This window comes from Nyctereutes procyonoides, unplaced genomic scaffold, assembly GCF_905146905.1.
Source record: "Nyctereutes procyonoides isolate TBG_1078 unplaced genomic scaffold, NYPRO_anot_genome, whole genome shotgun sequence".
Lineage (NCBI taxonomy): Eukaryota > Metazoa > Chordata > Mammalia > Carnivora > Canidae > Nyctereutes > Nyctereutes procyonoides.
Genome location: NW_026575146.1, coordinates 35031653 through 35175831, shown reverse-complemented (window position 1 = coordinate 35175831; position 144179 = coordinate 35031653). Strand labels below are relative to the sequence as shown.

General features: G+C 46.9%; 1 protein-coding gene across 2 annotated transcripts; it reads right to left on the bottom strand.

Annotated features, from left to right (window-relative positions):
- Positions 1 to 85665: 85665 nt before the first annotated feature.
- On the bottom strand, positions 85666 to 143837 carry TMEM200A (transmembrane protein 200A). 2 transcript variants are annotated; one of them, XR_008662437.1, is made up of 3 exons: positions 143757 to 143837; positions 122863 to 122974; positions 122289 to 122437 (listed from the first exon to the last, which is right to left on the bottom strand). XR_008662437.1 is itself a non-coding variant. In XM_055309538.1 (2 exons), exon 2 carries the CDS (start codon positions 88861 to 88863, stop codon positions 87388 to 87390), a length of 1476 nt encoding a protein of 491 aa, XP_055165513.1. In that variant the 5' UTR covers positions 88864 to 88879; positions 143757 to 143837; the 3' UTR covers positions 85666 to 87387. The 2 variants fall into 2 exon arrangements, 1 of the variants encoding a protein (XP_055165513.1); XM_055309538.1 differs by lacking the exons at positions 122289 to 122437; positions 122863 to 122974 and adding an exon at positions 85666 to 88879.
- Positions 143838 to 144179: the final 342 nt, after the last annotated feature.

Here is a 144179-nt window from a genome sequence, read left to right as displayed (position 1 = left end):
CTGCTCTGTGTGTGTTTGTCTAGACCTCAGGTCTTAAAAAAAGAGTCAGGCCCTTCCCAATTGCCCAAAGTATACATGGTGTAGACCCTTTGCTTGCCCAAATCTTAGAACTTATCAGTTAAAATTACTCATCCATATCCTCCAGTAGTCTTGTTCTGGACAAGTCGGTCACAGCCGTTCATGCCCATGGTGCCTTTTGATTCATTCATTTAAACATTTATCTGACAAATATGAATTGAGCACTTACTATGTGCGAAGTATTGTTGTAGGTACTGGGATATGAGAGTAGACCAAATCAATAAGTTCCTTGCCATCATGGAGTTTAAATTCTAGTGGGGAAGGCAGCCAGTAAACCAAGAAGTAGATATACAATGCATACAAGGAGGTCAAGGTGATAGGGATAGGACGAAGGGTCATAATTTAAGTAGAAGTTCTGAGAAAAGCCCTGAGTAAGGAAGTAAGGGAGATGGCACATTGATGTCTGAGAGAGGAACATGTCGGAGAAAGAGAGGGAAGGGCCCTGAGCAGGGAGGGGGCTTGGCGGCCAGCGGCTGGTATGGCTGGAACAGAGTTGGGGAGGGGCAGAGTGAGGAAGTGTTCGGGGAGTAGAGGTGGAGTCCCGCAGACGAGGGAGGAGAACCACGGAAGGGGAGGCAGGAATGAAGTGGGTGGAAGTATCCCCGACAGCACGGAGTAGGCCCCAGGCACTGAGCGGCTATGGCAGAGGCAAGCTGCCGAGGTCTCTGGAGAAGCTGTGGGTGCTGAGTGGACTTTGAGTTCCAGTCCGTGGGACCCACAGTTCGACTCTTGTTATCAGGAATCCTGTTTTTCTCCTGTTATCTGCTCTTATTGTAGCCTTACTATAAACCTCGAGTAAAAGAAAAATACTCGTGTGACCCTAAGCTCCTTGCATCTGAGCAGAGGATTCTGGGTTGCACGTCACCACCTCTCAGGGTCTGCGGGATGGCTGGCATTTGGCTGTGGCCTTAGAATGGATTTGCTCCAGTCTAGCTCTCACCAGGATGCCAAGAGCCATATCTGTCACGGCAACTGGAGTTTTGCCTGTGATTTCAAACGTGCCCAAAACACGTCCCCTTTGAAGCCAGTACTCTCTGTGATTGGTTGCTGCTGTGTTTCAGAAACGTCAAGGGGCTCAGAAATGTACGGACAAAGGAGTTGGACGGTCGCTCCTCTCGGTGTTAGGTGCCTTCAAAAGCAAAATGTCAAGCTCTGTCCTGGGTTGCTCACATAATGGCAGATAAGGAAACAAAGCACCATTACGTGACCGTTGCGAGATGCATTTTCTGTCTGCGTCCATATCCAAGGCTAAGAGCCTGCTGACTATTATGTTCAGAAAACGGTTTTCTGCAATGAGGAAATGAAGCATCAAACACATTCTCTCTCTTGACTATTTGTGAGCTAAGAAATAGTCATATTGTTGGTTGCAGGAGCAGAAGCAGAAAAGATGCACTGGGGAGGGTCATGCTTAGATAAATTTCTGGAAGAAACTATGAGCAACTAGAATCAAAGAGCCAGAGGCGACAGGATGCTCTACTGGTGAGAAGTGAAATTAGAGTAGAAACAAGAGGAATAAAAGTCCCGTCACCACAGTGGTTGGAGGCGCAGTGAACATTTTGTGCTGAGGGACGAAGCGACACTGTGGTCTGTAACCTGTGCTGGATTCCTCTAGTCCCCAGACAACATTCCCATCATGTCAAACCTGCCTGTTCAGATCTACTGAGCGCCCAGCTTGGTTCAGCATGCTCTGGTACCGGGAAGGCGTATACCTCCTGGGTCGCTCTCAGACTCGTGGTAGGGGGGATATGAGACAGTTTTAACTGTCAATTACAAAGTGATTTCACATCTGTTTTTCAACTGATACAAGAATCCTCATGGAGCTGTTAGAGAGGCATGTCATAGTTCAGCTGGGTTTCCTTTGAGGAGGTGACACAGCCAGCGGGTAATATGACTTACGCAAGTCCCATGTGTTGGCCACTATTTCAAGGAAGTACACAGCTTTCCAGTGAACAGTGGAGACCATTTTGGCTCGAGGCTGAATTTGTGGATCATTAGTCATTGTATCTTAATTTCAGTTAGTTGGAACTCAGTTCTCTAGATTTCAAGATCTTAGGTGCCTGGTGATTAATAACAGATATTGTCTGTTTTTCCTTTGGTTGACAAGTTCCATTAACAAGGTCAGAAGGTCATGAGTTTGCCACTGGTGATCTACAATAAAGCAGGGGGCTCTTTGGTGCTCTAAACTCCTCTGTTTTAGAGACTGCTTATATTCAATGACCCTCAACAAATATGATAGGCACTAATATTCGGAAAATAGCATTCATATTTTAGGAAGACGACAAAACACATTTTCTTTTTTTTAGCTTTGTATTTTATTTTTTATTTTATTATTATTATTATTATTTTATATATTTATTTGTTATTGGTGTTCAATTTGCCAACATATAGAATAACGCCCACTGCTTATCCCGCCAAGTGCCCCCCTCAGTGCCTGTCACCGAGTCACCCCCACCCTCCACCCACCTCCCCCTCCATCACCCCTAGTTCGTTTCTCAGAGTTAGGAGTCTTTCATTTTCTTTTTAGAAATTTCAAACCCAGACGCAGAAGAGCAGTAAAAATGACCCCAAAATAAGGTTTTCAATAAACTGACTTGTATTTATTCCATGCTCAATGCCAAATCACCTTCTAACATTGTTGTCTATAAACTACAAGGAGTAACAAAGGCCTGTTACATACAATACCCTTTCCCTCCTCGCTGGTATGATGACTGACTCAGTAAAGGGATGTCTAATTTGTGAGATTTATTTTAGTTTGTGTAGAATTATAGATTTTTCAATTCTGGCAGAAACTGGAGCACTAATCTGGTCCTTCCACCTGTCTCCAGTCTATTTATAGAATATTGTAGCAATTCTGCTGTTTGCAAAGAGTAAATTCTTGTTTTCTGACATTGTATTTCTGGAAATTTCTAGAAAGTGTGGCTAGATAAACCAACGTTCAAAACAAAACAGAATAACATAACAAATAAACAACACCTCACAATGATAATAATTGGAAGGCACTGCGTTTGAGATCCCCTCGCCCAAGAAGAGGCCTTTGTGGTTGATGAATACGATGTTGCCACATGAACTCCATTATATCCAGGCCTCATGACTTCAATAGACATAAAGTCTCTGCTCTCTAGTACCAGAAAGTAACACACAGGAAGAATCGGTGTTTATAGAGCGGGGACCTAGGGTACACCCTTTTTTTTTTCTTCTTCTGGTAAAATCCTCAGTAAATCTAGATAGAGGGATGTGAAGCCGCACCAGCAATTTAACAAGACTGAATGATAGCTTCAATAAAAGATTGACATGTTGAGTGCTGGGAATCCAGGAAGGTCTTCCTGTCGGGATATTCTAATAATCTTCTTTGAGGCATTCTTAATCAGCTGCACCATCTCTTCAAACACAGGATTTTAATGAGACACAGAGATGTTGTCCTCATCCTTCAAGTCAGTTCAAGTTATTGCAGAAATAACCGTGTCACACATTGCATATAACTGCCACGGAGCTGCGATTGTTTCAATGAAGCACGCGGGAAGAAAGGAGGTCAAGTAGAGGCCACATGTACCTCACTCGAAAATCTATATTAAAAACCACAACACTGTACTTTCTCTCAATCATTGAGAAATGTGTATTTGAAATGTTGCATCATCAAATTTCTGGAATAGCATGGAAATATCTCCATCAAGCATATTTCTCTGTAAGTAGGCAAAACGTGTTGACAACACGTGAACTAAAAAATTCAGTTGTGACAGGTGAGAAATCCGAGATAATGGGGCAATGCTAACCATGCATAGCGTTTAACCAATTAAAACTATTTCCATGTACACTTTCCACTTTTGTGGCCCTCACAAAAACCCAGCTGAGGCTCAGAGATAGTGAATAATTTAGTCAAGTTCACAGAAGTAATGAGACCCAAAGCCATGATTTGCAAATAGCTTTTATATTGGTCAACCCTTACCACCTGTATTTAGGTCAAAAAAGAGGCCATTATGACATCAAACCATATCTAATGCTGCTCTTTCAATTTACACAATTAATGTTTCTTAGTAACTCCAGACAGCAGGTTCAAGTGTAAGAGAAGTCCCCAGTGGACAAATACTTGTGATTTAAAGATAGGATGCTAAAAAAAAAAAATAGGATGTTCTGATTTCAAAATAGTAGGCTGAGCACACACTGAACTCTGACACGCCGCAACAAACTCCAGAAACGAAAGCTTGTGTGTGTGCATGTTTGTGTATATATGTGTATGTATAATATAGGTTACATCTTAATAATCACTTACACATTTTACTTAAATATATATGTAAGCAAATACATAACTACAGTCACCCCAATAAAAGAAGAAACATTTTCAAAAGTTGTGATGGATTCCCTAAATTACTTAAAACAGATGGTTTCTGATTTTAAAGAGATAAGCAGTAGTCCCAAATATGTGCAGAAGTCCAAGGGACAGTGACACCATGGAAATGAGAGTAATACCTCATATGCTTCAAGCTCATAAGTGGTGGAAACCAGACGCCAGAAGAGGCCAAGGGCATTCAAGATGATGTTTGTTGGTATTAAAAACAACTTGGCTGATGAACTCTTAGAAACTCACGTACACACATGCATGCACACTCAATTTTAGGGCCAGGAAGCCCCATAACAGGAGTATGTTTCCTTGGGACACAAAACCACACCCTTAGTGACTTGGGGAACAGAGGTCTCTTAAGCCCAGACCAGGTGCCAAGATGTCCTACCAGGGGCGTCCCGCCTTCCTCCTAACTTGTTTAAAAGCCTTATGGAGCCCAGTCTGCACAGCGGACTCTGCTCTTCCCTCTAGAGAGGCATCGTATACAGAGGCAGCTGACCACTTGCATGAATCACAGTAGAGAGATAAGCTCAAAGAATGAGAGACCAAGAAAGTAAAATAAATAAATAAACAACAGAGAAGCAAAACACAGGTGTTAGTCTGAAAAAGCAGATCTGGTAAAGCATTAAGAACAGGATGTGTAAAATGAATTTAACACTATCATGGAAAGGTTAGGGAAAGTATTACAACCAGGAAACAAATTACAGTTAAAGAAATGATCAGAGATTCAAAATCCCATACCCATCCATGATTAACACACATGCACACACACAATTAATAGTTAACTTGGTATAGGAAAACCTTTCCTTAGCCTGGTGAAAGTTACTGTAAATATCCAGCAAAGATTATAATTAATGGTGAAACATTTCCAGAATTGGAAGTAAAATCAGAAGTGTGATGAGGATGCTGGCTGTCGTGGCTAACATTCCAATCGTATCAAAAACAAGATGTATAATAATCAAAAAGCAGTGCAATTGCTGGGTCGTAGGGCAGGTCTATTTTTAACTCTTTGAGGAACCTCCACACAGTTTTCCAGAGTGGCTGTACCAGTTCACATTCCCACCAACAGTGTAAGAGGGTTCCCTTTTCTCCGCATCCTCTCCAGCAGTTGTGGTTTCCTGCCTTGTTAATTTTCCCCATTCTCACTGGTGTGAGGTGGTATCTCATTGTGGTTTTGATTTGTATTTCCCTGATGGCCAGTGATGCAGAGCATTTTCTCATGTGCGTGTTGGTCATGTCTATGTCTTCCTCTGTGAGATTTCTGTTCATGTCTTTTGCCCATTTCATGATTGGATTGTTTGTTTCTTTGCTGTTGAGTTTAATAAGTTATTATAGATCTTGGAAACTAGCCCTTTATCTGATAGGTCATTTGCAAATATCTTCTCCCATTCTGTAGGTTGTCTTTTAGTTTTGTTGACTGTATCCTTTGCTGTGCAAAAGCTTCTTACCTTGATGAAGTCCCAATTTACCCCATTTACCCCAAAGATGCAGATGCAATGAAACGCCGGGACACCTGCACCCCGATGTTTATAGCAATAGCCAAACTTCCACAATAGCCAAACTGTGGAAGGAGCCTCGGTGTCCATCGAAAGATGAATGGATAAAGAAGATGTGGTTTATGTATACAATGGAATATTCCTCAGCCATTAGAAATGACAAATACCCACCATTTGCTTCAACGTGGATGGAACTGGAGGGTGTTATGCTGAGTGAAATGAGTCAATCGGAGAAGGACAAACATTATATGTTCTCATTCATTTGGGGAATATAAATAATAGTGAAAGGGAATAGAAGGGAAGGGAGAAGAGATGGGTAGGAAATATCAGAAAGGGAGACAGAACATGAAAGACTCCTAACTCTGGGAAATGAACTAGGGGTGGGGGAAGGGGAGGAGGGCGGGGGTGGGGGTGAATGGGTGACGGGCACTGAGGGGGGCACTTGATGGGATGAACACTGGGTGTTATTCTGTATGCTGGCAAATTGAACACCAATAAAAAATAAATTTATTATTAAAAAATAATTAAAAAGCAAAGAAAACTATGGTTGTTTACAGACAATATAATTGTTTACCTGGAGAACACAAGATAATGAATGGTAAGCTGTTGGAAGGACATGAATTAGTCTACAAATGAGTCCAATATGATATGAGCCATCAGGAAACGATGGCTTCCAGATACCTGAGAAATTATCACTTAGCAAATCCAACTCCAATAGCAATAAAGACAAGGAACTGATGGAGTAAGTTTAACAAAAAACGTAGAATACATTTAGAGGGGAAGTTGAAATGCTATTGAAAGATAGCAAATAAGACCTTAATAAATGGCGAGACACCGTGGTCATCGACCAGAAAACACATGATCATAACGATGTTGCTCTTTCCCAAATTAATACGTAAAGCAAATGCAGTCCCAATCAATATCCCCAACAGACTCTTCATAGACATCGCCAAGCTGAATCTATAACTTGCATGGAATATGAAATATGCAAAACTAAAATAATTCTGAAAGGAACTCAAATGAACTGTACTTGCTCTATCAGAGATCAAAGTTGATTACAGAGCTAAGAGGAATTATGTGATATTGATGCAGGAATAGACAAACGGATTAATGAGCTAAACAAAGCCCAGGGACACAGTGAGATGCATGCGGATACTTGGCTTATAACAATGGAGGGAAGAAAGGATGGACTACTCAGCCAATAATTTCATGACAACTGCCTTCATATGTGGAAAAACCAATTGGATCCCTGCAAAAAGTGAATCTAGCTATATTACAGACCTAAAGGGAAAGGAAAATTTAAACTACTCAAGAGTGTACAAAATATCTTTGTAATTGCCAGTAAGAAAGTATTTATCATCTCCCCCCCAAAAAAAATCAAGAAACAGTTTGCAAATGTGCCCACCTCAGAATATAAAATCTTCTAATCCACAAAGACTTCATTAAAAAGTGAAAAGATAAGTGACTGACATGGATTTGCCACCTAGATAGCAAAGTATTCATATCTAGATCATATAGGAAAAGGCTAAGAGAACATATTTTTCATTAACCAGTCTTGCAAAAATTTAAACATTAGATAAGGGGCATCTGGGTGCCCAGTGGGTTGTCGGCCTTCAGCTGGGGTCACGATACCAGGGTCCTGGGATGGAGCCCCATGTCCGGCTCCCTGCTTCTCCCTCCGCCTCTGCCTGCCACTCCCCCTGTTCGTGCTCATTCTCTCTCTCTCTGTCAAATAAATAAATAAATCTTTAAAAAATTGTTTTTCTTAATTAGTACCAAATTTGGTGAGGTCTTAGCAACAATTTTTTTTGGATTTGACCCCAAAAGCAAAGGTGAGGAAAGCGAAACTAAACAAGTGGGATCACATTAAAATGGTAAAGCTGCCCAGAGAAGGAAACCATCAACAAAAGGAGCAGACAAGCTGGCGATGGGCTGAGGAATCAGGTCTTATAAATCGTAGACGCAAATATCAATTGCTACGATCACGTTTGGGAGCAATTTGCCAATAGCCAGTAAAATTAAAAATATTTATACCTACGCCTCTGGCATGTTTCCTTGACAAAATTTTACACTTGTGCCAAGTTTGTTCATAACATTATTTTTCATAGTGAATCACTGGAAGGGATCTAAAAATGAAGACGTATCCATCCAGGATAGATAAATAAAATGTGGTATGTTCACCAATTGGAGTGCCCCCCATAAAACAGTCTACAAACATATACTAAATTTAAGCAGAATGACCTGGTCTGATATCAAAACAATGCTGAATAAAGCAGACAAAATCACTACTAGCATGGAACCTGTAGTATCCTAGCGTTTAATGACTGATGTCACATTTTTCTACAAACTTAAGAACCTTATATACTTTTATGTACATTTATGTTTATTTTTTATTTCTTTTACATTTATGTTTAAATTAAAAAAAAAATCTCATGATACTGATGGCCTCTTAGGAGGTAGGAGAGAAAACAGAGTTAATTGGGGGTCGTAGAGAGTGAGCAAAGTAATTACTTCATCTCTAATATTCTAATTTTTTTCTAATATTCTATGTTTTTAAGGGAGAATGTATTCTATTAACTTGTGCAGTTGGAATTCATTTTTCCAACTCACTGTATAAACACATGTAGTAGCTGCGAGCATATGCCCATATTCCTTCACTCAGTGCCATTCTTTTCATGACTTATAGTCCATTCTTGTAATAAAATTAATAGGTACTGTTTGGTGGTCCCCTACTGCAGGCTAGGAACCGCACCAGGAGCTTGGTACGCGCAGCATTAATCCTGCTCCTCATCCTGGTAGTCAGGTATTCTCACAGCGTCAAGGGTGGACGGAGCTGATCCTCCAAGAGGTCAAGCGCCGGGTCTGCTACTCGGTCAGAACAAAGCTTGTAGGATCAGGGTTTAGACTCACTTTTGTAGGGGCGCCTGGGTGGCCGCCCTAGGCCTGGTCATGATCCCAGGGCCCTAGGGTCCAGCCCCACATTGGCTTCCCTGCTCCATGAGGAGTCGGCCTCTCTCTCTGCCTTTCCCCTGCTCAGGCTCTCTCTCTCTCAAATAAGTAATTATACACATATACTCACTCTGGTAAGACCCTAAAGGCCCTGCAGTTCCCACCGCCGACTGTTTAACCGTGTCCTCTACTGACGACAAGTGACACTTGCCTTGGCTATAAGGCAAAGAGCAGGAGCACAGCGACATCCGCGGCACCTCCGTCGCGGTTGCCCCCCTCGGGTGGGAGCCCCGGGCTCCACTTGCTCCTGCAGCTCCCAGCACTTGGTACTCGGGAATTCTCAGCGTTCGGGACGGACTCAGCTGGACTGAGGGCTCGTTAGGATAGCAGCCAGGTCTGCGGCCCTAAGAGCCAGCCCAGGGCGGGATGCGGCAGCCTGGAGAGCGCGAGCGATGAAGGAGGCTTCCGTGGGCCCGAGCAGGCTGCGACCGTGTGCTCAGTAGCCCTGGGACCATGGGGTGTCCGTGGCTTGGGCGTGGGCATCTTGGCCACACTTCACAGAGCTATGGGCACAGATATACTAGATTGACGCATGTTAATGGGGCCCAGACAGTGCTGGTGACGCTTTTAGGAAGTCACTCATGTAAACATTAACATCTGCGACTCTGAAAGTGCTCTACCGGGTGTAGGGGATGGATCCGGCGGCCGTCTCGGGCTAGGGTGAGACCACTGTGTCCAGGGTGCCGAGTTGCAGAGGGGCCTAGTCACAGTGAATTGGAATTGGATGGTGGCGTGGGGTCAGGCAGTGCCCCCTCTGGGCGGCCCCCCGCGGGGGTCCTGTGCTCTGTCCTCGCTATGCTGGCTTCCTCAGGGCCCCTGAGGACCAGGCCCTGCTTGGCCCTATCGGTGCCTACATGTGGCCTCTTCTTAAATCTGCATCGTCTAGTGCCGTGGCCAACAGCTCTGAACATCGATCGGCCTTTGTCACAATGGGTGCTCTGCTTATTCACGGTAAAAGCACACATGTGAAGTCCTGTCCTCACGTTTCCCAAGTCACCACGTGGATGATCACCCAGATGAGTGCAACCTTTCATTCTTACCTTTAAAATCCACAGGGATACATTGGATGTATAGCCAATAATTGAGTTGCTAATACAATAATTATTTTATATCTTCTCTACTCTTAATCAATCCCAAAGCTTCTATCTCACACTTGTATCATAGTCGTGAAAAACAAGGGCCGTACCCCGCATGGTTAGCTCAAATTGTCAAGGTAGCCGTCAGAGAATCATGGCGTGGCGGCTTGGGGAGGGATGCGCTCCTGGTTCCTGGGTAACCGCAAGCTCCCCTCGGTCTGGGGAGAGCCCCAGCTGGCAGATCGTATCTTTCCGGGGCTGTTGGCAAGTCCCATCTTAATGGGCAGATTGTTGCTGAGCACATTCGGATGCTGCGAACTGAAGCATAAGTGACGGGAAACAGGCGCCTCATCACGTCACCGGACAGCGCTGGTGACACTTCTAGGAAGTCACTCGTGTAAACATTAGCACGTGGTCGTCATAATGAACAGCCCGGACTTGAAGGCCAGGGGGTACCTGACGTTCTGAAAATTGTCCTCAGGACACTGATTTCAACCCCATGGATTTTCCTTCCTATTGTGAGTCATAGATGCTCAAAAAGTCCGCTGGAGAAAATACTAAGAAGATAAAGGAAGCCCAGGGAGCATGAGGCGACAGTGGCCGTCCAGGCGCCTTCACCACGAAGGCCACACGACTCACCTTGGGTGGGCTGACCTCCCGGATGGACGGACCGACGGACGGAGGCCCAGCGGTGCACCTGCCCGGCAGCCACCAACAGGACAGCCAAGTGGGGCACCACGTGGCTCACATGTCCCTTGCACGTGGCGGAGGAAGGCCGAGCGGTGCCCAGGCCTTCCTCTGAGGGCCCTGTCTGGGGTCCCCGCATCCAGGACCACGGGCTGGCGGTTCAGCAGAGCTTCTCGGGGTTGGCCCCTCGCAGATGGTGAGGGCCGGGCCGGCCAGGGAGCTGCGGCCGAGGCGGGAGGCCCGGAAGCAGGTGGGTGCACCTGCCGGAGGCGGCCCAGCAAGGAGTCCACTCGGCGCTCTCGGCTTCCCTCTTGGCTGAGGACGTGGGACTAGGCCGGTGGGCCCAGGCTTGGCTGCAGGGCAGCGTGAGCAGACTTCGGGGACATTCCTGGCAGGTGTGTGGATGTGGGCCACCTGCCCTCCCCCCCTTTGGCTCCAGGCCCTTGGGTCCACGCAGGTGGCTGCTCTGAGCCGCTCCTGGGCCCCGCTGAATGAGGGATCGCACTCCTGGGCCGGGGCGGCAGTCCCAGCTGTTTTATGGTATCGATCCCTGGGGACACACCGCAGCTAATCGCTAAGATGGGACGGCGCTTTCATGTCTCACTGAATCCAAACACCCCGTGAAACAAATAAACAAGCCCCATTTTATAGATGGGAAGAGAGCTGTGGCTTATCCCCAAATCACGCGGCTTGTAAATGATGCATTTGAGAGGCACACCTGGCCTCGCTGACGGCAAATCCTGGTTTGTTTAGCTGTGACTTACGGTTCAACATTTAAGTGGTTTTTTGAACTACTTTTCTTTTTATTTTTAAAAATATTTATTTATTCATGAGAGACACAAGAGAGGGAGAGGCAGAGACACAGGCAGAGGGAGAAGCAGGCTCCATGCCGGGAGCCCGACGTGGGACTGGAACCCAGGACCCCGGGATCACGCCCTGGGCTGAAGGCGGCGCTAAACCCATGAGTCACCCAGGCATCCCCTGAACTACTTTTCAAATGATCTTCTTTTGAACAGATAAATCAATTTTTTACTATCACAATAATAAAAACAAGTAAGATCTTTTTCCTATTTTTTTAAACTTTCTTTCAGATTGGAAAGTGGGGTGCACTAACACTCGGATTTTCCAAACTGAACCAAATGAGCTATTTTGTTTTAAACAGCTTTTCTATAATTTTACCAACTGTAAAATATAGCAAATTTCCAAAAATAAATATTTTTGCATTCCGTTGAGATTTCTCTCTAAATATAAAAGAGTGAGGTAAAAGGATAAGGTGACATAAAGAGCATAGGGCGCCTGGGGTGCTCATTCCGTTAAGGGTCCGGCTCTTGATTTTGGCTCAGCTCATGATCTCAGGGTCCTGGGATCCAGTCCCTCGTTGGGCTCCCTGCTCAGCGGGGACTCTGCTTGAGGACTCTCTCTTTCCCTCTCCCTCCACCCTTCCCCCTGCGCCCCCCCTTCTGAAATAAATAAATAAATCTTTTCTAAAAAAAAAGAAAAATGAATTGCTATCCATCTGTCAAGCATCTACCATATGCAACAAACCATGTGTGAAGGTTATATATCCTATTGCTAGTCCTTATCAGAATCCTGTAAGGCACGTTTTACTGACCTCATTTTACAGATGAGAAAACTAAAGTTCCGAGAGTGAACCAAGGAGAGCAGGGGTCCATGCTCCTCTTTTTACACTGTAATCAGTGTGAATTTAGATGAGGAAATAACCTGGAATACTTGGAAACAGCGAGAACGAGGATGCTAGAAGTCAATGGGGAGTGAGTCCCCTTCTCATGTAGGCCCCTTTCTAGCTGAGAGACAGCTGCTTTTTTCTGATGATAGGAGAAGAGGGGGGACACATTATTGGAGAACTGAGACCCAATTCTGGCAGGAAGATATGATCCTGTTCACCAGATAGACCTCAAGGCAATTAATTTCCACTTGAACAAGCATATGAAGTTAGGAGCCCCAGCAGCCAGCTGGGGAAAGTGTTTCTCCTTCCTCCTATGATACAGGAAAAATAGACAAGCCACCTGCAATATGCACATATCGGACATCTTTAAAGAAGAACAGGATAGTGGAATACAATAAATATTTAAAGATATAATTCAAGAGAATTTTCCTGAAATAAGATTTTTTTAAAACTTGTATATTAAAATGCTATGTAGAGAAAGTTGACCCAGTTCAGTCAACACAAAAGTACCTCTTAGTAAAGTAATTAGACTCTAAAGTGACAATAACTAGGGCACCTGGTGACTCAGTCTGTTAGGCACCGGACTCTTGATTTTGGCTCAGGTCATAATCTCAGGGTCCTGCGATCGAGCCCCACACTGGGAGTCTCCTTGTCCCTCTTCCTTCCCCTCTGACCCTGACTCCACTTGCACGTAGCCTCTCTCTCTCTCTCTTCAATCAATCAATCAATCAATCAATCAAATCTTTAAAAAAATAAAGTAACAACATGTACTGCAACCAGTCTTTGGTCAACCTTTGGTGAACCAGGTGAAGAACACCATCTTCTTTTTTTTTAAGGGTGATTTATTTATTTTAGTGAGGGCTAGGGGAGAGAATCTTCAAGCAGACTCCCTTCTGACCACGCAGCCCACTCAAGGCTCAATCTCATGACCCACGAGATCATGGGCAGCCTGAGCTGAGACCAAGAGGTCATCGCTTAACTGACTGTGCCACCCAGAAACCCCAAGACCATCTTTTCTTAAGAAGAAAAAGGAAATCAGCTGGCTTCCCACAGCTACATTTAGTGTCAGAGGATAATAGAGCCATTTCTACAAAGTGTTCATCAAGGATTTTATCTTCTTTTTTTTTTTTTAAAGATTTTATTTATTCATGAGATACACAGAGAAAGGGAGAGAAAGACAGAGGGAGAAGCAGGCTCCATGCTGGGAGCCTGACACGGGACTCAATCCCGTGTCTCCAGGATCACACCCTGGGCCAAAGGCAGACGCTCAACCACTGAGCCACCCAGGGATCCCAGGATTTTGTCTTTGAACGAAATGTCCTTCCAGCATGAAGGTTACATAAAAATAGTTTTTTTAATGCCAGGGCTCAGGGATATTGTTCCTATGAATGCTTTGTAAGGAATCTGCTTGGAAGAAATATCAACTAACCAAGAAATGCCTGGGAAAACCATAGTGAAATGTTTGGCAGTGAACGTTGAAAATATTCAACTGCAATACTTGGTCCAAGCAAATGTGAGAATCGGGGTCTCAGAACAGAATGTCAATATTATTTACAACGTAGAAATAAGATGAAGGGAAAGAGCAAAAGAAGAAGGCAGGTGAACAAAGTCCTATAGCGGGGATTTAAAGGTTATCTTTTTTTGAAACTTTATTTGACAATGACTTCAAATTTATAAAAAGTTGCAAAAATAAAAATAGTGCAAAGTACACCTTTATGTAGATTTACCAGCTGTAAACATTTTACCCCACTTGAGTTATCATTAGTTCTCCTTTCCTGCACACACACACACACACACACACACACACACACACACACACACTCACTCCACAGTGGCCCTTTATCCTTAAATAAGTGAATGTATATTTTCTAAGAATAGGGATATTGACTTGCATTACAGTACGGTTACCAACTACATAAACCTATATCGATGCAATTTATTACCTAATCTATCATCTATATCCAGGTTTTGTCAGCGAACCTAGGAAGATCATTACAGCATATTTTCCCCTCTAAAACAAGATGTGGGGCAGCCCTGGTGCCTCAGCGGTTTGGTGCTGCCTTCAGCCCAGGGCGTGATCCTGGAGTCCCGGAGTTGAGTCCCACGTCGGGCTCCCTGCATGGAGCCTGCTTCTCCTTTTGCCTGTGTCTGTGCCTCTCTCTCTCTCTCTCTCTCTCTCTCTCTCTCTCTCTCTGTGTGTCATGAATGGATAAATAAAATCTTAAAAAAAATAAAAATAAAACAAGATGTGGTGAAGGGTCAGGTTTTACAATTAACTGTCAGGCTCTTTAGGTTCCTTTAATCTGTAATATTCCACTGCCTTTGTCTTCTGTGACATTGACATTTTTGAAGAATGCAGTCCCCACCCCCCCACCACCACGCTTTCTTTCTTCTTTTTCTTTTTTTAGCAGAGCGTTCTTCACTTGTGTTTGCCTGATGTTTCCTCACCCTTGGATCTAGGCTATGCATTTCCAGCCAGAATGCTACCAAGGCAATGTTGTGTTTTCAGGACATCAGATCTGGAGGTGTGTGAAGCTCATCTGGCCCTCACATGTGATGGTAATTTTGATCATCTGGTCAAAATGTTCATTTTCTTCTCTTAAAATTCCTCTTTAAGAAGAAGTCCAATGGAACAATCCACAGAAACAGGGACTGAATAGGTATCATGATGACATATAATCACTGTTTTGCTTTGTTTATCCTCCCTTGCCACAAATAAGCAGTCTGTAGAGGGGATGCTTCAGGATTATGCAAATCATCTCATCCTTACCCAAAGTGTATCTTTTAAAATCATCAAATCAAGTAATAGAAGTGTGAGCATATTCAACAGTACAAAATTAAGCATTAAGAAAGATGATATAATTGGCTAACATAGAATGGAGGAAGGGCGACGGGAGAGAAAGGAAAAAGGAACTATTGCTGACAGTAGCAGAAAGTGTATAAAGCATAAAGCTAGTACATCAAATGATCATCATTAATGAAATCACTAGAAGCAAAACATGTCTTTCAATATATCAGAACTGCTTTTTGAAATTAAATCTAAGCTAAGCACATAATGAAATACTTTGATAGGGTTGTATAAACAAACAAAAAATGGCAAAATGAAGACAATACATAGCTGTCATGCCTCTATGTAAAAAAAAAAAAAAGCCTCTTTCACCTACGAAAAGACAGATTTTCAGAGGGAGCCACAAAACAATATCTAGCTTTCTGTTTTATGTAAGGGGTACTTAAGACACGTGGGAGATATTTAAAACAGGTTGATTCAGAAAAATTGAATAATTTTAGATGGACAAATATATGTGAGGAAAATGCAAACCCAATAAAACCCAATAAATCTCAAATCAAGGAACAGAAGTGTGAAGTATGTAACAGTACAAAGATAAATACTGAGCAAGGTAATATCAATGACTAAAATGGGGAGAGAAGAGGAGGAATGAGAGAAGAGAGAAGAAATATCAGGTCACAATCCTCGTATTGGACAGACTGGAATTCAGCCCAAAGACCTGAGCCGAAGGCAGACGCTTAATGAACTGAGCCACTCAGGTGCCCCTAGATAATCTTGAAAAAATTGGTAATTTCAAAAACAAAAAACAAAACAAAACAAAAAACAACCCAAAACAGAAATAGCATTTTTCTAGCAGAATGCAATAAAATCAAATGAATGGCAAAAGCATTAAAAAGGACCTTTTAATTTGGAAAAGAAAAATTCCACAAATTACCTAGAAGAAATTATTATGAGAACACTAGAGGTATGTCAGGCCTAAGGAATATATCTAAATAAGGGATCAGAGGAATAAGTATTGGCTTGCATATTCATATTAATACAAGTGAAGGAACAGAAAGAAAGAAATCGAGCGTCTGACTAAAAGAATTGACAAACGTAAAGCAAAGCAAGCTGAGCAAACCAGAAGGAAAGGATTCTTTTTTTTTTTTTTTTTTTTTTTTTTAAGAAGGAAAGAACTCTTAAAAGTAAAAGCAAAAATACAGGAGTTAGAAAACAGGAAAACAGTTGGACCAGCAAGCAAATCCAAAGCTGCTCCTTTGGGGGGAAGAAAGTAAACATTAAGTCACATAAACCGCTGGCTAAGCCAGCTAAGAAGAGGAGGAGAGCAGCCAAGGCTGCGGATAAGGCGGGTTAGGAGGCTCCTGCTGAAGCCCTTGAGCCCGCACCTACGCGGGAGTAGCAATTCCATGACTTCCTCCCTTTCTTTTATTCGAATCATTGTGTTTGGGCTTTTTTGTTTCTGCTGTGGTTATCTTTGGCAAATAGAACATTTCTAGAGAATTACCCGCTGTACCAAGGTGTCCAGACTGATTCATGTCAGTTTGAGGAAAGCAGCCTTCCGGGTCCTCTCGGTGGAGGAGGTTCACGCCACATTGTCCGAAAGAAGGAGGGCAGCCCCAGAGCTTCCAGAAGCATCTACTGGCTGCCCGGTGGCTCTGGTCTGACCCTGTTTCATTTCCAGGCGCAGAGGGGAAGGTACAGCGAGCCCCACATCAGCACCAGCCCGGCCTCGGCGTCAACAGGAATCTCCAGATACTTGGGGGGTCCTCGCTTGGGAGTCGTCAGCCTCGAGAGGGATGCAGGCTCTCCCCTGCAGTAGGAGAACCCCGAGAAGGTGGCTTTAGCACAGGGCTGCACTTGGGCCACGGCACACAACCGGCATTTGACCTCGTGCTGCTCGGGCCTCTGTGCTCCCAGGATCAGGAGAAGGGAATGTCCCTCACCGTGGGCGTGCAGGGATGCACCGTGGGTGCGTGGGGATGCACCGATGCACCGTGGGTGGGCAGAGATGCACCATGGGCACGCGGGGACACTGCAGGCAGTGACCAGCTGTGGCCGTCTAGCCAAGAGCCTCTCAGGGTCGCAGGCCACCAGGGCCCAGGGGAGCTGCCTGGTGGGAAGGGGCAGGCCCTCTGTCGTGCCAGAGAGCAATGCAGAACCCGGCAGGACCGGATCACCGGCTGCTGGCGCAGCTCCTAGCAGAAGCTGGGGAGCGGCCACGCACCCACTTCACCGCAGGTCCCCAGGCGGAGGCCGGCAGGGCCCGGCCCGCAGGTGCTGGATGTTAAGCTGCAGTGAGGTTTCGAATCCGCTGAACGAGTGGACCTTTTGTCTGAAAATGACAGAGAAGCTATGGCTCCAGGAGGACATGTCCTTAAGGGGCAAGAAGGGGAGCTGCCCGAAGCTGGTTTGGGTGCAGTGATTGGAAAGGAAAATAAAGCAAGGTTTTGGGGAACTCACCCGAGTTCAGGCTGTTTCAGGACGTGTGAGAACTAGGATCTAGAGGCCGTTCCTGTGCTCATGGACGCTCTCGGCCTCTTGCTCCTAGAGCCTGTTGGATTCAGTCTGACGGCTTCTGGCTTGGCATGAGCTAGTCTAGATTTTAACATCTGCAGGGAAGGGACATATTAATGGGATTAACCTAAAACATGGCTCCTTATGACATTCTTTCGCCTTGAAGTAGGTGGAATCCACAATCAGCAAATCCTCCTTGACCTAATCGACAAATGTATGTATTTAGGACGAGCAAATGCGACATCTGAGGATCTCAAGACCATATTTTCTACGTATGAGGTTTTTTTTTTCCTTTCAAATACAGGCTGCACGTTTGTCCTAGAAAGGAACTTAAAGCATCTGTCTCTCTATCTGCCGGTCGCGTGTTCCTGTAGCAATAGCTGCCGTGACACGTGAGTTGCACAGATGTGTCCCCGCTGGGCCGTCTCACTGGTGGGGGGGAATCCCAGAACTGGACTCTGATAATCCATAACCCGAGCTCCCAGCGACCGCTGCCTCTGCCATTACCCCAGGTGTAATCACTGCTTCCCCTCGAGAGAGAAGCTTCAGGCCCAAGCTCACAGGCGCCGAGCGGGAACCTCCGCCCCCTCCTTGGTGAACCCGCTTCAGGAGAGCCCACGGAAGCTGCCATCTACCTGCTGGAGCTAAAACCAACGCGGCTGAGGTTACCCGTGACTCGAGCCTTCGAGGCACAGGTGAAGTAAGGCAGCCTTCGTGCAGGTGAGATGGGGGCAGCGGCAGCAGGTGCGGGGAGCGGTTCCCCCCCCCCACCGGTGCCTGGTGCTCCTGCTGGGGGGGCAGGTCACAGCCTTGGTAGGAGGAGCGAGACCCCAGCACCCACTGGGTGTGACCTGGAGCAGCCTCGCTGCCACTTCCTGGGGGGGGGTACAGATGATGGGGGAGAGGAGGGATGTGGGGGAGGGATGGGGCAGAGCAGGAGCCCCAGGAGGCCCAGCAGGAAGCCGTGTTCTACAGGAGGCTGGGAGCGGACCGGGGGAGCCAGTGGGGGGGACAGATGATGGGGGGGAGGAGAGATGGGGGGGCAGGAGGCCCCAGAGGCCCCAGTAGGTATGAAGCCATGTTCTACAGGAGGTAGAGAGCGGACTGGGGAGCTGGTGGGGTGGGGGACTACTGCTGCCCCCCGACATCCAATGCCCAGCTTCCGTGTGGTTGCAGGGACCCAGCAGGCGGCGGTGAGAAGGAAGGAGCCAGGTGCCCAGGCGCACCCCGGATTCCGTGCAGGTCCTGCCCTTAGGGACCTGGGATCAAGCCCCGAGCGTGGACTCTGCTTCGTCCTCTGCCCCTCCCCCGCTCGTACTCTCTCTCTCTCTCTCTCTAAACAGATAGAGACACAGAGATAAATGCAATCCTTTAAATAAAAAGGCAGGTGATGGGAGCGGTGGGCAGTGGCCCCGTGGGCACTGATGGTGAGCCGAGGGAACGGAGCTTCACAACAGCGCCGTGGGCCTCCTCCCTGGGCCTCCTCCCCAGGCCTCCTCCCCGGGCCTCCTCTCTGGGCCTCCTTGCTGGGCCTCCTCATGGGGCCTCCCCTCCTCCTCCTTGTCCTTCAGGGAGACAGGACGGGGAAGCGGCCGTGCAGCCTTTGATGGCTTCTGCCTTCCAAAGTTTGGGTCCTCGGCAGAATGGGGACCAAGTGTTAGCAAACCCTGGGATTCGTGGGTAGGAGCTGAGGAGCAGGGAGCTGGACGGAGGCACCTGCCGCCCGTGCCCGCGGGCCGATCCCAGGGTCTGCGCTTCCCGGGCGAGGGGCCTGCTGGCCTGCTCCGGGGTGCAGTCCCGGGTGGCAGCACTCAGCGCAGAGGCGGAGTCGCAGGTGAGTAGGGACTCCCTGAGCTCTCCCGTCCCCCCACGGGGCTGACCTGTAGCTCAGGGACCGAGACCCCGAAGGGACAGGCAGGCGGACAGGGACAATCCTTCAGGAGCGACGAGCCCCTGGATTCGGGTGAAGAGCTTTTGAAGTGGAGGCTGCAGGGAGGGAGCCTGGGGGACTGCGCGGGTCACGTCAGGGTCACATGTCAGGGTGCTCACGAGCAATCCATTACTGGGGGCCCGGCTAGATGGCGGGATTTTCCGGGACACCCGTTCCCACGGCCGGCAGCCTCTGCAGCCGGGCCCAGCGGGTCAGCCCCTCACACACCCTGTGGTTGCCTCGCTCGTAGGCCCGCGGGCTCGGGGTGACAACTCTTGCTGTGTCGCTCCCGCGGGCAGGTGTTCTCGGACTCAGGGGCCTGCCCATGAACCCCGTGTGGGGCCAGAGAACGGAGTCAGCGCGGAGGACCCGGCGTAGAGAAAACCAGGGCCCGGTGACACCATTTGGACCCTGGAGTCAGACGGTACCTAAAACCGGTTCTATCCCTGGGCTCCCCAGTCCTTCGGCCTCAACATTCCTTGGGTTAACAGTCTGTTCCTGTTGGGTTTTCCGCCGCTGGTACCCTGGCGAGTCCGACCCACACGACTCACTGTTCTCCCCAGTGATTCACTGCCCCGTGTGACCGGGGTCAGTTACTCAAGCTCTGAGGATGAAACGAGGTAACCTGTGTTACCTCACAGGTTGAGGGTAACCTGTGTTACCCTCAATTCTTGGGGTTCTAACAAAAGCTAATTCCTTATAGAGGTATCGAGAAGACACCGGCTGCTCGGCAGGCTCAGGGTTTGAGCCGAGCCCGGGGCTCTAAGCCTCATCCCTTCACTCCTGAGCTGCGTGCTAGGGTAGGAGCTTGTCCTCTCGGGGCCGCAGGTGCCTCACAACCGCGGAAGAGCCCTGGCGTCTGCCTCAGGGGTCTGTCCTGGGGACTCAAGCAGTTCATTCTTGCTCAAGGCTATGAGGTGCCAGGTACACGGTCGGGACTCACAAGCACGTTGGCTCTGGCTGCATGTGGCAGCGAGGGGACCCTGATGCGGCTGGCGCCCTCGAGGTCATTGCTGCGCCAACTGGTTAGAATGTCCCGATACAGTGACTGTGGCACCAGAGCCGCGGTTGGAACTTGGCTCTGGCCCCCACTCTGCCACTTCCCCTTTTAGGAGTCGTTTCAATGATCCGGGCCTCAGAGATCCAAGCTGCTATTGCTCCTCCCTTTTATTTATTTATTTATTTATTTATTTATTTATTTATTTATTTAAAGATTTATTTATTTATTCATGAGAGACACAGACTGAGAGAGAGGCAGAGACACAGGCAGAGGGAGAAGCAAGCTCCATGCAGGGAGCTGATGCAGGACTCGATCCTGGATCCTGGGATCATGACCGAAACCGAAGGCAGGTGCTCAACCGCTGAGCCCCCCGGGGTGTCCCTGCTCCGCCCTTTTAATATGAGTTGTCTTCTTTGGAAAATTCAGCTTTTTGTCTCTAGATCTGGATCCCAAGCTCTTGACAGAAGCGTTATGAAATGGGCTCATTTTAGAACTACCTATAAAGCAGCAGTGGCTGAACGGGCGGATCTTCAGAACCACAGGTGGAGTGTCTCTAACCGCAGATCCCGGGGCGCAGGCCGAAGATGCTTGTTGAGCTGGCAGGCAGTGGGCCGGGAGCCGGGGTTTAAAACAATCTCCCAGCTAACACTGATTACCATGTAGGGTTGGAGACGATCGTACAAAGGGGCTTGGTGATGGTGAGCCTGAGTTCACGAAAGGCTCCTTAAATTAAAAATATTAATGTAAAAAAATAAAATTAAAAAATTAAAAAAAATAAAAATATTAACGTAAAGAGAAGCACCTCAGATAAACGTTGTTAGCAAACGTGGTAGCCGAGACCCCGCTGGCTCTGGAAGGAGGCGGAGACTAGGGAGTGTAGCCCATTTATGCACGAATCCTATATCGTTCTCATGCCTGAAGTTTCCAGGTTTCGGAGGTTTGCCCAAAGCCCTACCTTCTGTAAAACAGCTGGAGCTAGGAACCAGGTCCTGACTCCCTTTTCCCTTCCCCGCACCACCTCATAACAGGATGTGCACGCGACACGCACCTGCCTCAAGAAAGAAAAGGCAAGATTTCAATCCCAGTTTCGGGAATGCTGTTCTCAGTTCCCTGGGTGCAGCAAAGTGGCAGAGAGGAGTGTCGCCTCTGTCTCCCGCCTATATTCTTCTCTAAGCTCACGTCTGAGCTGCTAGTCTGGGGCGGGAAGGGGGCCAAGATGTCCCGAATGCGGGTTCTCTCCTCTCGGATGTAACATCTGCGGGTACAGACAGCCGCGGGCCTCTGAGCCCCTTAGAAAGATCCTGCTAGAACAGCCCAGAGGACTTCGCTGAAGGTTCCTCTGCTGGTTATCAGCCTTCAGAAACTGCCTTGCACTATTTTCTTTTTTTTTTTAAGATTTTATCCATCTATTCATGAGAGACACAGAGAGAGAGGCAGAGACCCAGGCAGAGGGAGAAGCAGGCTCCATGCAGGGAGCCGGATGCGGGACTCGATCCCAAGACCCCGGGGTCATGCCCCGGGCCGAAGGCAGATGCACCACTGCTGAGTCACCGGGGTGCCCCATGCCAAGTGCTATTTTTGCACCCATTTCACTCTTCCTGGGGGCAGGAAATGGGTGGATAATCACTCTTCTGATGGGTCGGTAATCTTCTAACGTCCTCAGCCCTCACCTTATTAATTCAAATACCAAATTTGTTTTCCTAACAAAAAAATTGTATGTATTTTAAAAATTTTATTATTTTTATTATTATTATTTTTATTTCATTTTATTACTTTATTTATTTATTAAAATGTTTTATTTTGTTTATTTAATTTTTTATTTTTTAATATTTATTTTTAAATTGTATTTAAATTTATTTTCAAATTGCATTTTTATTTAAAAATAACTTCATAAGGTCTTTTGGGAATGTACACACAGGATTCCTACGATACTCTCACTCATCAGTCATGACTCTAATGAGCCTATATTTAAGAATCATCCTCAAGCTAACCTGTTATTACTAAAAGCCTCCTGATATCTCATACGGGCTGTCTGAAAAAACGCTCCGCCTAGACACAGTGTATTTCATCTATATCTTTGCATTTGGTTTTAGTCGTAATTATGAAAGCTGCCATCTGATTCCATATATTGTTTTTGTTTCTGCAATAAGGAAGCCGACTTCACTCGGAGAACAGTGGCAACGTTAATAACCTCTGCGGGAAATATTAATCAGCATAACACACATATGAATCTAAATAAAATCGTTTGGTAATTTTCAAGGATAATTTGGTTTTATGAAAGGAATCCGAGAAGATTATGTGCCCACAGGGCATTCTTGTCTTGCACAAATAAAGGACTAAATGTAACGCTTTTGATACAACATTTTATGCAGACTTTTTCTTGAAACAGTAGAGTTGTGAAAAGAAAATGGAAGGGATAAGAGCAAAGTTAATGTCCACTTATAACGAGCTGAGCTTTCTAAAACCAATTAACCTCTTTGGAACTCAGTTTCATCAGTTTTTTTTTTTTTAATAAGGGGAGAAATGATCATGCGTATCTTAATGCCAGTGTAAGGATTAAGTGGCATAATTGATGTGAAAGTCCTCGAGTAAAACTGTACAAATGTTTACGATCATAATCGCTCTGTGGAGTTTCATGAGCCATTTTGGTCTGAGGGAAGTTAAGGGATTTCTCACCTTCCTGCAACAATCATTATTATCCCAATAATGATTTGATCCATTGTACTTTTTGCAATCCCAAAGTTGGTTCATGATACTTTCTTGATTGTACCTTTAGTTTGCTCATCTGTCTGATAGGGTGCGTTTTACTTTTCCTTATTTTGTAAAAGAAGAGACAAAACGCAACATTTAGTTAAGCAACAGTTTTATCTTCTCCATTAAAGGCCAAGCCAAGCCTTAGGCCTCGCCGTCCTGTGCTCTCTTGCAGAGATCTCCCGTCTGGGGAGCGAGCAGGCCTTTGCTATCATCCTCCTCTGTGCGGAATTAAGAAAAAAGGCAAAGTGAGGCTGACTCTTTCTTTGCTTTCTGGATGTGCAGAAATGTCTTAGGACGTAGAGTAGCCAGAGGCAGGAGGACAAGCTGGCAGTGCTCGGGGCTGCTGTCACCTGCGCCCGGTGAGTCTGAGGCATTACTGGAGCGGCCAGATCTGAGAGAGCCTGGAGTCTTCACTGCGTGGAGTTATCGTGCATATTTTTCTGAAGTAGTGATATAAGGCAGGTAAAAAGGAATTTGCAGCAGTACGTGATGTTGCTTCCTCCATCTGACTCGTGTGTCACGGGGTCACCAGTAGCAGCACACGGCTATTACTCACTTTGAGGGGTCCCCGGAAGTTGAGAGTTCTAAAGTGGCTTCTACCCCTGCTCAGGTGCAGGACCAAAAAAGATTCATGGACTTTGATCTTGGCTTTGGACGCTTCAGTCATGCTGCTGCAGAGTTAAAGAAAGGCAGAGGGTTAAGGGTAATGTCGCTAGAGGAAGAAGTGAGTATCTAGGTCAGCACTGAGTCCAGAAAGAGGCCAGAAGTCCCAGTATTTCTGAGGGAAGGGTTTTATGTTAATGTCCTTGAGAGAAACAAAACCAATCAGATACAGATGAGGAGACCCACGCGGGGGTGGCTCATTGGGTACGGAGGCTGAGGGGTCTCATGATCTGCCGTCTGCAAGCTGGAGAACCAGGGAAGCCAGTGGCGTAATTCAATCCCAATCCGAAGGGCCGAGAACCAGGAGTTCTGATGGCCAAGGGCAGGAAGAGGAGAGAGGAGAGGAGGAAGAGAGAAAGAAAGGAAGAGAGGAGAAAAAGAATGTGCCCTCTGCTCTGTCTTGGGTTTGTACCTCGAAACTGAAGAAAGCAATTGGGTTTTTAACCAAGTACTATGGCCGGGAGCTTCTAGAAGCACATGGTAAAATTCATCCCGGAAGCTCCCCACCGGGGAACACGTCCATCCTTTCTACCACCTCACACAGATACAGTGTTTTCCTTCCCTGGATTGCGGAAGGAATGGCCTTCCCCTTGTCACTCTTCAACGGCGCTCTATTCCGTTGGATTTTCATGTGGCACACGGTTTGTCAGCTGTGTGGAGGACAATGGCTGATACCCCAGGGAAAGGCGGTCTCGAGGACCAGCTGCATATACGGAGGAATGTATAGACCTTTAATCCACCTTAATACGGTCTTCAAAACCGTTAGGCGTTCAGAGCTGTACCGCTGTTTCGTGTCAAGGCTAAGTAGCTCCCAGCCATGGGATACATTCTTTTTCTTTCTTAAGATTTTATTTATTTATTTGAGAGAGAAAGACTGTGAGAGAGTGAGCATGAGTGGGGGTAGGGAGGGGGAAGCAGGCTCCCCACCGAGCAGGGAGCCCGATGTGAGGCTCCATCCCAGGACACTGGGATCATGACCTGAGCCAAAGGCAGACACCCAACCCGGACTGAGCCCCCCAGGTGCCCCATGAGACAGTCTCTTTCCTAATAAGCTGTAGACAAGACTCAGTGGTTCTCTGTAGATACTTTGGCCGTAACCTTCTAGGTCTACCCTTCCTGGAGGCCCCCTTTTAGCTACCTACACACAGATGTCCTCTGTGATTCATTAGTTCCTTTTTATATAAACAGCATTCTCTCTCTCTCTCTCTCTCTCTCTTTTTATCATCCTTGCTGTCCTCATATCTCAAAATAGCAACTCTTACTAACCAAGGATAAACCCACCTTAAAGATGAGGAAACTGGATCCTAGAGTGTGACTATTACACCTGCTTCTCATTGCTCATGACTCACCGTTCAGGGCTTTCTCCACCACCCATACTGACTGTCACGAGCTTCCCATCTCATGTGAGCTCTGACACTTTTCTGAAATCTTTGCCTGTGTTAGTCATTCTCTCTAAAGAGAGAAAGAAGTCAAAATCCACGGTAAAATCAGAAGTAAAATGTGACTAGCACTACCAGATATCAAGGGATTTATTAACTACAGAAATCATGACAGCATGGTATTAAATCGGAGATAAGCAAATAAACAAATAGAGTTGGTTATGTAAGGGACAGAATCATATAAATATGGCTTAAAGCAGTGAAAGGGCCCTGGAAACAGCCCTGTAAAAATTAGATTCCATTTGAACAGAATGTAAACATTCGAAGCAGATTTAAAGATCTTAATGTGAAAAGTGAAAAATTTATTTTTTAAATTTTTTAAAAGTGAAAAATTCATTTTTAATTTTTTTTTATTTTTTAAAAGTGAAAAATTTCTTTTTCTATTTTTTTATTTTTTAAAAGTGAAAAATTTATTATTTTTATTTTTTTTTATTTTTTAAAAGTGAAAATTTTAAATTGACAAGTGTTGGAGAGATCTCCGTGGCCTTAGGCTGGGGAAGGAGTTTTTTTAAAAATATACAAACATAAAGACTAATACAAATATTAAAATTTAAAACTTCTTTATCGCAAAAAAGATAAAGAAGTTTATCTTGGACACTGCTCCAAGATAAACCATAAATTAGCAGAAGATGTTTCCACACATTGACCCCATAAAGGTTTAGTATCAGACTATATGTTTTTTTGAAACTCTTTAAAATGAATATGAAATTATACAAGCCAATAGAAAAATGAGCCAAATATGTGAACGACCGATTCATAAAAAAGGATGTCCAATGAGCCCATGAAAAGATAACCAATGACTCTATTAAGTGAGGAGGTAAGCGCACATTAAAACCACAGTAAGACAACATCTCCCACCCTTCAGAGGACTGGAAGCTTTAAAGCCCGACGGTCCCAAGAGGTGGCAGGGGTGTGGAGCCCCGGGATGAGAGTCTGAACCGTGATGCGGACCCCAAGGAGCAGTTCAACAGTGTCCAGTTCAGCAGAAGATGCACATGGCCTCCGCTCAACAACGCCCTCCGTTCCTCATCCATGAGGCTGTGACGCTTGCATGCGTCACGAAGAGACGCTTGCATGCGCACACAGGACAGGCGCCATGTGGACAGCAGCACGATTTGTATGGCTAAGGTTGGAAATATCCTATAAAAAAGACTCTTAACAGAAGATCGGGTCTTCACAGACCGCCACAGTGTGGAGCAATGAAAACCAATTAGTAAAGTGGAGGTGATTCACATAATATAACAACAAACTCTCTCACTATCACGTTGAGCCAATAAAGGATAATTCTATCTATATGGTTTAAAATATGTACGATAATGAGATACAATGCCTCTGAGATATGCATATATGGTCATAAAGAAGTGGTAAAATCATTAAAATCATTAAAAATGCTGAAATACGAAATATCCAAATTAAAGATTACCTGGTGGAAGACGGGTGTTGCATGAAGGGATTTCAACAATGTTGGTAGCACTTTTTTCTTTGCTATGATTTATGAATATGTTGAAATATTTCATAATAACTTCTTTAGTAGGAGGGAAGAAACGTGAGTACAAATTAACTTTTCCCAGGTACGTCGTAAGTGCCAGGTAACGTGCTGTGATCACGGGTATCATTTCATTCCACTCTCATGGCACTTTCTCGCATAAACTCACGACTCTGTTTCCATTCCGAAACACGTTCCACGTTGCCAGCGTAGGAATGAAATACCCAGGTCGTGGGCAGTAGAGTTGCGGGCTCCAGTCCCGCCCTCGACACTGTCTACTCTGTGGCCTTAAGCAAGTTACTTCCCCTCTCTGGGACTGTCTCCTCATGAATAGGGAGTCGGCCTCGATGTATACTTAAGCCTCCCCCCACCCCAGAATTGCTTTGTGAATTAAGTAATTGATGTTAATAATCGTGTTCGCTCCCAGAAATGTTTTATTAAAACAAACCAAAGAGAAAAGGCTCTACAGAAAATGTTCAGGTCAGGGTAGTAACTTGCAAAGACCAGATGACTGGCCTGAGTCCTAGACTGAGTGCATAATCTGTTAAAATGTGCCTATTGTAAAATACGTTTAAAAAAAAGACTCAAATACAGAGTAGAAAACCTATTCCCACTTGGATTCTCATTAAGCAGATTTGGTGGTGGCAGATTCTTTTTACTGCACCCTGGTATTGGACAGGAGAATGGCATTAATTAGCACTATTATTCAAGAGCTTGTCAGGATGGTTATCCTACCAGTTTTAAAGAGAAGCGGAATTTAAAAGAGCTTAATTCACGTGACCGCATTGCCACAACACAGGCGACCTCTAGAATGTCCTGAAAAGCAGGCAGCTGTCTGCCCAGCAAGTTCCAGCTCCTGACACGGGTGTGGGGCATCGCCGACCTCGGCTCTCGGAGACGTCCCCGAGGGACAGAGCGAGGGACAGAGCCGCAAGGTCTCACCTGCAGACAAACGCCAGCATCCTGGCCACCACGGGTGGCATGGGGCAGGACGGGCTGGGCGGGCAGGCCCTGGCTCGACGGCTCTGACTCCTCGGTCTCCTGGGCTCCCGGTCTCTGCAGACGGGGCTGTCTTAGCTCATCGCCCCAGGTGGGCCTGCGACATGGGTCGGCCCGCTCTGACCAGCGTGTTGCTCGTGCAAACACCGTCCCTGGCGGGCTCTGGGAAGGGAGCCAGGCTAGTGTCCCTGGAGCCGGCGCCGTGCACGACGGAACACACGCTCCTAGTGTCCCACGTGCAGCCCGCTCCCCGCGGCCGGGAGGGAGCCCCAGAGCAGCTCAGGAGCCAGAGCCAATACCTACCATGAATCAGCAGAGGCTCTTACAATAAATGGAGGAGTGCTCGCAACAAATGGGGTCCGTGAAAACAAACGAGAATCGGAGGAGCGACCCTCGGTACCAGCCGGAGAGCGCGGAGCCCCCGAGCCCTGACGGCGCCACCCAAGGGCGCCAGGCTCCTGCGGCGAAGGTGGCAGGTGCACGGCCCAAGCTCCGGGAAGAGGGTCTCCGCGAAACCCAAACAGTGACACGGATCTAACCACCTCTTGCAGAATCTGACGACTCATGTAGCCCAAGCCATGTCAGCTTTGGGAGAATTTGGATAAATTTACTCAAATGAACATAATCAGCACGAAGGTGTTTACAGCGTTTCATGTCCTACAAGCAGGGCTGCACGGTGCGCCTGGGCCACGGCTGCCGTGTCAGTCACATGCTGACCCTGAGAGAAAACCTCAGTGCGTTTAAGGCAGAGATTCTAGAAGAATGTTCCCTGATGGACTGTGGTGACACAATCGATCGGTCAATCAGCAAAATAAAAAGGAGAAATGTAAAATATGACAGAAATATAAGAACTAACACCTGGGGAGAAAAATTAAAAAGATAATAATTTATCTTCTAGGATCCACTAAAAGGATAAAAGTCTTATAAATAGGTGTCAAGAAGTGAAAACTCAAATTCCCTCGGGGGCCGTGTGGAGAGATGAGGGGTGAAGCTTGTGAGACGGTGGAGAAGAGATGCCCAGCTCTAGGATGCAACCCTTCAAGGGAAAATAAGATAAGACATGAAAGTAAGAGGGAGGGAGGGAGGGAGGGAGGGAGGAGGACGAGGAGGGGAAGGAGAGATTGAGAGAAGGAAATGTGAACCAAACAAAATGTATTTGTGGTTAATTTTTAACGCCTGTTCTATTAAATATAAATGAGAATAAAAATAAGAGACATCGTTTGAAGCATCGAGGTTCAGAGCTGAGGGCCGAGAGAATCCTCGAGATGTCTTTGATACAGAAAGGTGGTTTTGTCAAGGTAGGGGGGCGGGGGGCAGGACAGGGGCAGGATGGGGGTAGGAAGGGGGAGCAAGCTGGGGGCAGGACAGGGGGCAAGATGGGGGAAGGATGGGGGGCAGAATAGGGGCAGGAAGGGGGAGCAAGCTGGGGAGGCAGGACGGGGGCAGGATTGGGGACAAGATGAAGGGGCAGGATGGGGGCAGGATTGGGAGGCAGACTGGGGGGCAGGACAGGGCCAGGACGGGGGGCAGGATGGAGGCAGGAAGGGGAGCAAGAGGGGGGCAGGATGGGGGCAGGCCGGGGGGCAAGAGGGGGGGCAGGACGGGGCCAGAAGAGGAGGCAGGCCAGGGGCAGGCTGGTGGGCAAGACAGGGGGGCAGGATGGGGGCAGGATGGGGGCCAGGATGGGGGCCAGGACAGGGACAGGCTGGGGTAGGGACTCATGAGTCTCTAAGGAGTTAGGGCATCAGGTTCCCAGGACCCCGAGGGGCCAGGCTGTGGCCAGTGGGGTCCCTGACTCGTAGTGAGGCCTCCGTCATGAGACGGTGGGGGGACCCCGGGGTGATCGCCAGCGTCCACCTTGTGGGAGGAGGACAGGGAAGTGTCCAAAGCGGGTTTTCATGTTCCCGGAGGCTGCCGGGCGGTGACAGGGAGCTGGGGACCCTGTTCCCCGGGCAGAGCAGCGGCGGCCTGCATGACGAAGGGCCATGGACTCTTCCTTTGCCTTTGTTCCCACATCATAGAGAAAGTAGCGTGATACGCTCAGCAAATATCGCCGGACCGGTTTGGGAGAAAATAAATCCGGGGCTCCACCTGACACTGCAAATAAAGTAATTTCCCCAGAATCAACTGCACGTAGAATAAATTCATACAAGCAGTGAAAAAAATGGCAGAATATCAACAGCCCAGGTCAGGTGCGACTCTCCATGGACCAAAAGGAAACATGTTGATAGGTTTTTCTCTGTAGATATCTGCAGGTCCTTGTGGTAAAAGATTGAGTGGGAAAGAGCAAAATATAAAACTAAGTACAGAATAAAAAAGAAGACGATTCGGAAGAGGAATCGCAAATTAACAATCAGTGTATTACGAATGCTTTTGCCCAATTGGAAGTCAGGGAAACATAAATCTCAGAAATGCCACATGGTTCATGGGCCATCGGATCGGCAAAAAGGAAACGGACAGACGGCATGAGGCTCGGCCAGGGTGTCGGGACAGCAGGCCTTCTCTTTTGTGCTTAGTGAGATTTTTAATTTGTGCAGAGCGTTTTTTGGAAAATACGTCTCTTTTTGCTATGGTGAGCGGGGACTTAAACATTTTTGTACACACGTTACTATATATTCCTGCTTTATTTCCATCAGAAATCATCCCAGAAATGGCTCGGCCATCACGCACATTCCAGTTCTAACAGATCACGCAGGACTGCTTTCTTCCACTTCGGAGCCGGTGGAAAAGCTGGGCCCGGCGCGTGGACTGTGGCTGCCCCAGCTTCTCGTTTCGGCATCTCTGGACTCTGCAGCTCGAGAGGCTAGATGCCTTCCTGCATCCTGGGCCTGCAGTTCCTCCTGGGGCTGGAGTCCTGTGGGCTGCGGTGTCCAGGACGCGCTTGTGTCCTGACCTGGCCCAGAGTGCGGGGCAGCTTGGAGGAGGGGAGACAGGTGCTGCTTAGGGCCACTGGGGCCTGGGGAGCAGCAGGAGCCAGGCCTCAGGGCAGGATAGGAACCTGGGGGTGGCAAACGAGGACGTGATGTCACAGGCCCCAGCACCTGGAAAGCATCCCCTCTGCGCCCCTCCCCCCCGGAGCAGTGCCAGGCCACAAGGGTCTGTAGGCCTCCTTGTCCCCGGAAAAGACCGAGGAGTCCTCAGTCTGCTTCTAGGAAAAGCACCCTGTAAAGGGAAAATCCAAAGGAAGGAAGGGTGTGGCCCTGAGGCCACAGGTGACTTGGCCGAGGGCAACTGCAGGTGACGCCGACGGCTCCAGGCTGGCGGGTGAGCAGCTTTTTCAGGGGTTTCCAGGGCCGAGGAGCCCTCCCACGCTCCCACCGGGGAGGACCTGTGTCCTGGAGGCTCCAGGCTGGGCGCCGGGCCAGCCTCTGCCCTCGGGCATGTGGCGGGTGGACACTCTGAGCTCAATGCGGCTCCCCGAGCGCGGGCCATGAGCAGGGAGGCAACTATTTGAGAATCTGCTCATTTCGTTTTATGAGAAGTTTTGGTCACGTCTGTGCTAGGAAGCTGTGAAATGGGGTCACAGCAATAGCGACCTGGGAGCGATCTGAGGGCCGTATGAAAGTCATCTACCACCGCAGTCTCTGGGATGCAGTAAATGCTCAATAAACACTAGTCACTATTTGTATTTTTTGTGTTATTTGTGTTTTACTAGCCTTTTTTTTTCTGTTTATAGAAGATAGTCTTAAGAAAAATACGAAAATCTCTAAAGAAGAAAATAAAACCCTATAATCAAAGGAAATCTGATTTTCTTCTCCTGTATTTACAAATACATGGATTGGAATTATTATATAGAGAGTTTTATCCCATTCTCTTAATTACATAACAAGCATATTCCTATATTTATTAAAAATTATATGAAAAAAGCCTTTAATATCTGTGTGATGTAATGATATTCATGTACAATAATCTATTAGCTATTCTCCTACTGATAGATTTTGGGGTTGTTTTCACTTTTTCATCATCATCATTGTTTTTTCAAAGTGTGAACATCTCTGTGTTTTGCCTCAATCTCTTATTTCCTCAGGAAAAAAAAAATTCCCGTAACTAGAATTACTGAGCCAAAGATGATCATCATTTTTAAGTCTGATACATTGCTTTTTAAGACAGTTCAGCTGCTGTCAATTTTTGATTTTCACAGCCAAGTTTTGTGAGAGATTTATGCTCTCACCGGGAATTCATCTGACCCTACTTTCCCATATAATGGAGAACCGATTACATTTTTCTTTCTTCTTTTCAAGCGTTATGTAATGGTCACTCATTTTAATTGACATTTCTTTGATTTGTAGTGAATTTGAAACCTTTTCCTAGTCATTCCTAGTTTTTATGTAATAAATTACTTATTTGTGTCCTGGACTGATTTTCTACTTGGGATTTTAGTGGTACCTTGGAATACTTTGTATATTAAGGATGGCAGCTCATATCCTAATGCAACACAGACCTTTTTCCCTTCCGTACACACTTTTTTTTTTTTTTTTGCCTTTTAGGTTGATGACAGTTTTTGACATCAGGTTATTAACTTTTAGGTAGATGAACCTATTGACCTTCTCTTCATGAATCTTTTAAATGTTCTATACATTGCAAAAGCAGATAAATATTCACTTAAATTTTCTTCGTTTTATGTTTTTTCTTTTTGAAATTCAACCCTTTTAAATCATCTGGAATGTACTGAGGGCTTTGATAGGAATAAGGATCTGATGTGATGTTTTCTTCCAAATGGCCATTTTCTCCAAGATCGTCTATTGACTAAGGCAATTGCTCCTGATTGATTGACAATGTCTTTCTTTATTTTAAAGTTTTTCTAAATATTAGGACTTGTTTCCGTTTTATTTTATTCCATGGCTGAGATGTTTTTATATCTTGGTTCTGTCACAGGGCCTCCACGCTAGCTTTCCCAGTGCTGCTTCAGAACCTTATTAGCTAAACATGCATTTTGTCATCCAAGGAAAATGTCTAATAAGGCAAAACCACATGGCATAACATCAGAAACCTCACTGCAGTTGGACAGGAATCCATTTATCCATGCTTTTTGGACAAAGGCCTTTCATCAGATAAAAATTCCTTTGCTTCATGTGCTTCTCTGATTATAACAGCTTTGTTAAATACCCATTACTGACTGCATAAGTATGTATCGAGCCAGGCCCTGTGCCAAAATGAAAGCACCCTGTAAATAATGAGTTTCTCTCAAACAGCAATCTAAAAATTCTTACACAGCTGTCAAGTATTTGTGATAATTTATGCATATTATTATGACTTTCCTTTTTAAAGGCCTATTTTCTGATTATAAATGGATATTAATAGCTAATATTTTTTAGTTTATAGACATATGTGATATATAGGGAAATGTGAAAAAATAAAATTATAACCTCAGTACTTTGAGAGAGGAAAACAACTATTGCAATATTTGGGTATATTTTCATTTCAGGCTTTTGTATATAAGTTATATACTTTTTTAAGTTATATACATTTTAAAATAATGTTCATTTTTCTGATTATGACAGTAGGACATGTTGTCTGTAGGAAATACTTAAAGCATAAAGAGAAAAAAAATCATCCCAAAACTCATGACACAATTTTTTCCCTGCTTTTATTAATTAGCTATTCTAGTATGTACATTCGAATATTTTTCTACATTAAGAAAAAACTATAAATATCACACTGGTATGTATTATATATTTAATAATCTCTCCACTGTTAAACATTTAAGGTCCTCAAAGTTTCTAGTTTTAAACAATGTACAATGAATATGTTTGAACATAGTGGGTTTTCATTAGTTTCTTTCAATTCATATTATTTCCTTAGGATAATTTCTTAGAAATGGATTGCTAGTATCATCCCCCCAAAAAACATGTTTATTGCTAAATTGCTTTCCAGAAACATCGTATCCTCTCCTTTCTATAAGTTCATAAAATATCATTATTATATGTTTTTTGGAATGTACATTTCTTGGGAAACAGAGACACTTACCCATCTCTGGGCTTCTGTATTCTCGAAAGATTTCACTTTTATTTATTCTTTTTCAAAGATTTTTTAACTACTCATGAGAGACAGAGAGGCAGAGACACAGGCAGAGGGAGAAGCAGGCTCCATGCAGGAGCCCGATGTGGGACTCGATCCCGGGTCCCCAGGATCATGACCTGGGCTGAAGGCGGCGCTAAACCGCTGAGCCACGCGGGCTGCCCAAAATTTTACTTTTAAGCAACCACAGTTATAAGTTCTTTTATTTCATTAGGGTCTAAAGACTTCAACTGACTAATGGTTCTAAAAATAGGAATCACCTGGGGATCTTGTTAAAATGCAGATCCTAATTCAAGAAATCTAGGGCGGAGCCAAGAGTCTGTTTCTGAAAAGCTTCCAGGGGACATGCCGGGGTGATTGGTCTCTAGGTCACAGCAAAGAACCCAGATGTCTTGTTACTTTCTTATCAAATCTGGGGCTTCACTTCCTTCCTATGTTTATCTTATCTTTGAAGTTTGAAAATTATTCTTCTTGATGGAGACCTAAGCAAAAGAGAGGGTGGGTGGGGTGGGAGGAAGAGAGTGTGCGGAGCATGCTATTTTCTAGGTTAAAATTATGCCACATGACCCAGGATGTCTCCTGTCCATGGTCTCAACACATCTTTATATTCTTAGTATCCTAGGACCGCAGCTCATGTTAAGATTGGATCTCACTAACCTAATGACCATTTGTCCCCTTTTGTTCTCATCCTTGTTTTTGTTGTTGTTGTTGTTTGTTTGTTTGTTTGCCATATTTCTGAGTGTGTCCATTACTGTGAGCAGTCACTTGGGTTTCTAAAAGCCCTCACATCCCCTTCCTCATTGTGATCATTGCACCATCAGAATTTTAGAACCTCCCCCCCCCTCGCCAAACACACACACAATGTCTTGAGTTACCTTATTGTTTCACACTATGCAAGTCCTCTCGCCTTCCAGTCTGCTCTGAGTTTTTGGAAATCCACTTTTTCAAGCTCCAGCAAAACAGGATTTTTTACCCACACTTCCCCTTCTTTGGCTACTGCAACCTGTAGGATGGGATAGCCACCTTCTCCCAAATGTCGGTCTTTTCCTCAGTTCTTCCCTATTGAGATTGGTCAAAATTGAGAAGAAACCTTGTGAATATGTATGTGAAGGAGATTGCCTTGCAAAATGTAGCACCCTTGAGGCTTGTACCGTATCCTTCTCAGAGTGAGTCATTCCCCCGGTTCCTTCCTTAATCTTGGACTTCTCAGCAAAGCAAGTAAAAATTATTAGTCTGCTTATAACGGAAGAGATTTTCCTAAGCCAAGTAGTTGGAATCCCTTCCTGTGCAACGTCTCACGTCCACATCAGGTCTGTGGTCTGTGTTAGGAAGGCGTACATCTTTGCTCTATCACTTCTGTTTCTAACTTCATGCATGTGTCTCTCTACCTATAAAAAAAGATGTGAATTATTTTTTCACGGACAGTGCTAAATGTCCTTGTTAACAAGTCTGTTTATTTAGAAAGTCATAAAATTCTCTTGTCATATTTATGGAATGGACGCTAGCCAATGGGTCCATATTCAGATAGACTTACACTTTACTCCGTGTTGGTGTTTCTGGTTCACTGTGTTATCCACACATAGTGTACAGACTGTGCTTAAAGACTATTCCCACCGACTTCAGAAAATTACTTCAAAGCACTGGGTCAGAAACTGCAAAGACAATCTAAGGATGGCGATGTGCAAATTACATTATGCCACATATCAGGATTTTTGAAAAGCAGCCTAAAAAAGTGATACACAAATTAAAAAAATAAATAAAAATTAAAAGATAAAAAAGCGACACACAAGAACGGCATTCAGATTCATGTGAAAACCCCGGCAGTCAACCTGCTTTTGGAAACTAAACCCATCTCTTTTAAAGGGTCAAGAGAAACATCGTATACTTGAATTTTTCATTCCAGATCTAAAACATTCATGTGAGATGGTAGGTTTGTGAAGAATTATAGAGTTCTATTGAATCACTTGTGCATCAGTTTACTAGCAATGTTGAGATTTTATATGCATCAAGATGCTCTTGAAGTGTAAACATTATAAGTAAACTGGTCACAAAATTCCTATTGCTTCCCTCAAAAACAGCATGGATACAGTTCTGGTCATTAAGGAGATTGAGGTGTCAACCTAAATAAACTTGCTCTGTTTGGCCCCCCACAGACTTAAAGCTGGAGGAGCACAGAATTTGCTATCTTTGCTGATTGTTGAGAATTGTCCCCTTAATCAATCTCTGGGTAAACGGTAGCTTTCATGTTGTTGCCTGAGAATGCCTGAGGGTGGACTGAGAACACAGACCAGAACAGCTGGTGACTATCTCAGAAGATTAATTCATAACATTTGTAAAATAGGAAAAAAATAGTTGAGTTACAGGGGCGGGATCTGCACAGATGGATTCTAAGGTCATATCCGTAACTGAAGAGTCAGAAGGTGAAAAACATCAGTATCCCCCCAAATGTAAAGTTTATGTAATGGTTTTTAATCATGTGTGGGGACGCTTTTGCAGTGTCTGGAGACATTTCTGATCATCCTAACTAACTTGGCGGGCGGTACTGCTCCCGGCGTGGAGCAAGCAGAGGCCAGGGATGCTGCTAAACATTGTACAGTGCACGAGACAGAATTATCTGGCCCAAAATATCGATGGTGCTGATACTGAGAGACCATCATCAACAAGGTATTTTTTCAAAGGAGCTTTATGTCTTAATTCTTGTGTTTTTATTGATTTGGTCATAGAGATAAAGCCAGTAGGGAAAAGGGGAATTATTATTATTGTTATTATTTGTTAAACTTGTTTATCATTGTAGATGATGTGGAGCCCATGTCATAGAAAAATGTGCTCTGTTTCCGGCCCTGCTTTTTTTTTTTTTAATTGAATGGTGCTTACTTCATGCTGTGGCAAACTAATCAGGTAGAAATAAATGTATATAGAATAATAAAACATTACGAGTGCCTCAATATCACGCAGGACAAAATGGAATCTGGCCATGATATAGTGAATGTGATTAATATGGAAAATAAGCAAGATGGTTCAGGGCCCCAGGGGAACATTTGTCCTGAATTATCTGGGTTGACTGTCCCCTCTTTTTATGAGAACTGAAAAAATCGCCAAGTCTTCTCTCCATGCAAGGCAGGCATGAGCTAGATGATGCAGTGGGCCAGGGTGTAGGCAGGGGAGATAATTAGTTAGAGGTATTGTTGTTCTTGGCTAAGGATGTAACTGGAAATAAAAGAACTGAGCAGGGAAACATGACAACACTCCATGTATTACTGTGGCTGACCGATGATACTTTGCACAACTAGCATTTCATTTCCCCCAATTCTCCTCCGCACAATTCCTTTTAATGTGGAAGAGGGATGCAATACAGAGAGCTCATAGGTATGTTAGCCCTTTGCTGCTGGGGTCTGACTACCTTGGATGCCTTGTTTACGTGATAAAGGATGGGCTTGTTTTCACGGCTGCTTTCTCTTTTTTTCCTCTTTTGAGTGTTTATCAACTTGAGTTGGTAGTAATTTATTATTTGTCTCTGGGTAGGAGAAATGAAATATTTTATTTATACTTGGCATATAGCTCTGAGTGGTTTTGATAAATATTGATTTCATACCTTACAACGTATTTTTAACTTGTTAAAAATGAGAGTGCCCCGGGGCACCTGGCTGGCTCAGTAGGTAGAACATGTGACTCCTGATCTTGGGGTTGCAATTTCAAGTCCCACATTGGGTGTAGAGGTTACTTAAAAAAAAAGTAAAATCTTAAAAAAAAATGTGGGTGCCCCTAGAAAACTCAGTGACACAGAAAGTTTTAATAAATACAATGAATTAAAACATTTGGCATCTTTAGCTGGTGATGATATGATATAGTCCCTTTTTTGTAGCTATTTTTCTTCAATTCATTAAGGTCTATTTACCAACTCACGTTAAATAAAAATGCAGGTAAAAAGCAAATTCCTATGGCTGAGCATCAGAGCAAGAGAGTAGAGTTTATACACTGAACTTATGTCCAAACTTACAGTAAAGATAGATAAAATAGAAAACCAAAAATGTATGTCTAGGCTCAGAAATAAGATGGAGATCTCCGTGAAACAGGAACTGCCCAGGTATGAACACATAAATGGGGCTGAAACCATTGGCATTTTAGAATCTGGTTCCAAAAGCCAGAAGTGGTGGTCAGGAGTTTCATTCCTGCCAGGGAAAGGGAGCCAGACTTCGCGAGATGAGGGATTGGAGAGAGGCTTGCTGTGTGAAGCCATGGGCTCAGGTATGGCTCTCTGACCCACAAAATGAGAATAAATAAATGTTTCTGAACCACCTCCTGGCTCTTCAGCTTCATGGGAAGCTGAGGACCTAGGGAAGTGGTGCAAGCAAACCATCACCTCACCACCCAAAGCTAAACCAGTCCATGTGCTGGGTCAGTGCCTGCATCTCAGTGTCCCCAATACTGCCATAGCACAGCAGTCCCCAAACATCCTTACGAGTCCTTGCCTTGGATTAGAAGCCCAAAATGCTGAGTGGAAGCAATAAAAAACTTCTAAGTAGGGATGAGTGAACTCAGATTTGTGTGTGTTGAGAGGAAGGGCAACTAACTGTTAGTGAGGAGAGTTGAAGAGAAAATTGAGAAGAGTGAAAAACTGGGGGAAAGGGTAAGGGGAGGAGAGAGAGGAAATCACCAATCTTTCACTTCAAATAAGCATCTAAAAAAACATCCCAAATATGTGAAGAAATAAAATAAGGAGCACTAACAATAAAAGGAATAATCAGAATGTGAATTCACTACATGTAGTATTAAATGCGCTTAGAATATTTTTTTAAAGTGATAAAGAATATACAACATCTGCTCTTGAATGAAATCTTTTGTTTGGGGATGATGGTAGACTCACACTCGGTTTTAGAAACGAATCAAAATCCCATGTGCCCTTCACCCGGTGTCCCCCAGTGGTGACATCTTGTAAAAACAATAATGCAATATTACAATTATGATATCGCCATTGATATAGGCAAACACGTAAGATTTTCATCACCTCAAGGACTCCTTTTGTTTCCCTCTTATGGCAACATCCAATTCCCTTCCAAGATCCGCGCTCCTATTCTTAACCCCTAGCAACCATTCATCTCTTCTGCATTTCTGTAGTCTATAACCGTCATTTCAAGAATGTTACATAAATGAAACTGTCCAGAATGTAACCTTTGGAAGGGACTGGTTTTTATTACTCCACATAATTCTCTGGAGATCCATCTCGGGTGCTGATTTTATGAATAGTCTGTTCTTTTTTGTTGCTAAATAGTATTCCACTGGATGGATTGGCACATTTTAACCCTTAACTTAGGAAAGGATATCTGGTGGTTTTTAGTTTGTAGCTATTTCAAATAAAGCTGCTATAGACATTCATGTATATGTTTGCGTGTGAACAAGAGTTTTTGTTTCTCTAGAGTAAATGCCCAGGAATACAATTCCAAATCATATGGTAATTGTTTGTTTAGTTTTTAAAAAACTACCAACAGTTTCCAGAGTGGCTGTGCCATTTTATATTCCCACCAATGATGTATGAATGATTCAGTTTCTCTACATCTTTACCCTCATTTAGTGTTGTTACTACTTTTTTTTGCCATTTTGATAGGTATTTAGTGATATTGTGATTTTAATTTACTCTCATGGCTTTTTATCTTCTTATTACTGTCTGTATATCCTGTGTACTAACATGTCTGCCCATACTCCTTGCCCAATTTCTAATGAAATTGTCTGCTTTTGACTATTGAATTTTGAAGGTCCCCTATATGCTCTAGATGGTAGTCCTTTGTCAGATATGTGTTGTGCAAAATATTCTTCCAGGGTTTAATTTGACTTTTTATCCTCCTCACATGGTTTTTCATGGATGAAAAAATTTTGATTTTGATAGAGTCTTGTTTGTCATTTTCCCTTTTATGGATCATGCTTTTGGTGTTGTGAGGAAGAGGTGTGTGGCCTGCTGAGTGGTGGTAAAAACCTTTACCCTCCGCTGGACTCCTCCAATACCACCACAGGGGAGAGGGGTAGGAACACCTCCTTACTGCCAGGTGGCCATTGAAGTCCAGGCTTCCTACGTGGTCTCCATGGACACTGCAAGGGACAGACGTCATTACCACCCAGTGAGAATGAGCCCTATTTCCCTGATATATTGGAGGTAAAAAGAAAACAGAGGAACTCACTACATTGTTGTTCCTTGCATTTCAAGGTCTCTAGCCAATCTGCTTATTCTCTCCTTCTTCTACAATTGTATTACCTTGCTTTTTTATATAACATCTAGGGACTTTAGTTGTGCTTAGCAGCAGGAACAGGGAAAATTGTGTCAACTCTATCTTCCTGGAAACAGAAGTCTTTAACTTCTATTTTAATATAAGAGAGTTTAAATCAAAATCATCAGGAATAAAACAAGTCCTGGTACATCTGAAAAAGAGCAGATTATAACTATTGGAAATAAAAGGATAGTTTTAATCACATTTAGTTTCTTTTTAGATACAGAGAGCGGAAAGAGACATTGCTCCTACCATTATATATCACAGTAACAACATCGCTAACAACAAGCTGAACGAACTGTAAGTTTATGACTTTTCTTGAAACTCTCAGAGAGCCAAGGTCACTGGGCAACTAAAAAACAATGTTGACTTCCAGCTAAAAGACGATGTTGACTTTTGTCAAGTGCTTTTCCTAGATCTATTGAGATGATCCTAATGTGTGACATCTTTAGTCTGTCAATATGGTAAAGTATGCTGATTTTTCAAATTTGAAATCAGCTGTTTTCCCAGGATATGAATGGCTGTGAAGTATTATCCTTTCTATGTGTCACTGGATTTGATTTGCTGACAATTTGTTGAGGATTTTGTGTATATATGCATGAAGGATTCTGCTCTATAGTTTTCTTTACAATACCTTTGGTTTTGCTGTCATGGTTTTTTGATCATGCTATCATGTCTGGGCTCTTTTTTTCTTCATGTCTGGACTCTTAAAATGAGTTGAGAAGTATTGCATTCTCTTCTGTTTAATGGAGAAACTTGTATAGAATTGATATATGTTTATATCTTAAACATTGAATAAAATTTACTAATGAACAGTTAAAAAACCAAGATCTAGTAACATGTTGTCATTCAAGGAACATAATTAAAGCAAATGTGTAAAACATTTGAAAATTGAAGACTAAAAAATGAGATAACAGCAAAAGAAAATTGGAGTATATATGTTGGTGTCTGACATATATGAAGGACAATGTATAGTCATATGCTGTGAAGAATGAAAAAGAATAAGCACAATAGAATAAGAAGCTACTATTACCATAAATAAATATGTACATAACAATAGAACCAGATACTCAGAAAAGTAATAGGTGTCAGAATGTCAGGGAGAAATAGAGTAACCACCAATTTTAGTTACCAACTTTTTTCCTGCTCCCCTCCATCAAAGAGATACAAAGATCTGAATATATGAATAATTCAGTTACTAACAAGCTAATAAAAATAGCTGTATAATAGAACACTATATAATAGAACGTTGGAAACATACTAAAGTATATCCAACAAATGAACAAGTGATACTTTTTTCGAGCACTTACAGAAAATTTGGAAAATTTCTCCATGTAACTAGGCAGCAAAGGAAGGAGCAATAAATTACAAAATAATATGGATTATTATGACATATTATGACACATAATTATGTGTTATGTTATATTATGATTATTATGACACATAATAATATGTCAGAACATCTCTGACAATAATTTAAATAAAATTAGAAAATAAGTGGATCGTTTAGAAAACTTTCAATTGTCATCCTTATAAGATATACTACTGCTCTACAGCTCTCCTATGAAAGGAATTCATAAGGGCTATTGCAAATATCCTTAGAATTGAATGGTGATGAAAACATGTTTATCATCAACTGGGAGGCACAGATAAAGCAATATAAAAGAAATTAATTCTTTATACATATTTGTCAGGATAAATAAATTGTATAAATATGTATAAATAATTCTTTATACATATTTGTCAGGATAAATAATAGAATAATCTTTTTAAAATGACCTAAGCATTCACTTAATACAATCAGGAAAAAAGAGTAGAGCAACATCAAAGAAATAAGAAAAAAAGAAATAAAGATAAGGATAGGTATAAGGGAAATAAAAAATTGAAGAGAATAATGAAAACAGTTCTTTGAAAAGATTGACTAAATCCAGAGACCTTGGGCCAGAACTTCTTACAGAAAAAAAAAAGTTAAAATAGATAAATTACAGAATAAGTGGAAACAACCACAGGAAAAAAAGCTTAAAATAATTTTCAAAAGTAAATTGCAGTGTGCCAAAAAAAACCTAAAAATCATCATGAAACATACATACTTACGAAGAAAAATAAATGCTAGAAATCAGCACAAAAAGGAATTAAAAAGTTGAGCAGACAAATGAGTGTTAAGGAAACAGAAAGTGTTGTTGAAAACTGACCTTTGGGCGTCAGAGCCAAAATAGAGCAGAAGACAGAGTTTGGGATAAAAAGGAACAATGGATTTATGGCTTTGCTGGATTAAGGGGTCTGCAGCAGGCAATGGCCTTCAAAACCTGCAAGCCCTCTGGGAGGAAGTGGGGGGTGCCTTACAGGGAAATACAGCAGCTAGCTGATTTTGACAGGAATTCTGTGCAGGCACCGGCCTCCTTTGTTCTGTCTTTAGGGTGGGACTGGGGCCCTGAAACGAAAGGCTAAAAAGGGAGTAGGGGAGGTGTGGAAGGGAGGAAAAAAAATTCCTTTAAAAATCGAGCTTCCCTGAGGCATTAGTGCAGCCATTTTGATTTTTGCTCACCTTTGTGCTTTTAAGGGGTTTCAAAGTGGCTGTTTTAACTTTAAAAATTCCATCTTAAAAAACTACAAGCTATTCTGAGATTCTACCAAATTCAAGGAATAAATAGTTAAACTGTTACTTATTTTTGTGGAAAATAGAGAAAGGACACATTCTGGTTTGTTTCGTGATCATGGTATAACTTGATTTCAAAATCAGAGAAGGGCGACACAAGAAAAGAAACCAGGGGCTCATTTTGCTGATGAATACAGATGTACAAATTCCAAATAAAATATCAGCCAATTGAAACAAAGTGATAGCACAATGGTATTTGTGAAATACCATAGCATGAAGAATGGGGTTTGTCACAGAAATGCAAGGATGGTTGAATATGAGTAAAGTCATCAATGTAATTCTTCCCTTTAGTCAACTAGAGAAGATATAATATGGTTTTCTTACTAAAAGTGAAAAAATTATTTCATAAAGTCCAACATCTAGTTATGATTACATCTTATCAAACTAGGAATAGAAGCCAATTTCTCCAAGTTAGGATTATGAACCAAGTGTCTATGGCAAACCTTATAGCAAATGTCACAGAATCCAAGTCAGACATCAGTTGTATGGCTCGGCATTATTTTATGAAATTACATGCTGTCTAAGGCTGCTTTCTCGCCACACGGCAATAGGGACCTACGTGGTACACATCTAAAATATTTGCTTTATCTGGCTGGCCCTTTAAAGAAAAAGTTTGATAACTGCTGATCTAGACCATAAAGAAACTTACACAAATCAGTAAAATTACGCCAAGGGCCTAACTAGAAAAATGAGCATCTGCTAAGTCACATAATAGGTACATTTCAAAGAGGCAAAAAGCAATTATAGAGATGCTCCAATTTATCAGTAATTGAGAAAATAAATTGAAACCAGAAAAAGAAATTACTTTATACTTGTCAAATTGATAAAACCTAAGGTCGTTTTTTCCCCCAAAAAATTTTATTAATTTGTTTGAGAGAGAGAGAGCACCCATGTTGGTGTGAGGCACAGAGACAGAAGGACAAGCAGACTCTGTGCAGAATGTGAAGCCTGACGCAGGTCTTGATCTCATGACTTTGAGATCATGACATGAGTCAAAATCAAGAGTTGGACGCTTGACCGACTAAGCCATCCAGGCACCTCTAAAGCCATTATTATAAACAGAATTTGAAGGGGGATTAGTTATTCTACTAATTTGATTCAGATACTAATTTGGCTAGATTTTGCTTTATAATATACTTTGTCTAAAATTCATGTAAGAATATTAATATGGAAAGAGAAAAGCAGAAGATGACCTTTGTTGCAATTATCAATTTAAGAATTAAGGAAGCCCTGCAAAATCCAAATTCTAAGAGCACACTTCTTATCAGATTAACATAACTCCTAGTGATTTGTAAATATGTCAGAATTGATTTGCAAACCTAAATAGCTAAATGAACCTTGAGATGACAAAGTTCTACTTGAATTCATGTCAACAAAACACCAGATAAATGCTTTGGTAAAGAATCAACTTGCACATATTTTCAGAGATGATAGTCTTTTAATTACAGACTTAACCCACCTGCTAAAACTTTTTATAAAAATGTCCTTACCCACCTCCACGTAGCCCTCCCCACCGTCACCCACTCACACCATATTGCTCTACTCTGTCACATGCAGGAAATGTTTTTATTCAAACTGAGTATGATGAAGTTGCTATTGTCCTTATGTTCTTATATAATCTTTGTGAACAGTAAGTAAATGTATAGTGCAAGGCAAAACCCTGTACTATTCATTCATGCGTCATACCACATGCATTTAGCTTGTGCCAGTGTGATGCCAGATACTCAACATATAAAAATAGTTCCTGCCCTCCAAAAAATTTTGTCTAGTTAGGCAACAGTTACAGTACAGTCTGGAAGTACTCAAAGAGGAGAGTGAACAGGGGCTTACGAAAGCACAGAAGAAAAGTGTCTGGTCCAGCCAGATGTTAAGAAGGTAGAGCACCAAGGGCTTGTCCTAGACAAAGGGCTGCTTTAGTTGAGGTCCGAAGTGCGTGGGGTTGTCCCTGCAACAAGGCTCTAGGAAGTAGGAAGATGAGTCAGAGATGGCGGGAGATAAGTAAATAAATTCGGTTAATGAATATTTGGCTAAATGCATATATCACTCATGTTAACTTTTCTACGGGTGCCAGGTACTGGTTAGTACATATAGCATACGGTATCGAAAGTGACAGCAGGAGGACAAATGCCTGTCACTGGTGCAAGGCACCCAATCACCTTACACATGTAGCCCCCCACCCCACCGAAGGAGGCTCTTTCCAAACCTCAGGGAGCCCGTTTCAAGTCTTAGCCATTGTTATTCAGGATGCTTTTTCTAACCCCAAATTTCATACACAAAGGAAAAGAGAAAGGGCTTAAGCACAACGCAGATGCCTTAGACCCTTCTGATGTGTTGAGAGTTCATTTTAACCCACATTGGAAACTTTGGGGGATCATGGACTACTTGGGCAAAGGTCATGGGTAAGTGAAAAATATCTATAAGGGGATCCCTGGGTGGCTCAGTGGTTTAGCACCTGCCTTTGGCCCAGGGCATGATCCTGGAGTCCCGGGATCGAGTCCCACGTCGGGCTCCCTGCATGGAGCCTGCTTCTCCCTCTGCCTGTGTCTCTGCCTCTCTCTCTCTCTCTCTCTATCATAAATAAATAAATAAATAAATCTTTAAAAATATATCTATAATTTGGGTCCTATGAAGGTTAATTCTAACAGAAGTCTTAATCACATTTATTGAATTGGTTGGTTTTCCCTTTGGGATGACTCTCCAATAAATGCAGATGTGCAGTCATATTGGTATTTATAAACAAATGGGGAAACGCCGAGGCTTTCATATTTCAGTGGCTGATATTCATCTTGCTTTGAACTGGTTTGACAACTCAGTGAGCCATTCATCACATCCTTCCCATCCGTTTCCTATTTCAGGAGATAGTACCTCTCCCCACCTACTTGTCCCAACCAAAAACAATGGAAGTGATTCCTGATTTTTCTTGTCTTTTCCTCCGTCCCCTATACCCTCACCCCAATGGCTCAAGTCCACAAACAGCAACATACATATTTACACATGCAGCCAATGCATGAGCGTGTGCAGGTGTTTCTATGATGAAAATAAACCTCCGTTCTAACTACTTCTTGATCGGTACCGTCCCCTCTCACGTGGGCTATTATGATAACCGTCTTCTGGTTTTACTGTTTGAATTTCCTCTCCTCCTACTCTAGCCTCCAGACTCTAGGTTGTGACTTTTAAAACTATAAATGTTCTTTTTTTTTTTTCTATAAATGTTCTTATCTTACTCCTTGGGCCAACTCTTTTGGGGGTTTTCTGTTGCATTGATAGTAAAATCCAGCCATCTTACCCTGATCGAAAGGCCCTGCATAATCGGATGCCTGCTTACTTTTGCAATTGCTTTCCACTTGTTCACTATAGTCCATTGACATGCCTCCTTTCAGCCACTTGAATTGCCAAGTGTTTCTGGCCTTAATGTATGCACTTCCCTTCGCCTGGAAAGTTCTTGCCCCCGTCTACATGGCTGGCTTCTTCTAATTATTTCTGTCTCCACCTCCATGTCACCTCCTGAGTCCTTACTGACACCTCTACCAGAGAATCTGCGCCCCCCGCCCCACCCTGGGCCTGTTACCTGTTACTCTGCATTACAAGGCCTATTGTTTCCCTCATAACTATCACATTTTGTATTATTCATTTCTTTGTTGATATGTTAACTGATGTGATCCTCTAAAATCCACCAGGGCAGAGCTGTATTTGTTTAACTCACACCTGCATACCATAGTAATGGACTCAGCACAAGCGTGCTGGGTGAATAAAGGGATGAATCAGTTGATGAATGAACCTGTGTTCTTTACTTGGCATGCACTGATAATGAAAACTATCGAACGGAAATGTCACTCAGTTAATCTATCATGCACACCTGTGTGGGGGAAAGAGGCTGAAGAGCAACAAATGTGTTGAATAAGGGAAAGTTGCTCAACTACTTTAGTGCTATTCCCTAGGAGGCCTGGATTTTATTTTTAGCACTGAAATTTTAAGTAAAAAAGTAAAAGCATGAAGACTTGAGCCGAAGAGAAGTAAAATGCTATGCTCTTCTTTCGATTATATAAACCAAATACTTTAATTTGGAACAAAGAGCTGAACTGGAATTGGCATACATGTTCCAGAGAGCCTAGCTATCAAATGGATTGTCTAGAAAATTTAAAATTCTCCCTGTGGATGGTGACAGTGCCTACATCTTTTTAATTTTAGTTGTCATATTCGTTGCCTTCAGGCTTGAAAAATAATTACATCAAGATGCCTATTATTTAGGAGGGGGAGGAGAGTTGTAACACAATGGATACTAAAGAAGATATCACATATTTGAAGCTCAGGCTATGGGAACAGTGTGTAGCCAAATAAAAGCAGTGGGCTGAGCTGCAAGTTTTCAGAAGAGAAGTTGGTATGACTAGAAGTTAAACACCCATGTGGGATAATTGCTCCTTCTTGGGCCATTGAACTCCTTAATGAAACAAAAGTGATGACCCCAGGAAAAACTGCCACAACATTAAAGCTCAGAGACCTATTTAGGTTTATTACAACCTATTTGGGTTTCTGAGGAATATGCAAAGAGAAGACAAAAGAGATACTGTCAACACCAACGGCCTTCAGTTCTTCGCTCTTGAACAAAAACTTGTCTAGTTTTGGAGAATTTATGCCTAGTAATTTAAAGTGATTGGTCTCAGCTTGAGTCCTCACTCATCTTTACCGTCTTTGCTGATTTTTTAGCACTAAAACATGTCTAAGGTTTTCTGAGATGAGTGTTCTAGTTAACAATCTAGAATACAGGAAAGATGTGAAAATTAACATTTTCAAAATTCTACTTCTGGCCAAGGCTCAGCAACAAAAACAGGACTTAACCTCCTGCCATGAAAACGTAAAATTGCCAAATATACAGGCAACAGCTGTCTTCAGACTTTAATTATATTGTTTTCACAGACCGGTGATCCCTGATAGAAGGAAACAAGGTGAGACATCCTGTAGTGGGCTCTTTTCTCCTTAGAACCAACGGTAAGACTATAAAAGTAGAGAACATAGCCCAGAGGTCCCAATGACAAATTAGGATTCAAGGAGGTCGCAGGGTCTGCTGATGGTGGAAAACAGAGCCCTGAAAGGAAGGAAATAACATAGATAAAGAGCTCAGAGCTCTAAGGGAAGGTCCCCTTGAGTTTTTGCCAAGCAATAGACTGCAGATGCTTAGGAGCGAAACTCCACAGGACGAGGCAAACAATTTCCAGGGCTCACACAGGGTGGGGAAATGCTCAAGCATTTGGAGTGGAGACTCCAAAATGATCATATTAGAAACAGAAAATAACTGTTTTTGGAGTAAATGATACTATAGACCCAACCCAGGCCTTAAAAAGATCAAACTGATCCCCAGGTAACTCAACCACCTGCAAAAACAAAGCTTCGCACTAGGTCAAGAAAACATAATCCAGACACTCAGTAATGTAATGCTTACTATTTTGGGTATCCAAAAAAAAAAATTGTTAGACATGTCAAGAAGCCAGAAAGTGTGACCTTTGCCATAAGAAAAGTAAGTCAAAGGAATCAATGCCATACATGATGGACTTAGCAGCGACGAATATCAAGGCAAGTTGTAACCATGGTCAAGGATTTAAAGGAAACATAAACATGATGAGGAGAGACATGCAAGACATAAAAAAGAACCAAGCGACACAATAGAAATGTACTTAACTGTACATGTAAAAATAGTGAAAATGGTAAACTTTATGTCATGTATATTTTCCTACAACAAAAAAAGAAAACCAAAATGACTTTTAAGAAACGAAACATATAGTGTCTGAGATGAAAATTTCATTGGACAGAATTAACAGATGGATGTATATTGCAAACAGCAACAACACTTGTTTTGAAGATATTGCAATAGAATCTACCCAAAATAAATTATGGGGAGAAAAAAAGGAAGAGAGGGAGAGAAGGAAGGAAGGAAGGAAGGAAGGAAGGAAGGAAGGAAGGAAGGAAGGAAGGAAGGAAGGAAGAATATGAGAGGCAAGAGGGAACAGAAAGCATATTTAAAGAATACTGGCTAAACTGTTTTCAAATTTGACAAAAACTATAAACCCACAGTACAAAAAAACCTCTAATACTCCAAATTTAAAACAATCTACCTCCTAATGATAAAATCTTAAGGAGTCAAAAGAAAAGAGACACATGGTATACACAGGAACAAGAATGATTTCAGACACAATCAGGCATCATGCAAGTCAGAAGGTGATGGGCTAGTATCTTTGAAATTGAACATCAATAAAAAATAAATTTATAAAAAAAAATTAAAAAAAATAAAGTGCTGAAAGAAGTAAAGAAGGCCAGCTTAAATTTCTGTAGCCAGTGCAAATATCCTGCAAAAACACAGCCCTAATTTAAGACGTTTTAGATAAACAGAAGCTGATAAAATTCACTGGTCGCAGAACTTCACTCCAATACATATTAGAGGAAGTTCTTCAGGTGAAATAGAAAATGATCCAAATGGAAACTTAGAGCTACACACAGAAATGGAAAGTGTGAAGATACTAGGCAGCTTTTTTCTTTTTTCATTTAAAAATCACTTTGAAAGATAATTTAAACATTGAAAATAAAAATGACAATTTATTGTGGATTTTACGACACATTTAGAAGTGAGATGTGTGGCAGCAATAGCACAAAGGATGGAGGACCACCGTATGTGAAATATTTGAAAGCAGCCTGTGGTATGTTAAAGATGTATATGCTAAACCTTCAATCAAATGCTAAAACTATTAAGCCAAGAATAGTGACTAATATCTAATATAGGACATGGAGCATCATAAAAATATTCGAGTCAAAAGAAGATAGGAAAAGTAAGAAAAACAGAGGACAGATAGGGAAAATAGAAAACAAATAGTAAGTTGGTGGATTTGAACCCAAACCTAGCAATAACGACCTTAAATGTAATTTGTCCAAACTCCCTAATAAAGGGCAGAAATGATCGAACTGGGGGGGAAAAGACATGAATTAACAGATGAATATATATTGCAAACATATATATGTATACAACACATCTGCTTTCTAAAGCAACATTAACATAAAAAGGCAGTCCACAGACTGGGAGGAGGTATTTGTGCTGGCTAACCCTGAGAAAGGGCGAGGCCACAAAAGTCAAGCAGACATTTAAAAAGAAAATTTACAAGTGGCCATAAACACACAAAAACTTGCTCAACATCACTGGTCATGAGAGAAATGCCAAGTGAAACCACAGAGCTCTCCTACGCACTCCGCCGAATGTTTGAAGTCAAATGTTGTCAAGGCTGGAGAGTGCGTGGGGTCCCGCCCGCCTGTGATGGCCTCGTCAGCGGGTATAAACACTGAAAACCAGCTTACCCGTTCCTAGTGAAACCACACGTGTACGTACTGACCACCTGACCTGGCAGTTACACTTCCAGGTGTTTACTCAAAAGAAATAAAAAAAGAAAGAAAGAAAGAAAGAAAGAAAGAAAGAAAGAAAGAAAGAAAGAAAGAAAGAAAGAAAGAAAGAAAAGAAAATCTATGCCTACAAAAAGCTCGTACACGAATAGCAGCTTTTTATACAATCCCCCCAAACACCAAACAGCCTGGTGTCATGACAACAGGGTAACTGGAAAAACCAATTGTAGTGGGCCTGCACGATGGAGCACTACTCAGCAATGCAAAGGAGCCGCTGCTGACATACGAGCCTGCGAATGAGTGCCCAGGACATCACACTGGGCGAGGAAAGCCAGGCCCCGCAAGACACACATCGTATAAACATGTAAAAAAATTTAACTTATAGTAACGGAAATCAAAGAAGTGGTTATCCGGGGCTGAAAAGATGAGAAGCTGGGGGAGGTTTTTTTATTTTTTATTTTTTATTTTTTTCAAAATATGCATGTAAGAAATTTGCTGGCGTGTGCCTGTGAAAATATTGTATGTTGTGACTGTAGTGCTGGTTCTTGTAAATCTTGTGGGACTGTAGACTTAAAACAGGTATGCTGTACTAACGTCGATTATATCTCAGCCAGCTTGGTTTTTTAAAAGTTCAGTCTGTATAAGTGTTAGGATGTCTTGGGAGTTGGTGGGCTAAGTGGTTCACTGAGGTTTGAATCAAGAAGTGCACCTGCTGTCCAATCATATGTGATTAAAAAGAGAATTTATTTACGTGCATATTTGCTTGACACTTTAATATTTGTCCATATTAGTATTGTATATCTGCAACACAAGCAATTAGGATATAGAGAAAATATACATGTTTAGTTAGGTTTAAGATTAGTATGGTTGGGACACCCGGGGGGGCTCAGCGGTTTAGCACCGCCTTCAGCCCAGGGCATGATCCTGTGGTCCCGGGATTGAGTCCCACGTCAGGCGCCCTGCATGAAGCCTGCTTCTCCCTCTGCCTGTGTCTCTGCTTCTCTCTGTCATGAATAAATAAAAATCTTAAAAAAAATAAGATTAGTATGGTGAATAAAGACCTAAATTGGTTCAATTATGATCAATGATACACCAACTTTTTTCTCCCGTAGATAAATTACACAATCAGAGGGTTTTATCCATATTCAGGCTCAACTCAAACATCCTAAATTTCCTAAATCTTTTATAATTTTGTCACTCGACAGATTTCAGCAATATTACTTGGAGTTTTCAAAGCTAATCTCCATAATTGTATTTCTCTATATACAAACCGTTTTCTCTCCCACTCAGATAAATATGAAAAATCAAAGTTGCAGCATAAAAAGAAGACATTTTGGTCCACTAGATATATCAAAAAGTAGAGTGAAATGTATTTGTGTACAGTCATGTGATGGAGCTCCCACGGCAGCGGCTTTCAGGTCGTCTGGGGCATGTGTGGACAAAAGGAGAAACCCTGGGAGATGTGCGGGGCTGGGGTCGGGGCCACATAGTAGATGCCACCCGGGGACCAGCCTCCAGTACAGTGACAGGTCAAGGTGCAACTCCATACGCACTGTGACGGCTTAGTGTATGTGTTACCTTGACCTGGCCGTAGGATGCCCAAATAGCCAAACATTGCTTTTTTTTTTTTTTTTTTTAGATTTAAAAAAATGTACTTATTTCACAGAGAGAGCGAGCGAGCACAAGCTGGAGGAGCAGCAGGGAGAGGGAGAAGCAGGCTGCCCACTGAGCAGGCAGCCCAACCCGGGCCCATCCCTGGGCCCCTGGAGCATGACCTGGGCCAAAGGCAGATGCCCAACCCACCGAGCCCCCCATCCAGGGCCCCTACACATTATTTTTTGCCAATGTCTGTAAGCGAGTTTCTGAAGAGATTAGCTTTCGAGTGGATGGGCTGAGTGACCAGGTGGGTGGGCACCATCCACCCCACAGAGCAAGGGAGGGAGCTTGCATTCAGTCTACTGGACGCATTCAGGTGGGAGCCACTGTCTCCCGCCCTCGGTGCTCTGGGTTCTCCTCCAGACTGGAGTCTGTGCCACTGGTTTTCCAGCCCGTAGCCTTCGGACTGGCTTTCCCAGGTCCTTCCAGTTGTGGGATTCCTCGACCTTGTGACTGTGAGAGCCAACTCGCTGGTACTGAATCTCATTTTCTGTGTCTCCATATCTCTATGGACTCTGCTTTCCTGGAGACCCCAGACGAGGGCAGGCACAGGACCCTAAGATCCACACAGGCTTAGGGCAGAGACTGTTTCTGGATCTACCTGTTGCTCAGAGTAGGACGGCTAGAGGGCTGCTGGTAGGTCAAGGGGGGCCTTTCAGTACCGGAAACCTGAGGTCAGGCAAGCTCTGCACGGACATCTAGGACACCCAATTTGGGAAATAGTGGCAATTCATCCGGGATATTTGCAGCCTTTTCTGGAGGCATCTTGGTAGGCAGCCTCATTTTGGCCTCAGCAAGTGGTAGCCTGACTGGTCTTTCCACTTTGCAGGGAAAAAGGAAAAAAAAATAATAACCCTGACTGCGTGTGTGAGGAGCCATCTCTAGGCACTTTGCCTGCATCTCATCTCATCCCCACCTACTGTCCACATTTTCATAAGAGGAAATCATGCAGCTCAGCAAAACGATCGCCTGCTTTGGCACGACACTACATCATTAGAGTTAAGAATTCAACTCCCATCTGTCTCCCTCCAAAAACTGTTCTTTCTACAACTTTGCAAGGCTAAGAGGCCATTTTTGTCAGAACGCCAAAAATTAAGATTTTCACCGACCGTTCATACTAATCAAATTTATAAGAGACTGATTCCTTTAGAAAGGTGTAATTTATGGGGCGCCTGGGTGGCTCAGTCAGCTAAGAATCTGCCTCCAGCTCAAGTCAGGACCTCAGGGTCCTGGGATCGGCTGAGTCGAGCCCCCCGTGGAGCCCCGTGTGGAGCCGCAGGTCAGGGCCTGCATTGTGCGCAGCGGGCGGTCTGCTTCTCCCTCGGCCCCTCCCTGCCACTCGTGTGTGCTCTCTCTCAAATAAATAAAATCTAAAAAACAATAAGAAACAAAAAGTTATTCATAAATATGCCTTGAGCACTAAAACGGAGAAGGAAGACTAGAGTGCTTCAGTCAGAGGGTTAGTGCATCCTCTCAGCAAATTGAAGACTGACCTGGGAAGCAAATCATATTCTGAATATTGCTTGGTGGGTGCAAATGGGAAACCCAGGGCTGATGAGCTTGAGGACGAGGTTCTGCTGTTAAGGGAGCCGCAGGCGTCCTCTTCCTGAGGAGCGGGCCACCGTCGGGGCTCGGGGCTCCGTCTGCAGCGGGCACAGCTGAGGCCACGGCACCGCCCCGGATCCTTACCGTGCACACCACACGAGGACGCTTCTCTGTTTCGGAATCCGGTGCGCTGGGCAGCCTGGGTGGCTCAGCGGTTTAGGGCCACCTTCGGCCCAGGTCGTGACCCTGGGGTCCCGGGATCAAGTCCGTCGTCGGGCTCCCTGCATGGAGCCTGCTTCTCCCTCTGCCTGGGTCTCTGCCTCTCTCTGTGTCTCTCATGAATAAATGAATAAAATCTTAAAAAAAAAAAGAATCCTGTGCATTCATTCAGTTCATACATATCGTGCGTCTCTAAAGGCCAGACGGTTCTCGGTTCTAAGCGATACAACAGTAAATAAAAATCAAGTTCCTGCTTTTGATGGAAGGAGTGTGAAAAAATATCTGCACTGTCAGAGTCAAGGAAGGTAAAACACGGACATCACTGCAGCTGGAGATCTGCAAATATGATTGCTTTTACAAATTGATCTTCCGTTACGCTCTTCTCCACCAGTTACTTCTTTCAAAGGCCCCGGGGTCACTAGCTCTATCCTTGTGTGTCACCTATGGAAGGTGAGCGAGTGGCTGGGGGACACGGTGCTTCTGGTGGAAGTGGGGCTTGGGGACGTGTCAGGGCCTGCACCTGGGAGGCTCCTGCAGCTCCTGAGTGCTGGGATCCAAGATTCCTGCCCTCCCCCCGCAGAAGCCCGCAATCTCGCAGCCCCGTGTCCTCACGGCACCACCACTGCCACCCTGGGCTCGGCTGCGCTGGGTGTGAGGCCTGCCAGGGCCGGGCCTCAGGGCCGTGGGGACTGTGGGAACGCCTCCAGGGTTCACAGCAGGTGGCCGGGGCTCGCGGGGTGCGGTTATCCCTCTGCCGCCGAGGCGCTCGGTGGCCTGGACTCAGCCATATCGACTTCTCCTCTAGGATGGTGTGGCCCACACTAGCAGGAGAAAGGAGGGGCCGGTGGCTGGCGCCGAAACTCTTAGGATGACTAGGAATTCTTCTCACGATGCCACCGCCAAGGAGTCTATCCAGAGGAGGAGGGCAGCCTTCACTCTCTGCTCCTCAGCCACCGGCAAAATAGAATCCAAGAACAAAACAAACCCCTATCTTCAATACAGTAGAAGGTTCTGGCTTCTACTCGCCACTGGGCAGGTCCCAGAGTCCCAGCGGCTTCCCCCTGGAGCCCCAGCCTCCGGGGACGGCCGGCCCTGGCCCTCTGCTCCTCGCCTGGGGGAGGCCGATCCCGGGACACAGGAAGGCCCGGGCGAGCCACGTAACCTCATGCACGGGGGTGGGTTGGTCTTTCTTTCTTTCTTTCTTTCTTTCTTTCTTTCTTTCTTTCTTTCTTTCTCTTTCTTTCTTTCTTCTTTCTTTCTTTCTGTAAATGAGGATAAAATGTACTTGATTCTATGAAAAACGACTTTCTTCACAAGCTTATTGAAAGGATCCACTGTGATAGTTACAGGAGAATTAGCGTGAGACTGTAGAGTGGTGCAGATCTTGGTCGGCTGTGGGGCGGTCCTTATCCTCTCCACCTTGCATTTGCATAACTAGGGACTTCTGAGCCCCTGCCCACAAAGGGTGAGCACTGGGGACACCCCATTTGTCGTCTCGGGAAGCAGAACGGCCAGGTTTTTGGTGGGTAGGGCACCATGCTCAGGCCTGGCGGGCCCTTTCGCTCTCAGGCATCTGCATGTGATCTGGCAAGGTGCATGCTCATCCTCCCCGCCCTCGCCTTAGCCTCCCACTCCTCCATCACCGTGGGCACATCTACCCCTTTGCCCACCCCCGCGTGCCTGGGCCTGTCCTGGGACACGAGGCCACCCAGCCAACCTTGCAGCCGGCTGGAATACACGAAGGCACTTGGTGTCTGTCCTACAGGTCCAGCTGTCCTCGCAGCCAGTTCCCAAGACTCAGAGGGAAGAAGTTCCCATTAGTCTAACCACGACTCACAGTTTGCTGATGCCTAGGAGTGAGCAGTAATGAAGGAAGCTAATGAAGGTGTGTGAGCTCATTCTGTTTGATTGGAGAGAGGAAAAGGAGTGTTTCCTCACCGGCCCACTAGACCCCTTAACCTATAGTAGGGTCTTTAACAGGGGAATCTATGCTGTCTTCGAATATTTGTCACTTTTATTCCTTTGCTGATACTAAATCTTCAAAGAGGAAAAGTTAACTTGGAAAGATGAATCTATAATCATTTTCCCTTTGACAATAAAATGAAAGAGGGAAAAAAAATCTGTTTAGAGAGCTAGATGCAAAAACCTTTAACAAGAACCAGAGTATCTGCATTGAACTATATTTAGATGGAAAGCCAGCTGGCCGCACTCCAACTGCATCCCCATGTTTTGTTCAGAACTCAGCAAACTCTGTCCAACCAAATACACCGTGTGCGGCCAACGTTGCTTATTTAATACGGGTCTTGACTACTGGCAACAACAGTTCTAAAAATAATCACCCAGAATACATCATGGATTATCTGCAGGACAGGAAAAGTGTTTAAAACACTTGTTAACAGACAGACTGAAAGCAGCACACGGCCCGCTATCCCTAATCCGAAGGACAGCTGTCTCGTTAGTGGTTTCGGTTCATGATGTTTGCTACAATGGTTACATGTTCCAGTAGGTTTGTACTTAATTCCAATTTAGCTAAGATGACACTGTCCTTTCCAGGACCCCCTTCTCGGAAGAGTTTCACGTTAGCGGGGCCGTTGGAGACGTTTTGCGGTATTATCACCTATGTGCTGGCTCCTCTTGTTGGGGTGGGGTAGGCAGCACTAGCCACGCGGCCCTTCCAGCTCCTGCCAGAAACTCCTGCAACTCCCCAGACGCCTGAGCCACACGCATGTTTAGTCCCTCTAGGACACCCTGCAAACTTGGAAGCGCTGAGCCAGAGCCAGAGACTAACAGCTTCTATTCCATATTAAGGGGTCCGGGTTGGCGTCTCACCTCTTATCGTCACATTATCTTCCCTTCTCGGTGGTCTCAAATTCTAGCAACAGATGTAAAGGCAACCACCTCACCTTGACTGTTTAACAAATTCCTACACACATGTAAGATCAGAATTTTTAAATAAATCCTAATGGTTCTGTTTCTCTGATTGAATCTTGGCTAATACACATCTTGGTGCTGAAAGGGTTTCCCCAGAACAGAACCTGAAGGGTGGGTCCTCTACTTACCCTTAAGGTTGCACACTATCTGGAATTGACTCTTTGATATGATTAGGCTTGGAGTCATTGATGACCCTGTTCCCAGTGATAACGGCTAATGAAGCACAGCAATGAGCCTGGGCTCATGGAGTTTGCTGGTGTGATTACATTTTTTCTCACTCTGAAGCAGCTGGCCTAATACAATGGGGGAGAGGCTTTTTGAAGACTCAGTGATGGATGGCAACACCAGGGCTGGGCCAATATCCTCATTTTTTCAATAACCTTTCCCCTCAAGCTAGGATTCACAAGTCTAGGAATCAAAGGGCTAGAAATGGGATAGCTCTTCTTATGAGAGGTCAGCTAGTAGAATTTTTGCTTTCTGTACCCATGACTTAGGACTCTGGTCATCTTAGACATTCTGGTTTCCATGTAAGGAATGTTTCCTCCAGAAGACCCAGCGATGGATCCACAGAACTGAAAGCTGAGCTTGCTACCCACCTCGTTAGGCAACTTGTGCCAGCAAATCATCAGGCAAAGAATGGGGTTATGGTATTGGCTGGGATGCTTGACCCTGATCATTAAGGGGGAATTGAAATGCTCCCACACCCTGGGAGTAGTAAGGAGGTGTATGTCTGGGATTTAAGAGCTCCCACGGGGCACCGTTTAGCACTTCCATGCTCTGTGACTAATTCAGCAGAAAGCTAACCAGCTCGATCTAGGCAGCACTTCTACAGACTCAGACCCTTCAGGGATGGTTTGAGTTACCCCGCTGAGCAAGGAACCACAGCTCTCTGAAGTGCTGGCTTAGGGCAAATGGAATTGGGTAGAGGAAAATGGTAGTTTTATCACCAACTATGCCTACATGACCAGTTACAGAAACAAAGAATGTAATAGTTTAAGTATTTCATTCTGAAATATATATATATATGTAGAAATATATATATATGTAGATACATATATTTCTTGATATATTCATCTTCCTCTGTCCCATTCTTCTAGTATCTAACATAACATTAGTAGGAGTTAACTTTTTTATGTCAGTATGTAAGTTACAGGACACCCAGGGGAGAGCATGACTCATCTAAAAGACGAATGAACATCCCTTAAAGATGGGTAAATAGATTTGGTGTCTTCTTTGCTGGAGAAGGTTACCATGTGTTCAGTGTATGAGGAGATTGTTGCATTTTGCTAAACAGAAGCATGATCTTGCCTGTATTTGTACTTTAAGTATGGTTAAAGGAGGTGGATATAGATGGCAAGTTAACAAGGGGTAGAATGTAGCGGCTCTACACAGTGTCAACCTAGCTAAATTGAGGCTACGTCTCCCAGAATTCCTTTCCCTGCATGAGTTCTAAAAGAAATGTTGTGCGAGACGAGAAGATAGAAGAGGCAACCATATTCCTTCAATTCGCAGAAAACAGGTGCAGGGGCCCCAGGCGCTGTTGTGAGGTCTACAAGCTTCTCTACTGGCCTCACCTGGTTGGCCTGGGGTAACAACTGCCATGCTCCTGCTCCAGCTCTCACTATGTCCTCCTTCACCTACTCTGACTCCTGGGCCAGGAGAATGTTTAGTTTGGTGATAAGAGAACACTTCCTCATCAGTTTGGAGACTTGAGGGTGGTGAGTTCTCATATAGGCCCCAGCGTATTATGAACTCCGGTTTGTACTTCTGGGTTCTAGTTCGCCTTCTCTCTCCCCCTGGCTCATATTCCTGTTCCCTTCCCAACGGTTTGTCCTACTGGCTTCAAATTCAGCATAGATGCAAGAAGTTTTACTTAGACGGCTTATCCAGTTCTGATAATTGTGCAAAGTAAAAAATATCTACATAATCACCAGGTATGTACATGTATGTGTGCATATATATGAACATACACATGCAGAAATATATAAACAAAGACAAATATGGCACACACACATAGATAAAACCACCAGCATCTGGCATAACACTCGACCATAGGCACTCAAAACACATATGTTGAACTGAGGCAGTAAAGTGAATAGAATTGAAAGATGGTCTGTACGAACTTACATAATGTTTGAAGACCATACAGGTTTACCATGTCAGATTTCTGTAGGTCATTAGTCTGGTGGGTTTGGCTGATGTCTGTGCTCAAGTTTCCACAAGGCTGAAATTAAGGCACAGCCAGGCTGGGCTGTTAATCTGGAGGCGACAAAGGAGAGTGTGCTTCCAGACTCCTTCAGGTTGTTGGTAGAATTCAGTTTTGCCTGAGGTCCCTGTTTCCTTGCTGGCTACAGCCTGGGGGTTGTCCTTAGCCTAATTCCCTGCTTCATGGCCTCTGCATCTTCAAAGCCAGCATCCGTATGTTGAATCCTTCTCATGCTTCCAATCCTCTACTTCATCTTCCCTTGCCTCCAACTAGAGAAAGTTCTGTACCTATACGATTAGAAGAGGCCCAGCTGGGTAATCCAGGACACTCTCCCTATCTTGAGGTCAGCTGACTAGTAACCTTAATTATATCTGCAGAGCATTACCTGGATTACTGTTTGACTGAATAACTAGGTGATGGGAATGTTGGAGGGGGTATATTTGTAATTCACCCACCATAATGCTCAGTCACATGTGATCCTAATCCTTGAGTTTAAAGCACAGCATGGGGCAGTCCTGGTGGCTCAGCGGTTTAGCACTGCCTTCAGCCCAGGGCATGATCCTGGAGACCTGGGATCGAGTCCCACGTTGGGCTCCTTGCATGGAGCCTGCTTCTCCCTTTGCCTGTATCTCTGCCCCTCTCTCTTTCTCCCTCTCTCTCTCTGCGTGTCTCTCATGAATAAATAAATAAAATCTTTTTTTAAAAAAAAGAAAGCACAGCATGGAGACTAGAGAGGAAGATGAAGATGAGTCATGGACAGACTCCTATACTATGCTATGGCATAGAAACCTTAATTTGCAAACAATTGAATGGGTTTTAGTAGAGAGTTCAGGTTTGTGTTTTAGTTGGACTTTGGACTGCAAAAAAGAAGGTTGGAGAGAGTTGTTAAAGGTCAAGGACAAAGATGAGCCTGAATTGTGAGGATGATAGTAGAAATTTTAAAAAACTAATGCATTCCAGAAGTATCTAGAGAGTAAAATTGCTGAGGAGTTGGATGCTGAGATGAAGGGATAAGGAAAAGGAGAGCTCTCAGATCATTTCCGAGCTTCTGGCTGGAGGAAGGTTACCAAGAGCATGGTGGTGGTTCCGAGACATGAAACACAGGGAAGCAAGCAGGTCTTGGAGGGATTAGGAGAGGAATGAAAGCTTCCATTCTGGATCTACTGTCCATGAGATTTATGGGAGAAATACAAATCTGTGTGTATGTGTGTGAAGATTTTTGTGTTTGTTTTTTTTTTAACATGGCCATGGGGTAACAGCAAAGAGGAAGGGAGTAGATCATAGTAGCTCTTAAAACTACAGCTATTTGGGAATAAACACATAAACAAAAAGCCAATCCCCCCTAAAATTAATTTGTACAAATTTCATATGGATTATTGGCTCACCCTTAATCAGTGGGCGGGTTTCAGAGACATAGGCATGCATTTTCTCTGATGATAATATCAAACTATGTTCAGGTGTGTTTGGCTTTCTGACATTCTTGGAGAATGTTTAGCTGCTTACAACTTAAATACACAGGTCATGGAAGTCAGAAGGAAGAAGAGGAGGTTACTCGTAAATACAGAAATGGGGCCACGATCCACTCTCTACGCCATATCCGCTCTACCTTCTGGACCCTCACTTTTTGCTTTTCTGCCTTCAAGGGTATTACAGAAACAAAGAAACCTAACAAGGAAATTTAGAGACAAGCAACACAGCTTGAGTCCCTGGTAGAAGAACTAGAAAATTAAAAAGCAGCTATAAAACCTTGCTGCCATGACTGTTGGAGATGTCTTCTCAAGCAGAAAGTTAATGGCAATGGTCAAACCCAACCTTTTCCAAACCAGTCGCTACCCATGTTGATAATTGAGTCTATAAAGCATGACGTGTTTAACACATATTTAGGAATTAGAATGGAAAGTGAAAGTACCTTGGTTAAAAACATAATTGGAATATGAGTTAATCGTGTTACAGGTACTGGACTTTCCTGCTGTTCTGGGCCTGGTCAAAAGCTTCAATTTTCCTGCATTTGCATCCTGCAAAATGCAATTTTGTGCATTCCGGTAACCCAAAATCAATTACGCTATCTCAGCAAAGGAGCGATCTTATAAGAACCGTCTCCTCTTAAGTATATTTTTTTCAGAAAGTTAAAGATAGCACAACTCTTTGTTATAAATGGCACACGTGGTCACACACGTGAACCATTTCAAAGGCTTCTATGTCCACAGTATCCACTTAACCTTGAACTTCACACATGGCTTGTTCTCTTAATCCTTGGAGGAATGAACTAAGCACTTCTTAGTACTTTCTCTAATCTGAATTCTTTTTTTGTGTGTGTGTGACTCTTGGAAAAATTTCAATTACTTCCATTAAAGGTAAGCACCAAAGAAGAGCTTTGCCTTGGCCCAAAAGTGGGGTGTCATCAGCTGAATTAAACATAAAATCACAAGGTGTCTGCACAGCTTGGGAGAACAATTCATGTCATTTGCTCAGTAACTGAAGGGCCGATGACGTGCAGTGACGAGGGTCCTCAGCCATATGTGGGATCATTCTTTACCAGCTCCTCATTATCACTGCCACCACCCCAGCTTCTGCCCTCATTATCTCTCACCTGGGCTCTTGTAATAACCTTCTACTGTCTTCTTCCAAATCAGTACCCTCCTTAACCTCTGCTTTCAAAATATCCCTGCAAGATTCACTTTCTTTAAGTGCTGTGCTGATTATGTCACAGCTCTGCTGGGAAGCTCTAATGTACCTCGTCCCCTGTGGAGCAGGTTTACCCAAGCTCCTCAGTGGCCCCTGCACGACCCTAATTTAGAGCACTGTCCCACCTCCTCCCAGTCTTCTTTTGCTTTTTCATCACCTTTACAGTAAACATCAACTAGCCTCCATTTACTTTCCCACCACTGAACCTCACATCCCTTCGTTGCCTCCATGACTAAGCTGTTTCCTCACATCAATGGCCAATGATGTGGCCTCTTGACATAGGCCAATGTTCATGCCACTTTTGTCAAAAAAGTGCCACCAGTCTGGCAAAGCATCTCTCAACTGTGACCTCTTTCACTCTGACTTTTTTCAACCCATTTACTTCCCCTTCTCGAGCTGGATAAGACCTGTTCATGCATCTTTCATAGCACTTATCTTATACTGCTTTATATTGTAGTTATTTGTTCTTTCAAAATAATTTCTCAGTTTCTTTAATCTGTGTTCCCTTTGGGAGAAAAATCCAATGCTCTTCATTTTAATATTTTTGGGATTTCAAAAGATACGAATTATCATGACTAATAAAGAAATCAAAGTAATTATAGTATTTACTGTGTTTTTAAAAACTATCGTGGCCCCCACAGAATGTCTTCACCAGTTGATAATTATAACTCAATCAGTGGATTACACTGAAAATGTATATAGAAGCTAAGCACAGTACCAGTATCCTAGGAAATGCCCCATAAAAGTTGGCTATTTTTATGAGTATAATGAGCTCCTTGAGAGTAGGATTGTCAACTGTTGGTTGCAATATTCACAACTGGCTGATCCCTTAAATGATATGATTTTTCCTTCATGGCAAATTTAAGATCGTATCATCTAAATAATGATAATCAGTAGTAACACTCCATTCCACATGTGTTGTGACTTGGCTAATGGGGTAAAGAACAAATGAAGCGGTGGCCCAAAGGGGACAATGTAAGTTGGTGCAGTGTGGATAGCAAAGGACAGGTAAGTTGATTCTGGGTATTTCTGGACGTCACTGTGAGTTCAGAGTCAGATTATTTTCACACTGAAAAAGATATACAAATTACCCTGATTGGTAGTGCAGCAAGCCAGGCAAATATCCACTCCAGAACTTTAAATTGTTCAATAATAATTACCAACGTGTCATCTCAGGGCTTGAATAGAAAATCCATCATATGATTCAAATAACTTGTTGAATCCACATTAAGAGAAAAAAAAAACATCTCTAGGTTTCTGGACTCAGTGATCTGCAGTGGGGGTCATATGACAAAAGGACAAGTCGGTGATGTCACACACCCATTTTTACTTAGTAAAAACTCATCTATGGATAAATATTTATGAGCTTGGAATCACCCCAAACAGAACTTTTCTGAAGTTTTCAGTTATAATTATTAGAAAAGAGGGCTTAGAAATTGAGCCAACATCAAAAAATAAAGTTGAAGATTAAACTCAATCACCTCTGTTAAAGAAAGAAAACTATCAGCATTTTCTCGTCAGATGACTTAGAAAAAGATATTGCCCAGAAAAGCATGGTTACACCCGAGGACATCGTTAAATGCCAACGAAAACGCCATCAAACGTTCCAGAAAGCATTTCATTGTCCCTTAAAGTTAATTTTATTATTTGTTATTAAAAACACAAACTGTATTCTTCAAGAAATCAGGCAAACCATCCGTACGTACCTTTTACATCACTATGGACGCTACAGGGCCATGGCTCTGGATAGAACGTTAGGCGCCCAAGGGAACACATTCACTTGTTTTGAATCTTATCAAAAAATTGAGTTTGTTACTCTACACCATTTGTTACTCCCTTATCTTTAAATTAAAAAATAGCACAACAAATAGTTTTCATTGACTTAATGGGGGCTTTGAGGCCAACCCTTAAGCCGGCTGCCAGGAATTCCACTGGGTCGTTGGGGTTCAGGCCCCGGGAGGCGGCCAAGGCCCTTGCGACACGGGAGCCTCCATCCCCTTGTCCGCTGCTACAGGAAACCTTCGCACGGCCTGTGGGTGAAGTTCGGGTGGGGAGACCTCGTCCGGAGGGCAGGGTCAAGGAGGCTTCCTGGGGACGGCAGCTGCGAGCGGGGAGCTCAGGACAGCAGGGCGGGCCGGGGAGGCAGCGAGGAAGCTCTGTCCAGGGGCGGTGGGAGCAGAAGAGGCTGGAAGGAAGCGGCGGGGCCAAGGAGGGACGGAGCCTCGCCCTGAGCCAGCGTTACCAGGCCCTGTGCCTTCTGCACTCGGTCCCCACCCTGCCCCTGGTCACCGGCCGCAGTCCTGGCCCAGCCTAACGAAGGCCTGCCAGGTGGGCCTGGAGAGAACCTGAGGCGCAGGTGTGCACGCAGCAGGAGCCCGCTGGGCCCGGGCAGCAGGGAGCGCCCGCCTGCACCTCTCCTCTCAGGCCCTTGCCATCGCCCCGGCTCCCTGTTGCTGGGCCCGCCGGCCCGCGTCCTCGCCCTGGTGGCACCGGAGCCCCATCTCTGTGTCCCGGCAAGGGTCCCACTGAAGGCTTCCTCGCCATCTCAACAAGGCTTATGGGGCTCACAGGGCTCGGGAGCCAGGTGCCGGGGAGCCGCAATGAGGCCGTGGGACGTAGGCTTCCAGGCTGGGCCGAGCCGCTCCCCCGAGGCTGCCAGTAGCAAGCTGGAACTCAGATGACCGCTGTGTCTCCGCCTTTCCCCCTGCACCCACCCGCTGGCCGGCCAGTGCCCGAGCGCCAAGTCAGGCAGGACTCTCAACTTGCCTCCTCATGTCTCATTCATTTTCTATTTGTTTCTTTTCCTCGTTCCTTCCTCTTACCCTATAAATGCTTCTTGCCCTCCACCTCGCTTTACAATTCTCTGGACCAGTGGGAACGAGGCCACCCACTGCAGGGCGTGACAGTGTCACCCAAGGTGCCGTCTTCAATAGCTTTTAGCAGGTGGAAGAAGCAGAGGGTAAAGGAGTTGGGGAGGCGGACGGAGCCGGCAGGCAGGGGCTCCTGGGCCACAGGAAAGACGTGGTCTCTACAAAACGAGAGCATAAAGGCCCTGAGCAGTTCAAAGACACATGGGGGTGTGGTCAGATGTGCATTTTCAAAAGATCATGTGGGCCTTTGACGAAGAAGAACAGCCCCAGTTTGAGATCTCTGGACAACACGGGACGTGTCAGGACGTGCCAGGGAAGGGAGCTCATTGGTGCCCGGGCGAAGGGGCAACGAGGAGGCCACGTCGCCGCAGGGATTGGAAATCTTGGGCAGCTCCTCCCAGCTGGGTGCTCCTCAAGCCCACAGTCCCCCACCTAGTCCACCGGCAGTGACGAGCTGCGAGCTCCACGGGCCATGGTTGGTGCGCTGGGGATACGGCTGGGGGGCATCGGCTGTCACCCCAGCAGCGCCCCCGAGGGTGGTACGGGGCTCTGGGGGACAGTGCTTGCTGGCAGCACAACTTATTTTCTTTATTTTTATAAAAATTATTTATTTGAGAGACAGTGAGAGAGCGTGTGCAAGCCTATAGGCGTAGGGGTGAGGGTCAGCGGCCCCTCAAGCCGGGCCCCCCCACTGAGCAAGGAGCCCAACTCAGGGCTTGAGTCCATGACCCTGAGAGCATGACCTGAGCCGAAACCGAGAGTCAGACCTGTGGGCTCAACCGCCCGTGCCACCCCGGGGCCCGCTGGCAGCGTGATCCGTGTCCCCGGGGCCTACTTTAAGAGATGATGACATTAAGATGATGTTTGGAGAATGTTCTTATGGAGCTGCAAGCTGTGCCCCTGTTGCCACAGGGGTGAGTGTGACAACGCAGGGGGACCCGGGGGCCAGTAGGACCAGAGGCAGGATGGACCCACGGAGGTTACCGAGTAGGGCAGTGGTCGCAAAACACAGAACAGGGAGGCAAGGCCCTCGTGCTGTGCCTGTGAAGCCAGGAGGGCAGGAGGTGAGGTGAGGCCAGCAGGTGTCCAGGCCTTGACCGCGAAGCCAGTGGGGAAGGAAGCCAGGGTCCCAAGGCACAGGGGGGACAGTGTGACGTGCCCTCTGTCACCTGTCGCCGGGGGATGGCCTGGGCCCCAGGTGACTGGCGGGGACCCCCAGGGTCTTAGTCCATCCCGGCTCGGCTCGGGCCTTCACTGGCTTTGCTGGGGCACGAGAGCCGCCCTGGCTGCACGGCTCCCTGCGCTCTCCAGAGCTGCACCCTCCAGGGTGCCTGGACTTTGCGTCCCTCCTGCTGAATCGGGCCACCCACTTGGGGCTCCTCCCGGGTCCTGGAGCGGGGCTCCTCCACGCGCGGAGGCGGGGACGTGTCTAGAAGTAAGTGGGCGCCTGGAGCGGGGCCTTTGGCTCCATTGGCCCATCCGGATCTGCCCCAGTCACGGTTGTCGTGGTCCGCGAGGCCGGGAGGGTGGCGGCTGGATGGGCGGGCACCGGGACGCGAGCCAGGATGCTGTCCAGGAGCGACCTGTGGTGCAGGCAGCGCGTCCCCATGTGACCCTGTGTCACCTGCCCGGGGTGACCGCGCTGCGGGGGCGGGGAGGAGCGCGCTTCGGGGAAGTGGGGGCAGGTGAGTGGGAGGGGTGGGGAGGGGCTGCCCGCCAGGCAGGTGCACGGGAAGAAGCCGGGGCATCACCTTGGGGCCAGCGGCAGGGGCAGCACCCATGGGTGCGGCTGCCACCAGGGCAGGTGGCTCTCCGCCAGGGCGGGAAGCTCGGCGCGGTTTGAGCCTCTGAGAGAAGCCCGGCCCCTGGTATCTGGCGTCGCCGTCGCTGGAGGTCGGGGATACGCCTGGGCTTCTGGTTCAGAAGCTTTGGCTCCGCTTCCAGCCACCCCGCGGCCACGCAGGTCGGGGGGCACACGCCCTCGAGCCCCTGGTGCTGTTGGTGCTGCAGAATCACCTGCACAGCAGAGCTGCCCCTCACAGGCCCGGGACGTTGTGACGGTGCCTCGGGCTCCGGGAGACCCAGTGGCTCCTTGGGGGCCCTCAGGTGTCCCCCCCACACCTGCCCCGCGCAGGTGCATGGAGGTGACCACTTCCAACCCTGCCCCCAGCCCCCGAAGGCAGCGGGCCGGGAGCCTCCGCCAACAGCACCCCTGTAGCCCAAGCCACCCACACCCACCCCTGCCCCATCGTGGCTCAACCTCACCCGCTGCACTGGGCCCTCTGCGCGGGAGCACGACAGCCTGGGGCGAAGTGGACCCCAAGGGGATGCCACCCTCCCATGTGGTCCGCTCCCCTCCCGCGGGCACACGCGCACACGTCCCCCTGCCCTGGGTTCACCAGGGCACCCAGCACCTGGAGGACGTCAGGTGGATACTTAGGGATTGTGTCCACTGTGTGCTGGGCCAGGGAAGGACCCGCGGTCGCACATCTGTCCCGGGAGGGGAGCCCTAACCCAGGTGTGGCCTGGTGTCCACTTCCTGGGGCTCCTGGAACAATTGGGACCACCTCGGCTTCTTGGGGGGGCCCCGCTCCTCTGCCCATGACCCCCTCCTCCTCGGCCTCTTCCTGACTTTGACCCCCTTGTCTCCTGGGCTGACACTGGGCTCCCCGACGACGTCTGCAGGCGGTGGTCCAGCCCGGCATCCCTCACCGGGCACCGCAGCACACCTGCAGCTTGCTGTTCCAAGTAGGTGGACACGTCTGTGGGCTCCGAGGCCGGCGGTGTGGACATCTCTGGGTAAGGGTCCAAAGTGCTAGGAATCCAGGCTCCCCCGCGGGCCGAGTCACCACGCTGCAGGCCTCGGGGCCCCGGAGACACCGGTGCCGTCGGGACTCTAAACCTGCACTTGTTTTTAACCAACAAATTCAAAAACATGTGCTCCTCCCCCTCTCCTGCTCTTTTCACCTGCTGAGTGTGTGGCCCGCGTGCTTGTGGCTGCACCTTGCACGCTCCCCATGGAACCTGCTCCGGCCTCACTGTGTCCCTGCAGCTGCGGCCTCAGGGGCCTCGTGGTCCTTGTGTGTTCGTCCACTTTGCCCACTTGGCAGCCAGGCCAGCGAGGGCCCGGTTCCAACACGGTTCACGTGCAACTGTGTTGGGCCACAGCAATGGACGGTCACAGCCTGAGCACATCAGGACCTTGTCGCACGGGCTCGGGCCTGTTACGGTGGCCAGGAGCTCAGAGACGCCGCCGGGCCCCGACTCCTCGGGTGGCTGCCCCTTCCTTACCGTGGCCTTGGCCACACGCTGGCCTGGGTGCTCCTGCACCCCTGGGCGCTGAGTCCACGGTGCCGGGGAAGGGACGCGAGCCGAACGACAGATGAGAACCCAGCCTGCCCAGGCCTGACCTTTCTCCCCCTCCCCCTTTTTTTTTTTTAAGATTTTATTTATTTGAGACAGAACAAGACAAAAAGAGAAGAGAGAGAGAGCATGAGTGGGGTGAGGGAGAAGCAGAACCACAAGCTCACCATGGGCGGCCCAGACCTTCCCAGGACTTCACCTTGGGAGTTGCCCTCCAGGGACCCAGGTTCACAGGCTTCTGGGATCCAGCAGTTAATGTGCACTCCAGAAAGGGCTTGGGGGGCCAGGGGCTCAGCCGGGAATCATCAGGCCCTTAATCTGGGCCCAGGTCAACCTCCGCGTGCAGAAGAGGGTCTGCTTCTCCCTCCCCATCTGTTCTGCGTGCTCAACGCCCCCTCAAAGACATAAATCTTGAAAGAAAGAAAGAAAGAAAGAAAGAAAGAAAGAAAGAAAGAAAGAAAGAAAACACAAGGACACGGCTCTGAGTAGGTGCAGCACGTGGGTTCGTGGCCACAGCAGCGAGGCATGTGCCCGCCCACAGGTGGCGGGGTGATGAGCAGACCGTCCCAGGGGCGCAGGATGGAGTGCAGTGCGGTGGACAGGGCGCCCAGGGGCGGGACAGGGTGCGGTTGTCCTGGGGCCTTCATGCAGGCCTGTCCCTCCTTCTGCTCCGCGGCCGCCTGCGCCCTCCATCCCTGCTGTGGGGTGCACCTGTGTCACTGCCCTCGGGTGCACCTGTGCCCATCCACGCCAGCGTGCACGGGATGGGGGGAACGACGTCAACACCCCCGTCCGCGGCTGCGGGAGCATGAGGCCTGAGTGTGCAGAGGCCCCGGGAGGTTGGGCAGCGCCGTGCGGGTCGCGGGTGGGCAGAGAAGGCGACCACAGTGGTTCCCACGCTGTCCCCAGGCTTCTCACCGGTGCGGCGCCTCGGGGGTGGACCTCGGGCTGTGACAGCGGGTCCCCTGCGGCACCAGCCCCTGTGCTACCTGCCGTCCGCAGCTCAGGTCCCACAGGGGGCTGGGTGGTCCTTGGAGCCGTAGGCCTGCACCAGCCGCGCCAGCTCGCCAGCTCTCACGCGGGCCACCTGCTGCTTCCTTCTGCTCCGCCCCCAACGCACCCGCCCACCAGAGGCGCTGTGATGCTGGGCTGGATGCAGGGCTGGATGAGGGGCTGGATGCGGGGCTGGATGCGGGGCTGGATGCAGAGCTGGATGTGGGGCCGATGCAGGGCTGGATGAGGGGCCAATGCGGGGCTGGATGCAGGGCTCAATGCGGGGCCGATGCGGGGCTCCCGGGCACCCACGCCAGGGCCTCGCTGCCCAGGGCACCGCTGTCCCTGCGCATCCCCACTCCACCCTGCTCACCCCGCTCCCAGCCCGGGGACCGAGGGGCAGCTTGCTAGGCAGGCAGCACGTCCTGACCCGTGGCGGGGAGGCCAGGGAGCCAGCTTCGCGGCCGGATGAAGAGCCTATGTGCCTTGATTGTCTTACACATCCCGGAGAGCGAGGGTTTTAAGATGGATTGACCCAATAGGTTGATTGGCTATTTTATTTTATTTTACTTTATTTTATTTTATTTTATTATTTTATGATTTTATGTATTTATCCACGAAGCACAGAGAGAGGCAGAGACCCAGGCCGAGGGAGAAGCAGGCTCCCGTCAGGGACCCGATGCGGAACTCCATCCCGGGACCCGGGGTCGCACCCTGAGCCACAGGCAGGTGCTCATCCGCTGGGCCCCCCGGGCTGCCCGGTTGCCTGGATATTTTAGAAGACACGGAGGATGGAAAGTACTTGAAGACACGTGACAGGGATACAGACACTAATAATTCAAAGTACCAAGAATTTGTGATTTTGCCTCAGGCCGTATTTCAGAGAAGGCTTCCTTCCACATTCGAATTTACCAAGACGGAAGCCCGCTCCCCTCCATTGTTCAGGAGCCTGTCTAGGAAAATCTTACATCTGGTACAATATTCATTGCTCTGAATGAAGATAGGAAATATCTGAGACCTCTCCTCATTTGCAATTCACCCTTGAATACACTTAATTTTAATGAAATTCAGAAACTTTAATTCATTGTCAGCCGGTCTCGATTGAAATCTCTGTTTTGGAGAATACATAAAGTCATACTTAATATTTATTTTCTTTTTCCTTGAAGGAATTATAGCTAGACCTCCTCAGTCTATTTGCATATAAATATGGTAATAATACGTTATGTATGTTTAAAATTATCATGAAAATTTGGACGCAAACACCAGGAGCTCCTTTACTCAATAAAAACCCTTTGGGCCTTCAAGCCTGGTAACCGGGAACCAACGGACAGGATGCGCTCAGGACACCCTTGTACTTGAATTGCCTGAATACAGATTAATATTAATACCTGGAAGTGATGAACCAGTTTTCTAACATCAGCAATGAGAAATTGATGACTGAGACTGAACATTTCAGGATGACTCTGCCCTCCCAGCCATTAGAGCCCAGCCAGTGCTGTAATGCAAAAATAAATATTACAGTTGCCATGGAAACTGAATCACCTTGGAGATGATTAATACCAGGAGGGCTAACGGGAGAGGTTGCAATCTCATCATTTCTGGCCAAATTAATCATGATCAAACAAAGAGCAGCAAACACTTTTATAAAGGCGTATGAGCCCAAAACCTTGTTTTTTTTTTTTTCTAGACCATTTAATAATTATTAACAAGTTACGGGGGTGGTTCAGTCCATTGAGTGAATCAACCCTTGTGATCTCAGGGTCGTGAGATCAAGCCCCACAGCAGGCTCTGTGCTGAGTGGGAGTCGGCTGGAGGTTCTCTCCCTCCCCCCACCCCCTACCATACTCTCCTCTGCCCTCTCTCTCTCTCTCTCTCTCAAATAATTTTTTTAAAGAAATTACTATCAAGTTTTGTTCTCTGTGTGTCAGGAAGTTTCCTAGTGAATCATTACATTTTCATATATGGAGCAACTTTTTACTAGCTCAGCTGTAGGGGGTGTTGAATGACTCTTCCAGCACAGGCAGGAAGGTTTCATGATGAAAGTCCTCCTCTCCAGCATTTTTTCCTATTTTTCCCCTTTTTGCTGTGATTCTTCATCTTTTGAGAGTCTGGTGACTCTAGATTATTACGATCCTTGAGGTTTTGATTGTGGCTTTGACAAAAATTGCTTTGCTTGTGAGAGCCTTGCCAAAACATCTATACACGATGATGTTATCAAGAAGTGTATTATTGAACAGGAAGAAATTTTATTGTTTAAATAAAAGAGTTCTTAATGGCATGTAGAGACAATAAAAAAAAAATTGTTACCTGGCATGGCTGGTTGGTGATTAGGCTGTTCTAGTTTCAAAAGACAATGAAATCGTTATCAACAAACAGACTGTTCCAGTCACATATTTCTCTCAGAGATTTTAAAATCAGAGGGAGAAATAAGAATAGAAATAGTTATGTTTTTTTTTTCAAGAGAAGGAGGTTACATTATAAAAATATTAGTGAAAATTGTTGGTTCAAAAATGATGGTCTCGATGCCTGCAATTAGTTTATAATACTTCCTCCTAGGCAAAGTGATATTACTATCGATGTCTTAGTAACGTTGAATAACATGGCTTCTGTAGCAGAAAAGCCCAGAAGTCTCAGAGGTTTAATTCAATGAAGATTATTTTTCAAAACCAGCACAAATTTAACAGCCCACTTATCATGGAAAGGGGTCACGGGCCTCACGTGCCTCCTAAGAGGACCCAATGAGAAGTACCCAATACCATCTACAAAATCCGCTTGCCAAAAAGCTTCACTAACCAAATGATCCATTTACAGGACATATGGGGCAGAGAAACTTGTCAAATAACACCAGACGCATGTGGTCTCCTAAATCCAGAATATGGAGAATGAAAGGGGACAAATGGCCTGGTTTCTTCAATAAAGAAATCAGGAGGCTTGGGGGTGGGAGGGGAATCTAAAGATTGAAAGAAACTTAGAGATATTAACCAATTGTAATGTCTAGACCTTATTTAGATCCTAATATGAAGAAATGAAGAGAAGGAAAATATGAAATGATTAGGGAAGTTTTAATACCAAGTGAATATTTGATAATATTAAAGAATTAATGTTAGTTTTCTTTGCTATGACAACAGTATCGTAATTAGGCTAAGACGAAAGAAGACTGCTGGGGATAAACGCTGAAACGTTTATCGATGAAATGGCATGTCTGGGATCTGCTCCAAAATAATTCAGCGGGAAGTGGTAGTAGAGGTGAGACCTTCACCTTTTTGTTTTTTTAATGTCTCAGCAACAACTAGAAAATTTGCTCATTAGTATAATGACGTGAGAAAGGAGACTTCATTGTTAAAATCAGCGGCTTTCTAAAAGCAACAAGGATGTGAGAGATGGGCTTCCACCTGTAGTATCTGCAGTGTCTGAGACAAGAGGATTTGCTCCGGTGTTTTGGGGTCGTCCCCACATGCATATAAACAGATTTAATTGAAAAGTCCTGGCGTCCCTTTTATTTCCTTCTTCATCTTTCACTCTCAAGGATGGTGTGGGAGGTTTCATGCCTACATTGTTCTATATACAGATATTGGTTCAGAGGGTTCTAGTTGCATTTGTTCATTTTTGAGTAACTGAGTCCTGACTCTAGATTAGCGATGCTAAAAGTATGTAGCTGGGACCTCCAGGGGCCCCCAAGACTTGAAACAGGTCTGCAAGGTAGACTTATATTCCTGACAATAAGGTTCCGTTTGCTTTTTCACTCTGATTCTCTTAGGAGTGTGCAGTGGAGTTTCCCGGAGCCTACGTGATACATGAAAACATCACTACTCTGAAAGCTAATGGGATGTGCGTTTTAATTTTTTAAAGTTCTCAGTTTTTTTTTAAGATTTTTAAAATTTATTTATTCATGAGAGGAAGAGAGAGAGAGGCAGAGACACAGGCAGAGGAAGAAGCAGGCTCCATGCAGGGAGCCCGACGTGGCACTCCATCCCAGGTCTCTAGGATCACGCCGTGGGATGAAGGCAGTGCTAAACCGCTGAGCCACCCGGGCTGCCCAAGTTCTCAGTTTTATTTTCCAATACAGCGAACACCTAGATACATAAAACACAAACGCAAAATCTCCTTGGAGTCTTCAATAAATTTTAAGAGGATAAAAGGTTCTTGAGCCCAAAAAGTTTGGGAACCCCTACTTTAGATTGTTAGTACATCTGTCTTGAGTAAAACCACTGTGCAAGGTGTTGATGGGGTTCAGGACACACTACCCCAAAATATTGCATCGTGGCATATTGAGTATTTTAAGCTAAAGGAGACTAAGGGAACAGCAGAAGCAGGAAGGTCACTCTGATCTCCTTTCCACAGTTGCTTTTCTTCCCTGAAAACAGGGGATAAATCTCCCTGTATCAGGAGGAAGACATTCTTATCACCAGAGAAAAGGATTTAGGGCTGAGAAAGCCATATGAGCAAATCTTGTTACTTTTTCACCATTTACTACCCAGAGCCCAAACCCCTTTGTCTTGTCAATTCTTCACAAATTTATTGTTTCTTTGTCTAAAAGGTATATAGGTTTCTTGCTTCGGCCACTTCTCCAGGTCTTTATTCTCTTATGAAGTTTCCTATAGACATGTAACATTTTCATACAATTTGTATTCTTTTCTCCTGTTAATCTTTCTCAGCTTCATTTTCAGACCCAATCAGGACTCTAAGAGGGTCAAGGAAAACTTTTAACTCCTCTGCAGTGTCGTAGAAACTTATAAATTTTTGGAGAAGTAGGACTTGATCGAGCTTGCAGAACAAGCAGTTTTACTCCCACTTGCTAATAACTGTCTGCATGGTCACAGGACCTGGTAAGAGACTTGCCTTCATTATAACGTCGCAGCAAGGTAAGAGAGCAGCCACGCCTATCTGTAACTATTGGTGAGCATTGTAAGCAACCAGAAAGACTTTTTTAAAGATCTTTAAAATGTATTTATCCATGAGAGACACAGAGAGAGGAAGAGACCCAGGCAGAGGGAGAAGCAGGCTCCCTGCAGGAGCCCGATGCGGGACTTGATCCTGGGACCCGGGATCACACCCTGAGCCGAAGGCAGACGCTCAACCACTGAGCCCCCTCCCCAGGCACCCTACAACCAAAAAGAACTTACTGGGGATTTGTACCCCCATTGGCTTAGGTCATTTTGTACCAGTAATGAAAACCATAAAGCATATGCTCAGGAGACTTGGAGTAGATGGTTGGGAAGTTGGAGGAAGAATAAAGCCAAGAGATGAGCACATAGACTGGAAGCCAAATTCACTTAGAGAAGAGAGTAGGTTTCTGAGGGGGACGTCCAGTATGGAGGGAATGTAGAGGTTCTAGCTGTAGAGGTTCCAGGTCGTGGAAAAAGCTATGATACGGGTCTTAGGCTCCTCCATTCCCAGCAGTTCCTGTATTACAAGAAACATTACAGGAATGGTTCCCTCCCTGGAAGCTAAGCCAGCTCTAGTTTTCCCTTCTGGAGAAAGGAGTTTCCAAAAACCTGTAGAAGTATAATTTCTCCCTGCCCTACCTGCTTGCAGACAGGGATGATCTACTGGAGAACAAAGATATTTGTTCCACAGTTAGAGGAAAAAAAGCTAAACATCAAAATGTAATCAATTAGGCAATTGAATTGCCAATGGACATAGCCCGAAAATTCCCCAGGCTCTCCTCCAGCCTGGGTCCAATACACCTGTTTGCCTGGTGCTCTTTCAAGGGTAGCTAAGAATATATGCCAATCTGTTTCTCAAGGTTTGAGAAGACTTTGCTCTAGCCAACGGAGCGTATGTTTCTTATTTTTTAAAATAATTTTAGTTCACAGATCTGTCACTGACAAAACAAAAAGCTTAGAATGTATGCAAATGCATTCGATGACAGGTTAAATGACTTAATAATTTGTGAGTGTCTGGATCATCTGAGAAATAGTCTTTTCAAAACCATTTGCCCTTATTTTTCCTGGCCTCGTCCAGCCCCTTCATTCTCAGGCCATGGGCTCCACCTCCCGACCCTCCCACTGTGGGCAGGGGCTTCTGTGCAGGCTGGGGCAGGCCAGAGAGGCGGGAAGGTGGCCCCGACTGGAGGGGATGGTTGACACCAGGGCAGGGTGTGAGCTCCGGCGCTGTGGAGGAGGATTTGGCCATTTGAACTTTGCAGGCTCCTTTTGTTTGTTTGTTTGTTTGTTTATTTATTTATTTATAATAAATTTATTTTTTATTGGTGTTCAATTTGCCAACATACAGAATAACACCCAGTGGTCATCCTGTCAAGTGCCCCCTCAGTGCCCGTCACCCATCCACCCCCACCCCCCGCCCTCCTCACCTTCCACCACCCCTAGTTCGTTTCCCAGAGTTTGGAGTCTTCATGTTCTGTCTCCCTTTCTGATATTTCCTACCCATTTCTTCTCCCTTCCCTTCTATTCCCTTTCACTATTATTTATATTCCCCAAATGAATGAGAACATACACTGTTTGTCCTTCTCCAATTGACTTATTTCACTCAGCATGATACCCTCCAGTTCCTTAAAGGACAAACAATGGCTCATCTGGTGGTGTTTTCACGGCACTTAACACCATCCTGGTACACAATGGGGTTTCAAAAAATGATTGTTGCATTGGCCATCTAAGGGTGGCATCTTGAGGGACATTTAATTTTCTAAACTATGCAATTCCATTTTGTTGGGATGTGGATTTTTTTTTTAACAGTGACCACACTATTTCCATAACCAGTAATACCACACAAATACTTCTAAACACCTGAATAATGGTTGAAGAAAGTCCTGCAAGCAAAGGGGAAGTAATAGCTTGGGTTGTCAAATCCAAAGGAAAAACATAGACGTGGTCGAGAGATGAAAGAGATTGGGGACACAAACAGCAGGAAGAGCAAGAGAGGAAGATAGAGATGACATGGTCTGGTACGAGCCAGCGTCCGTTGTCCACAAGGGGCGGGACACAGGGGTAGGTTCAAGCCAAGCCTTGGGGAATTGGGGAGCAGAGAGGATGAGGTCAGAGTGAACCAGCGACGTCTCTCAGTGTTTTGTCTTATGCTTGGGGCGTCTCACCCCTGCCCTTGGGCCTAGCTCCCCGGCCCGGCTTCTTTTTTTTTTTTTTTTTTTTTATAAATTAATTTTTATTGGTGTTCAATTTACCAACATACAGAATAACACCCAGTGCTCATCCCGTCAAGTGTCCCCCTCCGTGCCCGTCACCCATTCACCCCCACCCCCGCCCTCCTCCCCTTCCACCACCCCTAGTTCATTTCCCAGAGTTAGAAGTCTTTATGTTCTGTGTCCCTTTCTGATATCTCCCACACATTTCTTCTCCCTTCCCTTATATTCCCCTTCACTATTATTCATATTCCCCAAATGAGTGAGAACATACACTGTTTGTCCTTCTCTGATTGACTTACTTCACTCAGCATAATACCCTCCAGTTCCATCCACGTTGAAGCAAATGGTGGGTATTTGTCGTTTCTAATGGCTGAGTAATATTCCATTGTATACATAAACCACATCTTCTTTATCCATTCATCTTTCGATGGGCACCAAGGCTCCTTCCACAGTTTGGCTATTGTGGACATGGCTGCTAGAAACATCGGGGTGCAGGTGCCCCGGCGTTTCATTGCATCTGAATCTTTGGGGTAAATCCCTAACAGTGCAATTGCTGGGTCGTAGGGCAGGTCTATTTTTAATTCTTTGAGGAACCTCCACACAGTTTTCCAGAGTGGCTGCACCAGTTCACATTCCCACCAACAGTGTAAGAGTGTTCCCTTTTCTCCGCATCCTCTCCAACATTTGTTGTTTCCTGCCTTATTAATTTTCCCCATTCTCACTGGTGTGAGGTGGTATCTCATTGTGGTTTTGATTTGTAATTCCCTGATGGCAAGTGATGCAGAGCATTTTCTCATGTGCATGTTGGCCATGTCTATGTCTTCCTCTGTGAGATTTCTCTTCATGTCTTTTGCCCATTTCATGATTGGATTGTTTGTTTCTTTGGTGTTGAGTTTAAGAAGTTCTTTATAGATTTTGGAAACTAGCCCTTTATCTGATATGTTATTTGCAAAGATCTTCTCCCATTCTGTAGGTTGTCTTTGAGTTTTGTTGACTGTATCCTTTGCTGTGCAAAAGCTTCTTATCTTGATGAAGTCCCAATAGTTCATTTTTGCTTTTGTTTCTTTTGTTTTCGTGGATGTATCTTGCAAGAAGTTACTGTGGCCAAGTTCAAAAAGGGTGTTGCCTGTGTTCTCCTCTAGGATTTTGATGGAGTCTTGTCTCACATTTAAATCTTTCATCCATTTTGAGTTTATCTTTGTGTATGGTGCAAGAGAGGGGTCTAGTTTCATTCTTCTGCATGTGGATGACCAATTTTCCCAGCACCATTTATTGAAGAGACTGTCTTTCTTCCAGTGGATCGTCTTTCCTCCTTTATCGAATATTAGTTGACCATAAAGTTCAGGGTCCATTTCTGGGTTCTCTATTCTGTTCCATTGGTCTATGTGTCTGTTTTTGTGCCAGTACCACACTGTCTGAAGAAAGAGAAATTAAGGAGTCAATTACAATTGCACCCAAAAGCATAAGATACCTAGGAATAAACCCGGCCCGGCTTCTTAAAGTTCCCGCTAATCTGAACTTCCGGTTCCCTTCCCGATTCTCTTCTGTTCCTCTCTAACTCAAACTCCCGACTCCGGGAAGGCCAGATGTCCTGCAGGCTTTACTTCTCTCAGTTTCCGGGGCTTAACTCGAGCGGCAATTTCTCTCTAAAAAGACTGTCCTTGAAATAGTTCCTTGATTCATACAAATCCTTCAAAATCTAGTTCAAGCTGTTTCACTTCAGAGAGCCTGACTTTCTTTTTGATATTCTCTCAGGGTGTAAAGGACAGTGCAGGACTCACGGAGGGTTCCCAGCGCCACAAACGGACGTCTCTTGGGTGTGCATGCGACGCTTAAGAGTCCTTTAAAGAATCTCTTTCTTTACCTTATTTAATAATAAAATAAATAACGGCAGGATTTTTTTCTTACTTACCCTGGAAGAGTGAATGTTTGCATCTTCAGTTTCTATTTTCCCACTCTTCTGGTATCTGCTGTTAGCACATAGGCATCAAATTTCGTTACGCGCAAGTTTCTATTTCAGGGTTACATCTAGGAAATAAAGGTAATTTGCATGCTCAGGTAATGTTGGGGTTCCTGAGAGACATGGGCCTGGGAGAGACGTGCTGTACCGATCACACAGCTTTGGTAAATGAACTGAATGGGCAACTCTAAAGAAACACTGAATGAAGATGGTCATTTTGGCCTACAAATTCATGCAATTGAAGTAGTATGTAGGCCTTGGTAATTGTTCCATTGCTGAAATGAATTTTCAAGAGGGCTTGGGCCTTAAAGACTAAAGCAAGTAGATGGGACAAAAATATAATACAAAGTTAATGTTTCCAAAAGGCCACTGACCAACCATAAGTACTGAATTCTTTTTGCAGTTCAGAAATAGCTTTTCTGTTTTCTATGCTTTTACAAGATATACACAGCTTTTGAAATTACTTTCTTGTTTTATTTATTTTTTTAAGATTTTATTTATTTATTCATGAGAGAGAGGGGGAGAGAGAGAGAGGCGAGACACCCCAGAGGGAGAAGCAGGCTCCTACAAGGATCCTGATGTGGGACTTGATCCTGGGACTCTGGGATCACACCCTGAGCCAAAGGCAGACGCTCAACAGCTGAGCCACCCCGGCGCCCCTGAAATTACTTTCTTATTCTTTCTAGGATCAAATGACCAAGCATTACCCCAGATTAATTCTTCCTTTCCCTTCCTGCAGCTGGTTGATAGCCCAGTCCATGCCTTCCACTTTTATAACCAGCCACATATGTTCTCCCTTTCTTATCGTAGAGGTTTTTGCACACCGACCCATCTGACCCGTGAGTATAGGACAATAACATACAGTCTGTACTTTCCACCATGAACTGAAGAGTAAATTCTACCAACATCCATTAGGAACCTGATATGTACCAACGTTTACAAGACTCTTGATGAATAGAGTCTGACGTCTATAAATAGAAATATTGAGAAGAGAGCCCGCAACAAATAAGTTAAAATCAATTCCTAAATTTCCTGGACTTTGCAGTACACACACCCATTTCAAGACATAATACCCAAACTGACAATAACCTCCATTCTAACCAAAAGTCAACTCTGGGTTGACTGTGGCAACAGGAGCAAGACAACAGAAATCACACACATAAAGCAAACTTAGAAATACTCAATATCACACCTTTTCAGATATCCTCCCTTTCCTTCCATTGCGAGCCCATGGCAGCCTCACCATTATGCTGCAGAGGGCCAATACCCACTTTTTAGTTCTCCTTTAGCCAGAGAACACAGCCATAAGATTATGCCAACAAAGTCAATAATGAAATATATAAATTAAAAACAGAATTTAAAAGAGAAGAGTTTAAAGGATCCGCAGATGAAATACTATACATTTAAATACTTGATTGCAGGCCATACTTTCGGGACCAGACTTCTTTGGTGTAAGTTTATAAACATACAGTAATTTTGCATCATATTTCTTAGTGCAAATCATTGCCAGAACTCCAGCATAAGAAAACTATGGCTTCTACTAAATTTACTTTGTAAGCTGCTAAATATCTTGCAGGTCAATATAAAATACAGTGCAGGGTTCACACGCTAGAGTATATTTTATTTTTCACTTTGATTACTTTGTAAGACATTTTTTTTTTCCTGTGAATTGGTAATGAGTATACTGAACTTCAGGGGATAACCAATCATAACCTATATTGAATATGATCCCTAAATGCCCTTCATATTTTTGCTCATCTGTATTTTATTTGACCCTGAAACAGTAATAGACTATAATAACAAACATAAAATGCAAGAGCCTTTGAACGATAGTTCCTTAACTCTTCAATTAACTGGCTGGAAAGTTCATTTGACTTCTCAGGTTATTAACACAGTATAAATGGTGACACAAGGTAACACAGTGGGAATTGGAAGTGCTTTAGAGAAAAAACTATACCTAATGAATACAGAACATGTGAGTGTAGAAAAAAAAGTGATTTCATTTTTAAAAATAATAATCTCTGAACAGCTCTGAGCTATTGATTCGTTAGTCAACAACCTCAAAGTAATGATTAATTCACGAACCCTTAGGGTGATTGACAGAAATAAGCTGGAAAATAAACACTGATAATACCTATTAAGATGTATTTTTAAATCAAGTAAGAATATTTTCTCACTGTTTCCATGATTAAAAATTATAAGCTTGGTTTTATTCCAAAACAAAGTGTAAATGGAATGCCATTTGCTATGCATGGGTTTTCAATAAGCATTAAAAACATATGGGAGTCCCTGCTCTCTATCCCTCAAATCCCACACTCTTCCTTGCCTCCCCCTTGCCTTCCTGCCTTCCTTCGTGTACATGTGGTTCATTGAATATGGATGCAAATGACTCACTTTAGTTCCATAAATCTTGTTCAAAGATAATATAATGGCTCAGGCAGGAAAAATGGTGGAGTTACATAGGTAATATATTAAAATGCAGGAAATCATGGGTAAGATAAATAGCAAAAATTCCCATTTCAAACTCTGTGCCTTATCTAATATCTGTCCCAAGTATATCACCCCCTGCACACCCCACACAAACCTCTAAGATGGGATGAAAGTTTCAACACTATTTTCTGCCTAAAATTTTAGATACTTTTTCTTTACCAGTCCTAATGAACTCAAAATCTATCCATCAGAGTTTGAACATACATATATATTTTAAAACCCTTAAAAAGAAAAAGAACCACCTGGCTTGATTTTAATTGATGTAGATCCTGGGAGTCAACAGTTCCGGGTTCGAGTCCTGGTACTGCCACTAACGTGTGTCCCACTGGGTGTCAGCTCTAATGTCCTATTGCTTCTAAAGTCCAGGCTTTTATGTTTTCATTTGCAAGTATTCAATCTTTACACCACAAATAACATGGCCTTATTATCTAGATTATAAATAATTGCACCACAAACAAAATCTCTAAATTTAATTTACAGAGTACACTTGCTCCTGGAGACACAACCCATACTATTTGGTGATGAGAAAGAACTAGAAAATCATTCGAAATCTCAAAGTATTAAATGGTGAATGAGTAGGGAGAAGTGAAAATAAAAGTGAATTTCTCGATAATTTCTGTAATAAAATAACTCCTGAACCAACCAGGAGTGAAAGGAAGCAGTAAGAAGAGGATATTCGAAGTGTATAGTGAAGACCTCCTTGATGCATGAGAATGACAAGATCCTGTGTGTGGAGTTTCCTGTGTCCTCTTTATTATTTATTTTCTCTTTTCCTACAGTCCCCATAGGAATTGACCTGCTGACATTTAAAGGTTGAGTGACCTAATTCTGTCACTTTAATAACCCTGCTCTTGGGCAGGCCTGATTTTTAAATTCTATCTCAAGATGGCATCAATGAGTAAAAAGCACTTCAATGAAGTTGGCCTTTCCCCTCTTGCGCCATCATCCTGAAAGAAACAGCAGACAGAAAGAAACTAACTTTAGTATATGTGCCGCCAAAACAAGCACAATGAGTGGGAGAAAATCAGAGAGGAAGACAAACCATGAGAGACTCTGGAAAATACATAAAGGGTTGCTGGAGGGGTGGGGGGTGAAGGGATGGGCTGGCAGGGCGACGGGCCCTGAGGAGGGCACGCGATGGGATGAGCACCGGATGTTGGACTATGTGTTGGCAAATTGAATTCAAATTAAAAAAGAAAGAAAGAAACCAACTGAATTACTTCAGTTTGAATTTGGATCACAAGGGACTTAAATCGTTAAATGAGGATCTGATCCCATATCAACGTTATTATTATTATTTATACAAGACCTGAGATGGGATTACATGTAGCATGGGAGAAGGGTAACAGAGCAATTCTTTGGAAGTAAAAGACAGGATAGTGCATGTAGGGCCACTGCTCCTTAGTGAATAATGCTTAAGATCTTTTTTTTTTTTTAAATGCTTAAGATCTTTAACAATCGAAAACACCACAGAAGTTGGATGTACATCATTGGGCAGGCCAAGACTTTCATCTTTAAAATACGGTAGGTAAACTTTGGTAAATCGATGGATTTTAAAAAAAAATTACTTCCTTTAGTCATCCATCGTGTGTTTCCATAAATTAAAAAGGGTTAAATTTGAACTGCTAAACAAGTAACTAAAACTTTATCTTTAGTAAATTGTTAATTGCTAGTACAATATCCATTTTGATACAAACGTTGCTAAAAATGTTTCCACTTTTCTTTTCAAATTATATAAACAGAAACACTAATTTGACTCTGAAAACTTTTACAATTGATAGCTGCTCTCAAGTCCGGAGTTTAAGATATGCCCTTATCCAAATATGGGAATATAAATATACATATATATGAATAATAATAATAGAATATATATATTTTCCCCTCTTAAGATTTACACCTCTTAATCCCCTCCACCTATTTTGCCCATCCCTACATTCCCCTCCCCTCTGGAAACCACCAGTCTGTTCTCTTTATTTATGAGTCTGTTTCTGGTTTTGTTTGCTTGCTTGTTTGTTTGTTCATTGGTTTTGATTTTTTAGATTCTACATATAAATTAAATCATTTATTATTTGTCTTTTTCGGTCCAACTTATTTCACCCAGGATAATGCCGTCTAGGTCCACCCTTGTTCTCACAAATGGCAAAATCTCATACTCTTTCATGGTTGAGTAATATTCCATTGTGTATATATGTCACATCCCCTTTATCCATTCATCTATTGATGGACACCTCGGTTGTTTCCATATCTTGGTGATTGTAAATAAAGCTGCAATAAACATAGAGGCACATACATCTTTTTGAATTAGTGTCCTCATTTTCCTCAGGTAAAAGCACAGAAGTGGAATTACTAGATTGTATGAAACTTCCATTTTTAGCTTTTTGAGGCATTTCCATGCTGCTTTCCACTGTGGCTACATTCCCAGTGCACAAGGGTTCTCTTTTCTCCACATACTCACCAACATTTGTTATATTTTGTCTTTTTTATACTAGCCAATCTGACAGGTGGAAGGTGCTATCACATTGTGGTTTTGATTTTGATAATTCCCTGATAATTAGTTATGTTGAACATTTTTTCGTGTGTCTGTTGGCAATTTATTATCCACCAAAGTCAATATTTGCTGCTTCAAAGAATCTCTACCTCTTTTGTCTAAATAACTTACATTATCAATGTTGATCCTACATCAACACTGGGCCACCTGCCATCACCTGGGATGGACGCATTCACCCTGCTTGTTAGTCTGCAGACAACCGGCTGGCTTGTCTGAAAAAGCTCCTTTGGTTTTGGAGAATGTATTAGCTTTCCATGGCTGCTGTAACAAAACACACAGGTTTAGTGGATTAAAATAACATATACTTAATTCACTTCTGGAGGCCAGAAGTCCAAAATCAGTTTCGTTGGGCTAAAATCAAGGTATCAGCAGGGCTGGTTCCTGTGAAGGCTCTGAGGTAAGAGTCTATTTCCCTGCCTTTTCCAGTGTCGAGTGCTTTGTTCCCATCATTTCTTGGCCTGTGGCTCCTCTCTCCATCTTCAAAGCAAGGATCCTAGCATCTTCTATTTTCCCTCTGGTTTGAACACATCATCTCTGCAGTCAAATCTTTCTCGGCCTCCTTCTCATGAGGACACATCTGAATAATCCAGGATAATCTCCCCCAACTCAAGATCCTTCATTTAGTTAGAGTTAGATGTTCATTTTGCCATAAAGGTAGCATTCATAGGTTCCGGGGAGTGGGACATGAACATTTTTAGGAGGCCTCAATCCATCCTGCATCTGGGGGTGGGATGTGGTTGGGGTGAAGGTGAGAACGCACTCAGCTGACACTGTCAGATAGTAATAGTGATGCTGAGTGTTCACCATGTGCCCCCCTAGGCACCACCCTGGATCCTCTATGAGCTCCAACCGATTAAATCTATACTAGCCTGGAGTGGGGCTGGCACTCAGTTGGTGCTTGTTGGTGGTCTTGCCGCAGCAGGGGGAGAAGTCCAAAAGTGACAGAGCCAGGTGCAAATACTGATGCTCTGGCTCTGACATCCATGAGTCTAACCACTCTGCTCTACTGTGGTTCCTGCCCCTCATTATTTGAGAAGCAAACAGAGATGGTGACAAGCACTGGGTCTTCATCCCAGGGCATCAAGAACCCAGAGCCTCTAGAGTTTAGGCTTTATCATTTATGTTCTTGCTCATTTCACTTCCCAGTTGAGGAATCTAAGGCTCGAAATTAAGAAATTAATAAAAATGGAGTTAAGTGAAATTGAGAGATTGATTCACTCCAGGCTACACAGCTGGGGTAGTAAAGCCATTAGGGGGTATACTGTGGTTTCCTTACCTGCTCTAGGCTAAGAATACCCACTCAGCTGCCCCACTTCTCCAGGCACACCTTGTGTTAGAGCCAGATTTGTGTTCCCCTCCAAATTCATGAAGTCCTAACCCCCTGCACCTCAGAATGACATCATATTTGGAGATAGGCAGAACCTTTAAAAAGGTGATGAAGGTGAAATGAGGACAGGATAAAGCCCTAATCTAACAGGACTAGTGTGCTTCTAAGAAGAGAGACTCGGAGACGTGCATTCCAAGGAAAGGTTGTGTGAGGACATAGGGAAAAGATGGCTTTCTGGAGGCCACGAAGACAGGCCTCGGAGAAACCAAACACCCTGATCTTGGACTTCTTGCTTCCAGGTCTAAGAGAAAATAAATTTCTTTTGCTTAAGTCATCCAGTTTGTGGTATTTGTTATGGCAGCCCCAGCAAGCTAATACATCCCAGGTAGATCACAGGCCTTAGATCTCTTTGGCCTAGAGGCAGTTAGCCCACAGTCCAGATACCTGATGTTTCCCAAGGGAAGAAATGAGAGAGTTTCTAAATAATTTTCAGGATTTATTAAAGCCTAAAGGGAAATGTACAAAATGCACTCCGACTAAAATTCCAAGTTTCATTGCTTTTGGGTAGAATTGTATCAAGTCAACATGGTGGCATCCGCTGTCTCATATTCATCTGAAGCTTTAATTAGCAACACGTGTCTGATTAATTTAAAATAAAGTTAATCATTTCATAAAGTTGGCTTGTTTGGGAAATAAAAAAAAAAACCTCAGGCTTTTTGATGAAGAGAAGAGTGAGCAGGAATCACTGCTTTGGGCCCCAATTCCTTTCTTTGGATCCTCCAAGCCCCATGCTGTTTAATCCTCTTCAAGCTGCTACAGCTCTTTCAGGGGTGAACTGAGCAAATTACATGGCTTCAGTCACATGTCATATCAGGGGTGCTTAGAGTCACTGTTTTCAAACTTGGGATTATCACTGACATTTGCTAGGTGCTATGTATCTGGTTGTTTTCCTGAAAACCAATTAAACTTTAAGTGAAAATGATCCCAAGTCAGGGTTCCCCAGAAAAACTGAACCTTTAGGAGATAGACAGATAAATAGATTGATAGGTAGACAGATATAGAGAGATTTACTATGAAGCACTCACTCACGTAATTGTGGAGGCCACAAAATCCCACCACCTGCCATCTGCAAACTAGAGGGGCAGAGGAAAGGTGGCGGTGTAGTTCCAGTCCAAACCCGAAGGCCCAGGAACCAAGGGAGCCGGTGGTATAAACCTCAGTCCAAGTCCAAAGGCCCAAGAAGCAGGAGTACTGATGTCTGGGGGCAGGGAGACAGATGTCCCAGCTCAAGCACAGGGAACAGATGTGCCCTTCCTCTGTGTTTTTGTTCTATTCAATCCCTCAACAGGTGAGATGATGTCGACCTGCACTGGTGATCAGTTGATAGATTCACATACGAATCTCTTCTGTAAAGACCGTCATAAACACCTAGAAATCTGGACGTCCCTTAGTCCAGTCAAGTTGACACATAAAATTAATCACCACACAAAGAGAACAAATATGAAAATAGCCTATTTTCAATAAGTGGAGAGACCCAGCTCTTTAATAGAAGCAAAATAAGAAAGCCACAAAACCCAATACACATCCTACAGGATCAAGTGCCTCCAGGAGACTACATCTTGAAAGTTTGAACAACAGTACTTTAAACAGAATTGTACATTTCATTTAAAAATAATAGCAAATGTAGGCAGAACACAAATTTCTATTAAGAACAGAAGTTTATTCAATGCTTTATAGCAAAATCTTGAACTCACTCTATAACGATACACAAGCTTGGTGTTCTAACAAGTAACACTGACTCAATTCAGGGAAGCTCGGATGCCAACACAAGGTGGGATTGTGGGGAGCTACGGACAGAGATGTATTTTCCTTCTCCCTTTCCACAAGAGCTGCAATGATACTGATGCTGATGCCACTCAGAAACATTTAGGCATTGGGAAGAATCTGTAAAATTTCCTGAGTATTCCATTAAACAGTTCTTACAATTAAATGTTACCTTAATGGAAAACATGAACATTTTCTGATGGAAACATTCATTTTCGTGTTTATTATCTTCGGTGACTGACAGCCACAATTCCAAAAATGTATTACACCCTAAGAAAGTCTTTGGGGTCTTCATAAGGCTTTCCAGCACAAGGTAAATTTCAAGGCCATTTGTCAAGGATTAAATTTTCTTGAATCACCAAGCTAGTGATACACAAAGATAAAATGAAATGTCAAGGTTAGCTGATTATTTCCCAAAGAACAGGATCTAAAAAATGTTGAGGGGAAAGAAGGATGTGGGAATGCTGGATGACAAAAGAGATGGCGAGGAGGGAGTAACTGAGCCTAGTTACTGTTAACTAACCCATAGTGTATTTTTGTGACTAGTCAACATTTTCTTCATGTATATAATTATTTCAAGATAGCATTCCTACAAACTAAATTGGCTCATTCCTTTTCTGAGTTAGTTGCAAAGAGATTCTAATTCTGAATATCTAAAGTTATAGCTAATAGCATTTTGATATTTATCCCTAAGAATACCTGGCATTCTCAGCCATGGTTCTCGAATACATGGTTTTTTTTTTTTTATATATAAAATATCCCTAAAATAGAACTAACATTGAAAAAAGATATACCTACCCAGAGCTCAGGGAACTAGTCACAACCAACTTAATTCCTATCAATTAGCTCACATAGAGCTAAACCAATTTCACCAATTCACATTATTTCGCTCACACAGAAACTAGATCTTTTTCCTTTTGAATAATTTATCTGATTTTGTAAAAAAAAAATTAAAAAAGCAATCATTTAGAAAATCATGCCTATGGTTTGTACTCATGTTCATCTATAAGTTTATTTTGAGTCTTGGGCCTAAATTTGGTACTGTGGGTCCACACATTGGTACCCTGCCCTTTCTGAACTGGACACTTCATTCTATGCAGATGACCATCAACGCGAGAACTTGAAAGTAAAGAAAAGGGAGCTGTAGTTCAGATGGGAGTCTGGTGTGTTCATATCAATAAAAGAGATAATGCTTCCAAAGGAAGGGAAAACACTAAACCATGTGCAATCGTAGAAAGAACTGCAACCATGAGCAACCCAAACATAAGCAGCCATCTCCCACACAGAATTAAACAGCCAGGTCAAACCCACTACAAACCATTTGATTAATAAAAAGGCTTATAACCTATACTTTTACAAGGAAACACTGGTGAAAATAGTTTTAAAATATATAGCCTTGTAAAATGATATATTTTTGAACATTAAAACCTGGTTTCAGAAGTTCCCCGCTTCAGGTTGTTACTCAAAAACTCGTCATGTTCAAAACTCAAATTATTATGCGATCTGGAAATCATGAGGAGCTTCTCCTTGTTGGTAAAGTCTTTTTTGATCGCAGCCTGGGGCACAAGCAGCCTCTCCATGGGGTCCTCTTTATTCTCTAGTTTCATGTAGCCTTTGCTGTTGCTTCGGTCCAACCGAGGCCAACTTGGGTGTTTCCGTTGCTCCGCCTGAACAGTTAGGGTAGAAGGACCCCGGTCTAAGTCTAAGGATTTTGAGTGTGACGAGAGCAAATGTAAAGATGTGTTGGACCCGAACTGTCTTCTCGCGGCCCCAGGAGATAAGAACTGTCCGGCCCCGGGTCCGAGGGCCACAGAGGACTTGTACTGGCTCGACAGCGACTCGCCAACAGAATGATTCCTCGAGAAGGCCGTGCCGACCGGCTGGAAGGGCTCCCCGGCGTCGGGCGGAGGGAGCACCAGGGAGTCCATGGACAAGTTTCTCGCCCTGCTCTTGAGGTTGTCCGCAGCCTCAGTGATGTGGTCTATACTGGGCTCGTCAATGACACAGTTGTTAAGCTTGATCACAGGCAAGGTAAAAGCGCTGATGGATGACGACACAATTGATTTGGTTCCACACTTCTTGGGGCCACCGGTCTTGTCCTCTGTCGTCTTGGATGCAGGCGGGTAGAGGCCAAAGACGGAGACAGAGCTGTCAGAAAGCAAAGGTGGCATGAGATGCCCCAAACTCTTATTTTCATTCAGCGCAAGCTCATCCTCCTCAACGGAGCTGTCCATCCGAAAACCGCTCCTAAAGCCGGATAAAGACGCGATGGTGTTTGCTGCCAGTCTCGAGGCACAGGAGCTCCCATTCTGTTTAACCTCCGAGTCTCCCATCACACCCGTGTAAAGGCCATTCATATGCTTCTGCTCCTTGACCCTCAGCGTGTGGATGTCGATGACCGTGGAATAGATGTCCCTCATGTGTATGATTTTTGTTTCTTTGTCACGGTTCTCGTGAAGAATGGCATTGGCACAGATGAAAATGAAAATGCCAATACCCATGGTGAAAGGGCCGAGCATTTTCATCTTATCAGAATGTAAATGCTGCTCAAAGAAGTGGACCACCACGCCACCCTGGTTCCGAATGACCTGGGTCTCGTTGGTTGACAGTGTTGTCTCGGCATCGATGAAATGTTCTTTTTGGGGCCAGTATCCAAGGACTGCCATTGCGATTCCTACAATGGAGATGAGCACTCCTAAAATGAGGAAAAACCCAGATGGGGAATAAAGCCGGATTTTGCCCCGCACCACTACGACGTCGGCCTGAGGCCGACGCCGGGCCGGTTTCTTGTCTTGGGCAGCAGGCGCCGGGCTGAGGCTGACGTGGTGCTGCGATCTCGCCGAATCTTGCCTTTTCAAGGCGGCCAGGCCCGTTATCACTCCCCCAGTTGCTATCATAGCTCAGCCTTCTGTTCTGAAAAGAAAGAGAAAGGATGATCATCTTAGCTGTTCTGGGACATGCTCACCAGTTCAGCAATTGTTTATATGTTTTTATTGTTTGCTGTTTCATTTAATGAAAAGGGGCAGTGGAGTATCTCTTTACCTGATGTAGTTTGGGTAGAAGTTTTGTCTATTGAATAACGTAAAATTCTGGAGATTTCCTTTATTGGCTGAATTAATGTCTGGGTTGTTAATGAAACATGAGCTCAAGGTATAGTTTATTCAAATAATCTCATCATTTATATAAAACAGTCCCTGATCACAAGGCACCCCCTCCACACACACACACACATGCATGCCATCTTTCATTATCTGTGTTATCTCAAAGAAATGGGAAAATCCAGAACACTTAATAGACCCCAAACCATCAAACCCTAGACTTACAAAGAGAACACATTCCAACAAATCACAGTTTAACATCCACTCTTGTGGAAGTCACCAGTGAGCTCTCGCCTATCACACTTCGTTTCTCCTGATCTGTTCTCAGCCTCCTTATTTCTCTGTGTCCATGAACACTCGGACCCCTGCTTCTTTGAAACTTGCTCTTTTCCACTCTCCTATGATCCTAAGTCGGGCTCTTCCCTGCCCTCACTGACTACTTCCATTGTGGCTCATCTTCCTTCCCCTACAACTAGACCGCCTGCCCCCACGAGGCCGACCTTTGGCCATCTTCATACCCGCTCCTACACCTGCCGCCATCACGTCTATGCTAATGCATCCCAAGCCCGTACTGCAGGACGTAGCCGGGGTTCCCAGGGTAGCGCGTGTACGTCCACGCACTGCTCGCACAGCTGAGCTCACCCTCCCTCCGTATGGCTTGACTTGTCTCACTTCCTTCATGGTGTCGCTTCTTCGGGTTGATGCTTCATAATTATCTTTAACTCCTTCCTTTCTCCTTTCTCTCATCTGCTGATCAGGTTCTAAATCTGAGAAATGTTCACTCCCTGACGTCTCTCCTTTCTACCGCCCACTCCAATCCTACCCCGCCCAGCCCAGGCCGCTCTCAGTACCTGTCACTAGACCATTGTAATAACCTCCCAGCCGGCCTTCCAAACTCCAATTCTTTTTCTCTTCCACAGTCAAGCTTATAAGCTGAGGACAGATTAATTATGTGATTCATTATCCTCAAACACAACTCTGAAATTGTTTAAAGAGTGGAATAATGGATAAAACATTCCCCATTACCTACCAGCATTAAATGCAGGATTTCAGACCCAGGGGATTTAGCTTTATCTCTAACTGTTCTCTTTCATTTATTTACATAAAACTAAAACCTAACAAAGTGCCCTGTACTTCATACTGTACTATTTTTGAGACTTTGTTAATAAGGTTTCGTTCGTCTAGATGCCCCTTCCTCACCCTACATGCCCCATTTCACATATTAGCACAGGCTGGTCATCGAAGCTCGTATCCCACTTCCCTTAAAAGCCTTCTTTGACTCACTCAACAAATCCCACCCGAGCCCTCATTTCTCAGTGCATTTTAGCAAGTTTTCCATGGCACTGGCTGTATTACAACGTCTCAGTTCTTTCAATTCTTGTGGTCAAACATCAAGTTCAATTCATAGTTTCATCACCAAAAACATTCAATATAATAGCTTGCGTGGAGCTACTATTCAAGAAACACATGCTAAAACATTCAAAATGAGAGTAATTCTTTTCCTGGGATTTGTTGGATGACCATCATGTCACACCACACTGACTTCCCCAGTCAAAAATATGAACAAACGAAATTAATACCAAAACAGAAAGCAACATGTTGTGAGTTGGTAAAATATTTGTCATTATTTGTAAGAATAGTTCTCCAGCTGCCAGCGCTGGCTGGGAGGAAACGGAGGATATTTTAGGACTCACGGGGTCTCTGGCAAATATTTGAGAGGGTTTCAGATCTCAGCTTGTGAAATCAAGCTCTCCTTTTGAATTGCTATTTATGATTTCTGAGTTCTGTTTAAATAAGCGGGGTCGTGGAAGGCATCCACACGTTGAGCTAGCTGAACAAGCCGCTGAGTAAATCCAGCCTTGGCCGCAACTATAACTAGGAGGAAAAGAGTTTAATGTCGAAAGGACCAGCTATCCCGTAACACACAGCACGAGCCTAGGAAAGTCAGCTAGGCCTCCTACTGCGGTTCAGAACCTCTCCCGGACCTTGGCTACCTCGGAGCTTAGTCAACCTAGGTTGTCTCGATCCCCAAACAGTTCTGAATGTTTGAATAAAATAATTTGATCAGATAGAAGCCATCTAACTCCGTTATTTCCATGTGGCGGGACGAGGATTTAGTTTGCCATCCTTCTAAACAGAATGAAGACAAAGGCATGGACTTTTCCATCGGGGGTTGAAAGCCTCCATGGTGGATCACATTCCACAGAGCCCACGCCCACCTCCAGTGGTTAAGACATTCCTGCTATCTCGCCCTCTCCATTCCCGAGGCCCACGGAGGAGAGGCGGCTGGAAGAGAAAACCACATTTGAGAAAGACGGATGAGGATCGGAAGGCAGGATAGAGTGACGGGGAGTGGGCCTTGAGAGCAAGCACGCAGGGCTAGTCGACGTGTGAAAATGCAACTGGAAGGAGGAGAGTCCGGGCCGAGGTCAGAAATAAATAACGGGGGCGGGGGGGGGAGATGAAAGGACCCCCTGGCTTCTTCAACCTGCTCTGGCCAGACCCGGGGGGGCACACGGCTCCGGGCGGGTGCCCGTGTCTTCCTTTGTGAGCCGCCGTGGTGACTGGGCCCAGACTGACCCCGACAGGAAGGCAAAGGTGCTTAAACGCAGTCACTGCTTCAAAGAACTTGAACCTCCACTGTAAAGAGCTAGTCTATCTCCATAAAACAGAATTAACACCCCTAGAACCAAAGGTTTATCGCGGAGGACCTTTGCAGCAGCTTCCGGCAGGTGGAAGCTTTCTGACTCTCATCACAGTGAGAAGCCGAATGAATAGTATTTGGGACAAGGAAGGTCAAGGGAAAGTGAGGCTGGAGAAGAGAGCCCTGGTCTGCACCAAGCACCCCCGAGGACCCGGCTCAGCATGGAGGGAGGGAGCCAGGCCACGCGCGAGGAGAAAGGGAAGGCCCGGGTCTTGGAAGGTAGCAAGGGTCCCTCCCAGGTGCTTGACTATCCCATTCACACGTGACGGGGCTGGAGGAAGACACAAATACCGTTGTCATAGCTTAGGAGGATCGACCTCAACTCGTAGGCCGACGCCGTAATGAGGGACCGACACTGTGACCCCTATGAAGGTGCTGGTGGAACTGCAAGCCCGGGGAGGGGGGCGGTCTGGGCCTGGGCCCCTGCACCCTCGCCCCGCAACATCAGCCTGGTCTACGGTGTTTGGTCCATGTGAAAGCAGCCTAAATCTATTTTTTTTAATATATGCTAAAAAGCCACATCCTCTCCATCCTACACTTTTATCACTGTATGTGTGCTCCCTACCATCCCCCGGCAGGGATAGGACTTATTTCCTTAACCATCCAAGTGAACAATTTTGCTACTACGCTGAATTTCGTTCTGCTAACTTGGGCACAGAGTCTGTGCTTCCCAATCTCTCTGGATCCACAGCTTTCCCTAAACCTTTGGAATTGGAGGCCGTGCTGGGATACTCCAGTAGGGGCCTCCTCCTAAGGGGGGGTGTTAGTTTGTGTAGATATTCACTCATGTAACAGTAAACACTGACACCTGGGCTTGCATGTCTAGTGGAAGACTCAACATCGGTTTTCTGGCCAGAAGAATATAATGATCAGCAACTGTCTTTTTGAGGAGGCCTTTCGACAAGTTATACCTCAACCCAGCTAGAGGGTCAGCCACAGTCTCCTTCCATGTTCTCCAGAGAGGAATCATGATGTTGTCAAGACATGCATGAAAATAAGCATCTGTTGACAGCCAAAAATTTTTTTTAAAAATTAGTTTGGGTTAACTGTTGGCTGCATATCAGTCAGCCTATCTGCCATTCCCAGTGCTCATGAATCAGCCACGCGCTGCTAGCTGCCCCTGCCCCAATTAGCAGCTTGTGACCCACACTCGCCCTTCTTCCCCCCCATCAAGCAGATTCGTGCTGGGCTGTGTCTGTCCTGCGCCTTCTTACCTGCTCATGAGGCACATCAGCATCATCAACAGGGACTCAGGCCCTGTAGCTACCTTTCCACCACAGGTGCAGCCTCTTGCGCTCGCTCGCATGCCCCATTCTTGTCCGCTTGCCTATCTGGGGCACCTCTGCCCTCTGGGCCATGCTCACCTGACACCTCGGGCTCGGCTGTAAGCGCTTGCTCCGGCCTGAGCAGATCTCTGCCTTGCATATCGTGTCAGTACCACACCACTGGCCTTACCATCAGGCCTCACCTCCCTACTCTTGCTCAGCCAATCGTTTTTGAAGTTGCTGCTGTGGCCCGTCACTCCCATCACGAGCTTACGCACCCTGTGGACCTGGCTCTCCATGGCGTTCACCCGCACGTGGGGCTCCCGTCCTCACGGACACCCATTCCTGTATCCTGTATCCTCACGACCACGTGACCTCCTGCCCTGACCACGCCGTGAGCCTCCCGCTCAGCAGATGCGGTTCCAGATGCATTCGCACACTCCCCTCGGACATGGTTAAGTACGTGCACTTGCAGAGTCGAGAGATGTTAGAAGTCTTTGAATCAGACATTCCTTTTAAGCAACTGAGGACCAGGAATGTTGTCCCAGATCCAACAATGGAGAAGCAGAAAAAATAGGACTGGATTTCAAGTTTTCAGACTCGCAGGCCAGCATTCATTCTTGGTTACATATTCCTCTTCCTGTTGTTTTTCCTGCTACCCCTGGGCCTTGCACGGCGCCGGGAACATGACAGATGCCCAACAAGTTGATCTGTTGACTATGACTTGATGTGAGGGATGCCAGGGCATGACTGGCACACGCTGGAGGCCAGGGGCACGGTTCACAGCTCGTCCTGACTTCCAGGAGCATGGAGTCTGGTCGAGAGCAGGAAAGCACTTAAAACGAAATCACCTACTTGCTGTGATGATGGACTTGAGGATGCTCTTCCCCACTATCTGGATTAACCCGGAGGCTTCCAAGAGGCAGTGGCAGCAGGGCAGTGGAGTCACAGCCGTAGGATTTTGCCAAGAAGCAGATTCTAACTCACTGCTGTTCCTCACTCTTTCACAAAGGCCCTCGCACCAGGATTTCTCTCTATCTGCTCAACCGCAGTATGCTTATTATCCTAAATATATTTGATATTGTCTTACTTCTCTGTTTGAATTTTTATTCTTATCTCAAGGCTTAAAAATGCACCAGAATGTGAGGCTATCTGCCAAAAGGAAGTGAAAGTTAATCTGTGCCTTCAGGACCAAACAAAAACATTATATAAAAACCCCATGTGGTATCCACAAATGTGACAGATAGAAATATTTTCTGTTCAAGCTAGAACAGTTTTAGGACTTTCTTCCCATGAGAGACATTTTACATTTTCAGACTGGGATTTTTAATCTACATCTTTACCAGAGTTGGAAGAGAAAATGCCTATGGGTGACTAATAAGTTCAATCATATTAAAGTTTAAAAAATAGGAATAGGGTAGAAATCATTGCTTAGCACGTAGCATAATGGATTTGCACACTGTCTCTGGAATCACAGAAACCTGATAGCCAGGCAGCCTTGGACAATTTTTTTTTTAAATTTATATATTTATTTATTATTATTTTTTAAAGATTTATTTATTCATTCATGATAGACATAGAGAGAGAGAGAGAGAGAGAGAGAGAGAGAGAGAGAGAGGCAGAGACACAGGCAGAGGGAGAAGCAGGCTCCATGCAGGGAGCCTGACGTGGGACTCGATCCTGGGACCTGGGGTCACGCCCTGGACCTAAGGCAGGTGCCAAACCACTGAGCCACCCAGGGATCCCCAAGATTCATGTATTTTGTTAAAGAAAGACAAAGCACTGGTGCACGAGCAGGGGGAGGGACAGAGAAAGGGGGAGCATCTCCAGCAGACTCCCGCTGAGCGCAGAGCCCGACACAGGGCTGCATCTCACGGCACTGCAATCACGACCTGAGCCGACATCAGGAGTCAGCCACCCAACCTACTGAACCACCTAGGGGCCCCTTGGACAAGGTGTTTTAAATTCCTATCTCAGTTCCTCCATCAGTCAAATGGCAAAAACCTTCCTTAATACTCAGTATGTAGAGCACTGGCCCTGTTAAGGATAAAATGAAGAAATATCTATGAAAAGTTCACTGTAGTGTTGACTATAGTAAATCCTCAAAAAACAGCAGCTATTTTTATTAGCTCTTCATTGCTCAGTGCCATCCACTCTTTCTTTGCTCTGCTAGGCAAACCAACACACACTCTAATATGCGAAGCGAAATAATTAACAATGGCTCACTGTATGTGGAAAGGGAATTATGACTGCAGGTTTGCACGGGGTTTAGAGTCAAAAGCTATCTGAATGGAAACTGTATTTTAGTGGCAGGAGCGTTAATAATTTGGTAGTTACTAGGAAGAACTGTGTTTATATAAGAGAGAGGCAAGTGGGGGATTATAGAAAGAATATAAAGCATGCCCTCCTCCTAGTTCTAGTTCTTCAGATTCAGAGACCTGTCGTACAACCAAAAAAATACAAGCAATTACAAGAATTAAGTTCATCTGATGTTTTGACCTATCTTAATGATGCAGGTGAACCAAAGGCAGCGGGATCTGATCAATTCTGCAAGCACCATTCTGCTTCCATTGGGACCCTCGGGCATAACACAGACTGAAAAGGAAGAGGAATATGGGGCTTGGGGATATGGGGACTAGAGGATTTGCCATAAGGGTGATATAAAGTGAACACTGCAAAATGTTAATTTTGTGACAAGAGGTTTAAACTGCAATTTTATGTACACGTGATGACCTGTGCTGGTCTGCCTTGGAGAAGGGCATCCTAATATTCAGCATAATTCTACATCTGCATGAGGGCTGGAACTACAGGGAAATAGAGAATTCTTTATAATTAGCAGAATGATACTCAAGTCATTAGATAGAAAACACCACGTTACGGTCAAGGACATCCTACGCATGTGGAAAATGCTAGGAACAGAGGATGCGCTGGGAAATCCTACGTGTTCTTTGTTACTGACGCCTTCAAAACCCGCCAGCCTGACAAACTGTACAATTAGGGCCCAAACCAATTACAGACTGTGTAACAATGACAAGGAACAACTGCTCTCCCAGGACTAAGAGCCACGAAGCTCGCAGAACGCAAAAGTCTTCAGGAGGCCAAATAACAGATCCGTAATGAGCTGTTGGAAAAAAACCCTGCTGAGACCCAGTGGGAGACATTTTCCACAGGAACAGAAGAAATTAGAAGCCTATTTCCCCCAAAGTAGAAATAATGCTTCCTGCCTTGTACCCTCATTCTTCAAGTCAGGACAAGCTCTCACAACGTAGCCACCCTTCCTGCTCACTGCGTTTCCAGGCAGAAAGCCGACTTGAAATCGATGCACAGAAGCTACTGTTAAAGAAGTCACAGGTTTACGAAAATGCAGATTAGCAGAGATGAAGAGCTGAAACACTGAAAACCACGGGCTGGACTTGGTATACAGACCTCTCCCTGCAGAGAAACACCGGCGGTCACGTCACTTAAGGGTACAGTGACAAGGCTTCTGGAGACAACACTGGTAAGTGAGGCTCCAGTAATTACACCCTTTCCACTGACTTAAAAACCCCAAGAAGCCCCAAACACGCTGGTGACCGTCCTATAGGACAACGGGGAAGGCCGAAACCCGGTAGCAAGTCTCAGTTCTCCTTGGCCCCACTTTCTAGCAAACGTCCTATGTCAGCCCGCCAGGTGTGCGTGCAGCGCCGCTGGGCCAGTACTGTGACGGGGCCCGAACATCCACTTTCTTCTCTGCTGCAAATTAGGGACCATTTCCCACCAGAGCAAAAGCACCATCTAAATTAGCAAACAGCTGTGCCATCTTTTAATCCACAGTAACACACCGTCCATCGAATTTCTCATAAAGTCTTCCAAACCATGGTAGCTCGAGGCTGCCATGAAGCATTTGTAAAAGCCCAGAAATACGTTAGGCAATAAGTCAGACCTCATCATTTCTACTGGGGAATTTCTTTTCCCCCAGAAGTGCGACCTGAGTAGGATCGCCCTTCAGGCAAGGGGGGAAAGGGTGGCCTCGCGGGAGAGGCCAAGGTCAAAGCCTTCACCAGTCACAAAAAAGAATGAAACACACACACACAAAATAAATAAAAAAAATAAAAAATAAAAAAATAAAAAAATAAAAAAGAATGAAACACACGAGTCCTTCAGCATAAGGAACATAGTCTTTAGAGAAACTCTGGCAGAGGAGGCAGTGGGGACGCATGTGACTATTTCTATTTTCGTTTACCTCGTCTTTTCTCCTCCTTGCGCAGCTTAGGGGCAGCAAGGTGAATCGAGGAAATAGACTTTTACAGTTCCAATTTAAAACCAGTGTTGGGGGTGACTGGGGTGATGGGCACTGAGGGGGGCACTTGATGGGATGAGCAGTGGGCGTTATTCTATATGTTGGCAAATTGAACACCAATAAAAAATAAATTGACAAAAAAAATAAAAAATAAGAATTTGCATCCATGTATCAAAAAATAAAAAAATGAAAAAATAAAACCAGTGTTGGTCAGCCCGTCTGTCCTTCTCACCTCCCTTCCCCTTGCCTCCCCTCCCCTCCTCTTCTCTCCCTTCTCTGTGCAAGGGAAAAATCCAGCAATACAGTAAGTGAAGCTGGTTTCCCAAACCAGTAAGGGAAACTGGTTTCCCTAGTTTCCCCCTCCTAGAGGTCAGCCGAGTGTTGTGCTTTTTTGCAGCTCTTTGAGAAGTGGGAAGGAGGTTTTCTCACTTGGTGTCTTAGAATTGATCTATGAGAACTCTTTACATATGAAAGAAATCAGCTCTCTGGTAGTGATATGCCTGGCACACATATTTATGTTTTGGCTTCCGTTTTTATTGTATCCTTTATTGAACAGAAAATTTCAATTGTATGTGGCCAGCCTTATGTTGGTTGATGGCTTCCCAGAATCATTAGAAAGCTCTTCTTCATTGGAAGGTCATGTTAAAAGCTCTTCCATGTGGGGGCACCTGGGTGGCACAGTGGGTTGGGTATCCGACTCTGGGTTTTGGCTCAGGTCGTGGTCTCGGGTCGTAGGACTGGGCCTTCCAGTGGGGTTCACGCCCAGTGCAGGGTCTGCTTAGGAGTCTCTCTGCCTCGCCCTCTGCCCTTCCCCCTTGTGATCGCATGTGTGCGCGTGCACTCTCTCTCTCTCAGATAAATAAAGAAATCTTGAAAAAAAATTCCCTAATTTTTCCCCCAATAATTTCATGTTCTAATTCTCTTACATTTTCATTTTTGTGTATCTGGATGTGTGTGTGTGTGTAAGAATACAGGTAGGGCTCTAACGTGTTCATAGGAAACCTCCTTTGCTTCGAAATACTTTCATTGTATATTAATTTCTTATAGTCATACTATGTACCAAATCTCATACCTATTTTGGTCAATATTAAGATTTCCCCTTCTGTTCCATTCATCTACTAATTTGCCTGAACGAAACTAATATGATAATACATATCTGGACACCTGATAAGATTAGTTTATTCTCATTCTCTTACGTCAAAAATTTCTTGCTATGCTTACACATTTTATGTTGCCTGTGAACTTCAGAATTTGAGTTTTAAAAACCTGGCAATTTTATTGTGATCACACCAGATCTCTACATACATATGGGGAGGACGGACACTGTTGTACCACGGTAGCATTTCACTAAAAGCTTTATGCCATAGTTTCTTTCTTTCTTTCTTTCTTTCTTTCTTTCTTTCTTTCTTTCTTTCTTTTTTTCAACATAGATGCTTCTCACTTCTTCTTACTCTTTTCTTTATTGGGTCACTGGGTTTTGATGTAAAGCGGAGTTTTCTGTCCCTATCATTTCCATCTTCAAGTGGTTGTCATTTGGCTGTAGGAAGGCTATTGACTTTTGTGCATTAATTTACTAAGCTGCCTTAACTGAGCTTGTTGACTGTTAAAAAAATAAATTTTTAGTTCATTCTCTTACGTGTCCTAGAAGGACAATGATATCATCCAGATATATCTTTGCCTTCTCTTTCCCAATTTTTAAAAAGATTTTATTTATTTATTCATGAGAGACCCAGAGAGAGAGGCAGAGACACAGGCAGAGGGAGAAGCAGGCTCCCTGCGGGGAGCCTGATGCGGGATTCGATCCTGGGGCCCCAGGGTCAGGCCCTGAGCCAAAGGCAGATGCTTGACCCCTGAGCCACCCAGGTGCCCCCCTTTCCCAATTTCAAACCCACAATCGGCATTTTCTAACTATACCACCGAGGACCTGGAGGATGTAGGTAAACCAGGAAAAGTGTGGGGGGGGTGTGGCCTCCCTGCCTGGCTCCTGGGTTTAAAGGGAGCACCCCCGGTCCCACCACTGAATTACCTGTCCATAACTGCTTCAGGTAGAGTTTTTAACCTAGATTCTGGGGGAGAAAATTATGTCAGAGCTGCTGCTAGATGGGGACACGGAGGACATGGAGGGAAGGGGGAAGGTCAAAAGATAGAAATGAAGGAAGAAGGAAAAGTGAGTTCAGTGGAGGAAGAGAAGGTGAATCATGTTCTGGGGCAGAAAATTATAGAATACCAACGCGACACAAACTATCAGAAATCATGAATCAGTTCTGTTTTCTTAAAAATGCTTCCTTCTTTCCAGAACTTCTTTTAAAAAAAAATGGTCATGCAAGGTCAGGAATCCTGCTGGGCCTGCGGGGCTTATCAGGTCGTCCACACACTCTGGCTGAATATATTGGCCGAGAGGGGAAAATCGAGAAGAACAGTAAACTGCCCATGATCTCAGGCATCGAAGAGCAAACTGGAAAGAGCGCAGGACATGATTTCGAGGGAGGCTTAATCTAACAACAGCGACGGAGGGAAGCACGTTTCTAAACACACCACACATTCACATGTCCGCTTTCCATGGGTGGGGTGTGTGGGGGCCCCGCCTTGGACAGCTTCAGCCTCAGCTGTCTATGACCCCGGATCGCGGCCTGCCTCACTGCGAACTTCCACGGGAGACAGCAATCCAAGGAGAAAAGGGACAAAAGAGATTCCTCGTCCAGCCACAGAAGAAAAAAAAAAATACAAATGTCCAGGGAGCAGAGTTAAAGAGCAACCCGACAGGAAAGGGAGGCACATGGCGTGACGCAATTTTGAAAGAAAAGCTGCGCCTTCGTTCACTCGTTGACGGAAAAGGAAAAGAAAGGTTGACTATGTCCATTCCTGGGGGTGACTTGCAAAGTCGCCCTCCTCCTCCCCCACTTCACTTCCACGACCACAGCCTTGAGAAAGCCTCGCAGGGGTCCAGGGGGTGGGCGCGGGGACGGGGGAGCCAGGCAGTTCACGTGGGCGTGAGTCATCGGCTGGGCGAGGCTCTGCTCTGGCCACGGCCTGGCGGGCGGGTGGCAGGGCCTGGCGCCTTGTGCTCAAGGGCCCCCGTGCATGCCCCCCGGTTCATCTGAACAGAGACAAACACAGTCACGAGGAACTTTCCTTCAGGCACCGGCATCCCATCCTGGAGCTTATGGAAGTTGAGTTTAGGCCAAGGTTGAGCCGGCCTCTAAACTGTGCGTGGGGATCCCTGGGGGGCGCTCAGCAGTTTGGCACCTGCCTTTGGCCCAGGGCATGACCCCGGGCCCCGGAATCCAGTCCCATGTGGGGCTCCAGGCATGGAGCCTGCTTCTCCCTCTCCTGTGTCTCTGCCTCTTTCTCTCTCTCTCTCTCTGTCTATCATGAATGAATAAATAAAATCTTTAAAAAAATAAAAATAAAAATAAACTCACGTGCGACTTCAATCTGAGTTTTAAAAATGCCTTCGATCTCGATGCTTATCATCAAAATGAAAGACTAATGGGATTATAAGGACGAGTTTTTGATGTGTATGCTTTTTAAACAAATACGCAGCATTGGTTCAGGTTTTTGATCGTCAATGACATCCAGCCCACAGACAGACAAAACTTGCTTTAAAATTCTAAGTATTAAAAAAATAATAATAAAATAAAAATAAATAAATAAATAAAATTCTAAGTATTTCTTAGGTTTGCCACAGCTGCCTGCCAAACCACGGATTTTACCCGTAGCCTTTTGAAGGTGAATCAGACGTTTGCTGGCTTATTCACACGTTGGCCCATGAGAGCCTCACAGCCGTGGGGAGCAGGCTGTAGCACTGCGGCCCGACACACAGCTGCATAGCAGCCCCCTCCCGGCAATGGGCTAAGAGTCCAAGACGATACATCGGTCGTGTGTAGGGCAGTGCTCTGCAGCTCTGCAGCTCTGCCGAAGCAATCTCCAACCCTACAACCCCTGGGGCCACCTGATTACCTCCGAACTGGCTGATCTCCAAAAGGAAAATTACGTAGAGGGTTGAAGCAATGGCTGGGCTTGTTCAGGCTTCAGCATCCTTCGCTATTTTTTTTATTGCTTTTGAAATGATAACGAGGATTCTTATTTGTTCCTAAATCCACATAAGATAACGAAGCCAAGTAATTAAACAAATCAAGCACAGTCCTAATTCTTCCAGAACGATGTTGATCATTTATTCAAATTTCTCATTCACTCTGGGAAGCAGGGAATCTCGCATTTCTATTTGGCGCTGCTTGGGCTGCTTTTCTTTTTTTTTTTTCTTTTTTTGGGGGGGGGAGCTGCTTTTCATTCCGATCACCACTTACAATGATTTCAAGCTTCTACGCCCCTTGATCTGAGGAGTCATGCTTGTGATGTTTATTTATTTCTGTACTCGGTGCAGACTCGTTGAGCACCAACTATGCGCCAAAGCTCAGCGGTGAGTGTGCCATCCCCTGTGCTGTTATCGGGCTGACAAGCAGGTGCTAAGACGCAGTCTAGGTGCGGTGACGGGAGTGTTGGTGGACACACAAGGCCCAGAGGAGACAGTGACCTCCGAGTGTGCGGGTCAGGGCAGCGAATGGGCAGGAGAGGTTTCATGACCAAGGGAGGAAGAGGAGCAGAGAGGAACTCCCAGCAGAGGAAATAGAGGGAAGGCGGCCACTAGGACGGCATGGATGGACCTGTAGGACCTGCAGGACCTGCAGCCCAATTCAGGCTGGTTGGGGGTTTAGACCTAAGAAGCATAGCTTCCTATCAGCAATCCCCAAGCAGCACACGGAAGTCGGTGGTGAACTCCCCGAGACTTACTCTACCACAAGTCGTCACCACCATCATGATCACAGCCCAGCCCAGCCCCGCCTAACCTCATAAAGCAATGGAGGACCCTGTGCTGCATAAAAGGTCATTGTAGGATTCACTCCGATTAGAAAGGGCTGGAGTTGACTTGCCGAAGCTCTGCAACCTTACTGAGACCAAAGTAAATATTAGGTAAATGGGAAATAAGTCAATCGGAGAAGGACAAACATTAAATGGTCTCATTCATTTGGGGAATATAGATAATAGTGAAAGGGAATAGAAGGGAAGGGAGAAGAAATGGGTGGAAATATCAGGGAGGGAGACAGAACATAAAGACTCCTAACTCTGGGAAACGAACTAGGGGTGGTGGAAGGGGAGGAGGGCGGGGGGTGGGGGTAACTGGGTGACGGGCACTGAGGGGGGCACTTGACGGGATGAGCACTGGGTGTTATTCTATATGTTGGCAAATTGAACACCAATAAAAAATAAATTTATTATTATTAAAAAAAATGGTGACTTTTTGAAGATGATGGCAAGGCTCTCACAAGCAAAGCGATTTTTGTCAAAGCCACAATCAAAACCTCAAAGATTGTAATACTCTAGAGTCACCAGACTCTCAGAAGATGAAGAATCACAGCAAAAGGGGGAAAAATAGGAAAAAATGCCGGAGAGGAGGACTTTCATCTTTTCCAGAGGGAAAGAAAAAAGTTTGACTCTTTTCCAAGAGAACAGTCAAGAAGCTCAACTTATTCATTTGGAGGCTTTGGGGGGAAAAGGATGAAGATTGTGAAGGAAGAATGAAAAATCAGAAATAAGAGAGGAGGTAGTGTTTACCGAGCTGTGATGTCTCATTAGGAACTAAATACACACCGTTGTCCTTGATTTTCAGAAAAATTCAGTGAGGGAGGAAAACCGCTTCACTGAGACTCAGAGAGGGTAAGTAATTTGCTTCAGGTCGCGCAGCCAGGAAATGGGAGAGAGAGCAGGGCTTCACATCCAGACCCGCTCAGCTCCAAGAACGTGATTTTTATCCCAAATCACACGGCGCAGTAATAGGATAAGGGGGAGGGGGAGGCGTGACCTCAAGTGTCGAGAGAGAAAACAAGGGGATGAGGGGAAGAGGGAAGAATTTGTGCTTATGAATGTAGAATGCAGAGAGGAAATAATACGTTATTTAAAGCAACAAGAAAGTCTGTCATTTAAAGGAAAAAAATGTCATTTAAAGAAGATCGTACGCATCTCTGAATTGCACAGCGCAGTGCCACGTCCTCAGCACCGCGCCATCGCTGGTGATGACACAGTGAGTTCCGTTTCTGACCTTTGTAGGAACCCATTTCTGTAAAAATCTTCGAAGTTGTATATGAGAAATAAACAAATGCCTCAAAAAAAAAAAAAAAAACCACACACAGAAAAACTCCGGAACCACCCAAAACTATAGTACTGGACGCAGAAATAAAATAGAGATCGATTATCCCAAAAAGCAAGCGATTGGTGGCGTCACTCCATCTATTTAGTTGCCTTTGCATCCTGCCACATTGACATGTACTCATCGCCATGCCACTACGCACTTGACCCAAACTAAGGAAAGGCACTTAAGGAGGACCTGGCACCCTAATCGGATTGGAGAATATTTTAGACCCAACTGGCTTCAAGATTTTATTTTTTCCCTAAAGCGTCATTGTACAAACTAAGGAAATGCCAGCAAAAGGTTTTTTATTAGTTAGCAATGTTTATATGGAGGGGTTTCCTCTCTTTTTAGGGGGTAATTCAGCAGCATGTACCTTTCTTCTCCTCTCAACTGTATTAACACAGCGACCCGACCCACCAGTTATGGCGCCCTCACGGCAACGGACACTGGCGGTCATCCCCAAAATGTAGACAGACATTTTTTTTTAAAGATTTTATTCATTTACTCATGATAGAGAGAGAGAGAGGCAGAGACACAGGCAGAGGGAGAAGCAGGCTCCATGCCCGGAGCCCGAAGTGGGACTCGATCCCAGGACCCCAGGATCACGCCCTGGGCCAAAGGCAGGCGCTGAACTGCTGAGCCATCCGGGGATCCCTGTAGACAGACATTTAATGACAGGAAGACATGTTCAGTAAGTATATCAACCCAATATCAAAAACCCAGTGTGATAAGCAATCTCATTTATTTGAAAAATCTATTTCACATGCCTCTGCGCGGGCACAGCTGGAGAGCGGCAGCCAGGTGAGGCACAGCCATCGACCGTCCACTGGTCGGGCTGCAGAAATGCCCCTGCGTAGCCAGAGGCACACTGGAAAAAATGCACACATGGGGAAAATACCCAGAAAAGCCATATGGAAAAGAGTTCACCCTACGGTCTAAGCACAGTCCCCAGTTGGCTCATCTAACAACAAATATCCCCAATAGAAGATCACGCAGCATCTAGACTTTGATTTCTTCTGGCTCGTGCAGCACAGCTCGGTAAACACTGCTTTTTCACTCAAAAGTCGTATTACTCTGTTGTTACATCAAGATCAGTTTGAGAGCTACAGCTATGAATTTAAAACTTGGCTCAGTCAACTACGTGATAGAGCTCCTTGTGCAAAATCACGGCCCGTGGATTTTATATTCCACCCCTAGAGCCGAAGTGACTTCGTGATTTCAAAAAGGCCGACTGGCTAACTAGCTGAACGCCAGGCGCACGATGCAAACTCTTGCGAATTTGGGAAACAGCCGATGAAAGGGTCCAACTGGGTTTTGCGACAGGAAGCCATCCCTTTCCCCTCCTGACCGAGTGCAGCCTTCAGGCAGCTCCCTGGACTACCCCCTCCCCCGGACGGTCTTCTGGGACCAGAGGTTCCAGTGCTTTAGCAATTCATAATCCGTGACAATCAAAACAACACTGGGGCCACACACAGAAGGCAACACGGGGATTCTAAGAGCAGAAGAGAAGTCATTAGGGTCATTCCCATGGTTCAGAAGCAACACGGAACAGTTATGTAAACCCAGTGCCTGAGCAGAGAAGCCCCCGGGAAGCCTGGAGGCTTGGGGGTTGGAGGCCTGGGGGAGGGGGTGGTGGGAGGACTGGGGGAGGCCTGGGTGGGAGGCCTAGGGGGTAGGAGGCCTGGGGGGAGGCCCGGGGAAGGGGATGGTGGAGGGAGGGGGAAGGCCTGGGGGAGGAGACGTGGGGAGAGAGGTCTGCAGGAGAGGGGGGAGGCCTGGGCACCAGCCGCGGGTGCCACGTCCATGCAGCACACCCAGGCATATCCAGAGCGCCGCTCAGGGCTCAGCCGGGTTCGCAGACACGGACTTCATTTCAGCACCGCCCCCCCATGAGGAGCATGCACCCACAAGCGCAGGAGGCTGCAGGCCTGCATGCTGGGGAAGCCTGCAGCCAATGCCAGGCTGACAATCCAGGTGGCTGGGTCGTCGCGGGGCACCGAGCAGCTCCCGCCCCGACGGTGCTGATGGGCCAGGTGCTCCTGAGGGTGCTTCTCCACATTCCAACCCACCCCCCCCCCCGCCCAGGTCCACAGACCGCTTCCTGCCTTGTGTCTTCCTGACCCCATGAACCAGGCAGGGGAAGTGACCTGCCTTGTCCCTGAAAGGTGAGCGGACAGGTGTGTGTCCCTTCAGGGGACAAGGTGTGTGTGATTCGCTAGGACCCCTTCCCCTGGCTGGGACCCTCCAGATGGGTCCACACCTCAGGTTCTCATACGAGGATGACGGGAAGGGCTGTGGGCCAACCCACATGGACCTGAATAAGAAAGACGTCCTGGCTGTTTTAAAGCACTGAGATGCGGTGTTGTCTGCTCTGAACACCCCGCCTGATGGATACAGCTAAGTACTGCTGTCTTTCCAGTGCCTTCTAAAGAAACCAGAGCCAGGGAGGCTAAAAAGCGACTTGAATGCAAAAGGGTATTGTCACCGGATTAATGTTTTGTTTCATGCCTGACCCTCTAGCTTCAGGAGCTAAAGGAAACACTTAGCGGATTTCTCAGGGATTCCCTCTGGTGGCTCCAGGTCATTTTTCACCCAACTGATACATGATGACATCACATGACTAATAATTGCTCAGAGGTTGCCCCCATCTACGGAGATGAAGCAAATTGCTCACTGCGATTCAGCTGGTATGTGACCAATGGAAGGATCCAAACCTAGATCTTTAGGACCCTAAAAGCTGTGATTTTATCACACTGCTACATTGCCTTTATGGCCCAGTATAACCTGAAAAGACTAGAAGTTTGCATCCTTAATAAACTGTAATTTTAAGGTAATAATTCAGGTTCCCACTGCAGGTTTTTATTTGCAAAATCAGAATATTGGCGCTCCCATCCTTAATAGGTTGCTATGAGTCAGGTTGAGTTTAAAGGGTTTGCAAACTATACGTTGATAAAATCAGAACTGGTGCATAGTGACACTTCGGGTTTGGGACACTCCCTGGTTTCTGAGGAGCTCTAAAAAAATAGAAGTAGCAGGTTTGTATTCACCTCTCTGTACTTTCATTATGGGGAATAAAATATTTCTTCTAAATAAATAAATAAATAAATAAATAAATATATATTATTTGTATTTATAATAAAATATAACACTTCAAAAAAATAATGCAATAACAGTACTTCATTCCAGGTTCTTCAAGCAATATTAACCATAATTTAATTTTCCCTTGATGCCTCCGAGTTGTTTCGCTCCGTTCGGAATCTGAGTATCCGCCACGACCCGCTCCTGCGTGCTGCCCAGAGGGCTCTGTGAGAAGCCAAGGCCTTTCTTTGAGATGTTTAAGATCGAGAATGGGAAGGAACTTTTTAAAAGCAGACTGGAGTCGCGAGGTGCATGCGGTCAGCGCTGTGACACGGGTGACAGTCCCCAGGGCGCGGAGTGGGTGAGGGGAAGGTGCCGTGGCTGACCCGCCGCTGCCATAGGCTTCCCCGTCCCCGGGCTATGCGGGGCGCCGTCCTCGGGACTGAGGGGCCCAGCAATGTGCCGACAGCGCGTCAAGGCAACGCGGGCAGAGCCAGAGCGAAGGCTCGGGGTACACTCTGCTCTGGGCGTGGTGGCATCTATTTAACCTGTTGTTTGACTTTCGGGTGTGTGTCTACCCTGGTTTTGCTGTGTCCCTAATAGGTCTGCAGATTCCCGGGGAAGGTGAAGTCCTTACGTCGCTGGATCAGCCTCTACCAGTCAGGGGCTGTTTAGATAGGTTGTAGCCGGAGTACGAGAAAACCAGTGTTTTCTAGACGTTACATTCTGTATCTGTTCTCATGAAGGATGCTTCCCACTTGTGGAGGGCTTACCCATATATTTAAATTTCTTCACCTGCAGGATTCTCTGCATTCCTACACACTGCCAAGCCAATTTGAACCCGAGTATATGAGAATGTCCATAATACTTTCAAACGAATTTTTTAAGAGTACCACCAGTCTGTGCCCAAATTTTCATTATTTTTTTTCTAACTAATTCTAATTATTATCGCAATAATTCAATACCAAACTAAGTATCTGAGGGACATTCACATTGGTCTGTCATTCATTCACTCATTCATTTCATTTATTTATTTTCATTCATTCAACAAATATTTGCTGAGCGTTCATTATGTGCCAAGCACTCTGTTGGGAGCCCGGAGAAAGGATCTAACTGTTGAGTGTTGAAGAGAGACATCGGACAAATCACTGCGAGCGTTATGTGCAGTAGGAGGGGCGAACGTAGGGTGGCACGGAAGTGAACACCAAGGTGACCCCTTTCGACTAAAGGAGTGTGAGAAGGTGACTTTAAAGTAAAGCAGGGGGGGATCCCTGGGTGGCTCAGGGGTTTGGCGCCTGCTTTTGGTCCAGGGCATGATCCTGGAGACCCGGGATTGAGTCCCGTGTGTGTGTGGAGCCTTCTTCTCCCTCTGTCTGTGTCTCTGCGTCTCTCGTGAATAAATAAATAAATAAATCTTAAAAAAAAAAAAAGTAGAGCAGGGAGGGAAAAACAGCATGGGCCAAGACTGATGTGGTAGGAAGGGCAAGGTCACAGGAGATTTCACAGATCGTATTAAGGGCCTTAAGCTTTATCTTGGGAGACACTATGAGTGGATAGTGTCTAGATCAGAGCTAGATCAGGATCAGATTTGCATGATTATAAGATTCCTGGCGTCGGAGGGAAAGGAGGCAAAAATGGATGTAGGAAGACCAGGTAAGGAGCCCTACAGCAATCTAGGTAGGAGGCGACAGTAGCTGGAACAGGGTGGTGGCTATGGGGTTAACAGGGTGGACAGAACTGTGGAGGGAGGACCAAGATCTTGGTGTGGGGGAGGGGAAGTTGTCAGGATGATACCCACTGGTTGCTGGCTTGAGCACCTGGATGAAGACAAGGAACAAATGAAAAGCTGTTTGAGGGAAAAGTTTAGTTTTGAATAGGTCATTGGTCCTCCTATTCCTACAGACTTACAGTTAATTAACTATGTGTACACACACAAAGACAGCAATCCTATAAGGAAAAGTGGAAAATCTAATCCACTGATAAAATAAGCATGAGGCTTAATGACCATGAATCATCATGTTGTTTTTCTCAGTGAAACAGATCCTCTGAATCTCCACGCTAGACTCAAATACTCCATAATGAACGTGATTTTGGAGCTAATTTCTGTTCTACAGTATTGCTTATTTTGTAACCTGGAGAAGAATCCCAGCAGCAATTGGCACGGAATAATTGTCAAACTTAATTTACTGTTAAAAACAACAGCATCAACAACAATGACAAAAATCCTCCTCCCGAAGTAAACGTCTTAATGAAAATCAATGTAATTATGACATTTAAAATGTAAAAAGGAAAAAAATAACCCCAGGAATTTCTATAAAATATTCAGTATACAAAACACTTTCAAACCCTGGAAGAGATGGGAATTCAAAGTATTATTGTTACCAAATCATCTCTAGTTTAATTTCCAGATGACTTGTTTTAGTAAAGATGATGGATCTTTGCTAATGATGCTTATAAATACTCTAATAATTCCTTACACATACATAGCACAGTAGCTCATTTACATATCAGATTGGAGTTTTTGTTCGGATAAGGGTACAACCTCAGACGCCCTCCCAGAATGGTCTCATGGGTGCCTGTAAGTGGAGGAAAGGGGTCTGTAGGGCAGAGGAGGGTGGTAGGTTTACCATCAATTTAGTAAACTGTCCAAGCGGGGCTCAAGGGAGTCCCAATGTCCCTTCACAACTGAGGGATCCATCATCTTCTGGAGTCTTTGGCTCTCCTTTTTTCTGGCATATAGTTTTTTTGAAATTACAAGGAGCTGATTCCGTCACCAAGGAATGATGTGACTCATTAATAATGAAGCTTGCTGTTAGCAAGCCAGGCACGCAGAATTGAGGAGAACATACTAAATCGTTCATCAATCCATGTTCCATTTTTATCTCTTAGTCTCTACAGGATGCATGGGGATTTGGGTGTATAGAGGTTTCCTTACCCATCTGCTCATCTCCGTAGCTTGGTACCTTATCAGGCCCTCAAATGAAGAAAATCCTTCCTTTTGGGCCAAACCTCTATTCTCTCCATCCTCTATAGTCTCTAACTCCCTGATTCTCTTCCATTTCTTTTTGGTTCCTCTGAGGCTCGATCTGCTAATGCCTGCAGATTCCACTGGGTTCTATTCTGGATGGGGTGGAAGGGGTGTGCTTTCAGTCCTCATGGGTACAGTATTTACAAAACAATAAAATTTTACAATGCCTCAAGTAATCTGCCTCCTATGAGTTCATATGAACCAAGAGTCTCTGACCCTTCCTTCCTTCTCCCTGTATGTCATATCTAAAGGTTGGTTTGGATGTTCAGTATGTTCCTGGCTCCAGAAATACAGTGTGTATGAGCAAGGGGAAATATCCCTCCAAGCACATAAATGTATTTGCTGGTTCACTTGTTTATTATGTTTGTCCTCCAGGAGATCATGAGCACACTTTGTTCCTAAGTTCCTAGCACAGTGCTTAATGCGGAGTACTCTCAAACAATATTTACTTAATGACATGATGCTAATAAGTCACTTCTCTGATCTCATGAGGTTGGAAATTCAAGAGAGACAATGCACGCACACATTCTTGTACTCTGGGCTGTGCCATGTACCTGTAAGAAATTATTACAGTGCTTACAGACACCACTAATAAAAATCCGCCGTCTTTACTGAAGCGACTCATGTGAAAATTGAGCTAGACATCCTTTGGTGACACTAATACTTTGAATTCCCCCTTATTTCCCCAGGATTTCAAAGTGTTTCATATACTGAATATTTTATAGAAACTGTAGCTTATTCTCCTTTTTATCTTTCAGTGTCATAATTACATTGATTCTTATTAAGACTTTTACTTTGGAAGCGGTTGGAAGCAGACTCTTCTTGTTGTTTTCTTAATAGTAAATTAAGTTTAACAGTTATTTCGTATTAATTGCCACTGAGATTCTCCTTCAAGTACAAAATAAATAATACTGAAGGAGAACAGAAACTAGTCCCCAAATCACACTTATCAGTAAGCATTTGGCTCTGGTGGAAAGACTCAAACGTTCTTTTTGGAATAGGGACGTTAATGATATTCTTAGGCAGAGGATGTTCAAGAGCTCTAAAGTCGCAAATAAGTCTGATCCGTTCCAAGAACAGAAAGAGGGCCAGGCGCTCAGGGCTTAGGGGGTAGAGGGGGTGAGCCGCACAAGATGAGTGTGGAGAGAGGGACGGGCTGGTCACGCAGCTGTACATAAGAATCGTGGGGCTTGCTGAGTGTGGTTAAGCAGGTTAGGGAAGTGATCTGAGATGCAGACCTCGCTTCAGCAGCTGTGAGGATAAGGAATGAGGATAAGAAGTAAATAAGAGGAGAAATACTGGGGTTTTTTCTTTCCCTCTTTTTGAAGGAAGAATGAAGGTCACCTGCCTACTGGGCTCCCCCATGTAGCCCATGGAAGCTTCCTGTTCTCCAGCCCACAGCTATTTTCTTACTCCCCAGGAGGTTCTGGGAGGCTCTTCATTCTCAACTCTACCCCATTTTCATTTGTGATGAAGAACTTTGGCCCTCCGTGTATCCATTTCTATCTTTTCACTCTTTTTCCAAAGCACGTCCCCCCTGGGAGCCACTCAGAGCCAGTGTCTCAGAGCAACGCGCTCTGCTTTAAACTGAGGGCTTGAAATAAATAAATAAACAAACAAACAAACAAACCAAGGGCTTGGGCAGAAACCTTGTGACTCCGTCATGAGTCGGGCCACAGGGCCCTCGTAATTTGCCTCTGGGAACTCTGTTGACAACGGGCGGCCTAGGGCATTCGATGGTGCCAGGTGGGACCTGTTTGTGTGTAGGCAGGGCCCAAGGTTTTGGAAGGAAGCCGTCCTCACTTCAAGGTCAGGGTAGAATGAAGTTAGACATCTCATTCACAGCTTTATCCCAATCCCATTCCCATTCCAACTAGAGTTGAGACAAGAGGTCCCAAAAAGAACAGAACAGACCACAGACCACAGAATGCATTAAACTGTCCTAAATAGGGATAAAGGAGCATCAAGAACATTTCCAGATCTCTCACTTGGGGCATGGCCGTGCCACGTGTCAGGAAGGGGGAGACTGGGAAGGAGATGTGCACTGCACAGGGTGGTGTTAGTAATCAAGAGTTCAGGTGTGGACACACTGAAGTGGAGATGCCTGTGAAATACCAAAGGAGCACAAACCCCAAGGAATGCCCATTTGGCGTCTCCATCTCAGTGTCCCACAGGCATGTCAATGACAAAGTTTTAGTACAATTGACACAAAGAACAGTCTAAAGTAGAGTGGTCTGAAGGCAGTTCCAGGGCCAATATCTGTGCTGGAAATACAAATTTGGGGTCACCAGTATATACCGTGCGTGCAGGGTGGGCAGTACCTTAGACCTTTGCCTGATATCAAAGAGCATAGATCTGATGGAATGTCAATGAGAAACTGCTGGCACTTGATTCTGAAGGTTTCATCACAGATTACTTTGGACACAAAATCCTCTGAAGACAACCTACTCCTAAGTAATTAATGCCTCTGTCTATTTTGGAGAAGATATGCTATACATGTGTGTTCATTTCCTACTGAGTGTAGAAGAAATTAAATATCAAAGCTCTGCTATATTAAAATATGCATCCTCACATTATAAAATAAATCTTAAAAAAATGAATTGACATGAGGATACTTCAGGAATCATTTCTCTTTAATAGTATGTTCCAGAATCTTGGCTAAAAATATGACCACAGATCTTCTGAGCCCAGCAAATTATTAGGTTGTTTCTATATCAACATTTAAAAATGGCATTGAGCCCTATTCTCCTTCATGAACAATTCATTCCTAAAGCCATTTGGTGGGGAAGGAGCAATACTATGGCACAGCACACCAGCTCAGGGAATCCGAGCGGGACCAGGAGGAGGGCGTCCCCCTGGGGTGGGGCAGGGACAGCAGCGATGACTATCTACTGAGAGGGTCTATAAGCAGCAACAATGCCCTAATAATGAGCACACCTATCACCCAAATTTTGGTTTCTAAATATCGTTCTCCACTGAAAGGAACAAGACCTTCTGGAAGAAATGGATAATTTCAGAACTAGGGTAGGAGAAATGTAACATGACCTCAAAATAACATGGGCCCCCAAAAGCAAGGAAATGCTCAATGACGGTGATCTGTCAAGAGGACACAGAGGTCAGCTTGCACGAGCTCCCACCAGCCAAATGTGGAAGAACAGAGCATCAAAATAAATAATGGTAGCCACAGATTACAACCCACTAAGCCATGAGACCATGATAATATAAACAAGCAAATGCATAAATTTGAAGTTTAAGAAAAGATATTTACACAAATTCAAAGTGCCCCCTCACAAAACACTTATTAATTATAAATGGAAAACACTGTGAAACTTTGATGGACTAAGGAGTGGCAAAAACCGGAACAAAGTGAACATTATTATCATGAGGCGAACTGAAATCACGCACTAATTGACCCAACAGGGAAAAAGCGCCATGAAAGGATCCAGAATAAGCCACTGTGGCATAAAACTTATTTTAAGATAAAGGTATTTTGAGTTCCTGAAATCCCTTATCTGCCTAAAAGCAGAGGCTCCCAAAACAGCTTAAAAAAAAAAAATTCAATGGTCATAAATCCCCATCTCTGGGAACAACTCCAATCTTCTCTTCAGAGAGAGAAGCTGGCACCACACCCGAACTGATCGTATCTCCCATCTATTTTCCTGAGGGCCCATTTATCATTCCAGAGAGTCATTTGTTTTTCCATAAGTGCCCTCTCCCTGCACTTCCTTTCTAAAGAGTCCTGTGTCCTCCTCGAAGTGCCCATCTGGCCCTCTCTGTTCCCGATTAGGATGCCATAGGAGCCTCAAATCTTTACTACTTCTTTGTGTTACCATTGTGACCTCCCGTGCATATGTGATTGATTAAATCTGATTTTCTTTCCTCCTTACTAACCTGCCTGTGTCGGTTTAATTTGCAGGCCCCCATACCTTGAACTGGAGAGGTTAGAAGAAGAGTTACTTTCCCCCTCAACAACCACTTCTGTGATACCCTGTTGAACCTGAACCTGAGAACAAGGAAGCATCATCAAACAAACCCACGCTGAGAGACTTCCTACAAAACTGGCCTTTCACGATTATGAACGCCTGAGGCCAACTAAAGAAAAATTCCAGATTGAAGGCGATGAAGAGACGCGACCGCCAAATCCAACACGTGATTCTGGACCGGATCCTTTTGTTAGAAAAGACAAGACTGGGGCACCCGGCAAAACAGGAATAGGGTCTGAGGATTAGAAGGTAGTAAAGCATCAGTGTTAAGGTTTGGGATTTGATGGTTGTATTATAGTTATGTAGAGAACGTCCTTGTAAAAAACGCATACTAATCTACTTGCCTGCTAACTCGTGCCAACAGGTTATTTTCAAGTGGTTTAGGGGGAAAAAAAAAGTTCTTTGTGCTGTATTTGCAAAATTTTTGTAAGCATGAGGTTCAGGAAAGACAAACACTTCGAAAAATGGCGTTGCCTCGCCTCAGCACCCCGTCCGTTCATGTCCATCAAACATAGTCAACTGCTGGCTTGAAACGAATCTCAAATATCGAAGGGAAAGGCCATACTGTGTTCCCAAACTTCCATTTGACCCAGAGAGCCTCCCTGCAGAGGCCCCTCCACACTCTCTGTGGCTTCCCTGCAACAACTCTGGCGACACGGAAAGCTCATTATTAAGTTAAATAAGAAGGTCACGCACCGGCCCAAATTCAATCTCACCCAAATTAAGACGTAAGCGCATTAACGTTTCACTCGGGCTTTTGAAGTAGATTCCTGTCACGTTCGCTGATCCTCGTTTTTGTCTTCGTTTAAACGGCAGATCTGCAACGCTGAACAGAGGCAGCATCTCACGTGTCACGGGTTCTAAACACTGCAAAGTCATGATGTCGTATGCGATTCTTTCACCAAATAGACTTCCCAGCACAATAAGCAATGTCACAGAAACACGAGGTTTTTCTTTACATGATTCTTTTCATGTTTCAGCAACATATTATGTGTTCTTTTTAAATGAAAATGTAGGGGATCCCTGGATGGCTCAGCGGTTTGGCACCTGCCTTCGGCCCAGGGTGTGACCCCGGGGTCCCAGGATCGAGTCCAGCATCAGGCTCCCTGCATGGAGCCTGCTTCTCCCTCTGCCTGGGTCTCTGCCTCTCTCTCTCTCTCTCTCTCTCTCTCTCTGTGTCTCTCATGAATAAATAAATATTTTTTAAAAAAATGAAAATGTACTAGAAAATGTGCACAATTACAATTAGATTATTTGGATTTTATAAATTACAATTAGGTTATTTGGACTTTAAAAAATGTGTGTTTTTTTTTTTAATGGGAAAGTTAAAGGCATTTAACATCTTATCACTCCAGATTTTGAATCCATCTGAGGTTTTATCGGCCGTCTTCTAGCCGCCTCCTACGGAAGAGATTCTAACGTGGAAGGATGAGAACAAAGCCGGGCAGCGAGGCCATGCGGTTGGTCCTCAGCCCCTCCCTAAGTCCTGGACCACACAGAGGATGCCTCCCACTCACGAGCACCTGCAAAGCAGGTGTGATCACAGCCACACCTGAAGGCCGGCCCAGGAGGTCAGATAGGGCCCAGTTCCACAAGGTAACTCAAACACCTCCCTTTTGGTTTAAAAAAAACCTTGTAGTTTTTTGAAAACTATGTAGTCCATCGACAGCACTTTACCTTAAATAAACAGAGTATAGCGTTCTGCTGTTGGCCGTGCCCCACGACCTCCGATAACCAGGACAGGCCTCCAAAACGCTAAAAATTAACTTCCATACTTTTCTGAGAGCTTAATCCAAGGACATGATTCATCTAAATATGATTCACTCAGAAATTTATTAAAAAGAAAGAGCGGGGAGGTGCCTCCCCACAGAAGGCAGAGTATTCCAGGGAGGGCACCTGCCTCAGAGGTCAGCGGGCAGCTCGCCCCATTAGCCCCGTCCCCCCAGACGCTGGCCACCGGCTGTTCAGATGCCGAATTGGCTCCTTTGACGTGGCCGCCTGCTGGTCCGGAGCCCCTGAAGCGCTCTAGAGGAGAGCCAGGCAAGGACACCCACCGACGGAAGTGATTCGTGTCCACGACGTCTCTGACCCGCGCCCAGGGGGCGGCCGGCGGTGGGAGGGACACCCCGGGGAGAAGCTGGCCGGGCAGGCGGCCGCCCGCTGACCTTGTGCGGGTCAGAGTGCTGGGGTCGCCGGGGTCTGCGGGGCATCACTGGGGTCGCAGCTCGCTTCGGGCCACACCTGGCTTCACACAAACAAGGATGCGAGCCCGGGACTGGGCGCAGCCGCTCCCAGACCTACGTGGGCACCTGCCGCGGCCTCTGGAGCACTGGGTCTCAGGTCACGTCCTAGGGAAGCAGGTGGCCACGTGATCAAGCCCGTAAGAGGGTGCTGGGGGCCGGTGACGCAGGGCAGGGCGCGGGTGAGGTGGGGCGCCCTGAAAGGGGGCAGGAGGATGCATGCGGCTGCGAGTCCATGCGGTTGGCATCCCAGGCCCAGGTCACCCAGCGAGGCACCTGGCGTCGGGCAGATTGGTCAGGCAGTACTGGGGGCGGGGGAGATGCCGCAGGTGTGCCAGGTAGGGGGACCTGTGGTGGGTGATGGGGGAGCTGCAGCGGGTGGGCCAGGTGGGGAGGCTGCGGTGGATGGGCCAGGTGGGGGGGGCTGTGGTAGGTGGGCCAGGTGGGGGACTGCGGCAGGTGGGCCAGGTGGGGGGGCTGCGGTGGATGGGCCAGGTGGAGGGCCTGTGGTGGGTGGGCCAGGTGGGACCCTACAGGCCACTTGGCCGTGACCCCAAGGAGACCCAGGAGCATATGCCTCGCTCCAGTGGGAAGTGACCCAGCGACGTGGCACATTGTAGGGTCCACACCCCCGGCGGAGCACACAGGTTCCTTCACCGTCCAGACACCGCCGCATCCCCAACTATTCTCAGGTCCTTCCTGTCCTTCCGCATCTGGTTGCCCAGCGCAGGGTGAGCCCCGCACCTCCCAGAGTGTTCTGGGCGCTGGGCCACACGGAGCCAGAGGCAGGGTGGAGAGCGGACCAGGACCCGAGGCTGGGGCTGCAGCCGGCGGTCGAACGGGGACAGCTGACCGCGTGTCCGGGGAGCTTGGTCACAGCCCTGCTCCGGTGCCAGGCGCAGCGAGGAACTCGTGCAAGTGCCCGCTGGGCAGAGGCCCGGGAGGTGCTCCCCGTGTCCTGCGGTAACTCGCCAGGCAGCCCCCAACGAGCCCCTCGGTTGGAATCCAGGCCACCAGCCGCAGCTGCCAGTCGGGGTCCACACCGCCCCGGCCCAGTGCGTGCACGACAGCCCCTGAGCACCGGGGACGGGGTCCCGACCTGCCCCCTCGTCTCTGAGCCCCTCAGCCACGTCCCACCTCCCCCAGGTCCACACTCGGGGTGCACTCGGGGCAGGCCGTCACACCTGCCACAGACACTGGGGCTCAGGTACGCGCAGGCCCCATGGCAGCAGGCCGGCCTGTAGGATCAGGGGTGAGGGCCAATGTGGGAGACGACGTGGATGCAGACTCAGCAGCGTCATGCAGGGACCCAAGGAGAAAGGGCCAAAGACGGGGCGGGGAGCAAAGGGGAAAGGTAGACAAGGACGCGGAGGTGGACAATCGTGGAGGACACGGCCCGGATTCCTGTCGAAGGCAGAAGAGCTTTGCTTCGGCAACAAGGCCGGCCTCGTGAAACGAAATAAGCCGTTTCCAGGGAATAATAACCAGGAAGTTAAGTTACTCCGTCCGGGATTTAGGACATTGTGCGTCAGGTGCAGCGTCTACAAGGTGCACCTGCAGACGGGGAACCAGACGACAGGCACCTGCATGTCAACCTACATCAGCCCCACAACGTAGCTGTTTTTTTTTGTTGTTGTTGTTGTTGTTTGTTTGTTTTGTTTTTTACAATGTAGCTGTGGACGGCGGCTGCGGGTGGCACAGACACGGGGCAGGGGGACAGAAGGACAAGGGAGCCCGCGGCAGGCTGAACAGAGGCCACTGCTGGTACCGCAGGGGGAAGACAGGTCAGCCATAGGCGACTCCCTAGGGATCGATCTAATAAGCCACAATTATCACCCAGAAATCATTCTCTGGAACACAGCAGGTCATCAATACACGTCGACTGAAAAGCAAACCCAAAAGTTAAGTTCCGTCAAAGTTGAACGACTCTCATTAAGTGTAATAAAAAGTTCCTCTGTGGATCTTATCCAATTAACAATAAATCTCGAGTACTATGTGAATAGAACAGCTGACTGTGGGTTTCATATTTCTTTCATTTAGATTTACTTAGTCTCTTCATGTTTTTTCCCATTTTTTTACGCAACCGTGTCCTATTTTCCACAAACAGTGTCGTAGTCTCATCGCTGGAGGTGCAGTGTCTGAATTTCCATTACTTGAAAATTTGCTTGTTGGGTTTCACTTTAAAGTTTTGTTATTAAAAAAATAAAATAAAAAATAAAGTTTTGTTATTTTTATTGTTTGAAGTGTGTAAGTTTTCCCCCTATTTATTCCGGGAAATGTTATTTTTACATAATGTTCCATTTGCTCATTATATGAATTACTCATGACAAGTTAGAATTTTTTTCTGATGAGAGCACTTCACCAATTCCTTCTTTAGAGTATTTTAGTCAGTGTAAGAAAGCCAAAAGTCATTGTTTTTTTTTAAAGAGGAGCTATGAATATATAAACTTTAAAATTCTTTTTTTTAATAATAAATTTATTTTTTATTGGTGTTCAATTAAACTTTAAAATTCTTATATTGCAAAGCCACTACAGTCAATTTTAGAACAAAAACTGCAAACAAAGTTGCAACATATACAACAGGCAATTGTATATGTCTGTTCCTACTATATAAAGAGTTCTTAGAAATCAATGGTTAGAGCAGCCTGGATGACTTGATGGTGGAGTGTCTCCCTTTGGCTCAGGGCGTGACCCCAGGTTCCTGGGATCGAGTCCTGCATCGGGCTCCCTGCATGGAGCCTGCCTCTCCCTCTGCCTGTGTCTCTGCCTCTCTGGGTCTCTCATGAATAAATAAAATCTTTAAAAAAAAATCAAGGTTAGGGGTTCCTGGCTGGCTCAGTAAAGCACGTGACTCTCAATCTCAGGGTCACAAGTTCAAACAACTCATTGGGCATGAAGACTACTTAAAAAAAAGGGGGGGGAAGAAATCAATGATTAAAAAAAATAACACTGCGTTGGAAAAATAGAACATAAACAGGCAATTTACAAAAAAAACTGAAAAAGGTCATTAATAAACGAAAAAAATGCCCAACCTTATTAAGAAAGAAATGCCAAGTAAAGCAATTACATATCCTTTTATACGTATTAAATTTACACAGTTAAAAGCAACTGGAAAGATCTAGTGATGGCGAAGCATGGGGTAAGCATAGACCCGGGAGGGTAGCAATCTCGTAATACCTGCGTAATTTTAAATATGTGTACACCCTTCGACCCAATGATTTCCTTTCTGGTCTCCGACTCCATAAGGTTGGGCACGTGGGACAGGAAGACACTTGTGTAAATGTCAAGATCCGTGATCCAATGGTCTCAGTAATCAAACATCAACAGCAAAAGTACAAGAACGGGGATGCGAGGCTTTACGAGGGACCAGTCACTTCCAAGGAGCAAGGGCAGAGTATGGGACATAGTAGGAGGGAGCTGCCAGTGGCACCCCAGGCACTTTCCTCCCTTCTTTTCCAACTTTTAAAAAATATATATTTATTTATTTATTTGAGAGAGAGAGAGAGGCAGAGACGCAGGCAGAGGGAGAAGCAGGCTCCATGCAGGGAGCATGATGCAGGACTAGATCCCGGGACCCTGGGGTCACACCCCAGGCCAAAGGTGGGCATTGAACTGCTGCGCCCCCCGGGCATCCTGGACTCCGTGTTTTCCCTGCCATCACGTGTGGCATTTGCTTTAGCTTCGAAATTGGACGCGGCGTGAGTTTCCTTCTTGACCACACGACACCATTGTCGCCAGCAAAATCGCCTGCACCCAAGCGGCGATTTCAGAAGCAATCGTCGAGAACAGAAACTCACTTTCACTGACCCCTTATTTAAAAAGAAAAAAAAAAAGAAATCACCACCTCCTATCAGGTTTAACAAGAGCTTTTTAACATTGAAGCATTGAAAACTCTCACGCAGATCCTGGAACATTCTCTGAGCTACTTGTACTCAAATTGGTTGTTTGTATAATCCTTCCCCGAGAAGAGAGGCTTAGCGGCCCCGCTCTTCCCGCGTGTGCCTTCACCGACCCGCTAGGGACGCTTCACAGAGCCTAACGGAACAGACCGTCTGGGGCTGGCGATGCAACTGCTTTTCCAATTTCTCCAAAATTACAGACTGACGTTGACGCGCCAGCTGGCTGGTGTTTCAACCAAGGTTCCAAGCACTCGGGAGTGGGGAAGGCTAGCAAAGTGACCCCTTTTCCAGGCAACTCAATCCAGCTGCAAGGACGACAGCCGGTCCACCCGGGGCGGCGACACAGCCAGTCAGCGCTGTTCGGGAGGGGAAATGGGGAGCCCTTGCTTCGCTGCGTCCTACATGCAAGATGAACCACGGAGGCACATGACCCAATGCGTCTCCCACGTCGCCGAGGCCCTACTACCTGCGAAACACGACGGGAGAGTGAAAATAACACAGAACAAAGCGAGGAGCCCGGAGTTCAAGCTCGGGGTCCAGCGCGAGCCAGCAGGGTGAGCGCGGGCCCATCACTGAGTGGTGCCTTGCCGCAACTTCCTCTGCTGGCAAGAGCTCATGCTAAGTCCCAGACCCTTGCCTGCCTTCCTGTTCAGGACCTCGCAGCTCGACGTTCACTAAGGGGTCCTCCGACCTTTGCAAGCGGGCGAGTGAGTCAGGCCGTGGTCCTCTGCTTACCCAGAGCTGCGACCTCTCTCCCAGGGAGGCCGCTGCCCACGTCGCAGACCCGCCGGAAGCTCCAGGATGTGAATTCGGCCCCCTTCACGCCCAGACTTCGTGCAGACCTTGCGACATCTTAACAAATGCGTAAAAGACGCCAAAAAAACAAATTAGCAAGGGCGCTGTCAGCCAGACACGAAGAAATGAGGATAATGTGCCAGGAAATGTCCTCCCACGTGTACAGCAGCCGGTAATTGGAAGTGAGAGGGATCCCCACCTCCCGGAGCAGACTGTCCAGAGGCGGGGCGCCCCTGCCGACACCCAGGCCTTTGCCAGAGCAGCAGTGGCGGCGGCGTGGGGGGCACAGAGCCCTGCCGCCCCCGCTGCCCCAGGTATTTACGGGGACGGGGTCCCGCCGCGGCAGGGCCTGTGGCCGGGGCTGTGCCCTTCTGCAGGGACGCTCGGCGCTCCCCACCTGATCGCTGTGAGGCGGCCGGGGATCTGCAGCTCTGGGGACGGGCCCTGCTGGCCTTTGGGGTCTCGGATCCTGTGGACCCCGCTAGGCAGGAGGATGCTGCCTTCCCCGGTGCGGGAGAGCCGGGAGCCAGGCCTCCGGGGCTGGTACGAGGCCGTGGGAAATGGGCAGCCCTGACTTCATGGCCTGACAACCACCCAGAGGGGCTCGGTTCACTGAAGCCCTGAAGGCCCCCAGGGCTGTGATCACGCTGCCCCCGCACCCACCCAGCACCGCACAAATGCCAGGGCCGGAGAGTCACCGTCACCCTAATGAAGCGCAGCGGGCGCTGCTCCACCAGGAAGGTCGGGGGCCAAGGACGGACCCTCCGCACAGGGCGACGCGGGCGTCGGCGGCAAAGCTCGGCTACGGCCTCCCCAGCTGTGGCTCCAGAGGCAGCCCCGTGGGCAGCGAGCCCATGCCTTCCTTGCCACCACCCCACAGTGCGGTTCCTTCGGAGACAGCATGGGTCAAAGGGCCCGTCACCCAGTGCTGCTCTGGTCACCGCCTGGGACGGCCAGTGCACATCTGCCCATGTGGGGCAGCTTTGCTGCAGGCAAGGGCTCCCGGGACCGTGGCCCTGAGCAGCGAGCTGGCCTGGGAATGCTCGGGTGCAGGACGACCACCGCGGGCACCGTGTACGGGCAGAGGCTGGCGATCCGAGGCCGCCCGGATGGGAGCCTCCCTCCGGGGCGCCAGCTGGTCATTTCTGGGCCACAGGCGATGACACGACTCCACCGTGGAGAAGTTATTTCGTCTGTCGTCCCCACACGGGCACATGCCCTGTGAAGAGCACTCTCACAAGAGCGCGCGGTCCCAGGGGCCGGTGACCAGGGGTGGCTTCCAGGATGAGGACACGACGGCGCTTTGCCTTAAAGATGTCAGTTCAGTGAAAAAGAGGAAGGGAAACAGGGCAAGGAGGAGCAGGTGACCAGGGGTGGCTTCGAGGATAAGGACACGATGGCACTTTGCCTTAAAGATGTCAGTTCAGTGAAAAAGAGGAAGGGAAACAGGGCAAGGAGGAGCCGGCTCCAAGGGCGGAGGTGCGGGGGCCACAGGCGTGAGCTGGGCCGCGGTCAGGCCACCGAGGGCCACTGAGTCCTGCTTGAGGTCGGCCTCCGTTATGGAGGCGATGGCAGGCGCTAGGCCGTCCGTGTGTCCAGGGACCAGGTGACCAGCAGAGGCCCGAGGCCTGAACCTGAGGGCAGGAGGCTGCCTAAGCGTGGTCCTCACCCATCACGGCCTCTACTGACCGGAGCAGGCATTTTGGGTCCCCTCGCTGCTTTACACACTTTGTTTCATTGAAGTGATTTGCATGTCGTCTTCACAACAGCCCTAGGAGATCGGAATCCATCTGACGGATGAAGAAAACGAGGTGACAAGAGGAGAAGGTCACCGAGTCCTCAGGTGGCAAAGGAAGATCCTGACTCCAGACCCCGGCACCAGGCCTGGCTCCTGGGCTAACACGTCGTGGGGAAGCTGAGAAGGGGCACGGAAGGGACCAGGTGAGTCTAGAGTCCTTGCACACCAGGCTGCTGGTTTGCAAGCTCGGGAAATGGCAAGAGGAGCTCCCTGAGGCCAGGAAACGGGAGTCTGACTTAGTAGGGAGGCTCTATGCCGGGGAGACACACGCTTGGGGTCTTCAGGGACTAGGTGGTTGGAGCCTGGCTGTTCCAGGGAGGTGTTCCCGGGTGGGGGTGGGGGGAGAGAGGGAGAGAGGGGGAGGGAGATGGAGTGGAGGGAGGGAGGGAGGGGGAGGGGGAAAGGGAGGAAGAGGGAGGGGGAGAGGGAAGGAGAGAGGGAGGAAGAGGGGAGGGGGAGAGGGGGAGGGAGAGAGAGGGGGAGGGGGAGGAGGATGGGAAGGGGGAGAGGGGGAGGGGGAGGAGGAGGGAGAGGCTTTTCACCTCTGTCCCGACTTTGAAGCCTAAAGCCTCAGGGTTCAGCCCGGGTTGACCCGCACTTTGAGTGGACACCCAGCGTGACAGCGTCCTCGGTCGGGCCATGGGAGAGGAAGACCTGAAGGAGACGGGACAGCAGCGGTTAGACCAAAGGAGACCTCAGGTGCCAGCGAGTCCTTGCCCTTTTCATGCCCCTGCCCCCCAAATCCGCTACAGGTCCCCGACCAACCCAAGGATCCTAGCGGCTTCTGCTGGCCGGCGGCTCCTCCTCTCCCCCCCCTCCACCGCCCAGCTGTTGCGCCTCCACCCGCGGCAACGGCGGCTCAGGGAAGGCCCGGGGCCCCCGAAGGGCTGGCGGCTTAGCCAACGAGCCAGTCACGGTGAAGCGTGGAGGGCTGCACGCCGTGTAGACGGCCGACCCGGCGGGCAGCTCTGCACCCAGAGCTCAGGCCACTGTGCACCCACGGCTCAGGGTTACAGGCCGCTGGCAACGGAAATGCCAGGGGTGTTAGTGGCATCGGTGGGCAGAGGCCGGGCCTCCTCTCCTGCCGCAAAGAACCACCCGGCCCTGTGGTCACTAGCGTGGGGGCCGGGGAGCGGGGAGCCGGGGACAGAGGCCACCCAACGCCGGGCTGCCGGGGGAGCACAGCAAGCCCACCCACGCTGGTGCTGCCCCCAAAGATGTGCGAGCGCACATGTGCTCCTTACTGGGCACTGTTTCCCCACAGTCCCGATCCATGTGCCAGCATCCAGTAAGCACCTACTGTATGCGATTCATCTCTCCAGCTCTCCGGGGGAGAGACTCATGAGGAAGGTGGGGTTCGTCCCTTGAGTCTGGAGGACACTAATTCCTGCCCAACTTCCCCAGACACTTCATTGCATAAACCTCACGTCGACCCTATACGGAGCTGCTCCCTACCGTCGGACGCCGCTTGTTGAGACCCCAGTCAGACTGACCTCAGCCCACAGGGGCAGTGGCAGGGCTGCTCGGCCGCCTCTCTCATGCTGGGTCGGGCAGGGCTGGGGCACCCTGCAGGGCTGGGGCACCCTGCAGGACAGCACCCCATGGATGGCACCCCACACCCCGGGTAATCTACGCCGGTCAGTTCACCAAAGTGTGACACCTTCACGTTGGCTCTCCGGCTGCCGAGCCTCCCGGGGAAAGTTAGACACCTGCGAGGTTTCAAAATGTATCATTTCTCCGGACCAGACAACGCAGATAAAATAAATAGAACTGTATGATTTATAATCGTGTCTATCAGGACATGAGGGGGTTTTTTTTGTTTTGTTTTGTTTTTTTTAATCAAAGAAAGATTATAGTCAGAAATCGCCCGGGAGCTTGTTGCACATTTCGTTTGTTATCCTTTTTGGAAAGTTGGTAAAGCATTCGGAGCAGCTCTGAGTGGACTACAACATCCCCAAAACCCAAACGCTTATTTCTGGCCACTCTCGACAACTGCTTAAAATGCACTCGGCAGCAGAAAAAACGTTTATCAGTAACCCTGACGTGTCGAGATAAGCCATTTTTATAAGGCGATTTTTACGATTCTGAAGTAGTCGGCATTAACAAAAGATTGGGGGAGACCCCGTAGCTCCATCCTAAAGGCAGGAGCCCGTGGGAGGAAATCAGCCCCGGGGAATATCGACCTTTCGTTCCTTACTTAGTACAACTGACCTGGAAATTCTACTCAGAAATTTTCAGATTTGAGGGGAATCTGAAAATCAGTGAATCATCAGAACCAATTGATAGTATCAGAACCTGGCTTGCCACATTCTGTGTCTAAAATCAAGGGTCTCTTAAAACTCTAAAGGGCTGCATCGTCGCGTTCCCCTAGGGGTCAAAAACCTTTGGTTGGGCGCTAAACCCCGATGGTACCAATGCTGAGCCATCTGTCCTCTTCTCCATATCCCCGTCACGGGCCCTTCTCAAAATCCGCAGTTGGCTTTCTGGACGGTGTACGACCGCAGAACGCGCCCTGGGCCCCCACCCCAATGTGTGGCTCCCGCTTCTCCAAGCCTCGCTGCATGATTGCTGGGCAACCGTCGATCTTTGTTTCCTCATCTGTAAAATCAGAGGACTATGCGAGTCCAGCAATCTATAATGCCGACCTACAATTTATTTATTCTAAAGGCCTAATTTCCTGAGAGGCGATGAAAATGTCATTGATTTACCAAATTACCTAACTGGAAGATGGTCGTGTTTTCATATGATATCTATATTATTTTTTTATAAATTTATTTTTTATTGGTGTTCAATTTGCCAATGTACAGAATAACCCCCAGTGCTCATCCCGTCAAGTGCCCCCCTCCGTGCCCGTCACCCACTCACCCCTACCCCCGCCCACCTCTCCTTCCCCCACCCTTAGTTTGTTTCCCACAGTTAGGAGTCTCTCATGTGCTGTCTCCCTCTCTGATATATCATATAATATCTATATTATTTTTATAGAAAACATGCTTTGTTTTATATTAATTCATCTTTATCAGATGAATCATGGATTTTACAAAAAAAAAAAAGTCTGCTTGTTTTCTCCTTAAACATAATGATTAGCATTAGAATGACTGCCATTTACTATTATTTATATAAATAATAGTGAAAGGGAATAGAAGGGAAGGGAGAAAAAATGGGTAGGAAATATCAGAAAGGGGGACAGAACATGAAGACTCCTAAGTCTGGGAAATGAACTAGGGGTGGTGGAAGGGGAGGAGGGCAGGGGGTGGGGGTGACTCAGTGACGGGCACTGAGGTGGGCATTGAGGGGATGAGCACTAGGTGTTATTCTAGATGTTGGCAAATTGAACACCAATAAAAAATAAATTTATTATTAAAAAAAAATTACTGCCATTTAGGGGCACCTGGCTGGCTCAGCCGGTGGAACATGCGACTCTTGAGCTCAGAGCTGTGGGTTTGAGCCGGGTTTGAGCCTCATGTGGGGTGTGGAGATTACTTAAAATAAAATCTTTAAAAACAAAATTATTGCCATGTAGTGATACCCTGAACGCCATGGGGTAAGTGGTTTTATAAGCACGCATACCTGCAGGGGTTGGTATGGTAAAGAAAAAAAAAAAGGCTCAATAAATGCGTTTTTAGTAAGGACACTCAAATGCTTGCTCTTTTTAGTCTCAGTAATTTCAGTGTGTGAAATTGTGTGAAATGGGGTGATGCATGTATTTTTTAAGTATTAGAATTATTTTAAGAATCAGCTATCTACTCGCAAACGTAAAAATTGTCATCGTTTCTGGGGACAAGATGGGGAAAGCATGATGACCTAGTTAGGACAGGCACCAAAAGGATCCATCATCTTCTCAGAAATTGGAGACAGAAGGACACGTGAATTTGGATTCTAAGACACTGTTCCTGGATGAAGACCCCCCCTAAGCCAGAGGACACACGTCAATCACAGCCACGGAAGCAGAACTCAGCTACGCAGCCAGTTGTCCTACTCGGAGGACGGGTCCCATCTTCTCCCCGGACACGTATGCCGCCTCTCTTGACACTTCATTCCGGGCCTGACCGACCCAGCTGGGGAGCACCTCACCTACACCTGGCGCTGTAGCGTGAGTACATTTCCTTTTTAAAATATTTTCATCCTCAGGAGGAAGATACCTGATTCTCACCCCTCCGGAAATCATCAATATAAGCCTTTTCGTCTCCAGAATCCTTTCACGCTTCCCAGCTTCTTAATCAGGCCTCGTTGCTCATCTGCAGCTTCACCCCTCTCCCTTCCCGCCCAACAGGTGGCTGGCTGAGGCGGGCCCAGCTCCGGAGGTCTCCGCCGGACAGCGCAACGGAGTCGCGGCACTGTAGGCCTTGGCTTCCCCCTTCCCCGACGCCTGCTTTCATTCTCCCTTTCACTCCCAGACTGTTCATTACGAAAACTCGTGCCCCAGGCAGCAGAGACCGACCCAACCCCCAACGCCCCGGGACGCTCATTGCCTCCCATTTTCGTAGTCCTTCCCACCTTCGCCAAAGGACTTCCCAAAGGGAAAAAACAAAGACAGAAATGGGACCTGCTCTGAAGCAGCCTGGTCATAGAGTCCAGCTGTCTTGTGGACGGCAGTTCCAGGGAAAGACACTTACGGGTAAGGAAACCGCGTCGTGATTTCTCTAGAACTCCCTCTGGAGACCTGGGCCCCCGACTCAACCATCGCCGAGGAACCCGAGGAGCCGTGGGGACTGTGCCCGAACTGAAAAGATACAGCTTCCCGGCTCTTTCCGATGCTATCCCAGCAAGAGCATCTGTTCCGCTACGGATGGACTGACGGACGGGCGTCCCCCGAAGGGCTTTCATGTTGCTCTTTAATGTTAATCACCTAGAGGAGCTTTTCAAAAGCCAAGGTTTGCTTTTTGCCCCGGGAGGCTGGTGTTTGCAGGGGGCAGAGGGGCCGGTACACAAGGCGAGGAGGGTCCAGAAAGGCCCCCAACCGCGTCCAGGGATCCCCGGGACCGTCAGAGAGACCACCCAGTTCCCCTGCACCGGGCTTCATGGCCCGCAGTGACCGGCTACCTTCCCGGCTCTGGGAGGAAGCCGCAGAAGGGCCACCGAGCCGCAGAAGGGCCACCCCGAGCAGCGTCGTCCTGTCGCCAGCACACTGCGGCTCTTGTCCACAGAAATCATGCAACCACCAGGGCTGCCGCACGAGGTGTGTCCTCTGTCCCCCCCGCCCCGGGCCGGCCTCGAACTTCAAGGGACTGGGCCCTGCTCAGCCTCCTTGTTGTCAGACATCCCTTCCCTGCCAGGGACGGGGCTGGGATGAGCCACGAGCATGGGAACCAGAAAGCTCTTCCACTATGTCCCCTGTTCCTTCCAACCGTTGCACGTCAGTTGCATAAACCCAGACGCAGACACGGAAGGGACACAAAGAACACGGGGAATGCTAGCTAGTCCACGTCTAGGAGCTCTCCCCTTGTAATACACAACTTCCCCCCAAACATCCATAAGATTTCAGGGAAAAAAGGGGGAGTTTCTTCCTCGATTGAAGAATGATTTCCTCAACTGTGCATTTTGCCCGTCGAGGCACGGCCAAAGGACACAAGGTAGCCCCTAAAAAACTCACCTGGACATTCTCCTTGTAGTTTATTTATAATAACGGGGGCTCACGTAGCTAGGAGTTGGCTGAGGCTCAGACTCCAAGAAAAGTTTTCAAAAAGAAAAATAGAAAAAAAAAGAGAAAGGAAAATGGTGTGAAGAACCACTGGTCACAAGGTCATCAACCTTCCTTTACTCCAACTGGCACATCATGTGACTTTAAAATTAAAGAAGTACAAAGAAATTCTTTTTTTTTTCAATGAGCTTCTACTTGGCATCTTTTTTCTTTTTCTTTTTTCTTTTTTTTTTTTTTAGATTTTATTTATTTATTCACGAGAGACACAGAGAGAGAGAGGCAGAGACACAGGCAGAGGGAGAAGCAGGCTCCATGCGGGGAGCCCGATGCGGGACTCGATCCCAGGACCCCGGGGTCATGCCCTGGGCCAAAGGCAGATGCTAAACCGTGGAACCACCCGGGCCGCCCCTACTTGGCATCTTCTTTGGGGGACTTTGGTGGAGATGAAAGAACTGGTGGCACCGGAAGCAGTCCTGTGAGACGGCTTCCTCTACAAAAGGATCTACAAACTTATTTTTACAGTGAGTGTTCAGCCAGGGTAGCGACCCACCTTTATTTTGCATTAAAATTATTTATTGGAGGAGCTTCGATTTGGCAAAATAAGGCAACTGCTCTACGTAATACGGTTAACAGGAGGAACGGCCTGACAAATCCCCAACAATAAACTCTGTTTAGAATGTAAACAGACTCTTGGATCCCTGGAAGAACAAATAGATCATAAAGATGGCCATAAAAAGCTGCCGAGCGGGCCGGGCTGTTCCCACTCACCTCCGGGACACGGTCCAGCGAGAGCCCGGCCCTTCCTCCTTCCTTGAGGCGGCTCTAGGAACCAAAAAAATCACAGTTTTGTTACTGTGACCACTGCGACGCATAACGCCCCAAAAGCACGTGCACGGAGCACCGTGTTAACAACGCAAATCCCCTTTCTAGATAAAGACCGCTTTTTTTTTTTTACTGCTTTCTTCTATATTTCTATTCCAAAGATTCTATTAAAAAAAAAGACTGGTTTTGGGGACCTCTGGGTGGCTCAGCAGTTGAGCGTCTGCCTTCAGCTCAGGGCATGACCCCAGGGTCCCGGGATCGAGTCCCGCGTCGGGCTCCCTGCATGGAGCCTGCTTCTCCCTCTGCCTGTGTCTCCGCCTCTCTCTGTGTGTCTCTCATGAATAAATACATAAAATCGTAAAAATAAATAAATAAATAAAAATGATATTTTCTCATGTTTCTCTCTAACCCTGGATGAGATGCTGTGATAGAGAGAAATCTTTCTGCAAAAAGACAGTAAGTAAAGATACTCCAAATATAAACATTTGTGATATGAGAGAAAAAGCAAAAATAATCCCAAAGTGTCTGACACTCCAAAGCTTCTAACAAGAAGAACAGAAAAAGATTCCATTGGAAACTTCAAGGGAAAAGGGGATGAGCTCACTTCAGTGTGATTTGGTCGTCACTTCAAGTTGTTAAGCTTGATAAAAAAATGCCAAAATATCCAATGATACGTCTGGGAACCATGCCTTTCTCTTTCTTTCTTTCTTTCTTTCTTTCTTTCTTTCTTTCTTTCTTTCTTTCTTTCTTTCTTTCTTTCTTTCTTTCTTTCTTTCTTTCTTTCTTTCATTCTTTTCTTTCTTGAATCAAGGAAATGGCAAAGGAAAACTCCACCTCTCACAAGAATCAATGTCTCCTTTTTTATTAATTAAAAACTAATTTAAAAACATAGGTACCGGGGGCGCTTGGCTGGCTCACCCAGTGGAGCATGCAACTCTCGATCTCCCGGCATAGAGATTACTCAAAAAATAAAACTTTAAGAAAAAATAAATGCATAAATGAAACATAGGTAACGGAACATCGTGCAGCCTTTAGAAAAATATGTTTACCAAAACTTCAGTTAACACGACTATTAATAAACTAAAAGAAGTATGTTCTGAAAGGCTCACTGGCAAAAACAACTAATAATGTTCAGAAGATACTGAAGCAATTCCTGTTTTTTTTTTCAGATTATTTGAATAAATTATTCCTACATACTACTTTGGGTCCATTGGCCCTCCAAGTTTTAACATTTATCATAATTTCTCAGAAAAGTTTAGAAAGGAAAGAATAATCATTTGTGCTCATAATACAGACAGCGTTCGCGGCTTCTTGACCCTCCTTCTTATCTGGATGCCAACCGCATGGGGGGTGGCACGGGGACCCCGAGGCCTCCAGGGTCTGGAGCATGCACGGTGGCCCTGCACCTGCTGCTGCCGATTTCACTGGGGGCCTCGTGGATGTTTCCAGACCTCCAAATGGGCACGGCCAGGAGAAGCCGGGTCTGCTGCCCCAAGCCCCCAGGGACCCCCCCACCCCCCAGGTGTCCCCTGCCCCCCTCAGGCCCCTGGGACCCCCAGACCCACTGGCCTGTCCCTGGACCACTGCCCCAGGCGCCCTGGGACTCCCAGACCCCCCAGGTCCCCCAGACCGCTGCCCTGCTTGGGCTTAGGTGGACCCCATAAGCTCGGGGAGACCCCTGAGCTCCCGGGGACACCAGGCAGCCCTGACGGGGTCCCGCAGCCACTCAAGTGGGGGCCATTCCTGTGTGGGGTCCCCAGGCCCAGCCGACACAGCAGCGGTACCTGCTCACCCACCCGCCGCGCAGCGGGAAGCTCCCCGTGCCTCAGGGGTCTGCCCAGGGGTCATCCGGCTGCGCAGTGAGGTGGGGGGGGGTGCTGCCTGGGGGGGTGCTACCTGGGGGGGTGCTACCTGGGGGGCCTGCTTGGGGGGGGAGTGAGGCCTTGGGTGGGACGTTGCAGCCTCCTCCATACACTGGCCCTCGTGGCTGGAGCTGGGGCGAGCCCTGCAACTGCAACTGCCCTTGCTCATCCCCTGGATCCTGTGCCCCGTCCTGACAGCCGTCGGCCCGTTGTTACCAGCCAGGCCTCCGGGTGGGCAGAGGGGGGACCTCGCCAACAGCTGGCGCGAGCAGGGCACCTGAACCTGCTGCACGAGGCCCGAGACTCTCCCCAGAAAGGCTCGCCCCCCTCCCCCCAGGACTTTACGGCCATGCAGACCTAAGAGCATGTGTGCAAAGCAAGGTCATCTGAGTGGGAGCGACCAGAGGGAAAGGACCACACCGGGTGAGGCCACCCAGCGTCCCACGCTCCATGGGATCCTTCATCTACAGGACCTCTGCGGGTGGGCGACCCCTCCAAGGAGGTCCTGCCCCGGCCGCAGCTGAGCAGCGCGGGCTTGGGCAGGGGGACGTCGCCTGACCCGGGCCACACGGCGCTTAGGTGGCCGAGCTGAATGTCTCCACGGCTTCTCCAATAACCCCCGGCAATGGGACTCTTTTTCTAAACACAACGTCCCTTAAATCACAGAGAGCTCCGATAATCAAAAGTGGACCGTGTATTTTAAAAACCCGTCGGAAGGAGAGCCGCTTGGCCAGGCACCGGCGTGTGGCCTCCGGAGTGGAGGGCCAGCTCAGGCCCCGCGGCCCTGGGGAGCAGGCCGGCGGCAAGGCAGCTCCCACTGCTGACCGTGGGTCCACGGTTCCCCAAATCCTATCAGACGAACTACAGAGAACTCAGGGACAGAAACCGCATCCACGTCTCTGGTCCCTGGATGTGGACTCCAGGGGGCCGCTTGGAGCCCTTCCACCAGCTGCCTCCCAGCGCCCCCCCGCTCCAGGAGCGGGAACGTCCCCCCTCCCCGGGTGTCACCCATGGGCCACTGTGGCCGGGAGCTCACAGGGCCCCAGCATCGAGCCGGGGAGCACGGTCCCTCACGGATCCAAGGTCAGGCCGACCCCCCAGCACTCCACTTCCTCTCCTCAAGGGCCAGCCTCAGAGGGAGTTCCCTGAAAGGCACATTTTTTTTCAATTATTTTTTTCTTTTGTTGAGGACAAGCGAGAAGATGGGTGAGCAGACACAGCACGCCGCGCCCGGCGCTGCTCCCCGTGACACACTGCTGACGGCCCGACGGCCGGACGGAGACACTGGCTGCCCCACGGAGCACGCGGGCGGGAGGAGGAAGGCGCTCCTGGGCTGCCGGCCGGGCCTCCCATCAGGTCCCCGCTGGGATCTCAGGGGGCTTCCCGAGCACGCTCCTCTCCAGCTGCCTGCCTTCTGCGCGTGGGCCCTGCTCATGGCAACGCAGGAGCTACTGCGGCCCGTCTCCTTGCCGCCGCAGGCATCCCCCACACACTGGTCCCCGTGGCCGGAGCTGGAGCGCCCTGCAACTGCCCTGGCTCATCCCCTGGATCCTGTCCTGTCCTGACAGCCGTTGGCCTCCAGGCTCCTGCTAGATGTCGGGCGAGGGCAGCAACCCAGGCGCTTGGGAAACAGGCGAGCATGAAGGAGCAGAGGAGCCAACGAGCAACACTCCCCCAGAGGCCAGGCGGCAGTGGTGCTGAGGGTCTTGGGCCTCGAGCTGCTGCGTCTCTGAAGGGCAGGGGCAGTGGTGCAACAAGCAGTCGAGGCAGAGCCTAGGCTGCTGGGCCCCAAGGCAAGGGAGCCAAGAGATAGCCCCCCATTTGCACACTCCCGCTCATGCCGCCCCCACCGCCACCCGCAGGCCGCTGGGGAGAGGTTCTGTTCACGGGGTGGCAGGCGGGGCTGGGTCCCAGGGCCCTGCCACCCGGCGGGTCTCCTGCCAAGCAGCAGTGAGCTGCTGACCCTGGGGCCGGAGGACACGAACTCCCCGGGGCAGGAACGGTGGAAACGGGGTCAGGATGCGGCCACCTTTTCACTTGTGTCCTCTTTTGTAATTTGTCTTTTAAAAATCACTTAACCAGGGGCACCCAGGGGGCTCAATGGTCGAGCGTCGGCCCTCGGCTCAGGGCGTGACCCCGGAGTCCCAGGATCGAGTTCCACATTGGCCTCCCTGCAGGGAGCCTGCTTCTCCCTCTGCCTGTGTCTCTGCCCCTCTCTGTGCGTCTCATGAATAACTAAATAAAATCTTTAAAAAATATATTGCTTAATCAAATTCTGAATTTAAGGCTTCCGTGAGCTAGTCCACATTTTCACTCACGACCACCCCTTTCCCCAAGCGTGGGCTCAGGGAGACCGTACATCATCTCTCAAGGCTGTGAATCCTCTCCTGCCCCCTAGACTCCAAGTCCCTCCGGAGGAGCTGCGGGGCTCCCAGCACCGACCACAGAGGCCGGCTCTCGGCATGCTCTTCACAAACACCCGAAGACGCGGTGCGGAGATTTTGAACGCGATCTCCCCAAAGACACCGAGCTAAACATTCACAAGCAAACATCACTAATTACGTGCTACTATTGTCTTCTCTTCAACTATGCAGGTGTTGGACAGAGTTAGTCCTGCATAGAGAGCAGTGCAAGGACTGGAAGACTTAGAGAATAAATAAGGGATTTCCACATGTGTCATAAGGTGTGATAAGACCACCGTGTGCATTTCCAGAAATTTCTACCTCTACAGCACAGGGACAGGGGAGTGGGGCGGGGGAGGAGAAGAAGTGTGTAAGGAAGATGATTATATCTGCATATTACATTTTTGTTTTCAAGATTTCATTTTTCAACACTTTGAAAATATTTCTAATTTTTAAATATTTTAATATTTTAAAAATATTCTTTAAATATTATTTTTAAATAATCATTAATTTTATTTTTAATTATTTTTAAATAATCATTAATTTATTTTTAATTATTGTTAAATAATCATTAATTTATTTTTAATTATTGTTTAATCATTGATTTTATTTTTAATTAATTTTAATAATCATTGATTTTATTTTTAATTAATTTTAAATAATCATTGATTTTATTTTTAATTATTTTTAAATAATCATTGATTTTATTTTTAATTATTTTTAAATAATTATTAATTTTATTTTTAATTATTTTAAGTATTATTAATTTTCAGAGGCACCGAGGTGGCTCAATTAAGCATCTGACACTTGATTTCAACTCAGGTCATGATTTCAGGGTCGTGGGATCGAGCCCCGAGTCGGCTTGAGGTTCACTCCCTCCACCCAAATAAATAAATAAATCCTTTAAAATATATGATTAATATTCATGATAATATTAACACTTTATCTAAATATTTTCAGAAAAAAAATGATACCGTGTTTTCCTAAAAATTCAGTGTTCTATACCTTACAGTGATTTTTCTCCTCCCTGACATCACAGAAGATCAAATATACTCGATTCAGCAAACACTGACTGAATGCAGACAACACGCAAGGCCCACAGTTAAAATAAATAAGCTTCACATAACAAAAAAAAAAGTGCAGTGGACTGACTGAGCTGTTTATATTCTACCAAGAGAACTATATTTATCTTACTATTGAATATTTTATGTTATTTATTTTATTTATATTAAGTATTTTATTGTATTTACATTGAGCGCTCTTTGAAGGTGGATATACTATGTATAGTATGTCCGCAGCCACGTGATGATGTTCGGCACATCTTGAGTCTCTAACGTGAGGGGCACTTTTGCTCCCAATCCCGTTTTTAATAAATGGCCTTACTTACACACCATGCTCCAAACGAAAAACCTTCTAGTAGCCCCCACGTGCACTGAGAATAGAGCCTTCCCTCCCGCAGCGTGCAAGGCTGGGCTCTCATGATGGTGCAGGCATGTGAGCCCAACCGCGCCAGACACACAGAGTTGGCCCTGACCCTCCGATCTGCAAAAGCCCAGGCACCTGTCGCAGCAGAGTCCTTTGCCTTCTGTGCGTGAACCCACGGTGGGTGTCTCCCCATCTGGAAGGCGCCCTTGCCACAGCCTGGGCTGTGACCCTGCCCTATCCTTAGCTCTTTACTAATGAACATCCTAGAGACCTTGAACTGACTACCCTAACTACTGTCCTTGGCCTTCACCACTATCACGTATGTGACGTGCTTCACATTCAACCAAAAGGGTCATGAGTACGACCTTGCGGCGACTCCTGAGCAAAGCTCCCTAAATCATGATTTGGCGAATAAATGAGTGAGAATGATTATGTTCAAGGTTGACTGAGATCCATACACGAAAACGGCGTCCTAATGCTCCAATGTTCTCCCTCAACTGTTAGAAGAAAACCAAAACCGTTTGAGTTGCATGTTAGTTTTATAGAAAAATAGCAGTTGTGAAAAGATGGAAAATAGTATGCAAAACCCACATCAAACGGGCTGCTATGGTAGCTTTAATCGTTCCCTTGTAGTCTCAGGTGGTGTTTTCAGACAAGAAAAAACCCTACAGAGGTTTACCTAAGATGCAAGTTCCTCCTCCCTAGGGAAAGTCAAAGGTCCTCACTCTGAAAGCCAGCGACTATGACGCGGCTGGCTTTTTTTCTGGAAAGGGGAGCAAAATCTGAAGGTTCAAAATTCAGGTTCTTTGGCTTATTTGGGGGGAATGGGTCAGTTAAGAGAGCCAACGTGCTTGAGGGGGAAAACCTCAAGCATTTTCATACTCTATCTGGGACAGCCTGCCTGTCAGCTCACCGCGGCCCAGTAGCCCCGGCGGGGACGCAGCCACCCGCCAAGCAGGCACAGGGCTGCCATGGCGGAGGGGTCACGAGCACAAGGTCACAGCATCCCATGTGCCACTGACGCCCAGTGGGACAGGTTCACTCCACAGAGTGCGGCTCTGGCCCCACAGGTTCTCCGCAGCATGAAGACGCTCCCACGGGACGTGCATCTTATGGATTTTAAAGAATTACTCACAAGCTAACCTGCTCTCTGTCTTGCGTCACCATCTGCATCATCAGGAATGTGTGCAAATAAATTTTTAAAATTTGAATGGTTTATCACAGCATTTTAACGGTCTGCATTCTGAAAGAAAGGTGTTTTTTTTTTAATAACAAAGAAACAAAGTAAAAAGTTAAAAGCTGTTACTCATTTTGAAACAGTAGCTTTTCTTAATTTAAAAATAAATACATAAAACCCTAGTGCAGGCATGATGAGGGGTATTTCCATGCACTGTCAGTACACAGTCACCTATCCTGAAAATGAGTTTTGCACGAAGTATCTTGACACATCCACAGCCCCCGACCCAGGAATCAGCCTCTTCCACGGATCCTGCTTAGAGAAGTAATCTGGAATCGGAACAAAGATTCTATCAAAACACCACTTATAATGCCAGATATTTGGAAACCGCCTAAAGGTCCAATTTTGACAGAAGATGGTGCATCCACACCATCAACTCTCATGCAGACATTAACAGAGCTTGCCTGGGAGTCGGGAAATCTTTAGGACACAAGGTTAAACAGACAGCGCAGGGTGTAACATGTTACTGACTATGGAAAAAAATGCATTAAAAATGAGTGAAGAAAATCTCAAAATGTGACGGGTGCTTTCGGGTCATGGGATTGCAGGCAAATTGTCTCCCCGATTTGTTATACTTCACGTGTTTTCCAAAATTTCGACGGGGAGCATGTAGCGCGTTTATGGCTGGAGGTGGTGACGTGTCCTCTGCAGGCGGTGGCTACCACACGCCGGGTCCACGCTCACGGCTGATCACGGGGCCCATCAGGTAAGCGGTGAGCCACGTGGGTGCGGATCCGGGCCTCGGCCCTGCCCACGGCGGCACAGACAGAGGCCGAAATTCCTTGGATTCACCTTGCGTTTCGGCCCGAAGATGCTGATGCACAAAAAGGAAAATCCCCCTCGGCAGCGGCCAACCTGTCAGCCCCTCTGGGACGAGCTCGCCGTTTGCAAGGCAGCTCCTCCTCAGCATGGCTCGTCCGGGCCAGGCGGGCGTTACCTACCTGCACCCCTGCTCAGCGCTGGGGCGGCGGGCTGCGGGCACCAGCCAACGTCTGGCTCCCCCACATCATGAACTTCTTGAGGTTCCTGTCACCCCGACATCCACAGAGTCTAGCCCAGTGCCTAGCAGATGGTGGCATCTAATAAATACTGTGAAATAGATTCGTGCCGCGACACCTCAGTGACACCCAAGAGCAATATGCACGAGCGGTCACCTCCTGCGACGGAACCGGGAGGAGCCTCAGATGGAACCTCCAGCTCGCGAGCAACGGAGCCGCCTGAACCCCAAGCTGGCCTGGTGCTCGCCCCCCGCCCCGCTGTTCTCCCGCACGAGGCCACTCTGTGCCCATGGTGGCTCAGGACAGAAGCAGAGCTTCGGGGGTCACACCAGCCCACAGCAGATTTCCCCCAAATGTGCTTCTGTGCCAGCTGCAGCCTTGTCTCCATCAGACACGCTGATGAGGACAAAGTCACAGGATTGCTCCTGCTCCTGTGACCTTCCCCCAAGTCCCGGAACACGAGCCCCGACCTCGAGATCCTGTGCTAAGTGCCTTCTCACACCCCTTGGCGACACCCTGTGACTCCGGACGGCCGACCTCCTCCGCTGCTCCCCGTGGGTGCTTCCCGGGCCTCTGGCCGCAGGGCAGGCAAGAAGTTCGTAATCCTACATGCTCCCCTGTCGTCTCTCTGCTCGTGCGGGGCCTTCAGAACCTTCTTCCTCCTGAGCACCTTCCTGGCTTGGCCGCCCAGGTTTTGGACGGGCCCGCTCTTGCTCGTCTCCGTCCGCTCCACCGCTACCGTTCAGCGTGGACTTCAGGACAGTTGCCGACGCTCGGATCTGCGCTGCTCTCTGAAAAATCCTTTGAACCCTAAACATGTATTATTCTTTTTTTCCCCCTAAAGATTTTATTCATTTATTCATGAGAGACCAAGAGAGAGAGAAGCCGAGACATAAGCAGAGGGAGAAGCAGGCTCCATGCAGGGAGCCCGACGTGGGACTTGATCCCGGGTCCCCAGGATCACGCCCTGGGCTGCAGGTGGCACTAACCACTTAGCCACCCGCGCTGTCCAACACATATTATTCTACTGGGTGCTTTAATAGTTCCCTGCGTGGTTATTTCCCCTCCCTCAAGGTGACGGCTCTGAGTTCTCACAAATAGGCCTAAAATATATACTTTTATCTACCTTCACATCCGCTTTCCACTTACTGTACACACACACACACACACACACACACACACAGTCCAATGCACATGACGACACGTATGGTCACGTGTCTGAGCAGATGACTGTGATCGTGTCGGCTGGGAGCGACACGATGTGGCTCATATTCCACGGGTCAGCAGGTTCATCCATTAAGCAGCATCGTCAAGCGCCAGCCCCTTATGGCCACAGCGTGACCCACGTTCCTCCTCCATTTAGCCTGTGTTAGCGCCTCCCTCCTGCCCGCCCACCCTCCCTCCATACCTGTTCATATTTCAGGGCAGAGTGTCTGTCCGCACAAAGGTAAACTGAGGCCATGGCAGCCAGCAGAGGTCCCTCCTCTGCAACAGGAATCAGGGCCTAAAATGAAGCCCCCCAAACACCTGACTCGCTGACGTCTGTGTCCTGCATAGGGACAGATCCCCGCGGAGGGGAAACCCCACTGGGTGGTTGCATCCCCGGCTCCGGATCCGTTGTGCTGCACGAGTCCTTCCCACCCTGGCGACACACGCGAGCTCCCAGGCTCCCTGCACAGCCACACGTCCTGCTGACTCCCCACAGCCTTGGCCCCATGGGCAGCTCCCCGAAGGCCCAGAACCGGGTCTGGATGCATGCACAATGGAGCTCCGTGACGGCGCCTTGTCTCCAGTCTGGCTCCAGGGTCATCTGGCCCTTCTGAGCCTCAAGTTCCCGGCTGAAAATGGGGAGAAAAGTCGTAATATTCCCCCGTAATGAGGACTTGGTGCAGATCTTGTCCCCGAGGCTCAGGATGGCTGCTCTTCGCTGTGTCCTGACAACGCCTGACAGGCAAGACCTGGTCTCCCGGAGGAGCGGCCTCCTGGGGGGGAGAGGGGCTGAGGCAGGGCGGTGGCCCGTGTTCTGAGCTGCCCCGGTCCCTTGCCCACACCCCTCGCACAGCTTCCTTGCTCCCCACAGACCCCACCCCAGGGACCCGCGGCCGCCAGCCCCGCCACTGAGCACCCAAGACCCCAGTCCATCCCCCCGGAGCTCCCATTGCTTTGGGTGCCGAGTAGAAAGCGGCCCCTCCACACACCTCCCCCACCGGCGGCGGCCCACAGACCCGGAGCCGCGTGCCCCTAACCCCCAGGGTCCTCGCCCCACATGGCCACCACGCGGACCAGTGGACAAGGGAGATCCTGGCGAGGGTCGGCACCTGTGATAACCTGTCAGCCCCAGGTGATAACAGCGCCTGGGCCTCCCCTGGCCGCCTCCCACAGACCCAGGGAAGCGCCCGCCCATCGGCGCTGTGTACGCCTCTTCTCTCTCACACTCAAGCCCTGGCTACAGCTGTAGTGCCCGAAATAGGGGGTCTCCAGCCTCATGATCCCTAGACGTCCCGGGCTTCTGAGGGTGAGCTCACTAGGCTGCAGATATAGCAGGGCGATACTTGTGGAAGTGTGTGGATATAGATAAACGGAGATAGGCCGCAAGCACGAGTCTTTCAGTGAAGTCTAGGCATGAAGGGTGTTCCTTCATCACCGGGCTTTGCCTTGGTTGGGAAGAGGGTCGCACTTTTGGAATCTGCACGGTCGCGGGCACCTGAGCTGCCTTCATGTGCAGACTCCACATCACTGTTCAGGGCGGGTCTGTCCCGAAACAGGAGGGGACAATTCTCCTCCACAACAGACATGTCGTTTTTGGTCATTGGCATCATCAGCTTCGGAGAACCACACCTCTCTGTGATCTTGACAAAGAGCGTCCATCGTGGTGTCCCCACCAGCCTCCAGGTCCTCACCCCACCACCAGCACCACACACGCACACAGCGGGAGGCCCCCCAGCTAGACGGCCCCCATCATACTCTCTGACGGACGCAGCGGATTCAACGACCACCGAGGCAGGGCCAATCAGAGCCCTTCCAAGAAATTTCTAGAAGAGAAATTCTAGAAAGAAGACAAGACCTCTTTTCTATGGAAAAGACAAGACCTCTTTTCTATGGCTTAAAAGCCCAAGAATTCAGGCTGCAAACTGCTTGAAAGTCAGCTTTCTCAGCACATGGGATGAAGCTGACCCAGACAGAAAAGAGCTAGAAACGAGGAGAGAGAGAGAGAAAGAACCCCGACAAAGTCGCGTGAGTGTCTGGGTTCTCGCCATGACTCAAGCGAGGTCTACCGCTGGACCTTCCAGTCACATGAGCCAATAAGTCCTTTTTTGCTTAACATAGTTAAGTAGAGGTTCCTCATACAATCAGGTGAGTCCTGACTGATTCACTTGGCCAGGAACACGGGGTGGGGTGGGGCGGGAGGGAACTCGTCCACCCTTGGTGCTTCGGGCAGAGAGGAGGGTAGAGCAGGAGGGGATGTAGACATCCTCATCCTCACACCTTGCTCACATTCCCACAACTGCTGTGCAATTTCACCCCAGCACAACCTGCTGCTACAACAGATCCCATTAGCAGTAGCACAGCCCCCAAACCCCACCTTTGTAGGAGAATTTCCTTTCCCAGCTGCACTCAAAGCCCTTGTGAGCATCAAAGCTCGCAATGACGCTGTCATAGTCAAACCCCTAGAATTCCTGCTGGGGGAGGGGAGGGGGTGAGGCGGGGAGGGAGCACACAGAAATAATCAGACTAAACATCAACAATACGAATCACGACATTCTGGGAGGTCTCGATCTCCTCACTGGAGACTTACCTTCCAGAACACAACCTAAATGTTTTATGCAGAAATGTGAACCTGCACCAAAATCGGGACACCAGCCTTATCTCTCTGACCCATGAACACAGGATTTCCTTTTTTAATTTTTTTTAAATTTATTTATGATAGTCACACACACACGAGAGAGAGAGAGAGAGAGAGAGAGAGAGAGAGGCAGAGACATAGGCAGAGGGAGAAGCAGGCTCCATGCACCGGGAGCCCGACGTGGGATTTGATCCCGGGTCTCCAGGATCACGCCCTGGGCCAAAGGCAGGCGCTAAACCGCTGTACCACCCAGGGATCCCAACACAGGGTTCCCTAAGCACGTTCTAGCTTCTCCTATTCTCTACAATTCTGCAGAAAGGCAACGGGGCGTAGAGCAGAACGGTGTTCCTTGGCCTTAATGGACTCCTGGTGCGAACGTGCTTTGCAGTATTAGTGCCAGCTTCATGGCCGTTCTGCCCTAATTAACTCTTGGCGATGTTGTGAAAAATCAATCGCCGTCATTTGTGAAAATTCACCGAAAACCATTCAGGACTAAGCAAGAGTTGTATTTTATTCATGAGCTCAGATAATCAATGATGGGCCAGGCCTCCTTTGCCTCGCATCAGCATCACTATTACCCTTTCCCCAGGTCTGGCATGGCCTCCAGCCTGTCTTCCCCTGACCCCAACTCTACTAACCGCACCCTTCCCAAACCACATTCTGACTCCTCCCTCTCGATTCCACCAGAACGCATCATGAAGCACTTTGAAAAGAGAGACCATGGACCAAAGCTCTCGACCTGTCCATGAGGGATCAGGGGGCACAGAGGCCACTCACTCAGCGGCTTGGTCAGATGACAACGTGGGTTTTCCAAGCCTCCCTCCAGAATCCTTTGCAACCCGCCAGGCCCCTGATACTCAAAGAGCATCCGAGGTGTGGAAGGATCTGTGCACACTTTCCAGCCCACCCCCCCAGCCTCTCGGTTCCTATAGGAGCGGCGACCTCGCAGTCCCCCGGCTAGCAGGGCACCCCACATGTGCTCACTGTGTTCTCCGAGAGCCTGAGCACATCTATGTCAGCAGACAAAACCTCTTAAGTCCTGAAACGGATGCACTTAGCAAAATTGCAGGTCATATATCCCTTCATAACACAAAGGGTCCATCTCACTGCAGATTCATTTTCTTGGTCTCCACACAAGCTTCTTTTTCTGTTCTGTTTTTTAATTAATTTATTTTTTTTCCAAATGCACTTTGCTTAAGGAAGAGGTCCCATGCGGTCTCCTAGTTAGGGAGAGAGATAATAAAGAAATTTAAGACCGCTTTCCCTTTTTAGGCTATATATTCTGTTTAATAAGGGCATTATTATGAGGACTTATTAATTCATCCTCTACTAATTCTGCTTAAGAAATGTAAAAGGTGATATCTGCTTTTATCCTCCTTCTCCTCTATTTTCCTGAGCTGAGTATGCATTTCTTTGCCTTTAGACTGAGAATTTTCAGGGGAATGAACAGTTAAACAATCAGCTCAGATTCGCTCCCCGTACGTGTCAGTAGTTATCTTCCTCTGCCGGGTGAGCCATTGTCAAAATTCTGAAACCACACACATCCGACTATAGCAATGTAGCTCTTGGAGCTTTCAAAAGCTTCCCTAAAAATTCTTGTAAGTTAAAATAAGTGCAGCCATCCTTCCTCACAATGGTCCTTCCTGAAGAATCCCTTCCGATTACGGGTGCTGCCTTTGGGAGACCACATGGCACTTACCTGGACCCGACTCAGACGCAACAGGTAAATCCTCTCCGCGCCAACGGCCTGGAAGCCACACACAAAGACTTCCCACGCAACAACTCCCTCTTTCACTGAAGGCTTTCCCAGCCTAGCATACAAAGCTAATTGTCACAGGGGTTACACATTACAGCTAAATCATCCCGTAATTACGAGTTCTCTAGTGGGACTTGGTGAGAGAGGATCAGTCCTAACACATATATTTTTAAGAGTAAAAAAAAAAAAAATTCCTTAACGTTAAATCGCTAAAACATTTAACCATTGTTTCCGCTTAATGAAAACATTATTTTCTGTTCAGGACTCCTATTCTTCACCTAGGCCGTTTGGAAAAGCTGACACCACATGCAGATACGCTTCTGTACCAGTGAACAGCAGTGGGAAAACCAAAGTTTCAAAATGCAACCCCTTTTTCACCAAACGGTAATATGTTCTAGCATCAGCAGCCCCAACACGAACGGAAGGTCATTTGATAACAAGTGTTTCTACGATGCAAGGCCTGCCCAACCAGCTATGTCAACAGCTGTTACAGGGGCTGCTAATATTCTCGCCCGAAGCCCTCCGGCCTCGCGTGGGAACTTGGCTGGACTGTAAAGCCCCGAAGGCGGCCGCGCTCACGGCCAAGGGCAGCTGTCCACTCCACTCCTGCAAGGTCCTCGGTCGTCCACAGCGGCCCCCGAGCCTCTCCAGAGGAAACCACGAGGTCAAGGGACGCTTGAACGCAACGTATTCGGGGCTGAAGCGGCCGACGAGGGGCCCTGGGGTGCACGCGGGGGGCGAACTGCGCGCGCACCCGGCTCGTCCCCAGGCCCGGCCGTAGGACGACACAGGGGGGTGCAGAGCTGAGCCCGCCCGCGTAGGTGCCAGCGGCGCGGCTCCGGGCAGCGGGCTCCAGGGGCCGCGCTCCGGGCACAGCGCTCTGGGCACCGCGCTCCGGGGGCCGCGCTCCAGGGGGCCGCGCTCAGGGCTCCGCGCTCAGGGCACCGCGCTCCGGGCTCCGCGCTCTGGGGGCCGCGCTCCGGGCACATCGCTCCAGCGGGCCGCGCTCCGGGCACCGCGCTCCGGGCACCGCGCTCCAGGGGCCGCGCTCCGGGCACCGCGCTCCGGGCTCCGCGCTCTGGGGGCCGCGCTCCGGGCACCGCGCTCTGGGGAACCGCGCTCCGGGCACCGCGCTCAGGGTTCCGCGCTCCGGGCTCCGCGCTCCGGAGACCGCACTGCCCGCTGCCGCCGGGCTCTGCCGAGGACGAGGCCGCGGACGCCCTCGCGGAGCGCGCCGACCCGGGGCCGAGACAAAGGAGGGTGTAGTCGGGGCCGCGGCGGGCTCCGGGCTCCCCCACCCCCACCCCCCGTGGGCCGGGGTCCCACGCCAGCGGCGGACCCGCTTTGCGCCCCAAACTTCGGGCGGCCGCGGCGGGGGCGCGGGAAGGAGCGGCCCCCCCTGCCCGCCCGCCCGCCTCCCCCCTGCCCTGCCCTGCCCTGCCCTGCCCTCACCTGTGCGGGGCGCGCGGCCGCGGGGCTCCGGCGGGCTCCCTCCCGGGACGGTCAGCGCGGGAGCAGTCGGGGCGTCGGGCGCCTCGGGAGGCGGGCGGGGGCGGGGCGGGGCGGGAGGGGGGGCGTCCGCGGGAATCTCGGAGCCGCCGGCTCCCTCCCGCCCCGGCGCGGCCACCGCGGCCGGATGAGTCAGGCGAGGGGGCGGGCGGCGGGGGCGGCGGGGACCGGCGGGGGGAGGGGAAGAGGGCCGGGGGGCGGGGTCCAGGGGGAGGGCGTCCGGGTCCTGGGTCCGGGATCGGGGGGGCGGGGGTCCGGGTCCGGGGTCCGGGGGGCCGGGGGTCCGGGGTCCGGGCTCGGGGTCCGGGGGCGGTGAGCCAGGCGCCCTACCTGGGCGGGGTGGGGGGGTGGGGGGTTGCGCCACGG

Excerpts from the sequence above, each read along its gene's own strand:
- TMEM200A (XM_055309538.1), bottom strand. The coding sequence starts at position 88,863 with ATGATAGCAACTGGGGGAGTGATAACGGGCCTGGCCGCCTTGAAAAGG.